General features: G+C 39.8%; 1 protein-coding gene and 1 pseudogene across 7 annotated transcripts; one reads left to right on the forward strand and one right to left on the reverse strand.

Annotated features, from left to right (window-relative positions):
• Positions 1–42,937: 42,937 nt before the first annotated feature.
• Positions 42,938–103,842, reverse strand: LOC101441609 (zinc finger protein 709-like). Of its 7 annotated transcripts, none has more exons than XR_011646453.1 (8): positions 103,731–103,842; positions 97,367–97,540; positions 90,224–90,309; positions 88,056–88,182; positions 75,141–75,233; positions 74,138–74,229; positions 69,248–73,570; positions 58,632–59,670 (listed from the first exon to the last, which is right to left on the reverse strand). XR_011646453.1 is itself a non-coding variant. In XM_058281125.1 (7 exons), exons 3-7 carry the CDS (start codon positions 90,254–90,256, stop codon positions 43,315–43,317), a joined length of 351 nt encoding a protein of 116 aa, XP_058137108.1. In that variant the 5' UTR covers positions 90,257–90,309; positions 97,367–97,540; positions 103,731–103,833; the 3' UTR covers positions 42,938–43,314. The 7 variants fall into 7 exon arrangements, 5 of the variants coding, with proteins under 5 accessions (XP_058137108.1, XP_071065801.1, XP_058137107.1 ...); XR_011646452.1 differs by having other exon boundaries at positions 69,248–73,689; XM_058281125.1 differs by lacking the exons at positions 58,632–59,670; positions 69,248–73,570 and adding an exon at positions 42,938–43,320 and having other exon boundaries at positions 103,731–103,833.
• A 23,874-nt stretch (positions 103,843–127,716) lies between these two features.
• Positions 127,717–128,437, forward strand: LOC101445188 (serine/threonine/tyrosine-interacting protein-like; annotated as a pseudogene).
• The last annotated feature ends 15,742 nt before the right edge of the window (positions 128,438–144,179 follow it).

Genomic DNA, 144,179 nt, shown 5'->3' on the forward strand with positions numbered 1-144,179 from the left:
CACATCATAGCCCACACTCTCCCACATTCCACCCAGTGGGCCATGGGAGGACATACCATGTCTGGTAACTGTCCCTACAGCACCACCCAGGACAACTCCAAGTCCCAAAAATGCCCCCACATCTCATCTCTTCCTCCCATTCCCTACCCTCAGCAGCAACCATTGGCCACTTTCTCCACACCAATGCCACATTTTCTTCAATTACTAATCACAATAGTTCATGAATAGAATATCAGTAAGTCCACTCTAACCTATACTCTATTGATCCATCCTGTGGACCTTGGAATGGTTGTGTCCACTCCACATCTATATCAAGAGAATCCACATGGGTGCTGGATGCAATCCTCCTGCTTTCAGTTGTAGGCACTCTTTGCTCCCTGGTGTGGTGGTTGACCTTCTTCAACTCCATGTTAGCTGAGAGGGGTAAGCCCAATAAATCAGAGTGTAGGAGCTGAAGTCTAGTGATTTTAAGGGAGTTATTGATAACCATTATGCTACTTCTAAGCTATTAACATTTTCATAAAGGACAACTTGGATTTTACAAAAAATAGTTAAATCTGTTCCAATAGAAAAGGCACTTACCATTTTCACAGATGGTAGTAACAATGGTAAAGTGGCTTATGTCACTCCCCTTGCAGAAAAAGTTTGGCAAACACCACATACTTCTGCACAACATACAGAATTATCAGCTGTTCTTATGGTCCTGCAAACTTTAAAGAGCCTCTTAATATTATTTCTGATTCTGAATACGTTTGTTTGACAATTATTCAAATTGAAACTGCTAATGTCTCTGTTACCGATGAACTTTCTCAAATGTTCCTGCAACTGCAGGCACTCATTCATCAATGAGTAAATTCTCTGTATATTACTCATATTTGATCACATTCTGCTTTACCCAGGCCCTCGTCCACATGTAATGTACAAGCTGATATTCTGGTAGGGTCTGTACAAGATGCCGCCAAATATCATGCTCTTATTCATCTCAACACTAAGGGTTTGTGACATAAATTTCTATCTTTAACAAAACTGCAAGTGAAAGATATTGTAAGGCATTGTTCTACCTGTGGCCCTCTCGTGTCAGCACCATTTGATAAAGGCACTAATCCCTGAGGGCTGGCTCTGAATCAGATCTGTCAGATGGCTGTTACGCATGTCCCATCTTTTGGTAAATTGCAATATCTTCATGTTTCTATTGACACTTATTCTCATTTTCTCTGGGCAACAGCACATAGAGGGGAAAGATTTTGTCATGTCTGTTCACATTTGTGGTCTACCTTTGCAGTCATGTGATGCCCTGTATAAATTAAAACCAATAATGGTCCAACTTATTCTGGTAAACAATTTGCAAAATTTTGTTCTCAATATTCCATTGTTCATATCACAGTAATTCCCTATAATCCTACAGGACAACCCATAGTTGTATGGTCACATCATACCCTTAAACAAATGCTGTTAAAACAAAAAGAGGGAGATGACGGTATCATAGTACCGAAGGATCAGCTGACAAAGGCTTTATTTACTGTAAATTTTCTTAATGTATATGATTCCATCACACCAGCTGAAACACATTATACTTTAAATAAAGAAAAAGTTTTATCTGGCAAACTGAATACCAGCCAGTATCCTGGAAAGATGTCTTGACTAACACTTGGCATGAAGGGAAAGTTAAAGTATGGGGGTGAGGATATGTTCTTGTAATTACAGGAGACAAAGAACAAATTTTGTTACCAGCACAGTGGATTAAACCATGGACAGAGAATGAGACAGAGTGATGCTTCACCTCTTCCTGACAACACCAATGATGCTGGGTAATGTAGCTGAAAACCATACTTATTGGGCGTATGTATCCAATCCGCCATTGTTGAGAGCTTTATCACAGGCAGATCCCCCATTTCCTGTATTTTTTAATAAAGCTTATATGTTCCCAGGGCCTACAGATCATTGATTGCCTTTGAAACCTGAGGAAGAAGGAAGAATTTTAGTAAGTTTAACCCTTCCTTTTGATGATCGTCCTTTATGTATAGGAAAAGAGCTTCCTTGTATAAGAATACAGAACCACACTATTATCATTACTAAAGCCAATGGTACCAAATTGCTTATTACTGTATTTCCATCCTATAATAGTTCTCTGGCCATGTTACAAAATTACAGTTGTCCACCACAAGAACAAGGTGATGAAGAAAGATGGCAAGATTGCCATAAGGGAAGAGAAGTTGTCTCTTTTAATGTTTCCTATGGAATGGTATGGGACAGTGCCCCTATGAGGTATCCCACTAATAATAGTGGCAGCTTTACATGGTACAGAATGAACAATAGTCAGCTTAGTGCTAATGGACAACATTCTTTTCCATGGTCCATGAATGAAAAAGCTATATTTACTAATAGATCAGTTATTTGGAAAAACAAAGGAAGGTGTTTACCTTTCCAATGTATTAATAGTACACCAATTGCTCAGAGAAATTTATGGGAAGTATTTCTTGGACTAGTCCCCACTTATGAGTGGCTCAGGAACAAGAACAACACTGGACAATTTCTTTATTTTAATCAAACATATCATTTCAAGACATGTATATGAGATCCCTACATTTCTGTGACAGGAAAATTAGAAAATAAAAATCAAAACCTGTTTTGTAAAAATTGCACACTATATACTTGTATGTCTGAGAATATTTTACAGGAAAATGAAACTATCATGGCCACTTGGAGAATAAAAGGAGTATGGATTCCAGGGCAGATGACCTGGATGTGGCAGTCATCACCTAAAAGTCAATTGTTGTTACATCTCACACAAGCATATATAAAATGAACAAAGCAAATAACAGGACTGATGATTGCTGAACTATTGGGACTGACTGGAATAATAACAGCTGCTGCCATGGCTGCCATTGCATTGAATGAAACAGTCCAGACCCAGGAATATGTGCATGATTAGCATAAAAACACCAGTGATTTATGGCATAGTAAAGAGCATATTGATTAGCAGCTTAATAATAGTGTTAATGATTTAGAATCTACTATATTGCATACTGGAGATCAAATGCATAATCTAAACTTGTTGAGAGGACTTAAGTGTGATTGGAATGAAAGCAACTTCTGTATTACTTGTATATAATTCTTCTGAGATAGAATGGGGAAAAATAATCATTTATTGGGCCACAAAACAAATATTTTATTAGAAATTGTTGAATTACAAAGGAAAATATTAGAATTATCTCAGAATCAGATACATGTAGATACCGATAGATTTTTTTTCTGATTTAATTTCTCATGTTATGCAGCTTAAACCTGTAAATTGGTGGAAATCACAGCCTTTTGTAACATCCTTAGGATAGGGATGGCTGTTTTAATAATACTGCTTATAACAATGGCCTGTCTTAACCCAATATGTTACAAAGTGATTGCAGAGCATGACTAGCTGGGATGAGCTAACAACCTTATTCTTGCATGAGCATTGCAAAAAGAACCCTCTAAGTATTGTGCCAGGAGAGTTTGGCTGGTAGTCAATGATGGGTAAGACCCTTAAATTGTGATAAGGGCAACCTAAGACAGGCACAGTCACCCTGGCACTAAAACAGAAAGGGGGACATGAAGGAAGTGATGACTTGTTGGATGAAGAAAATAAGACATGATGTAACCTAGGAAACAGAACAAGAAAAGAATGTTCTTTGTCGGGACTCCCTTGTCAACAGGACAGGAATGTCCCTGGTTAAGATCTATTAGGTTAGCAGGCCAGATTAGTAGAAGGAACAAAGTTTCCTTAAAAAGTTAAAATAAAAACTGGCCTGTCTCTGTTTCTAATGATAAGATAACAATAGTAAATCTGTCTCTGCTTTTTGTTTTTTTCCTACACAAGCTTTCTCTATGAATATGCAGCTGCATAGAAATAAACTTGTCTGTGGACATTGACTTGCAGATCCCCTGATCCCTTCTCTCTTCTTATTCATTCACAATACCCTTCTGGCTGGATGCAACAGTGCTGCAAGCCATTTTTAACTCTTCCAGCAATTTGAAGGGAATGGGGTCATGACAGTGCAAGACCTGACCAGGGTTATTGGGGTCTGGGTGCTCTATCACATGGAACAATTGGAACCCTGTGATGTCTTCCCTAGCAAGATGTGCCACGTGCAGCCCTTGCTGCAGTGGGGATACCAAAGGAGCCTCCGCTTCATGTGCGGACACCACAGGGGCAGAAGGAAGAGCTGCAGCTAACAAGTTCTGATCCTGCACAGACAATTGAGACATCTGGCGTTGTAGTCTCCCTAGTCCAGAGCCCAAGGGCATGGTCATCTCATCCCCCTCTTCCTTGGGGTTATCAGCAGCAGCCGGAGAGGACTCCTTTAAACCTTTATTAACTGTGGATGCTAAAGGCTCAACCATAGGTTGGCCTTCCAACTTCCTCAGAGGATCCAGGGAATCTCTTATTAAGCCCCACAAAGTAAAGGTGCACACTGGCATGCCCTGTGGCACTTCAGCAGTGTAATGGTCCTGAAGGCATTGACCAACCTTCTGCCATGTCTCTTCATTTATGGTGCCATCATCAGGAAACCAGGGGCAGGTCTGTTGCACAAAATCTAAAACATTTCCAGTTATGAGGTAGTCACTTTTGAAGCTCTGTCAGCTAACAAAGCTTTCAAAATTTGCACATACAAATGATGCTGCGATGAACAGTGATTATCCATTTTTTACACCCATTGCTTTCTCCCTGTGCTTACCACTCTTCACAGGGACTCCTCTTCTTCTCGTATGTTCCTCTTTACTCAGGTCCCTGTTTGGGTGCCACTTGCTGTGACCTGCGCTGATGAACTGAGAACCTGAGGGGAGGTGACAGGAGGTGAAGTAAGACACATAGAGACAAAGACAAGTTCAGAGGGGACTGGGTGGGCCAGGGCTAGCTGATGGCAGTCAAGGCCCCAAGTTGGCACCACATGCTTTATTTAAAGCAGTTCACTAGGTCACTGTTCTCAGAGTAATATAGCCTGTGCATAAATTCAAACTTATTTTTTATCCAAATATGCCTAGAAAGCCAACTGAGAAGTATAATCTCTATAGGCTTTGGATATTCAGGGAGGATGCAAGCCACCAAATGTGTCAAGCTTACCTGGAATGTGGGCGGTTCATGCTAAAAGCTTACCTGGAATATGGGGTATATGTGTTAACTCTAGCTTACCTGGAATGTGGGGGATATGTGTTAAATCAAGCTTATCTGGAGGAAATAACCTAATACTCAAATAAAACACTTGAAGAAACTAACAAAAAGTTCTTCTGCATACAATCACCATTTGACTCCCCATTCATATTTCCTCACTATAAAAGGAACCCAAAAATTCTATTTGGGGCTTGGTTTTTTATCAAGACAAGAGTCCACCAAGTCTGGCCAGTTTAAATAAATCATCTTCCTTCTCAGAATTCTCTCATCCTGACCTGCAATACCATGTACACCTGACTTCTCTGCTACAAGAGCAGGGGCCTACAGGCATGAAGATCTTTGAGGAGGGTTTTCTTACAGTTCCTTCTTATCAGGACATCAGATCCTTTTAGCTTCCTTGCAGGTACAGACATGGTTGACCACAACCTCACCTCTCTGTGCACATTGATCCTCCCTAACAACATGGCTATAGTTGAGCCCCGCACATTACTTTGGGGACCCCTACAGTTCATAGTTGACTTCTATAGGCCATCAAATTATTTACGAAAATTATTTTTTCATCATCAGTAAACAAATATTGATTCTGCACTTGAATTGCTGGACACTCTATAAACAGTTATGTGTAAAGTCTTCACTACAGTCCTTACAGGTGTATGAGCTGGCTTTCTCTACTTCAGTTTGGGAGTTTGGTTTTGAACTTGGAACAACTTCCTCAATTTCAGTTGATCCAAGATCAAGGTATCTGTCATTCCCTAAACTGAAGCAACTGGGACTCTTGTTCATGGAGTCTGAAATTTATCATCAGAAACTCTTGCAAGAGAATTTTTATCTTGGTATAAAAATGAAGGGAATTTAAGCATACAGAGTCTCTGCAAAACTTTTTTCTAACTAAGTTCTCATATAAATAGTCTATTGCACAAAATTTGAATGCTGGAAACCTATCTTCTTTCTTTGACAGGAGTACACATTTCTTTTTTTTTTTAAGATTTATTTATTTATTTCTCTCCTCTTCCCCTCCTCCCACCCTAGTTGTCTGTTTTGCTGCATGTTCTTCTTTGTCCACTTCCGTTGTTGTCAGCTGCACGGGAATCCGTGTTTCCTTTTGTTGTGTCATCTCTGTGTGTGTGTGGCACCATTTTTGGGCAGGCCGCACTTTCTTTCACACTGGTTGGCTCTCCTTATGGGGTGCATTCCTTGTGCGTGGGGCTCCTCTACATGGGGACACCCCTGTGTGGCAGGGCACTACTTGCATGCATCAACACTGCATGTGGGCTAGATCCACATGGGTCAAGGAGGCCCGGGGTTTGAACCTCAGACCTCCCATATGGTAGACAGATGCCCTAACCACTGGGCCAAGTCCACTTCCCAGGAGCATGCATTTCAACAGCTGCTGCTAAAGATTTTGTTTCTCCTGTGATACTTGACTGGTATTTATGGGGCCATCAGCCTCTGAGATAAAATTGCCTCCTATAGTTCACAGCTGAGGAAATTGACCATTTGTAAATTACTCTAAATAACATTAAAATTTTGCAAAACTTTTTCAAGGATAAACAGTAGCTCATCATAGTAATTAATATAATCTCAAATGATACAATAACTGCTTAAAGTGTTCCTATCTTCAGTATCAACCCTGCTGCCATGTGGGTCTGACCTTTAGTTTGGAGAAAGTGACCAAATATGATGACATAAAGAAGGTGGTGAAGCAGGCATCAGATGTTCCCTGAATGGCACCCTGGCTACACTGAAGACCAGGTTGTCTCCTGAGACTTTAACAGTGGCATGTACTCTAACAATTTTGATAGTGGGGGTTTGCATTGCCCTCAGCAAACACTTTGTACTCATTTCCTGTTACAACAATGAATTAGGCTCTAGCAACATGATAGTGGACTTTATGGTCCACCTCGCCTCAGAGGACTAAGAGCCCCCAGGGCCACCAGCCCCAGCAACAGCATGAGAGGAGGAGAGCAGCAGTCACTGCTGGGGAGTCTTTTCCCAACTTGATCCATCAAAACTGAGAATCACCCATCCTCCACAGCTTCATACCAGACCCCTAAAGAAGGGGAGGAACTCGGAGGGACCTACCTTGTCATGTACCATCAAAAAAGTACACCTTACCCAGCCAAAAATTAATGATTAGCAGAATTCATGGAGTCCAGAAAATTGAAATGAGGAGAAAAAATTATAGATACTTAAGTACCTCATGTAACACTGCCTATAACCCTCAGTGCTTAAAAAGAGAATGATGTCCACTCCACCTCTGGATCAAGAGGGGGCTTAGATTCCACATGGATGATGGATGCAATTCTTCTGCTTGCAGTTGTTGGCACTCTTGTTTTCCTGGTGTGGTGGCTGATCATCTTCACCTCCCTGTTAGATGTCCTGGGTAAGTCCAATGAACCAAAGAGTAGGAATCAGAACTCTGCTGAGGCTCAGGACCCAGCTGGCACATGGGCAGTCCAGAGATTCAAGTCCCCTGAGTATGCACCATTCCTAGCACCAACCACATGTTCAGTAAAAGTGACAGAAGAGGCATGTGTAGGAAGGTCACATCTGAGTCCAGTTCCATCACACTCAGGAGCACAAATTCCAAAGTAGAGCCCTCTGACATGGCACAGAACTCCAAATTCATCTGCCATGACCATATACCCTGGATCTCCATAACCTTCAGGAGAACCAGTACCTAGGGTTGTATCTACTTTGTCTCTCTCTGGGGTCCTGCTGACATGTGCTAAAGTGTGACCCCTCTGATGACTTCCAGACTATTTTTGGAAGATCCTTAGCCATATAAACTCATTTGTCTTTGCCATTTCCCCCCTTCATTCAAAGTAAAAAGCCATTTTTAACACTGGATCCACTGTGAAGGCTGAGATATTATGCTGGTCTGAGTTGACCCTTTTATTCCAGGTCTCTTTATAGTTGCATCACCAGTTAGTGAATGATAGTAATCAAACAAGGTTCCACAGAATGGAGAAATAAAATATGGATTAGAGTGGACTTACTGATGTTATGCTATAAAACTATCGTGATTAGTAATAGAAGAAATTGTAGCATTGAGGTGGAGAAAGTGGCCATGGTAGTTGCTGAGGGTAGAAAGAGGGAAGTAGAGATGTGATGTGGGGGCATTTTTGGGACTTTGAGTTCTCTTAAGTGATATTGCAGTGTCAGATGCTGGACTTTATATATCCCGCCATAACCCACTGAATGTACTAGGGGAGAGTGTGAACTACAGGGTAAACTATTATCTATGTGGTGCAGCAGTGCTCCAAAATGTGTTCACTGAGTGTGATGGGTGTGCCACAATGATGGAGGAGGTTGTTGGTGTGGAAGGAGTGGGGTGGGGGTGTGAGGGGTATATGGGAACCTTTTATATTTTATAATGTAACATTTTTTTTGTAATGCATATATCTTCAAAAAATACAATTAACAAAAATGATGAGGTGGGGTGGGGAGTTGGGTATATGGGAAACTCTTATGTTTTTTATGTTTTTTAATGTAACGTTCTTTGTGATCTATTAACTTTAATAAAATAGTTTGAAAAATAGGATCAAAATGAAAGGGAAATTATATTCACTTATTTGTTCTGTTTTATGTTTATGTTCTGTTACTGCTTTTATTGTTGTCATCATGTAATTTTTTAAAATTTAATAATTAAAATAAAATACCAAAACAATAGATAAAAGCTGGTAATTACTCTAGAATATATGTCCTAAAAAAACTGCTAGCCAGCAAAGTAAACAAAAAATATTTTTTTTGTGACTATTTTAAAATTTTGACTAATTTGTGATTAGTGTAAATTAACCATAGGTTTTATAATATCCGAAGAAAAGATTTAGAGTAAAACCTAGCTGGAGGAAGATATTTGATTATATGAAGAAGAAAGTTTAGACAGACATTTTTGGATATTTGAAAAAGGTTTAGTTTTTTAGGTATTAATGTGCATCATATACAAAAATTGAAAAAACTACAAATAAGAAAATTGAATGTTATATATATGTTAATAGATATTTATCTCATACAGAATTTTAAGGAGGAAAAATAAACTAATTTTGAAAGAGAACATGGGCAAAGAGATTGGATTGAAAATTTACAAATTAAATCTTACACATAGAATATAAAAGTGGAAAATTAAATTTAGTAACACATCACAAATTTTCCCATATGTCAGAAAAAATAATTTCAAAAATACTTATTTTAAAGCTGGTTAAAAAGCAATGAGACAGATACGCTCCTGATAATATTGGGAGTTGATGTTATATTTTAGGAATTCTACATTTTATTATAACAGTCAATTTTAGTATAACAGTAAATTTAATGAATCATATTTTTTACCTTTTGAGTATGATTTTTAACGTGATCATAAATATAAACAAAATTGTATGTAATAATAAATCAATGGAACACACTGAGATCACCAAAAAGAAGACAGAAGTAATGTGAGTTTTCTGTAGGTCATAGGATAATTTTAGTTGGAATATAAATAGAATAACAAGTAACAGTGAAATGAGCTTATAATTAAGTGGAAATGTGAAGAATCTATTAAAGTGTAGAAGATAAAAAAGACAGGAGATGAAAAGACTAATAAATGAGAGAAAGAGGAAAGGCAAACCATAACTTCCAGGATATAAAGAGGGAGAAAGGAAGGAATTACAGAATAAAAGGGAAAAATAGGAAAGAAGAAAGGAAAAGGAAGGCATAGAAATTTGTGGTAGTGCAGTGCATTCAGAAAAGGAGAGCTAGAGGCATAAATATGTGGAGAGGAGTCATGTTCAGAATTATTTCAGGATTGTGCTCGACTGTGATTACCTATAAAAAAACAAACCACTCCTTATGATCTTCTGTTCTGAATCTGGATGTCAAAAAGAATGATGTTGCAGCTCCTACTCTCTGAATTGTTGGACTTTCCCAGGTCAGCTAACAGGGAGGTGAAGAAGGTAGACCACCACACCAGGGAACCAAGAGTGCCTATAACTTCAAGCACCAGAATTGCATCCATCAACTATGTGGCTTCTGAGCCCCCTGTCAATATAGAGGTGGAGTGAACATCATCAACCCAGGGTCCACAGGATGGAGGAATAAAATATGGGTTAGAGTGGACTTACTGGTATTCTACTATAGAACTATTGTGACTAGTAATGGAAGAAACTGTAGCATTGATGTGGAGAAAGTGGCCAAGGAAGTTGCTGAGGGGAGGAGAGGGAAGTAGAGATGAGATGTGGGAGCATTTTTGGGACTTGGAGTTGTCCTAAATGACACTGCAGGGACAGATGCTGGACATTATATACCCTGCCATAACCCACTGATTGTACTGGGGGAGAGCATAAAATACAATGTAAACTATAATCCATGGGGTGCAGCAGTGCTCCAAAATGTATTCACCAAATGCAATGAATGTGCCATGATGGTGAAAGAGGTTGCTGATGTGGGAGGAATGGGGGTGTGGGGTGTGGGGTATGTGGGAACCTCTTATATTTTTTAATGTAACTTTTTTTGTGTGATTTATGTATCTTAAAAAAGACAACATAATAAAAAATAAAAAATAAAAAATGTAAATATGTGGTAATGGTTGGATTTAACATTATAATGAATGTAATGAGCAGTGTTGATTTATGGATGTAATTGTGACTGAAATGACTAGTCTAAAGAAGATTAATGTTAGTTGAAGGACAGCTGGAGGATAATATTGAGAATGTATGATATTGGGATTTTGGAAGTAGACGAGGATTGTGGTTAATAATAAAAATATAGGAATATTCTACTACAAGGTATTAAGTATGTGGTGATACATGGAAAAATATAACTAATGCATTTTATGGACTGAAGTTAACAACAACATTGTAATGCTTTTGTAGCAAAGCAAAGTTGGTACTATATTAACTCTAAAGTTAAAAAAAGAATATGGGATTTGGTTTGCAAGATATAAATACAATTATGCTTTTTCCTCTTGATTTTTTTTCAATAATAAGGAAACTTTGACTATGTCATTTAACTAATCTGTGTTTATCTGTGTATCTTTCTAAATACTAAGAGCTGTTACAGCAAAGCCAGGAGTTCTGAACCATAGAAACTCACAACTGGCACTCCAGAAAGGTGGATAAACAGTTTCATTATGTGCGGGCCCAGAGGAGAGTCAATCTCCAAATTCTGAGCTCTGGTTTTCAGTTTTCATAGGTTTATATAGGATTTCAGGTGGGATCAGCATAACTTTTATTCATTGGCTAATGCATTACTAGGTGAAATTTTGCAAGCAAGGTGGTTATGGAGGCAGAATGCAACTGCAAGGTTGCAGGCTGATTTACAGAAGCGGGGGTGAAGTCACTTGTTTGATATCTTTCTACTAGGCTATGTTTTCACAGGATGATTTACAGAAACAGGGGCAGGAGTTATTTCTTTGATATTCTCCTGCACAGCCATGCCTTTACAGGCTGATCCACAGAAGTGGGGGCAGGAGTGACTTGTTAGATATTTTGCAAGGTTATGTTTTTATTCCTCAACAGAGCAACAACTGCATTAGTAATTGGAATTAGATGAGATAAAAGTGCCTAAAAATGAACTTTTTAGAAGTAAGGTTTCCATAACTTGTTGAGCTGCCTTTTCTGTTCTTTTATTTTTGTGAATTTGAAATAAAGTTGTTAAGGAAATTCAGATTTAAAAAAAGAATGTTGTCATCTTCAACTTCATACATCCTCAATTCTTAAGTGATCAGAGAGCACCACAACTTGACAAATCCTATAATGGTGCTGCTCTGAAATCCACACATAAATATTTAATTAGTGTGGACCAACAGAATGCTAATAGACAAGTTATGAATATCTATGCATCCCCATTTTAATTACAGAGGCCCTAAAATTCAAATGTACTTCCAGAAACAAAAATTCAAAAAGCTATTTTTGTGACAAAACTAAAAATGTTGGGAGATTGCCATGTATTGAAACACTGACAATGATTTTGTAAAAGATCCAGAATTTTTTTCCCATTTAGAACATGATAATAGGAAAATGATACTGGAAAGAGAAATATTGAGTCAAGTATTTCCAAGCTACTCATTTACTACACATAAAATAAGTTAATATAATTTAGACCTGGGACACTCTTATCATACAACTTGTTAAATTCTGTTGATTAGAAAAAGGAGACTAGAGATGTCTCTTTATTTTGAAAATTTATTCATATTAATTAAAACTAAATATCAAAATCAATAAATCATTTTGCAAGCTTCATTGCTATTGTTTTTCCTAATGCTGTCTGCAGGACCTTGTTTCTCAGACTGTAGATGAGAGGATTCAGGGTGGGGGGTTATTCTGTGTAAAGCACAGATATCAACAATTTCAGGGAAGAAGACTTGAGACTTATTGCCAAACATGTAATACTCTCAGAAAACTGGAACAGCAAGATGGCATCAGAGTAAGTGCACCCACATCATCTCTCCTAGAAAAAAGTGGCTGAGTGGGGACAAAATCCTGCTTGAGTGAGCTGTTTGGGGAACCCACAAAGGAGGAAACTTCTGGACAGCAACCTGGAGAGAGTGTGACAAAAAGAGTGATTGCTCAAGTTAAACCTCAGATTACTGGAGCTTGTGGCTGCAGCTGTGGGACGGCTAAGCCCGTCCATTAGGGCAGGTAGCTGCAGCATTCCCTGAACCCTGGCAGTCACACAGCAGTATTCCCCAAGCCCCCCATTCCCCGAACCCATGATCCCTGAACCCGTGTTCTCCAAACCCCACATTCCCTGAACCCGTGTTCCCTGAACCCACATTCTCTGAACTCGTGTTCCCTGAACCCACATTCTCTGAACCCAGTGTTCCCTGAACCCTGGCATTACCAGAACCTTGTCCTCAATTTCCTCTTTTCTGTATTGATTTTGGCTACCAGCACTAGCTCTTTTCCTCCCTACATCTCTCTATCTTCTGTTGTTGCTCTTACATTCCACCTCTTTGTTTAGCCCCCCATTTTTCTGGCTTTTAATTCTAACACTTCTATTCAGTTTTCTTTCTTTTATTAACTCTACATGTTATTGTCCTTTTTTTCTGTTTCCCTCTCTCCCTGCTCATGCTGGCCTTTTAATACATACTATATTCTTCTTCATATTCAGTTTCCCATTTACATTGTAGGTACTCCACTTTTTTTATTTTTAAGATTTATTTATTTATTTATTTCTCTCCCCTTCTCCCCTCAACCTCCCCGTTGACTGCTCTCTGTGTCTGTTTGCTGTGAATTCCTCTTTGTCTGCTTCTGTTGTTGTCAGTGGCACAGGAATCTGTGTTTCTTTTTGTTACGTCATCTTGTGTGTCAGCTCTCTGTGTGTGCGGCACCATTCCTGGGCAGGCTGCACTTTCTTTTGCTCTGGGCAGCTCTCCTTATGGGGTGCACTCCTTGCATGTAGGGCTCCCCTACATGGGGAACACCCCTGCGTGGCACAGCACTCATTGCACTCATCAGCACTGCACATGGGCCAGCTCCACATGGGTCAAGGAGGCTCTGGGTTTGAACCATGGACCACCCATGTGGTAGATGGATGCCTTATACACTGGCTAAGTCTGCTTCCCTACTCCACTTTCTTATTGCTGTAACTATACACTGCTTACATGAGTTTAATATTCATTCTTCTAGGTCTTATATGATCCTTCTGCTAACATTTATTATCAATATTATTATTATACTTTTTCTTTTCATATCTCTTTTGCTTTCCCTTTTTCCATCAAGGGAACTTAGACAATAAAAGGAAATAGAATAAGAACGAAGTGTCAAAGAGAAAACCTAACAAACACACAAAAACAGCAACTAAATAAAAATCAAGGCAAGACAGAGAAGCTAATCAAGTGAACAAACTCATCAAGATTAAATGACGACCAGACAGCAGCAAAAAAAAAAAAAAAAAATTACAAACCATACCAATAATCAGGAAGATATGGTCCAGTCCAAAGAACAAACTAAAAATCAGGAAGAGGAGCAGAACATTGAACAAATACTCAAAGCTCTTCAAACAAATATCATGGACCAACTTAATTAAGTGAAGGAAGAGATTAAGGATATTAAGAAAACACATGGAGAGCATACCGAATAAATTGTAAACATATGCAAAAAGATAACAGATATGATGGTGATGAATGGCACAATCCAAGAAATAAAAAAATATACTCTCAGAAAATAACAGCAGATTTGAAGAGGCAAAGGAAAGAATTAGCAATGTGGAAGGCAATACATCTGAAATCAAACAGGTAGTAGAAGTGATAGATAAAAAAGAAAAAAATCCAACCACATGGTTGGGAGGGAGTTTTCCAGGGCATGTATATAGGGTAGTGTTTGGATATTCATTGGGTATTTTCATAGTAGTTACAGTTACCAATGACAACTGAGGGAGCCTTGAGCTCCTAGCCAGGGGGGCTCTACCACATTCCCTAATGGGACAGCAACAATCCCCCAAGTGCAAGGGTGAAGACCAGTAAAGTAGGATGGTCCAGTGATCAGCCCTTGATATTGATGACTATGCTTATGAGCCTTTGTGCCTGAAATTTGAACTAGGCCTAGAGATGCAGGGTGACTAGAGTTATGTCCCAAGAACATCCATGTTGCTCAAATGTGGCCAGTCTCTAATCCAAACTCAGCATGTAAGTGCATTACCTCCCCCCCAGTGTAGGACATGACTCCTGGGGATGAGCTTCCCTGGTGCCAATCCAATCACTATCTGGTGATGCAACTAGAAAATGACCTTGAACGAAAGGGGAAATGGTAAAGACAAATAAGTCTATATGGCTAAGAGTCTTCAAAAAGTGTTGGGAGGTCATCAGAGGGGTTGCACTTATGCATGCCTCAGCAAGATCCCAGAGACTGCAAAAGTAGATACAACCCCAGGTACTGGTGCTCCTGAGGGCTATGGAGACACACAATTTCTAGTCATGACAGATGGCTCTGGAGTTCAGGGCCTTGTTAGTGGGCCCTATATTGTAGTTTGTCTTCCTAAGTGTGATGAATTTGGGCTCAGATGTGACCTTTCTACACATGCCTCTTCTGTCACTTTTACTGAAACTGTGGTTGGTGCTGGGATTGGTGTATACTCAGGAGACTTGAATCTCTGGACTGGCCATGTGCCAGCTGGGCCCTGAGCCTCAGCAGAGTTGTGACTCCTACTCTCTGGTTCATTGTTCTTACCCAGGTCATCTAACAGGGAGGTGGAGATGGTCAACCATCACACCAGGGAACTAAGAGTACCTACAATTCCAAGCAGGAGAATTGCATTCATCAACCATGTGTGATCTAAGCCCAATCTTGATATAGAGGTGGAGTGGACATCACCATCCCAGGGTCCACAGGGTGGAGAAATAAAATATGGATTAGAGTGGACTTACTAGTGTTCTACTACAGAATTATTGTGGCTCTAGCAATGAAAGAAATTATAGCACTGATGTGGAATCAATAGTCCCGGGAGTAGCTGAAGGCAGGGGAAGGGAATAAAGGTGTGATATTTGGGCATTTTTGGGACTTGGAGTTGTCCTGAATGATATTGCAGAGACAGATGTAGGACATTGTATATTCTACCATATTGCAGTAAGTGGACTGGGAGACAGTGTAATCTACAATATATACTATAATCCATTCTATGTAGCAAAGCTCCAAAATGTACTCATCACATGCAGTGAATGTACCACACTAATGAAAGAAGTTGTCGATGTGGGAGGAGTGGGTGTTGTGGGGGTGGGGTATATGGGAACCACTTATATTTTTTAATGTAACATTTTGTGTGATCTCTGTATCTTTAAAAAAGATAATAAAAAATAAAGTAAATATCAAATAAAAAAAAAACAGGAACAGCATCACCATGGTGAGGTGGGGCAGAGAAGTTGAAACAGTTTTTTGTCTTCCCTTTTACAGATGGGATTCTTAAAACAGTGGTAAAAATGTGGACATAAGAAACAAATATTAAAATGAAACACACAAAACAAAACAAGAGTTAACAGTAACTAATTCATCTTCTAAAATATGCTCTCCATAGCAGGAAAGTGTAAGCACTGATGGAATACCACAGAACTGATGGGCTACATTGGGTCCACACAAACTGTCAGAGAATGTCCCTGCTACATGAATGGAGCCATAAACACATCCCCTGAGTCATGATACTGTCGCCATCTGCAAACAGGCACCTCTGTGCATAATGCCCTTGTAGTGCACAGGATGGCAAATAGCAGCATAGCGGTCATAGGACATCATTATAAGGAAGGAAAACTGAGTGCCACAGGAAAACAAAATAAGAAAAACTTGCATGGGGCATCCTAGGAAGGAGATGGAATGACTGTTGGGCAGAGAGTTCATGATGGATTAGGGACAGTGACAGAGGTATAGCAGATATCAAGCAAGGACATTTTCTTCAGGAAGAAAGACATGGGAAGTTGGAGATGCTGGTCAATGGTCGTGCCAATGATAATGAGAAGGTTTCCCATCACTGCTGCCAGGTAGATGAGAAAGAGAAGTGTGGCATACAGTCTCTGTAGCATCCAGTCATTGGAGACTCTCATGAGAAAGAATTCCATTATGATGGTCATGTTGATAAATTTCTCAGGCATGCTGATTTTTCACAATGAAAATAGAAAAACAAAACACAAAATTCTTATTCAGAGCTCTCCACCTGATCTCTTCTGCTAGTGCCTAAATGCTGTACTTTTATGAATGATTTGCTTAGAGTTATCAGTCTACTGTGGAGTAATTCTAGCATGAGAAGTTGATTTCCTTTCAAAATACATAGAATGCATAATAACAATGTGAACATTAATAAATCTGCCTGCGAGTTGGTCATGAACACAGAAGTGCTATGTCACTTGCTGTGCCTTTGGACTCTGGAAGGCAGAAGTAATGGTTTTGGAGCATATTCTGAATATCCAAGAGCTAAATTTCTTTACTAAAATGATCAAGAAAATGTGTTCTCCTTTTTGTACAAACTGTTATTTTCTTTCTTTCTTAAAAAATATCCTTAGGTATTTGTGTACTATTCTTGGCCCCCAGCAGAAAATATTTCAATAGGGAAATGCCCTATACTTTGCAGAGCTGTGTAAAATATAGCAGGGAAACTAGATGACAAAATAAAGAAAATATATATTGATTGGTGTATCCTTAGGTAAATCCATACTTAAGCCTTTATAAGTGTGTGTGGAGTTGTATAAATGTGTAGGCACATGTATTTGCAAAAATCTATACAATTATGTAATTTTAAATGAATCGTATTGTATATGTGTGCTTATATTTGAGAGTGCTATTGGAAAATTTTCCAAATATCATGTCTAATTCCTCTCTTTACTTCCCTAGAAAGGATAAGGGACTTGCTCTAGGAGCTACAGTGGTAGGAATTAGTATTTCAATTACCAAGTGAAAATAGCAGAATGGGAAGATCAGAACCTTATCCAAAATTTTTTATGACTTGTACAGGGAAGGTATGATCTATCTAATCTATGTAAAAATAAAGAGAAATCAGCATACATGAGCTTGTCAGATACTGACTTGGCAAAATATGCTGAACTGAGCTGATTTGAAAATAGTTCTAACTATTTGTGCATGGAGTCATTTTTGAGAATCTCATCATCCTTATTTTGAGGGGAAAGCAGATGGAATAAAGCAACCTACAGAGTATATTTTTAAAATGTCGCATGTCCTTCCCTAGTCTTCTGCTCTCATCTGGGCTAACAGCATGTGAGAGGCCAGGGTGTAAGGAAGCTACCACTCAGCATGTACTAGAATTGTCTCACCATGTAGAAATCAGCAGTCTCTCAATTCCCTCTCTCTGTCTCTTAAGGGTATTTCTTCATGCAGTGCAGATCTGGAGGCAGAGATTAGACTAATACTATTCATTTTCATACTCACAAAGTAGCCCTCTGGAGAAATTGCATCTGGATGAACAGGATTTTATATCACTTGTGTACTTTCTAAATGCCAATTCAAAAGCAAACTGCATTTTCTCTCAAGTGTTTACATGTAAAAGATCATAAGATGTATGTATTTCCTGGAGTTCCCAAATGATTAAATAAACTGGGATCTAACCTTCCAAAAATGGAGTCCAATGGCTTGTTTCCTGTGAGACCATGGACCGCTGGGGTTTTGAAACCTATGGAGCTCAGATTTTCAATCCAGTGCTGTGATGGATGAATCTGTGTGTCACCATTACTATGTGATGGTGTCCAGTTGTTTGGTCAAACAAGCGCTGACTTGATTGCTACTGTGCCGATGTTTTTTGAACTTAAATAATCAGTAAGTTGACTTCATTATTGGCTAATTACATCCACATTCACCATTAACTGAGGAGACTGCTCTCACAATGAGAGATGTATCATATAATCAATTGAAACCCTTAAAAGGAGAAGTGATGATTTCATCAATTCAGCCAGGCAGCTTTTCCTGGGAAGTTCATTGAAACCTTCATCGGACTTCTCAGCTGTGGCATTCCCTCCAGAATTTGGACTTGCACATTCCCACAGTCCTGTGAGCCAATTCCTGTTTTAAAATTTTTTATAATACATGCACACACACACACACACACACACTTATCCCATCCCATCAATTCTGTTTCCCTAGAAACAGAGAACCCTGGCTAATACAAGTGCCATGTATCATACAGAGGATTTATGTGAATCACATTAAATAAATAGAAACCATATTCAGTTACTTTTCTTATTTGGATAGTAAATTATTACTGCTGTTGTGTTGTGCATTCTTTCTTGATCTGAATTCAGATACTGGTATGATCTAAATTCAATAATTTATACATATCAGAATGCTTTAGTTTTCACAGTTTTTTCCTTTTTATACGTAAAATTATTTTAAAATATTCTTTATGAAAATGATTTAAAAGTTAAATCTAAAGCATAATAGGGGAACTGATATTGCTCAGTGGTTGATCACTGGCTTTCCACATATAAGGTGATGGGTTCAATCCCCAGCTCCAATACCTAAAAAGAAAAAAACCCACATATAATAAAAGTGTAATCTTTATGTCCACAAAAACTATAATTGTATTGCATTGACGTGGTCAAATATCACCAATTCAAAGGCAGAAATTGTCAGAATTGATGGTTTTTTAAATGACACATGATGAAAAAAAACTTATCAAATATAATGCTATAGGTAGGTTAAAAAATAAAAGTAAGAAAATGATACTATGTAAACCCTAATTTTAAAATGCTGGAGTAGTTCTATTGTTACCACAAATAATCTAACCAGAATAAATGAGGCATTACATGATAAAATGATGAATGAAGAAAAAGACATAATCTTAGATGAGAGCTGAAAACAGATATAGTAAAAACTTTTAGAATTAAAAGTAGAAATAAACAAATCCCCAATTAGAATAAGAGATTTCAAGACTCCTTTCTCAGTAATTGAGGGTAGAAAGAATATTGAGAATGATATAGAAAATATGAACAATGCCATCAATTAACTGTATTTAACTGGCATTGCTAGAACATTCAACCCAACAACAGCAGAAATCATATTCCTCCCCAGGATGGGAATTCAACACTTTTGGATTATTGTGTGGGTCTCCACTCAATAAGAAAACACCCTGTGGCAATTTGAGCACATTTATATTCAATAGAAACATGCCCCAAGTCTGCCCCTCCCCACACAAACCCCCACCACTGACACCCTGCACCAGTGATCCTCCCCTGAAAATGCTGCAACCATTCTGCAATCCAAAACCTCTCCAAAATCAAAGCTAAAAAATAAATAAATAAAATAGTTTTTTTGCCTCAGGTCTTTTTTTCTTAAAGATTTATTTATTTCTCTCCCCTCCCCCACCCCAGTTGTCTGTTCTGTGTCTATTTGCTACATCTTTGTTCGCTTCTGTTGTCAGCAGCACAGGAATCTGTGTTTCTTTTTGCTGTGTCATCTTGTGTCAGCTCTCTGTGTGGGCAGCACCATTCTTTGGTAGGCTGCACTTTCTTTCGCGCTGGGCGGCTTGCCTTATGGGGCGCACTCCTTGTGCATGGGGCTCCCGTGCATGGGGGACACCCCTGCGTGGCATTACACTCCTTGCACACATCAGCACTGTGCATGGGCCAGCTCCACACAGGTCAAGGAGGCCCGGGGTTTGAACTGTGGAAATCCCATGTGGTAGGTGGATGCCCTAACCACTGGGCCAAGTCTGCTTCCCATTTGGGTCTTTATCAACATAAAATCTGTTGTCTTTTATGTACAGTGACCATTTCTTCCATATGTTACCCCAGTGTCTTATTTTTTTCATTTCATTTTCAAATAAACTTTAGATTATAGGAAATTCTCATGGAAAATATAGTGATTCCCATATATGCAACCCCTCCCCATCACTTTTTCCCATATTAATATCTTACATGAGGTATATTTGTTACAATTGATGAACAAATATTGAAGCATTGTTACTAAATGTGGTGAAAGGTGTTTTTTTTTTGCACCATACCCTTTTATAGGTTTGAGAAAATGTATAATGGCCTGTATTTGTAATGGTAAGATCATGCAAAATAATTTCAATGCCTTAAAAGATGCCCTATGTGCCATCTCTTCTTCCGTTCTCAGAACCTATGGTAACCACTAAGTTTCACTTTGTGAAGAATAACATTCATAGATACATGCATTAATATTGAGGGCTTAACATATTGATCTGTTTTCTTTTATAAGGCACTGCCTCTGTTCTCCAGATATACTTGCCCCTCTTGAGAACATAGCAAGACGCCCAAGAATGGGGGATTTATTTTCCTACTTATTGTCTGGGTCTCCATCAACTTAGATAAATGCTATGACAAAACAAACACTTTCATATTCCACAGAAGCATGCCCCAGGTATGCCCTATCCTGTCACAGTCATGGACCCAAAGGGTATCGGGAATGAAAGATAAAGAGAGATTGGGATCAGGGGATCTGAGAGCATTGAAGCCTCAAGCTCATTAAACAAGTTTATTAATATCAGGGGCTTCTTTATATACTCCAAGCAATCATGAGAACCAGCAACTATTCTAGGTAACTATTCCCATTACCTCATTCTTGAAAACACAGTGCACAGTGGATAAGATAGTAACTAAAGCTCAAGATGTTCTATTATGTTATTGAAACAAATATACTCATAAATCTTGTTGCCCAGGTTACTCATACCATCAAGCCTGGGTTCTGCTGGAATGTTATGTTTCCCTGAGAGATTAGCCACCTGCATGTATATCTCTAGGGACAGTATGACCCAGTGGTCAGAAAGCAACTTGCTACTATGGAAACAACATGCCTTTGTTTCCCACATTTCCCCCTTTTTGTTTTAGTCAGGGTGGCTGTGCCTGTCTTAGGTTGCCCTCCTCTGAGTCTTACCCATCATTGACTACCAGCCAAGCACTCTGACCATGAGAAACTATATCAGATTTTTTGCAAGTACCAAATTATTAGCTTGTCCCATCGCATCAACATGGTGTAGTCTTCGGTATACCTCTTGTCCCAGGCAAGCAACAACAATGAGCAACAAGATTAACACACAAAGTTCTATCCCTAATGCTGATAAAAATTGTTGAGACTTCCACAAATTTACTGGATTAAACTTATTGAAATGAGAAATCAAATCATTAAAGATATCCTTATCATCAACTACATCAATCTGAATTATGAGACATTTCTAATATCTTTTTCTGTAATTCTTCTATTTCTAATGACATATTACCTTTATGACCTATCAAATGATTTTCAATCTTTTCCCAGTCAAACATAGAATTATTATAAGCAAGTGGAGTAATACAAAAGTTACTTTTATTCCAATCACATTTCAATCCCCTAAATAGATTTAAGTTATATACTTGATCTCTAAGATATAAAACCGCTGATTCTAAATCATAAACTCTACTTTTAATTCTCCATCAATATATTCTTGACTATGCCATAAGTCACTAGCATTCTTATGCCAATCATGCACATATTGTTGAGTCTGCACCATCTCATGCAAGGTCACTGTAGCTGTAGTAGCAGCTGCAATGACACCAGTCAGTCCTAATATGCCAGCTATTATCAGTCCCACAAATCTCTTCGAGCATTTCAGGATTTCTTGAGCCATATGGAACAGCAGTTGACTCTCAGGTGACAATTGCCAAATTTGGTTCAGTTGCACTGGGATCCATACTCCCCGCCGCCTTTAAGCCATTGTAATGAAATCTCCATTCTGTAAAATGTTCTCAGACAAACAAGTATGCAAAGCCCCACTTTTATAAAATAGAGCATTCTTGGTTATGGTTAATTTTCCAATGACAAACACATAAGGATTTCTTACACACGATTGAAAATGATGAATTTGATCTAAATGCAGATATTGACCATTCTATTATTCCTAATCCACTCTATAGTAGGAACTATTCCTAAAAAATCTTTCCACAAATTCTTCTGTTTATGTATAGATGTAATGTTACACTATGGAGATGGGATCCATTTCCCTTAATGTTTCCAAACACTATTATTTTTAGTAAAAATTATTTTTTCATCCAAATCAAGGGATTCATGAAAAGGATATTGCACATTACTAATTTGCTGTCTTTTACTATTTAGACCATACCAAATAAATCTGCCATTATATGGAGAGGGACTTCCCAGTGGGGCACTCTCCCACACTATTCCATAGGAATCATTGAAAATGACAGATTCTCTTCCTGTATGGCACTCTTGCAATCCTTTTTTATCCCTACTGTCTTTTTTTTTTTTTTTTAATTTTTTTATTTTTTATTGACTTTGTAATAATATTACATTAAAAATATATATGTGAGGTCCCATTCAACCCCACCCCCCCACCCCCGTCTCCCCCCCCCCCCACCAACACTCGTTCCCATCATCATGACACATCCATTGGATTTGGTAAGTACATCTTTGGGCACCTCTGCACCTCATATACATTGGTTCACATCATGGCCCATACTCTCCTCTATTCCATCATGTAGGCCCTGTGAGGATTTACAATGTCCGGTGATTACCTCTGAAGCACCATCCAGGGCAGCTCCATGTCCCGAAGACGCCTCCACCTCTCATCTCTTCCTGCCTTTCCCCATACCCTTTGTCCATTATGTCCACTTTTCCCAATCCAATGCCACCTCTTCTATGTGGACACTGGATTGGTTGTGTCCATTGCACCTTTATGTCAAGAGGAGGCTCAGATTCCACCTGGATGCTGGATGCAATCCTCCCATTTTCAGTTGTAATCACTCTAGGCTCCATGGTGTGGTGGTTGTCCTTCTTCACCTCCATCTTAGCTGAGTGTGGTAAGTCCAATAAATCAGATTGTAGGTGCTGGAGTCTGTTGAGGCTCAGGATCTGGCTATCACATTGTCAGTCCAGAGATTCAAATCCCCTAAATATATCTTAAACCCCAACATTAACTGCACCTCCAGCACATTAGCATGAAAGTCTTATGAAGGGAGATCCCATCTGAGTCCAGATTCATCACACATAAACACCATTTCCAAAGAGGGGCCATCTGCCCTGGTAGTTAACCCCATCGGCCATGACCATAACTCCCATGGGTCTCTTTAGCCCTCAAAGGAACCAATATCTGGGGGTTGTATCTGCTTTATCTGTCTCTCTGACTCTGCTCAGTTGTGCATGAGGGCAAACCTTCTGCCAGCCTCCAGACTCTTTTTTAGAAACTCGTAGCCATATAAACTCATTTCTCCTTTCCATTTCCCCCTTACTTTAGGTCAAACAGCATTTTAAAGTCATGGTATTTTATGTAGACATGGATATTCTGCTGATCCGCATTGAACCTTCCGTATAAGGTCATTTTCCAGTTGCATCATCAGTTGGTAGTTGATAGTGGTCCCTCGTTGCCAGGGAGGCTCATCCCCGGGTGTCATGTCGCACACTGGGGGGAAGGCATTGCATTTACATGCTGAGTTTGGCTTCGAGACTGGCCACATTTGAGTAACATGAAGGCTGACAGAAGGAAATTCCCAGGCACAAAGTTGCTCTAGGCCTTGTTATTATTTTGGGTTTATCAGCTCACAAGCATAGTCATTAGTATCAGGGGCTCACTGTTGAACCCTCACTCCCTCCCGGTCCCCACCACTGTACCTGGGAGACTGTCGCTGCTCCCCTAGGGACCACGACAGAGCACCACTGGCCAGGAACCCAGTACCCCCCCCCCCCGCTGTGGTTTTTAATTGTTGCCACTATGAGTATATCCAAACATTACCATGCACCCTGGACATATGTTCTGTACAGCTCCCTGTCAGTCATATATCATCTGTCATTGGTATCCCATACCAGTATCCCTCCATTGCCATTGTTGAAACACTCTGTGATCCAGAACTCCCCGAAATTTGAAGCCCAATATAATGTCATGGTCCCTTACTAGGGAATGGCATATAGCGATGAGTTTAAAGGATAGATAAAGAACTACTGTCTTTTTGCGGACAATCATAAGTAGAATTTTTGGTCATGATAAAATTGTAAGAGGGAAATAAAGTCACAATAGACTGAGTATTATTATTTTTTAATATAATCATGGTCTGATTTTTAACATACATACAGAAGGGATGGTTACCAATGCATAAGGGTTGATAATCAAATGGTAATATGAGATTATAGATTTTTTTGTCCTTCCTCATGGGGCTTAATTGGTAACTGATCATCAATTGGTCCAGGAAATATATGGGTCTTATTCAGATATATATGAAAGAATGGATCTTTCCAGGTTAACACTCTAAGTAATGGGGGGGGGGGGGTTAGGTATATAGGCCCAATAAATGTAATTACCTGCAGCTTCCTAATTACTTACGATCACCATTATCAGAAGTTGTAGGAGACCCCATCTCTTCATCTGATATGTAATCCTCTTCGCAGGTAGCCAAATTTGTTCTCCATTTTCTGAAATGACAAGAGCAAAGCCTCGCCCCCATACTTTGATCCTGCCTTTTTTCCATTAATTGCTTAAAATATCTTTCCAGAATATTGGTTGATCTTTATTCCTTACATCCACTGTAGATGTCTGACATTTTCTAAAGTGACATTCTGCAGGTGTCAATGAATTACAAACATTAAGAAAATTTAAAGTAAATAAAGCTTTTGCCAATTGATCTTTTGGTGTCATAATACCATTGTCGCCCCCTTTTTGTTTTAAAAGCATAATTTTTAGGGTATGATGGCTCCGTTCAATTATGCCTTGACCTGTAGGATTACAAGGAATACTAGTAACATGTTCTATAGCATACGTAGAACACAAAGAAGCAAAACACTTACTTATGTAAGAAGGACCATTATCAGTTTTAATTTTCAAGGGGCATCCCATTATAGCAAAAGCAGACCATAAATGGGAGGGAATATGATGAAAACGTTTACTATTTTGTGCAGTAGCCCACAAAAAATGAGAGTAAGTATCAATGCAAACATGGATATATCATAATTTACCAAACGACAGTATGTGAGTAACATCCGTCTGCCACTGTTCATTAGGAACCAGGTCTCTGGGATTAGCCCCAGCTTGAAAATGCACTGTAGTTAAGGGTCCACAGGTGGGACAGGTACGAATAATTTCTTGAGCTTGATGTTTTGTTAATTGAGGAAATTTATGTTTAAGTCCCTTAGTATTAATATGAGTTAATGCATGATATTTACTGGCATCTTGCAAACATCTTACTAATAAATCCACTCTCACATTTTGGGTAGCTAGAGGACCAGGAAGGAAGAATAAGCCTGGATATGAGTAATATATATGGGCTGATTTCTTTGCTGAATGAGGGCTTGAAGGTCAGCAAAAAGTTGAGACAATTCATCAGTAATAAAAATATGAGCTGTTTCAATAGGGCCTACAGTTAAACACACATATTCAGAGTCAGAGACAATATTCAAGGGCTCTTGAAATGGTTGTAAAACCTTAATGATGGCTGAAAGCTCTGTGCATTGAGCAGACGAATAAGGAGTCTGCCAAAACCGTTTTTTTTTTTTTTGAGAGGTAACGTATGCCGCTTTTCCATTACTACTACCATCAGTAAATATTGTACATGCATTTTTAATAGGAACAGTTTTCACAATTTTTGGTAAAATCCAAGAGGTTCTTTGTAAAAATGTTAACAGTTTGGAAAGTAGGATAATGATTCTCAATAATGCCTTGAAAATTACTAATAGCAACTTGCCATTGAGGATTAGTTATATATAAATGTTGAATTTCTTCATGAGAAAGATTGCAAATAATTCTATCTGGATCAGACCCCTTTAATTGTAACAACCTCACACGGCCTTTTGCTAGTTTGGAAATAATTTTTTGGAGATATGTTTGCAATCTCTTTTGTTTATTATTAGGTAGAAAAACCCGTTCCAATATACCTTTTAGCCAAAATAAAGCTGTAGGAGATTGAGGGGTTAAAAAAATAATTAAATCAGCTTACCTTCTGAAGAAAACAGAACAGCTGAAGCTGGAAAGATATGAGCCCTATGCCAGGCTCTGGCTGAGATTGGAAGAAGCTGAGCCCACAAGGCCTTAAGAAGAAAAAGGAAGGCTGAACCTTCACAGAGGTTGCCCACCATCTTGCTTCAACATGTGGCAAGAGAATTTGGTGAGGAAGTAACCCTGAGTTGGACTCTTTAGGGTCTTGTAACTGTAAGCTTCTACCCCAAATAAATACCCTTTATAAAAGCCAACCAATTTTTGATACTTTGCATTAGCACCATTTTGGCTGACTAATACAATTTCATACCCTTTCCCACATATTCATAATTGCCTTTTCCAACTGAGAGAAACCTGCTTCTCATTACACTTTATATATTTAGTCACTTTATCAAGCCTATAATATACAAATTTTTTTTCAGAATTTCTGACCTGTAACACTAAAATGCAGACCTCCTATATGGAGTTTATGTTTATTTTTTCTTTATCATGAAAAATAATCATACAAGGCATATTATTTAATTAATGCTGGATAACAAACCATCCCAAAATATAGCAATTTAAAACAATAGACTTATCAAAACTTCATCGTTTCTCTAGTGCAGGAAATCAGGGGGTTGGTTGGGCAGTTGTGGTTCCACATCTCATGAAGTCTCTGTCACGTTTGCTGAGTCTGCAGTAGTCTGCATGCTTGACTGGACTGGACGATGCACTTGAAGGTGACTTATCATGGCTGTTAATAGGAGGCCTCAGTTTCTCTACACATGAGCCTCTCCTCAGAACTACTTGAGTGTCTTATGGCATGGTGTCTGGTTTCCCTCAAAGCAAGTAATCCAAGAGCTCAAGGTGTAAGTTACAATGCCTTTAAAACCTAACCTTGGAAGTTTACATACAAATGTTTCCATTGTACTTGATTTGTCACAGAAGCTAACCTTTACGCAGTGAGGGATCTAGAACAAGGATCTTTGGAGGGGAACCTAGAGTGAAAAACACAAATCCAAAGTGTACATTCAAATGAGTGTTGGCCCATGGGCACATCTATGAAACTTCACTTACATAAAGATGCAAAATATCACCATCACTCCAGAATTACATATCTTCCCATTCCCAATCAATTCGATCTCCCCAAAACAATTGTTTTTATATGATGTTTTTAAACTGCTTAAGAATTTCATATGTATGGGAATATATAATATATACCCTCTGTGCAGTTCTTTTTGATCAACATATCATCTCTGAGAATCATGCATACTGTTGTATATATCAGTGATCCATTCCTTGATTAGAGTGGAACAATATTCCAATGTATGAATGTATTAAAATGTAGTTTTATGGACTCCTTTTGAGAGATATTTGACGTTTCTCCAGTTTTTAGCTATTATTAATAAATACACCAGAACCCTTCTAGTATAAGTTTTTGTATTCATATGCTTTAATTTCTTTAGAATAAATATGTACAAGTAGAAATATTGATAATAGTATACTTGTATGCTTCTCATAATAAGAAACTGTAAATATTTTTTCAAAAAGATAGTGTCATTTCATAATCTTAACAGCAAGATGTAGAAGTTCCATTTATTTCAGAAACTCAGCAACCTCGCTTATTTTATCTATAGTTTAGAAAGTCCGTGGTTGGAATGTAGGGGGTTGTATTGTCTATAAAGAACACCAGAAGATAATGGCTAATGGCATGGGGTATGGAGGCAGGTTGCCTGGGTTTATTTCAAATGTGCAATTTAGAATTCTGTGACTTAAGTGGTCTGAGGGGTTCTATTTACGATGATAGCAACTGCATGGAAATGTCTTTGAAAGCAAGGCTAAATGAGTTTTTTTTTTTTTCAGTAAAATTCTATTGAAGTATATCATTCATATATAAACATACATAAACAATAAGTGCATAGTAAAAGTTGTGAACTTACAAAACATGCATAACATCATACAGTGCTCCCATACATCACTCCACCACCAATACCTTGCATTGTGGTGAAACATTTGTTACAAACTATGAAAATCTGTGGGTTTTTTAATTCCTTTAAAAAGTTGCAGAAATGTTCAAAGAATTCTCAGTCACCCAAATTTACTTATTATTAATATTTTGCCTCGTTTGCTTTACCATTCTTTCTATATGTAGATACTCATTTTTTTTCCTGAACCATTTGAGAGTAAGTTGCAGACATCATGCCCTTTGCCACGAATTATTTCAGCATCTATTTCCCATGAACAAGGACAGTCTCTAACATAACCCAGTACAGAAATCAAAATCAGATATTTAACATTGATACTATACTATTATCTAACATAAAATCAAGCTTTGCTAATTGTCTCAAAATTGTCCCAAATGGCAATCTTCCCAGGATTCAACCCAGGATCACTCATGGTTTTAGTTGTCTTTTTACTCCTTTAATCTGTAACAGCCTCAGTTTTTCTGCTTTTCATGATAGATATTTTTGGAAGAGTACGGACTGTAATTCTGTAGCATGTTCCCTCACATTTAAATTACTTTTATACATCGTTGACAGGATGGTGATGCTTTGTCCCTCTCAGTGCATCACATCAAGAGGTGCGGGATGTCAAGTTCGTTCTATTATTGATAACGTTGTCTAATCGTTTAGGACGGTGACCTCAATGTTTCTCGACCATAGAATTACTATTTCCTCCCTTTAATTACCAAGTACTTTATGGCTATTTATGTAGAAAACTTCGAATGTCCTCTAAATTTTATGAGACAAAACGCCAATCTTGGATACCTATTTCTTGTTGAAGAGCTCTCGCAGCGTGCCTTTGGCAGTACCAACCTTTGTCAATAAAGTTTCGTGAAAGTGAACTTCCCGGATGGGCTGGGACGGCCGTGCCGCAAGGCATTACGGGAATTGTAGTCTTCCTGGGTGCTCCCAGCTAAGCTCCGCCGAGAAAGAGCCAGAAGCCGACAAGGGAGGGCGAAGAGGGAGACGGCGACGGCGCTCCGGGACGCGGAGGGTCATGGGTCTCGTAGTTCGCGCGCGCTCCTGCCATGTGCCTCCGCGCCTGCGCAGGAGGCCTGGACTACCGTACCCGACAGGCCGCGCGCGGCGATGGGGGAAGCTGGCCTGGGCCCCGGGCAAATCAAATCCAAGGAAAGGAACTGCCGGCTTTCAAATTCCTCCTCCTCCGCCATCCTGCGCCGCGGTGCGGGGAGCAGGTGGTGTCTGCGACGTGAGTGACGAGCAGCGCCGGCAGAGCGGACAGACGAGCAGGCCGGGCATCGAGACCGCTGGGCCCAGAGGCGGCGACCCTGACCTGACTTGACCCGGACCCTGACCTAAATGAGTCTTGATAGAATTCAGTCCTACTCAGTTTTATATTATTTAGTATGACCTTGTGTTTAAGCCACTGATATTTTGGTATAGTGGTGGTTATAACCATAACCAACATTTGGTCTCTAGTCTGGTAGAGCCCATGATTTATTGGTGAAGCAGAAACGTACAGTAAAAATATGGCGTACCAAATTTTACAAAGCATGTCAGGGTGATTTGCTGAGTAAAGAAATTCACTAGTTTCAGGAACTTTAACTCAAATCTAGGAAGGATGAGAGAACCTTGCATTTTTTTGCCGAAATATACTTTTTCTTATTTTAAAGATACTTAGATTGCATGAATGTTACATAAAAAATATACGTGATTCCCACATGCCCCGCGCCCACATCTCCCACACGTTCCCACATCAACAACATCCCTCATTAGTGTGGCACATTCATTGCAATTGATGAACACGTCTTGGAGCTTTGCCAGTGAGCCTGGATCACAGTTTCCATTGTAGTTTACAGTCCCTCCTACCCAATACTGTAGGCTATGACAAGATAGAGAATGGCATGTATTTGTCTTTACAATGCCGTTCAGGACAATTAATAAATCGCCCAAATATCTTAAGGCCAAAAAGCACACAAGGAAGTGTATTAAGGGGAGATGGGATTGTGGGGATGAGCTGTATGATAATCCCATGAGAGGGATATGCGTAGTTTCCCACAAGACCAAGAGGAGACAATTTCCTGGGTAGCTAATCCTCACACCTCATAGCTTTCAGGGTCCTGGATGGGGAATAGCTGTTATCTTGGACCTCGGGAATGGCCTTCATGGGAATGCTTCTGAACTGTGCTCTAGGGAGAGTTGGTGGGATTTATTTCTGGCACCTTGGTGATGGTGAGGCCATTAGTATTTTCCTCACTGAAATGTCCAGGGTAGAAATAGGGCCTCATGGGCTTGGTGAAGTTGCTTTTGAAGATGTAGAGAATGATACAGTCAGTCATATTGTAGAAAAAGATCAACCCTTCTTCATACTTCAAAAAAATTCCCACAGTCAAGAGGGGTTCTGGGACATTAAGTGTATAGTGGGGGGTAGAAAGAGACTGGTGTACACCCTTCTTCAGAAAAATGGTCCAGAAACCATTCTCTGGGCAAGCAGAGAAATAGTGCACTTTCCGGTGAACAGAGTCCCTACACAGTCCTACTGTCCACCTGCTGTTCCCTGCTACTTGGACCTCCCAATAATGACTACCACCACAGAAGTGGCTCTGACCTAGCACAGCCAAGAGAGTATCAAGTCGCTCAGGAATGTCAGGCATGTCTTGCTTTTCCGGAACAGTAATGACATATTTTTCATCAGCTGACACAGAAAGGTAAGGATGAGCAGTGGCTTTATCCAGTTTTATGTCTTCTGAAGGAGAAGGAAGTAGAAGAAAAAAGAAGGAATTAGTTTTAGCTTTTCAGATAAAACCTTTCAACATCTCGGTGAAGGATTAGCACAAGGATGATAAAAAATAACACAGCATATGAAGATCCTTTTCTACAGAGAAAAATAAAAAATAAGTATCATCTATACACCATTGTCCATGATGCCAATTAGACTGTAAATTTGAAGTTTTTACTTCGGGGAAAATATCTGCAAATCCTTTCATATCTGAAAGTGACTGATGAGATAATTATTCTGGTGGGGATGATATCATAATCTTCAAATGTATCTCAAGGGATGCAGCTGTTATTCAGGAAATATGCCACTCGTACAGCCTTCTGAAATGACTGCAACAGTATTCTAAATCACAGAATACTGTCTCAATATTTTATTTAGGAATATTCTGCCTAGAATTTTAGCATGGAAAAAGGGAAGAGCACAACAGAGAAACAATGCCCTATGCAAACATGGAGGTTGAAGCACATCCAGAGTGTCCAGAAAGCAGCAAGTGCCCAGTTCTGTGGGAGTAGAATAAGGCTGGTGGAGAGGAAGTAGAGGTGGTCAGAAGGACAAGGGTGGGGAGGGTGCAGCAGTGTTTAGAACCATGAGTTTTCAGGATTTGGGCTCCTTTCTGAATGAAAATGAGAGAAATAGTGAGCTCAGATTGGCGAGAATGAGTATCCACAAATATTTGGTAAGGTTTTTCTATAAGAATATAGAAATGCCTTAGCAGTAGCATAGAGATAAAAGATTAAGAGAGGCTTTTCTTCTTTCTGATTTTGATAGGAGAAATAACAGCAAATTAGCATGATGTTTGGAGGATCTGAGAGATAAGAAAAATAAAACTGAGGAGCAAGAATATGGGGTAAGAAACAGAAACCATATTCTATGCCTTTTTTATGTTTTTGGCTTTGGAGAATCTTTTTTTTCTTTTTCTTTTTTAGTTAAAGTTAATAGATCACAAGGAATGTTACATTAAAAAACATAAAAAAGAAACAAAAACATAAGATGTTCCCATATAACCCACTCTCCACCCCCCACCACATCATTTTCGTAAATTGTATTTTTTTGAAGATATATACATCACACGAAAAAGTTACACTAAAAAATATAAGCGGTTCCTGTATATCCCCCCCCCCCCCCAAACCACTCCTCCCACACCAACAACCTCCCTCGTCATTGCGGGACACTCATCGCACTTGGTGAACACATTTTGGGGCACTGCTGCCCTACACAGATAATAGTTTACCCTGCAGTTTGCACTCTCCCTCAGCCCATTCATTGGGCTATGGAAGGATATATAAAGTCCTGGGGAATCGTTGTGGCTGTGTTTTTGCTGGATTTAACATACAGTGAAGATGTTTCTAAATGATCTACCACCTGCATTTCCCAATAAGTTGATGCCATTATATCTGTGTTTTACATAGCTAGTATATTTTTAAAAGTAGAGATTTCTAAAACAAAATCCCTCCAATTTAGTGACTTGGATCTTATTTCTCATTAAATCCATTTACCAGAATCAAATTATTTTTTGCATTTGAAATAGTCTTATAAATCACTTGGAGTGCCCAATATCCTGATTGTTTTACAATAAAATTACAGAGAGGTTAAATGTCAAATAAAAATCATTCTTAATCATATATTATTCATTTTGTATTTACCTGCAAATCTTCGAACTTTATTCAGACCTATAAGTAGAAGAAAACCTTCAAGATTAGCTGTATTACTGGGCAATGACTGTTGTAGGTGTATTTGCTATCAATTGTGAGAATTTGATTTCACTTACCCTCTTCTCCCAGGAATGGTCTTTGGTCTAAAACCAATCACAAAGGACATAAGTGTTCTGAGAGAACACAGGCTATATTTCCAATTCAATGTAGCATAGGAAAGAAATACAGAACTTACCAAGTGCTTTATTGATTTTGTCTAAAAATACAAATAAAAAGGGATAAATATTAATTTCTCAAATTTCAGGGGATTTGGTTCTAGGCTTTGCACCTATCTTACTGTAAGATATCAGTGACCATCTGGGGCATATTACTGGAATTTGAGATCCAAAACTGAAATTTCAACTCATTCTAGACATCTACATGGGACATCACCTAGCTTGTTACAGCTAAAGTTCTACTGAGTCTTGTATATTGAGGACTTATATATATATGAGTGCATGTGTGTGTAATATGGGGGCATTTCTGGGACATTGTAGTTGTCCTGCATGACACTGCATTGACAGATACAGGCCATTGCATATTTTGTCATACCCCACAAAATTGTGTGGAAGAGGGTGTAAACTATAATGTAAACTATAGTCGACAGCAGCAATGCTTAAATATGTGTTCCTCAACTGTAACAAATTACCACACTAATGAAGGATGTTGTTAATGTGGGAATGTGTGGGGCATATGGGAATCCTTATTTTTTAAAAAACTTTAAATTACATAAATGTATAATAAAGTATTAGTTCAATTCTTGGAAAGTGAGTCAGACAGAATTAATAAAAATGTAAATAAATCCATGTGCAGTGTTTTCCAGATTAGATTAATCTGGAGTCTCTGCTTAATTCAATTTGAGTGGGTTTTGTTGTATGGGCCCATTTGGAGCATTATTAGATTTGATTAATAGATTGTCTTGTGAGAGAAGGTTTTGTTAAGTAGGAAAGCTGAATCTGAGCATGCATGATGGACAGGACATTTTGCAAATAGCATTGTGTCTCTCTTGTGGGACAAGATCCTTAAAATTTTTGCCTGATATCTAAGGTGAGAAAGACTATATATGGGAATCACCAAAGTAGTTTTTCTTGATCTTATTTGTTTGTGTTTTGTTTATAAATTTGTTTTAAAATGAAGGTCTCCCTGAGAATTTGGAGCAAATTACAGCTTAGGGAAATTTAAGAGAATGACACAGGCCTGGTGGAGCAGCTTCCTCAGTCTTTGGAGACAGTAGCAACATCAGAAACAACCTGTGTTGTAACAACATATTGATGGATAATTATCAGGGTCTCCAAAGGACCCAGTAGTAGGCTGTGAGGCCAATCTCTGGTGCAGTCTGAAACACCTTTCCTACTTGGGCATCATGTCTTAAGGATAGCAGTTTGTGGAGTGGGGCAATTCTCCAGTGTCATTTCAGAGGCAGTAAAGGGAGGCTTCTCACCATTTATTGGGAGAAATAAATGGTAGGTGCTCTTTTGTTTCTGTCTGCATACCTTGGTGTAGTTTATTTGTTAGAGTATTGACTTTGGTCAAAATATTATTGTTACAGTGAATCTAGTGAGTGGAGCCTGAATGAGGTAACTATTATTTATTACAAAAACTTGATGTCTATAGTATTAAGACTGGTGTACATGGGGCCCATAACTATTTTCTACAGAAAGGCTGCATTACCTTATCTGCTTATTTGTGGATATATATTCCTAAAAGGGAATTATCCAGATAAATATAATATGCCAAATTAAAATTTCCACATTTCTTTGAGAGTTGAGCTGATAAAAGCTAAGAAACCAGAATTAGCAGTTAATACTAAAAATAGGATGCAACTAATGTCAAAAAATCATTTCATCTCCAAAAAAGAGCCGAGAGGTTATCAGAGGGGTCACCCTTATGCACACCTCAGCAGAGTCCCAGAGACAGATAAAGTAGATACAGCCCCGGGTATTTGTTCTTCTGAGGACTACAGAGACCCACAGCTTCTATGGTCATGGCAGATGGAGTTCAGTGTCATGTCAGTTGGCCCTTCTTTGGAGTTTGTGTTTCTGTGTGATGGAGCTGGACTCAGATGTGATCTTTGTTCAAAAGCCTCTCATGTTCCTTTTTCCCAAACTGTACTTGGTGCTGGGGTTTAATATATACCCAGGGGACCTAAATCTCTGGACTGACCATATGATAGCCAGGCCCTGAGCCTCAACAGACTTCAGCTCCTACACTCTGTTTTATTGGACTTATCCTACACAGCTAACATGGACTTGAAGAAGGTCAACCTCCACACCAGGGAGCCAAGAGTGCCTACAACTGAAAGCAGAAGGATTGCATCCACCATCCATGTGGAATCTAAGGCCCCTCTTGATATAGATGTGGAGTGGATACAACCAATCCAAGGTCCACAGAATGAAGGAATAGAATATGGATTAGATGGACTTACTGATATTCTATTCATGGACTATTGTGATTAGTAATCGAAGAAAATGTGGCATTGGTGTGGAGAAAGTGGCCATGGTGGCTCCTGGGGTTAGGGAGTGAGAAGAAGAGATGTGATGTGGGGACATTTTGGGGGGTTGGAGTTGTCCTGGTTGATGCTGCAGGGACAGTTACCAGACATTGTATGTCCTCCCAGATTGTGGGCTATGGTGTGGACCATTGATAATGAGGTGCAGCGGTGCTCAGAGATGTATTCACCAAGTGCAATGAATGTCTCATGATGATGGAGGAGGTTGTTATGTGGGGAGGAGTGGGGTGAGTGTGGGGTATATGGGGACCTCATATTTTTTTAATGTAACATTAAAAAATAAATAAAGACAAAAAAGACTCAGTATCAAATAGTATACTGCTGCAAAAAAATTTGGTTCTTTCTCTGTTAAAGTGGCAAAGTGTCTTAAATAATTAGTCTGTTTAGTAAAAGGTTATAAGGGGTTTTTCTCCTCAGTTATCCACATATAAAGCGGAAAATCTATTTTATCAAAATAGCTTCTTGTACTTTAACCTTATGTCATTTGTTGTTTAGAGAAACAAATCTTCTAATTTCAAAATAACATAATGGTCAAACATAACTTTTAAAATTTTGCTTTCTGAAATTAAAACCCTGAAAAGTATCTTTTAATTTCACATTACTGAAAAAATATTGTACTAAAAAGTTAAGTTCATTTGATGTGTTATACATTAAAAGAGATGTATTTCAGTGTTGCCAAACTCTCTAGTGCATTTAAACAAGGCCCCCAGTGCTGTGCATGGTGCCTCTCTATTTGATAAATTGTCTATATTGGTCACTATGACTCTGAAAACAATAAAAGTACCTGCTACATCACTTACTCCTACTCCTGAAGTAGCTGAAACTACATTGTTGCTTCAGACACCTGCAGCTCTGTCAGCCAGAGATGGCTTGCTCTCTAGGACCAATAGTGGTGCAGTATGCTGGCTGTGTGAAGAACATACTAAGTGGAGGAATAGTTACCATAGTAATGTGAGTAAAACCTAAACAGGCACAATTTGCTTGATGGCCTGCTTCCATGGGCAGACATCATGTACGGGATTGTAAACCTGGAGCATAGATAGATTAACTGCCTCAAAGAGAAACTTATGTGTTGCTTATTGTTAAGTACTGAACCTGATGAATATAGTATCTCCTCTATCCTGGATCATAGTATTGAACATGTTAAAAGTTTTGGCAAACTTGATTCATTTTTTAAGTAGTAATGACCTTGTTTATGAGATAAAAGAATGGCTTTCTTAAATGGTGGCTTTATTTTGCTTGTCATATGCATTTCTTTTTGTTGCCTATATTCTCTTTGTGAGTTTATGTGCAGAGCATCCTCCAAAATGATATGAAATTTTCTTCACCCCTAAACAGCAGAAAATAACAACAGAAGATAAGACCATCACCCATTTTCCTTATATGAGGAATATTTACAAAATACATCTTAAGAATAAGAAAAGTGTAAACAAAGGGGGATTTGATAGCTGGGAAAATGTGCTCATGAAAAATGTCTTCACTTATGAAACTCTCAAAATTCTAATACGCTAATTAAGCAAGTTTTCTATTAATCTAATTTTAGAAGCTTAACCTTTGTACTTAGTTTCTGAAGGATATTAGCAATATTTTCTCATTTTTGTTTACAGATATAAGATAATGTCTCAAAGTAAAACCAGACAGAATGGTGTCAGGAGCACCCAGGAAATCTATAACTTTTCTCAGGGACAAAAGGCTTGATATCCTTTAGCAATTGGCATAACAATATCTAAACTGTGTTTATTGGCCACTGAAATCAAGGATAATTGAACATGCATGAGACAATGCAGTACTGACAAATTGCATGTACCCTCCTCACAACACCACTGGCATCACAGCATCACTTTTTTTTCCTTGTTTTTCTTCTCACCTACAACTTTTCTCTTTTTTTGCCTATAAAAATGTTAGCTACCATTTTCATTTTAACTGCTTTTGGGAAGATTCCCCCAATACTTTCTTGTGGACTTGCAATAAATCAACTTCTCATTGCAATGCATGTTTCTCCCTTGTAGCACCAGATCAGGCAGATCCTTCTTTTGGAAATGAACTGTGCTTATAGGAATACTCCTGCACAGCCTTTGCAGACAGATACCCTTTAAATGTAGTTAATTGTCTAGGACGTACCATCTTTGCTTTTCTGGGTGGATCACTGAGCCTGTTCACCTCCAGAGGCCTTGGCCTTCCAAGTTGGCTCTCTGTCCTGATAAACATTAATTCAAAGTGGACTAATGTCCAGGCAGTTCTTGCAGAGATCGTGTCCATTTCCAAAGTGACAGAAACAGCATCTGGAACTTTAGCCTGGGCTCTGGCAGATTAGCAGTTCTCCATTACCATGGGGTCTCACTAGGGACAATCCTTGTCAAAAAGTGTAAGAGTGAGGCAGCAGAGAAAGTGAGAAAACAATGATGTCAGTAGATGTATGTACCACAAGATCCAAAGTGTGTGTTGGGGGCTCCTTGCAGGGGAAGTAAGCTCATGAGGCGCCTCTCCTGGTGGTCTGGACCAACCAGGCTGGCAAGGCAGGTGGGCAGTGTCTTACAGAGGACAGGAATGAGTATTAGCACACTATGTCCCAAAGTTCCAAAGAGTGTGAATATTTTTAATTCCATCCTGGTACTCCATATCTAGCTTCCTAAAAGTGTATGCGCCAAGAAGGAGGAAGGGGGTGCTTTGCTGAGCAGAAGGTTAGCTTAGCATATAATCATCATGTTTCTGTATGTACCATGTGTGGGCTCAAATTGCCCTCTCAGTCTGGATCCCATAGATGTCAGGGAATGGTAACACAAGTACACCATGTGTAATAGAGGGGTTCTTAGTCCATTGTTCCTGTGAAGGAAAGAAAAAGAACATTTCTTGCAAAAACTATAATGGCTTCAAGTTTTTTAGCTTACATGTAATCTTCATAAGTTTATAGGATACTAATAAAGTAAATTAAAGGACTCATCATTGGAGCATCCTTCTTCACTGGTCTTTGCCCTTGCACTTATGGATTGTTGCTGTTCCATTGGGGAATGTGACAGAGCTCCTCTGGCTAGGAACTCAGCACTCCCTCAGTTGGCATTTGTAACTGTAACTATTATGAAAATACCCAACATATATCTGAACATTTTTAGGTACCCAATATACTTGCCCTGGAGAACTCCCTCCCAACCCATCAATAACACCCCACACCGGTGTTCCTCCCCTGCCATAGTTGAACCCCTTTGTGGTCCAACATTTCTTCCAAAATGAAGCCTAATATATTGCCAAGTTCAATTAATAGGAAAATGAGGTAGTAATTTATATGGCAAAGTGTCTTCAAAAAAGAGTGAGGAGGTCACCAAAGAGGTCGTGCTTAAGCACGCCTCAGCAGGATCCCAGAGACAGCCAAACTAGATACAACCCAAGGTACTGGTGCTCCTGAGGGCTACAGAGACACACAGGTTTTACAGTCATGACCATTGGCTCCAGAGTTCAATGCCTTGCCAGTGGGCCCCACTTTGGAATTTGTATTCCTGAGTGTGATGGTGTTGGACTCAGATATGACCATTCTACATATGCCTCTTCTGTCACTTTTACTGAACCCGTGGTTGGTGCTGGGGTTGGTGTATACCCAGGAGACTTCAATCTCTGAACTGGCCATGTGCCAGCTGGGTCCCAAGGCTCAGAAGAGTTAACCCTAATCCATATTTTATTCCTCCATCGTGTGGACCCTGGGTAGGTGATGTCCACTCCACCTCTATATCAAGAGGGGGCTTAGATCCCTATGGTTGATGGATGCAATTCTCCTGCTTGCAGCCCTAGGCATTCCTGGTTCCCTGGTGTGGTGGTTGACGATCTTCACCTCCCTATTAGCTGACATGGGTAAGTCCAACGAACTGGAGAGTAGGAGTTGCAACTCTGCTGAGGCTCAGCGTCCACTTGGCACATGGACAGTCCAGAGCTTCAAGTCTCCTGGACATTCACCAACCCCAGCAGGTGCCTATATTGTCTTTATGAGCTTATGTCTAAGGCAGTGCCTCTCTTCACAGCTCTCCTAGCAGAGGTGGTTTATCCAAGGCATAACTACCACCATAGGAACTAGGGTTGTGAATTTATACCAAACCCAGCAGGTCCACCACAATCTCTCTCTAGAGTTAAAAAAAAAAAACTGCATAAAAGCACTCAAAGGCAAATGCTGTTTCCCATCCACCTCTGGAGGATGCAGCCTCTGAAGGCATCTGACATTTCTCACACTTCCAGTCTGGTATGTGATGGCTGATCCCTTTTTGGACCCACTTACCACCATCTTCTTTATCCTTTTAGTGGGACAGTGAACTTAAAATCTAACTAAGTTTATTTCTTTCAGGATCAACACCCTCCAGGAAAAAAATATTAGTTATGTGGGGATTTTATTCAGTTCCCACCTTGGTGCCAGACCTGTCTTCCCTCAACCTTAATAGAATAGCCAGAGGATTTTATACCCAGTCAGGCAGGGGCTACTCCCCCTAACAAGCAGGAGACAGCTACAGAAGAAAGACCATTGCCCTTCTGCTCCTCCTTAACAACAAGGGTGTAAGTTCTCTGAGGAGGAGCTTGAGGCATGTTAGTATAGAGAAAGAGGGAAGGCAGCTGGGACCTGGCAGAGAACATGTCCATAGACCCTGCCAAGAAACCCTCTTCTACTGAAAAAAAGCTGGAAGTATCCCACCTAGACCCTTGCCACAAGGTTTAGGGTCAAGGGGAATCCCCAGGGAACTCCAAATAACAGGCTTCTCCATTGGTCCCTTGAGAGCTAATGGGTGTGACATCCAATCAGAACAGGAAACAACTGGGACAACTCCCCAACATTAGGAAAAGGAAGGAGGAAAGTCTTTAAAAAGGCCCAACTTCACATCTCACCATGTAGCATGCCCACACCCATGTCTCAGGTTGTGTACTTATCTCACTTCTAGTTTTATTTCCCAATTAACTTTTTTTAAAGATTTATTTTTTGATTTATTTCTCTTCCCTCCCCTCCCCCACACAGTTGTCTGCTCTCCATGCCCATTTGCTGTGTGTTCTTCTGTGACCACTTCTCTCCTTAGCAGCAGCACCGGGAATCTGTGTTTCTTTTTGTTGCGTCATCTTGCTGTGTCAGCTCTGTGTGTGGCGCCATTCCTGGGCAGGCTGAAATTTCTTTTGCTCTGGGTGGCTCTCCTTACAGGGCTCACTCCTTGCACATGGGGCTCTCCTACACAGGGGACACACCTGCGTGCAGAGCACTCCTTGTGTGCATCAGCACGGCTCATGTGCCAGCTCCACACGGGTCAAGGAGGCCCAGGGTTTAAACTGCAGCCCTCCCATGTGGTAGGCAGACACCCCATCCCTTGGGCCAAGTCTGTTTCCCTTCTCAATAAACTCTTTACTCTCTTGCCTACCCTATGTCATGTCCTTAAGTTCTTTTAGGTAACATAGACAAGAACCTAGACACCCAGAGCCAGAGCATTCTATGAACATGGGGAGTGTGTGGGATGTGGTTCAGGGTCAAAGGGAAGTTGTGTGCCCTTGGCTTATCCCTATTGTTCCAGAGAAGGCAGAAAAGGCCAAGGAGGGCACCTGGTGTGCAACATTTACTTGCAGGTGCCAAGAAATAAGGGGCCTGTTGGCTGAAAAGGAATTTAGCAGGTGAGGAGTCTTGGGCTCAGAAGTCTGGGTCTCCACTCTCCTTGCCAGACCTGGGCTTGTGCAGGACCAGGAGATCTATGGAAGGGCTAGGATGCAACCACCTGTCTGTGCTGCAGGATTAAGGTGGAGATGACCATGCCGGTGGGGGAAGGAACATGAAGTGCTGGCTAGAGGAGTCAATTCTCTGGGTGGTGATGACCTAAAGAAGAGGGATAGAGTGATATGCAGCTAACAGAAACACCTGATATTCCCAGATGGCCTCCCATCTGAGTACTAACAAGGCCCAACCCACCTTTGCATCAGAGATTACAGACATCAGTCATGTTCAGGGTGGTAGTGCAGAAAACTGTGGTTGCCATGGCCTGGACCTTCAAGAGTCTGCACTGGACAGTGCTGTGAAGACTCACCCAGCATCAGGGACTGTGATCACCCAGTGCCTGTCCCCTGCTTGTTGCCAACAGACACAGGGGCATCCTGGAGCAGCATTATACCTCCTACTCAGCCTGCACCCACACCCTCAGGTGACATGTTCGGCAAAGGGGAAAGCCAGGGGGTGAGACCATACTGGCAGTGTCTGGCTGCCCATCCAGAGTCCAAAGACAATCCAGGGTGATGGGCACCTCACCAGACAGGTTACAAAGAGGAGGTCCTCTGCTCTGCTTCTGAAATCCCACCAAGTCATACATCCTCAGGGGGTGTGCCCTTGCCCTGCCCTGCCAGCCAGCTTGGCTTAGTCCCTGGAAGGGCTTCCCAACCCTACCCAACATCCATACACACACTCTTTCCCAGGCCATGCATGCCCCATGCCCACCCTATATTCCTCAACCATTCAACCAGAACTGCCAGCACTCCTGCTGACTCCCACAGCTGGCAGCCACCCAACATTGGTGGCCTTTCCTGCCAGGTCTAGCCAAGGGACTTGACTGAGCATACCAGGCCAGGGTGAACTGGAAGCCAAATGTATTGTTTTCAGCCCAGCTCTCAGGAACATTTCTTCTCTAGCCAGGCCAATCTGGGCTGACCCTTGCCTAACCTCTCACTGGGTGCACCCTTCCCACCTGGGATACTGTGGGTGGGTCCAAAACATTCCTGCTATTGGCTGGCTTTGGGTGAGCACAGCACGTGTCCCATACCTGGCTCAGTCTTTGGCCCTCAGATCTAAACTGGGAACTGCCTAACATAGAAAGTCAATGTTCCCTCAGCATATTGGGGATGTGAGAGTTGCAAGCACCAAGGTCCTGCATGACCCATCCATGCAACTTCAGGAAACAAGCTATTGTGCATTGGGACAGTCCCTCAACCCAGCAGTTGGAGACAAATCAGGTATCCAGTCAGTTCCGCTATAACTGGAAACCACAGCCACGGGTCCAGATGGAGACTGACATGTCCTGGGCTTGGAGGCAGGCTGTCTGGATGCATCATCACTTGTGAAGGAATGCCGTTGGACCTGGGAACTGGGATCAGCTTTTTGGACAAGCAGATTGAACTGGATATGGGTAGAGGTGAGATTCCATAAGCTGGTGTTCAGGCAGAAGCACTTGGTACAATAGGCAGAGCCTCCACTCACACCTCCCAGGTCTTTGTTGTATGTGTTGTGTGTGTGTTGTATGTCCTCCAAAAGGCCCTTGCAGCACTGAGCTAAGGTAACAGGGTTGGCAGTGGGGTTAGGGGCAGATGCTGACCCACCACACCGCCCCCTGACAGGGTTCTCTTCTGGCTTCCTTTTGTAAGAGTTCTGCAGGCCTGTACTTGTTCCATTTTTCTTACAATTCTGTCTCAACATTCCCGAGGTATTTACACAAAAACAATAGGTAGTTTTGGCAATGTTGTTACCACAAGCACAGCTATTTCCAGTAGAAGAAGATATTTCCAATGCCAGATATGGTGGACAGAGGAGAAAGACATCTCTCAGAGAGAAGGTGATTTATTGCAAGTGCACAAGCAAGGACCCACGGGACTCTTCTCCAAACCAGTTCAGTGAGAATGGAAGCTAGAGTTTTAATAGGCAAAATAAAAAGAAAATGGGGTAGGTGAGAAAAAGGGGCTTTATGAGTATATGTATAGACTCTCACTACTGCATTGTCTCAAGCATATTAAACATGCCCTTCACCAGCTGAAAAACCACAGTTTAGATATTGTTGTGCAGGTGACTAGTCCGAGGTTTCTATGACTCCTTTCTCAGCCAACCATTCAAGAATATCAAGTAGTTTTGGCCTCTGAGGATAGTTACAGATTTACTGGGTTCTTCTGACACCATTCTCTCTGGTTTTGCTTTGAGATTTATCTTATTCCTGTAAACAAAATTGAGAATTTCCGGTTAATATCCTTTGGGGAACTAACTGCAAAGAGTAAATTTCTAAAATTAGATTAATAGAAAACCAGATGAATTAGTGTATTAGAATTTTCTGAGCTGCTTAAGGAAAGAAATTTTTAGCAAGCACATTATCCAGCTATCAATGTCAAAAACGAGTCCTTGTTCAGCTAATATATAATCAAGTTTGGCAATGCTATTTTCTAAAAGAAGTTTAGACAATGAATCTAAAGACTGTTGTGATACAGTTCTGGCCCTGGCAGTAGATTCAGTAAGTTCTCCTAATATGATTGCTAGATTTCTAATTATGTTTTCCCTATCTTAACACAAGCCAAGGTAGCAACAATCTGCCAAAAAAGGCAAACTCAGGTCATGAATTCCCTGGGTAAAACTTTTTTTGCCTCTTAATATAGATTGCGGCAACTTGTCCAGTGAGAAATTTCAAAATCATTATAAACAACTAAATGTGCAGTGAGGATAGCAAGTGCACATTACCCAGACATTCACCGCCTATTAAGAACCCAGGCAAAAAAAAAAAAAAAAAGCCCAGGCAAGTGCATTGTCAAGGCCCCTACAATTTTTACCAAAAGGTAAAATGGCTTTAAGATACACGAAATGATGTTAATGAAACCTTTCAGCAGGAAAGGCACTTCTAACATCATGTCATCAGTAAGCATCAATGGAGAGAACTCTAGTTTTCCAAATAGTTATCTAGGGATGGAATGAATTAGGAATTCAGTACAATCAACTAACTGTAATTTATTTAGGGATTAGAGTGAACTTACTGGTATTCTACTATAGAACTATTGTGACTAGTAATGGAAGAAACTTTAGCATTGATCTGGAGAAAGTGGCCATGGTATTGCTGGGGGGAGGAAGAGGGAAGAGGAGATGAAATGTGGGGCATTTTTGGGACTTGGAGTTGTCCTAAATGATATTGCAGGGACAGATGCTGGACATTATATATCCTGCCTTAACCCACTGAATGGACTGGGGGAGAGTGTAATCTACAATGTAACTATAATCTATGTGGTGCAGCAGTGCTTCAAAATATAGTCATTAAATGCAATGACTGTGCCACAATGATGAAAGAGGTTGTTAATGTGGGAGGAGTGGGGGTGTGGGGGGTGGGGTATGTGGAAACCTCATATATTTTAATGTAACATTTTTTGTGATCTGTGTATCTTTTAAGAAAGACAATTTAATAAAAAATAAAATATTTAGGGATTAATGCTAATCCATCAAAAATCTCTAATAGTTTGAAATTAGGGAAAAATTAAACCAAATGCAAAACTCTAAAGATTTCTTATAAAAAGACAATTGCATAAACATCATTCACATACACAAACTTTAAAACACTTTGAATCTCAAACTTGATTAGATGGCTCTGCAATTGAGATGCTATAATAAAGCAAATCTCCATGTATGCAGAATAGTGTATATGAAACTAATATGGGCAAGGTTTTTGTTGGATAGTATCACTAGAGAATAGTCAAGGATTCATATGTAGGGACATGAAAATTTTCGTGTATGTGGATGAATATTTTATAGTCTTTCATTTAATTCCCCAAAGTGGAGATCTAGCACCCATAATAATTCCTTTAAATGTCATTTGCATGATGATTCCACTTACAGATCAAGTGACTCAACATGCATTAATTAACATGAGAAACAAACCATATTTCAGCAAACCACTTGGAAAATACTCAGTGACATAAGCAGAATCATATTAGAAGTAAATTGTATCAATGCCATTTAAGTGCTGTAGCCTTTATTGAAATCTCTTTGGAGAATTTTGGAGAAATCTCACTTTGGAGAGAAACCATATGGTTGCCTTCTATGTGGGAAAGTTTTCATTAGATTTTTTCACCTGAGGCAACCAACTAGAAAACATGAAATAAGAGAAAAATCTTTACTAGGAGGATGGAACTCCTTGGGGGTGATCCAGAAAATTCTTAATGGAGAATGTTTTCAGAGGAAAATCATTTATTCAGTGATTGGGGAGCTTATGTCTTGTTTCTATGAGGGCTATTGTTGGAGGAATTTGGGTAAGTGATCAAGTATCTCAGGACCGAGTTATGAAGGTCAGTGGTGGAAATGCTATAAGTTTGGAAATAGAAGAATATGTGAAATTTTTGATTTGGGGGTCTTCTGAAGTAAATGGATAAAGTGCTGTGGCTACCTTGAATAGGTCAGTGATAGATATTTGAATCAGTGATTAAATATCTGAAAAATAAGAACAGACATAGTTGCTTTGTCTCTGATCTTAGAGGAACAAGTACTTCATTTCAGTGACTAGGTTCTGTATCAGTGTGTAAGAGGGCCCTGCAGATAGCAATTCACTGAGCCAAGCAGAAGTCCAGAATATTCCCCTTGCCCATTGCTAATGGCCCAATAGGGAGTATCAGTCTGAGCCCACTGCAGAAGCTCATCTTGTTCATAATAAAATAAGAAATAGATTCCCACAACTACAAGGCCCATAGGCAATGCCATTATGAGGGTCCAGATGTGGAAATCAATTCCCTGATCTTAATTTTGAAAAAGTATAATCTGGAGTTTCTCTCTAGGTACTTCACAGCTAGATACATAATTTTAAAAGACTGCTGAATGCTTTCCTATTGAAATTGGGACTACTAGAGGTATTTCTGTTTTCACCCCTGCACCTCATATTTTATTAAATATTGAAAGACAAGAATACTTTACCCTAAATAGAGACCAAGAAAAGGATGTCTTGTCTCATCACTTCAGTTATATATCAATATAATGGTGGACTTAGTGTAATAGATCAAAGAGTGGAAAGAAAAATCAGAAAACTTGGAAAACTTTTTTATTGCAGATGATATGATTGGGTATACAGAAACCACTAGCAAAAATATTTAGAGGTTACTAGTAACTTTACTAAGGTCACAGTGTCCAGAGTTAAAATAAACTTCAATTTCTATATACTAGAAATTTAATGAGAGAGGTAATCCATGTTCCTGGGGTTGTAATATCATGTTGTCAGCATTTTCATGTCTAGTTCATTGATGGACCCACCCAGCAACAGGAAGAGTCATGAGAAATTCAGTTATTTCATGGATGTCACTGAGGGAAAGTTCATTATTCTGATCCTACAGGGAGGAATTATCCTCAGACTCTCTCCCACCAGAATCTCCAGCCTCATTAGACGCGCAATGCATCTTGATGATCCTGCATTGGCTATGACATTCCATAGATGTCTATCATTATATATTCCATGTCCTTGACATCAACATGAGTAACATAGATTGTGCCTTTCCACAATGCCAGTTGTTTCCATAAGCCCCTTTGCCACACATGAGAACTTTTGATTCTCCAATCATGTTCTGTCCATGCTACTTACATGATATTGTTTGATTACCACCATGAGGCAGTAAACAGATACATCGTGGGCTTGGGTTCTTGGGTCCAAGTGTTCCAGGATTATGCATCACTCATAGTTCAGACGATGGGGTACTTTCTCCTGTGTTATAAGTGGCTTATTGTCCTTCTGAGGCTACGTACACAGCAGCTGCTGCCAACGGGATGCCAAATGCTTCAGCTTGGCTTATTCATCAGTGAAACAGCACCTGGTGGGCTTCCTTGAATTGGGGCCCTCTCTATTCCAGTGCAGGCAGTGGAGGGCCTTCATCTCATATTACAACTGGATCATTGTTGAGGGATGCTTATACCACCATTTCATGAAAGCATGTCATTTTTTGGAGGCCCAGGCAAGAACAGTCTTTAATTTACTACTTCCACTTGATGATTCTCTGTCATTGGGCACACCCTGGATAGTGTAATGATTACCCAGGACGCAGTATCTGATGAGGATTTCTAGACTCAGGAGGATCCGAGAGCTCTCTGTAATCCTTACCTTTTCCATTTCCATCAAGGCCTAATAGCATATCAGAAGTTTCCTTTTGAAGGACAAATTCTGGGTTTTGTCTGGGAACTTGATGGCATAAAAGCACTGTAGCTCTGCTTTCCCTATAACCCAATATAGAGGTGCCAAGAGGATGTGAAGATATGGAATATGCCAGCACCTATATACAAATAGCCTAATGAAACACTGGGCTTCCTTTCTGGAAGTGGGTGACTTTAGGAACACTAATTTCTCTTTAACTGCCTCAGGAATCCAGTGCTGCCTTGGGCTGATATACCACCAAAGAAATTCACCTGTTGAGCTGGAACTTGCATCTTGTTAGAATTTATGGCCAAACTAAACTGTCAATTCCCACTTAGCAACGCATACTGTCCCTGGGTAGTTTGTTCCTCACACTGGCCCACCAACATGAGATCATCAATATAACGGTGCACTTGGGGTTCTTCGGGCAGGTGTAGCTTACTCAAATCCTGTCCCATTCATTGATGGCAGATAGTGCTTGAGTTTAAATACCCATGTGGCTGTTCAATGAAGATCCACTGTAGGCCTTGCCATTGGAAAGAAAATTCATCTTATCTTCCTTCAGAGTGGGAAGGCAAAATGGGTATTCACCAGATCAAAATTGCATATCAAACATCAGGGGAAGCCATGATGGTTTCCAAGAGTGTCACAATGTCTGGTACTGCAGGTGCCAAAGGCAATATTTCTGCACTCAAATGCCAAAAGTCTTCAATTAGTTACCATGCTCCACTTGCTTCTTCCAATGGCCACAACAGGCTACTATAGGTGGAGATAGTGGAACAGAGGACAGCTGCAGAAGCAAGGTCTTTTATGAGTTCCCTTTCTCCACTAGGAAGGAGTATTGCCACTGTTGGACAATGCAAAGATGTGAGAGCAATGGGATATGTTGAGTCCAGCTCTCCCCCAACCATGATAACCAGAATTTGCTGGGATTGGGAAGCTTATACTTGTTGTCATGCCTGGGGTGTGCAGTGGAGCAGGATATCAATAGCTACAATGTATTCTGTGGCAGGAAGCATGACCACAGAGATGGCCAGAAACCAAATGGACCAGTGAACAGGGTGGCACTAACCTCCCATCCACATACACTTGTGGAATGCCCAAGGTCTCCTCTCTTCATCTACTGGAATGATAGTGACTTGGATGTCTGTATCCAACAATGCTATAAAGCTTTGTTCACTGCCCCCAAATTGTATGAGCACTGGGGCATAAGATCTACGGTCCTGGAGTATTATTGGGTTTCTTGGACATAATTCTCAGCTATTTTCAATTCAGTCATGTCTTGGTTAAGAGAAACCTTCCAGGGGCCAGACTCTTGCTCACATTTGAAGGTGGAGGCAAGATCTTTCCAACTTGCTCCTCCCCCACTACTCCCCATATTTGGCAAGTGAGGGGAGGGGAACTGGAAGAGGAAGATTGTCCCTACTGAGCCTGTGGATCTTATTCTAGCTTATATTTTCCCCAAAGTTCTCCACTGGAGTTCTCATCTGTGTGTTCCAGGTAGTTGAAATCCCAATCTCATTGACCTCAGTGTGTCACTATCCAGTTAACTCCCTAGAATTCCTGGATACATTTCTCAAATTCCCATTTATTGCCACCCTTCCTCCACTGGATGGAAACAACATGTCTAGGTCCTCCACCTGTGGGCCATTATCTACCCATTCTGGTAGGGCAGGGGTGAAACTTCAGTTTAGCCCACAAGGACATCAGTTCTGTTTTGTCCAAAATGCTGTTGTTCAAAAGGAATGCAAGAGCAATGAAAAGAATGGCCCAAACAAACAAACAAACAAAAAACACCCACTCCATTCTGTACTACCCCATGCACTCTGCTTGCAAGACTAAAACCTGTGGAGTAATTTGCTCTATGGTGCATAATGGGAAACAGGCTCTGGCACAACTTTTAATAAATGAACACTTTATTCCTTTCACAGAACAAAGTGTCCAAATTGTCCAAAACAGTAGGGCAAAAGATTCCATCATGAACAGTCTTCCAGGAAGGCCAACTTCTTATGCCAGTATTAGAAGTTGGCAATTCTGCATGCTTCTCCTTAGAGATGAGAGATTTATGCTGTTTGAATGTTCAGTATTTATACACCACAGCACATGAGGATCTGGCAATGAAAGTTCTCTCCCTGATAAGCATCTGGTGCTAAGTATTTCCAGTTTCTGCATTTAAGGATGATCAGACATTATCATTAGACCTAACATATGCACCAGGCTGTGGAATGGAAACATACTGAGGCATGCATACACAATAGAATTGGGAGTAGACAAGCCTGGGAGGTGGTCTCTAGGTGTGCCTGTGACTTCCCCAGCATATTAGATTCTCCAGTGTGCCCCCTGTAAGTACCAGTTATTATATATTAGGCTATTCTGTCATGTCCTGAAATATTGTTTTTGCCCATTGTAACATTATGTTCAGGTGAGCTCAAAGGAAACAATCCTCAGAATCAAATCCCACCGTTTTGTAACAGTAGTCATGTGGAACTTCTTCTGGGGATGGCCTGGTGACATTTAGGCTTTCAATACAAAGGAAACATTTCTTCCCCAAGGTTGAGGCACTCTGTTTGGGAAGTCTTTGGGCTTCAAAAATGTCTCCCATGGCCAGTGGACTCTATCCCTCTTATCTATAATGTGGTTTCCTTGAGACACTAGGCAAAATATCCAGTAAGCCAGTGTGGTCCACCATATTGACACTTCCACTGGAATGATGTGGAGTGATGGTTAAATGCTGACAGAGCTGACAAATTTTTCTTAGCTTGGTGATACCAGTAAAATTCGTTCCATTTGTACAAAGAACAAATTGCCCAGAAAACATTCAGGCAGGTGGGTAGGCAGGTTGGCAAGCAAAGAGGGAGACAGACATATCCAATGGCCCCAACCTACACAAGACAGCAGGATTCCAACATGAAGATGCCAAGAGAGACTGCCAGCAGCAAAGGCAAATCCCCCAACCTCTGCTAATTCCTGGCCCAGAGACCACACCCCTGGGCCTCCTTCCCTCAGGCCAGAGGGCTCAAGCTGGCTGCAGGTTGACCTTGTGCTGGGATTTGTTCTCCAGGATGAGGTAAGAGAGGGCTGAGTGGCCTGACCTAATGGAGCGTAGAGTCAAGTGGGTGGAGACCACTGAGAAACAGAGCATGGATTCATTCTGGCCATCTGGAAGGTTTGCAGAGGGAGGGCTCCCTTGCTGGGGAGAATTCTGAAGTGTCCCCCAAGAGAAAGCCCATTAGGAAAAGGAACCCCAAAGAGGCAGGAAGTACTTGATGCAATCCCGAGGTCTTGGAAACAGCATCAAATGTATTCCAGTCATCCTCAGAAGGATGGTCAAGAGCTCTGCGACCACCCAGGGCAGAATCCACTGTGGCAAGGAAGCATAGTGTGGTGGTGCTCACGGGGGTGTGGATGTTGTGGGTGAAGGCTTTTGGGTGGGGTGGAGTGTTAGGGCAGCACCATGCCTAACTCAACTGCACCACCAGGATCACAGCCATAAGCCTCAAGGGTCTTTCTAACAGTGCCTTTGGAGACTTCAGAGCCCCACCTCTCCTTGCAGACCCCTTGAGATATGCCTGTCCATGACCATCCAGTTCCCAGCTCCAGGGGCATCTCCTCTCAGTCACTCATAGCTTCAGATGACCTGCCTCCAAGCCCAAGTCCATCAGTCTCTACCACAGTCGTAGTTGGGGTTTCCCACTATAGTGGACTGCAACAGAGCCACAATTTGGCTCCAGCTGCTGAGTTGAACAGATGCCCCACTGCATAGTGAGTGCATGTGTTGCTTGAATTTGCACAGGAGGACCAGGTGGGATCTTGGTGCCAGTGGCTCCCCCAGCCCCAGCTCTCTGAATAGATGTCAGCTTTCCACCTTGAGCAATTCCAATTGGGTTCTGAAGACTAAGGACAGAGCCTGGACCATAACAGGTGTAGTCATTTTATGGAGAACACTAGCAAGAGTGCTGTGGCCACAAGGGTGGGAGGAGGACACCTTGTGGGATGGGTGCACCCTATGGAAAGATAGGCATGGGGACAGCTTAGCCTGGCCTCTCTAGAGGAGTGATGTCCCTGAGTGTTGGGTGGAAAATGAGGCCTTGGGAATCCTTCTGACACTAGCCTGGTGCACTCAGTCAAGTCTGCTGGGTTGGTGGAGCCTTGACCATGTGGGCTGCCCAAGGACATTCTAGGAAGGGTCTGCAGTGCTGGGCAGCTGCCCACTGGTCAAGTTGTCAGGGTACATTAGTGGTTCTAGTTGGACCCAGCAGGGATGTGTGTGGGGCACTTGAGGGCTGGGAATGGGGGCATGTGGCTGTTGGGTGGGTATGGGGGCTTTCCAGGAACTAAGCCAGGCTGGGCACACTGGGGCAGAAGAGTGTCCAAGGTCACACACCCTGAGGATCTCTGACTTGGTGAGATGTCAGAATCCAAGTGGAGACAAGCCTCTTTGGAAACTGCCTAGCATAGGACCTGGTATCCCAGGGAGCCTTTGGCTTCTGGTTTGCTATATGGGTAGATGGGCACTGTCAGAGCCATTTCAATGCCTGGCCTGCCTTCTGGCTGCCACCCTGGTCCTCAGGGTGTGAGTAAAACCCAAGAGTGAGGTGTACCACGGTGGCCAGGGCACCCAGTTGCCTAGTGGCAGTTAACAGATGCAGTGGCCCAGATCTGGGCTTCAGGGGTCCAAAGACCCTATAGCTGGACAAGTTTCAGCAGGACTGCACAGCACAGGTTCTTGAGGCTCCAGGCTGTGACAACCAGCGTCTATGGCTATATCACCGTGAACATGTCTGCTATAGACTGATGTCTGATTTCTAAAGCTAAGTCTGGGTGGGGTCTGGTTAGTACTTGGAGAGTGCTTGGGAATACTAGGTGTTGGAGGCTTTTGATAGCAGCATTTTCCCCATGCATGCATGCTCTTTCTCTTTCTCTCCCCCTCTTCTTTTGGTGGCACCTGCCCAGAGCATACCTCCCTTAAGTAATGCTTCCTGTCCCTCTGCAATAGACCTGAACTAGTACCATCATCTCTACCACACTCCATGTCCATTGGGGCACAGGTAGGTAACTGTCTCAACAACTCATTGGATCTCCCCAGTCAGCACAAGCCCAGGCATGGTAGGGGCAGCAGAGATCCCAATTGTGGAAGCAAAGAACCCTCACATGCTAGACCTCATCTTGGTCACTGGAGCCCTAAATCCCCTTGGCATTTACATGTAAATAGTGCCCAAAAGGAGCCCCCCTTGTCCTTTGTTGCCTTCACTGGTACAACAGTGATGAGATGAGGGAACTATCCCTTCCCTTTGCAACTGGGCCCCATTCTATACACTCCCATTGTTCTTCAGTCTCCAGAGTACAAGACCGATCACCCATGCCTCAGGCCACCTTAGATATGTTCATGGCCACTGATCTCTAGCAAACACGTATGGCATTCAGCAACCCCAGAAGACCTCTGTGTAGATGGAGAAACAACACTCTTGGAAACAGGAATGCAAGCACACAGATAGACCAGTGGCCCACTGGTTCTCCTGCACAGACCAGCAGGATTCAGAAGGGAAGAAGCCATGAGAGATTACTGGTGGCAGCAGTGGCACATCCGGGGAATCAGCCTCACTGATTCCCAGCCCCAGGCCAGTGCCTTCCTCTATTGGTCCAGCCCAAGCATGAGCTCCTTGCTCACAGTCCCTCCCCATCCTGAGTTCTCCTCCTTGTCCACCACGCACTGGATCAGAGCTGAGGTCCAGGGCCTGCAGATCTGAGCTTCATTTCCTCCAGATCAGAGGGCCCAGGCTGGCTGCAGATCTGCCCTGTGCTGAGATCCATTCTCAAGAATGAGAGGAGAGCTGGCTGAGTGACTTACTTTCATGGAACTTAGAGTTGAGTGGGTGAAGACCAATGGGAGACAGAGCAGGGAGTCACTCTAGGGTAGGGTATGTTTACAGAAATTGAGCTCTTTTGCAGGGGAGAATGAAGAAGTGGTTCTATGCCCAAGTAATAGCCCACTGAAAGAAAGATCACCTACATGCCTGGAAACACCTCAATCTTAGCTTTCCCAAAGTCTTCGAAATAGACACATTTCCTCTTCTCCCTTGGGCAGAACTTCAGGATCTCTGTCCCCACCTTAATCAGAATCTACTGTTGCACTAAGTCCTATCTGGAATGGTGCTGGGTGGGGGTAGTGATGGGATTGGCATGAGCTTGCTGGGTGTGGGGTGTTGGGGCAGCATCAGCACAAACCCTACTGCAAACCCCAGGGCCATAGATCTGAGCTGCAAAGCATTGTTTGTTTTTGGTTTTTATAAAGGGTATTTATTTGGGGTAGGAGGTTACAGATACCAGGCCATAAAGCATAAGTTAATTCCCTCACCAAAGTCTTTTCATGTGTTAGAGCAAGATGGCTGCCAATGTCTGTGAGGGTTCAAGCTTCCTGGGTTCCTCTGGGCTCAGCTCCTGTTTTCTCCACAAGGTCAGCTGTACACTATGAGGTTTTCTAGGCTTCTACAAAGCATTTTGAAAGCCAACCCACAGATAGCAAATGTACAAGAGATGTGAGTAAAAGCCAGAGTCCAGGAAAGAGTGCTTAGGGGATGCATGGAGGCTCAAGATGGCTGCTGAGCACATGACTGTGGATTTAAAAAAGGATGAATACGGTTAAGCAGAAATGATCACTTTCCCAGTTTGGCAGGTCAAGGTGTCTCAGCTTTCTTCTTTTTTAAAAGATATATTTTATCTTTATCCCCTCATTGTTTGCACTGGCTGTGTCTCTCTTCACTGTTTCTTTAGGAAGGACTGGGAAACAAACACTGGAACTCTGATGTGGGAGTGCCTAATCACATGAGCTACCTCCATTCCCTGCTTTGTTGTGTCTGTTTTCCTTGTTGTGTCTCTTGTTGCATTATCTTCTTGTGTCAGCTTGCCACACCTACCTGCCATGCCAGATCACCGTCTTCTTTAGGAGGCACCAGGAGCCAAACCAGCAACCTCCTATGTGGTAGGTGAGAACTCAACTGCTTGAGTTACATAATTTCCCCCCACTTTCTCCTTTATCTAACCTAGAGTTTGTAATTTTTTTACATCATTCCTTCAGTTTTTGTGATAGCTTTCTAAAGCTACCATTGTATTTTAACATTTTATTACTCCTTTTTAACATATTTGTATTGTTTGTAGTAGTTTTCCAGTTTTTTCAAACATTTACTTATTGACTAAGTCTAAGTACCTTAAATCCTTAGTATACTTATCATACAAAGAGAAATGTCAGAATAAGACACAGGATTTTATTCCATCTTGTGTGTACACTGGTAATTAGGTAAATAGTATGGGTTGCTAGTTCTACAACCCAAAAGATATTTGTTATCTGTCAGAGCAATAATCCTGCATTTTCAAAGAAGAGTGGGTATCTATCAAATAGAGGTGAAGAACTAAGGTTTGTTTCTTCCCACCAACTGTGTTACAAATATGAGAATTATTCAAAAACAGCCCACCTATCTCACAAACTATCAGTAAGTACAGTAATCTCTACTTTTGGCAAGATTATGTGGGGATATCGGTTTAAGTACCAGGCTTATGCACAAGGGCACAGGTGACTCTCACATAAGGTTATATACCATAAATTATACAAACTGTGCCCTCAAAAAGGATATCAATATTGCCCTGAGACATAGATTTTGAAATAGAAAATTAATTTTCCTACACTTGATCTCATCTATTTGGTTGCAACTTATCCTTATGATAAAGCCATTCTTTGCTCTTCTTTATGAATCCCAGCCATTTAAGTGAAAAGTCCTAGACATTGTCTTACCCTCAGCTTTTCCTCCTTATCATTTCTGGTTCTCCTGAATTCAGTAAGGGCTTCAATGATATTCAATCTTGTCCAAACCATGCCTACCAATAATTTGGGAATCTACTTTAAACTCATGGCACAATTAACCAAAAGTGGTTGATAAACCAGGGCGGGCTGTGAGTAACATTTCTCCAAATCCTCAACTTCTGACCTTGTGCTAATATTTAGTCTTTCACCCCTTATTTCTCGTGCCAACTCAACTAACCTTCCCCAAAGGACCTACTCATTTTTAACTAAAAAGCTTACCTCCAGGACTTCTCTCTCCAAAACATGACCTTGAGCTGTAAAATTTAACCAATCATTTCAGCTCTCTAAGAAGACATCAGGGAAACGGACTTGGCCCAGTGGTTAGGGCATTCGTCTACCACATGGGAGGTCTGCGGTTCAAACCCCGGGCCTCCTTGACCCGTGTGGAGCTGGCCCATGTGCAGTGCTGATGTGCACAAGGAATGCCGTGCCACGCAGGGGTGTCCCCCGCGTGGGGGAGCCCCCCACACAAGGAGTGTGCCCTGTAAGGAGAGCCGCCCAGCGCGAAAGAATGTGCAGCCTGCCCAGGAATGGCGCCACCCACACTTCCCGTACTGCTGACGACAACAGAAGCGGACAAAGAAACAAGACGCAGCAAACAGACACAGAGAACAGACAACTGGGGGAGGGGGGAAATTAAATAAAATAAAGAAATCTTTAAAAAAAAAAAAAAGACATCAAAGGCATACAATAATCTTAGTACCGTTTTTGCTCCTAAGAAGTCTGGAAGTCTGTGGCATATGATCTGAGTTTGCTCCCATTCACTCTCCCACTCCAGTTTGGTCACTATTCCCTCCCACATTTGAGGTCCCAGTTTTAATCCCTGGTAACTCCTAAATAAGGGAGAAGTCTCATTAAATATGGAGTAGTAAGTACACCCATTCCTAGCAGCATAATCAGTTGACATGACAATCTCAGAAAGAGGAAATTGGGGAGGGTCTAGGGATGTGTTGTAGGGAGGCACAGGTTCAGATAGGGCTTCATGAAGGAGAAGTAGCGGGCAGATAGGGCCCTGTAGCAGTTTGATCTAGTTATTAATTCCAAAATTAGATATTGGGCTTTATTTGTAAACTGGTCTGTACTTGATTAAATTATGATTAGGGCTTTGATTAGGCTACATAAGTAGGGTGTTGGGTCCCCATTTCTTGGTGGGTGGGGACTCACAGGTAAAAGACATGATGCTCTAGAATATATTCAACAAATGCAGTGAATGTCCCATGATGATAATAGAGGTTGTTGATGTGGGAGGAGTGGGGTGAGGGGGTGGGAGGTATATGGGGACCTCATATTTTTAATGTAACATTTTTTTAAAACTAGAGGGAAAAACCAAACACTGAAAACAATTTCTAATTTTTTTTAAAGATACATAGATCACAAAAAATGTTACATTAAAAAATATAAGAGATTCCTATATACCCCCCACACCACTCACTACTCCCACATCATCAACCTCTTTCATCATTGTGGCACATTCATTGCATTTGGTGAATACATTGCAGCACTGTTCCACTGCATGGATTATACTTTACATTGTAGTTTACACACTCCCCAGTATATTCAGTGGATTATGGCAGGATATATAATGTCTGGCATCTGTCCGGGCAGTATCATGTAGGACAATGCCAAGTCCCAAAAAAGCCCCCACATCACATCTCTTCTTCCCTCTCCATGCCCTCAGCAACTACTGTGGCCACTGTCTCCACATCAATGATACAATTTCTTCCATTGCTAGAGGCACAATAGATCTATAGCAGAATACCAATAAGTCCATTCTAATCCATATTTTACTCATCCTGGGCATGCTGTGATGGTGATGTCCACTCTACTTCTAAATCAAGATGGGACTTAGATCCCATATGGCTGATGGATGTGATTCTCCTGCTTGCAAGTGTAGGCACTCTGGGTTTCCTGGTGTGGTGGTTGGTCATCTCCACCTGTTAGCTGATCTGGGCAAGTCCAACGAACCCAAGAGTAGGTGTTAGAATACTGCTGAGGCTCAGGGCCCAGTTGGCACATGGCCAGTACAGAGATTCAAGTCTTCTGATACACCAATCCCAGGGCCAACCACAGGTTCAGTAAAAGTGACAGAAGAGGCATGTATAAAAAGTTCATATCTGAGTCCAATACCATCACATGTAGAAGCATAAATTCCAAAGTAGGCCCACTGGCAAGACACCAAACTCCAGAGCCATCTACCATGACCAAAGAACTTGTGTGTCCCTGTAGCCCTTAGAAGCACCAGTACCTGGGGTTGTATCTACTTTGGCTGTATCTGGAATCCTGCTGAGATGTGTGCAAGCATGACCCCTCTGATGACCTCCCAACTCATTTTGAAGTCTCTTAGACATATAAATTCATTTGTCTTCACCGTTTCTACCTTTTATTCAAGGTCTTTTTCTAGTTGCATCACCAGCTGGTGATTGGCAGTAATCCCTCAGTGCCAGGGAGGCTCATCCCCAGGAGTAATGTCCCATGCTGGAGGGAAGGTAATGCATTTACATGCTGAGTTTGGCTTAGAGACTGGCCACATTTGAGCAACATGGAGGCTCTCAGGAAGTAACTCTTAGGTACCCTGCAGCTCTAGGCCTAGTTGAAATTTTAGGCACATGGGCTCATAAGCATAGGTTTCCACAAGATCATGAAATGATGACTATAGGACATGTTAAATTTCACCAAAAATTTAGAGAAGTATATAGTCTAAAATGTAAACCATAATGTAAACCATAATGTGACTAAAAATTTAGAAAGGTGTAGTCTAAAATATAAACCATAATGTAAACCAAAATGGAACCATGTTTGGTAGCTATTTTCTTTTATATATATATATATATATTTTTTCATTTTGTTTTATTTTATTTTTTGGTAGCTATTTTCAATATTGGTACATCAGCTGTAGCAAATATAACATGACCATGTAAAAAGATCATTGCTACGGAGGTAGGAAAAGGGTTTGATGTTGGATATATGGGAGTCCCCTATAGTGCATATGTGATGTTACTGTGATCTAAAACTTTTTTGAAGACAAAATTTAAAAATTTAAAGAGTTAGGGGTTTTGATGTTGGAGTTTTGATGTTGGAGTTTGATGCTGAAGTCTTAAGCTGAAGCTCCAGCAAGTAAGCACACAGTGGTAAGAGAAGCATCCCCCAGGAAGAGAAGAACTCTGAGTCCAGAGAGAAGTAGGCCCTGGGAAGAGAGGAACCCTGATCCTGGACAGAAGCAAGACCTGGGAAGAGAGGAACCCAGGAAGCCTGACCCCTGCAGATGTCAGCAGCCATCTTGCTCAAACACATGAAAACAGACTGGTGAGGGAAGTAAATTATGCTCTATGGCCTAGTGCCTGTAAATTCCTACTCCAAATAAATACACTTTTAAAAACCAACAGACTTCTGATATTTTGCATCAGCTCCCCTTCAGATGACTAATACAGGCCCTATCATCCATATAATCCTTGCTGATCCTGAGGCTATACACAAGCACTTAGGAGAACTGAAAGTGTGTAGCAAAGGAAACATCACAGCAGATACAAAAATGTCAGGGAACTTTCCTTTTATTTTTTTTTTAACTAGGACATCTTTAAATAAGATTTAATCCACATTCAAACATTTCTTGCAAAGTAGTGTTAATGGGTGAACAAAATATTTTCAAATGTAAATATATTGCTTTAACATTACATTTTAATTTGAGATAACATTTGTCAGGACATAAAATGGGAATAGAAGTTCAAGAAGAAATGGGAACACACATTTCTGTTTGATTATGAAAAGTCTATTTGTGTATTTTTAAACAAAGAGTGATATGAACTCAGTATATATTTCGATGATAGTGGATTCACTTAAAAGAATGATATAGAAGTCTTATTTTAAAAACTGCAGTAAATGCAGTGTGTTAGATATATCATTTGGAGCTATGTAAATTTATGAGAAAAATGTTAAGAAGCCAAGTTAAAAATGTGCCAGGGTTATATAACTTTTAAAATGTCTTTTTTAAGTACAGAAGCAAAATTTTTGGAAATCATTTATATAGCTTATGAAGGATAATTGCCTCCAATTGTCTCCAAGATATAGTTTCTGGAACTATTCTAAACTTTTTATCCTGTTTCATAAAATTTCATGTCCTTGTACTTGCCTGAGTCAATGGGGGATGTAGAGTGACAGATATCATTCTAGACTCATCAGTACTATATTAAGTTTTCCAGGGATGCCTTAAGACCACCATATCCTGGCTGGCTTAAGCAACAGGAATTTGCTATCTTAGTTTTGGAGGCTAGAGTACTAAATCAGGCCATCTTTCTTCCAAAGTCTGCAGTGTTCTGGTGGTGGCTTGTTGGTATATAAACCTTTGCCTCAATTACATTGTGTAATTACTTATGTCTCCTCCTATTCTTTTTTTTTTTAAGATTTATTTATTATTTATTTCTCTCCCCTTCCCCCCTCCCAGTTCTCTGTTCTCTGTGTCTATTTGCTGCATGTTCTTCTTTGTCTGCTTCTGTTGTCAGTGGCACGGGAATCTGTGTTTCTCTCTGTTGCGTCATCTTGTGTCAGCTCTCCATGCAGCATCATTGCTGGGCAGGCTGCACTTTCTTTTGTGCTGGGTGGCTCACCTTAGGGCACACTCCTTACGTGCATCATCACTGTACATGGGCAAGCTCCACATGGGTCAAGGAGGCCCAGGGTTTGAACCGCAGAACTCCCATGTGGTAGACAGATGCCCTAACCACTGGGCAAAGTCAGCTTCCCTCTCCTATTCTTTCTAGTACTACTGTGTGGTAGTATTTAAGATCAAGAAGATAACGACGATCACTTTCAGTATCTGTTATAACTAACTCTAATAACAAAGAACTCTCTTTCCTGTATAACCTTTTCGTTCTTGGATATTTCAGACTTCTTTTTTTTTTCTTGGTTTTATTTTATTTACACTTTTTTATTAAAGTTAATAGATCACAAAGAATTTACATTAAACAACACTAAAAAAACATAAAAAAATGAGCTTCCCATATACCCCACTCCCCACCCTCCACCCCATCATTTATGTAAATTGTAATTTTTGAAGATATACACATCACAAAAAAGTTACATTAAAAAATGAGGTTCCTGCATACAGCCCCCCCACCCCATTCCTCCCACACCAACAAACTCCTCCATCATTGTGGCACACTCCGCAATCAGTGAACACAGTTTTGAGCACTGCTGCACAGCATAGATAATAGTATACCCTGTGGTTCACACTCTACCCCAGTACATTCAGTGGGTTATGGCAGAATATATAAAGTCCAGCCTCTGACCCTGCAATATCACTTAGGACAACTCAGGGTCCCCAAAATGCCCCCACATCACATCTTTTCTTCCCTCTTCCTGCCATCAGCAACTACTGTGGCCACTTTCTCCACCTCAATGCTACAATTTCTTCTATTACTAGTCACAATAGTTTTATAGTAGAATATCAGTGTGTCCACTCTAATCCATATTTTATTCCTCCATTCTGTGGATCCTGGGATGGTGATGTCCACTCCTTTAGATCAAGAGGGGGTTTAGATTCCACATGGATGATGGATGCAATTCCTCTGCTTGCAGTAGTTGGCACTCTTGATTCCCTGGTGCTGCGATTGACCGTCTTCACCTCCCTGTTAGCAGACCTGGGTAAATCCAATGAACCAGAGAGTAGGAGCCACAACTCTGCTCAGGTTCAGGGCCCAGCTGGCACATGGGCAGTCCAGAGATTCAAGTTCCCTGAGTATGCACCATCCTTAGTGCCAACAACAGATTCAGGAGAAGTGACAGAAGAGACATGTGTAGGAAGGTCACATCTGAGTCCAGCTCCATCACACTCAGGAGCACAAATTCCAAAGGAGGGCACTCTGACATGCCTCAAAACTCCAAATCCATCTGCCATGACCATATACCCTGTGGCTCTCCAGAGCCTTCAGGAGAACCAGCACCTAGGGTTCTACCTACTTTGGCTCTCTCTGGGATCCTGTTGAGGTGTGCATAAGTGTGACCCTTCTGATGACTTCCTGACTCTTTCTGGAAGACTCTTAGCCATATAAACTAATTTGTCTTTGCTATTTCCCCCTTTTATTCAAAGTCAAGGAGCAGTTTTTAATACTTGATTCAAGATGTAGGCTGAGATATTCTGCTGGTCTGAGTTGACCCTTTTATTCAAGGTCTCTTTCTAGTTGCATCACCAGTTAGAGATTGGTAGTAATTGCAGGGAACTTTCAATAATCTTCTTCCCACATAGACTGATGAGCAAAGGATTGAACCCTTAGTGGTCCACAGTGGTTAAAAACAACCTCTGCACATTTATTAGCTGACAGTTAATTCACATAGAAAGAGGTGCAACCCACAGGAAGACAGCAAGAATTATGTAATATATGCTATATAAAATATATTACATATTTGTGTGTTTATGCATATATATGCACACACATATATCAAGAACAGACATATATTGCTGTATAGTACAGGGGAGAGAGAAACTACAGATTTAGTCCAAGCAAGACCAAAGTAAAAATATCAATAAAAAAATTAGCAACATCAGCCGTAAGCACCATAACAATTAAAATTAAGAATCCAAACATGGTAAAATATTTTAAGTCATCCAGAATGATCAGTTTTCAGAAAATGAAAGTGTTTCATACACAGGGGGAAATGCAGTGAAGAGGATTGTTCCATAACTATCTCCAGAAGTCTTTCAAATGAAGATATCAAACAGTTATTATATGTGTTCCAAGAACTAAAAAAGATCATATTTAATGAATGAAAAGACAATATGGCTACAATGAAGCAAGAAAAGGAATTTCTAAGAGGAGATAAAAATTATTTTAAAAAGAAGTTTTAGTGTTGGTGAAAGAGTAACTCATGAGAAATTCTGTAGAGCAATGCAACAGGTAATTCAAGATGGCAAAAGAATGAATCTTGAACTAAAAAATCCATTCTTCAGAACCCAACTAAAATTACTGAGGGAAAATTAAGAGAATGTCAGTCATCTGTGAGAAACATCAAATACACCAACTTCCATGTAACTGGACTCCTAGAAGGAGAGAAGGGGAAGAAAAATATTTGAAGAAATAAAGACCAACAATGACCTAGATTTAATGATAAACAATATTCATACTAGGAAGTTAAAAACAAACCCTGCTAGGATATATACGAAGAGATCCACACATCACAGAGAAACTATGAAAAATACAAGGACCCATACAAGGAACAAATGTCTAGAAGAAAAGTGTGAACTCTAAGTTTCAGTGTCCTCAGCTCAGCCTATATCAAACCAACAATGGCTCATTTGAAAAGCAGGAATTAAAAATACTCTGTAAGGCATTTCACTTGTGGCTGCAGCCAGATAATCACAGCAAGGAAGAAATTATTTCTCAATTGCTCCTGGAACAGTTAATGATGAATGGATACTGCAAAAACTGGTCCACTTTGAGAGGGAACTGCAATTCAAGCAGAAGAATCCTGGAGAAACTCATGGAAGATCTGACCAATGATTACATGAGGTCACCTGATTTTGTCCATGTTCACATGCAGGGACAGGAAGCCCACTTCTCAGAGAATATGACCTTAAGTACTCATCTCATGGGAAAAAATGTCAGCAGGAATCCCAAGAGTATGAGAACGCCCTTCCATGGCCCCCAAAATATTCCCCTTCAAACAGAACACGCAGGGGAATATCAACAGTTCTGTGATATTCCAATCAAGTCAATGACAGTATTACTAATTGAGTCAATCAATTACCTACCCTGGTTATTATTCAGGAAGATAATAGCCCTAAGCCTGAAGAGGGGTGTGGAACTTGGGAGAAACTGCATAATTCCAGAAGAGCAGAGCTTGGCTCCTCTGTATCCCAGAAAGGATCCCTAAGAGGACCTTCTCAAGATGTCCTGATGGAGGTAGAACCACAGTTTCTTCCCAGGATAGATCTAGCCAGCTCTAAGCCTGTCCCTACCAACCAAAGCAATTATAGAACATCCATACATGGAATAAACCAGGAAAGTGTCCATAGTTCCCCCAAATCATACAAGTGTGAGAACTGTCCCAGGATCTTTAGGTACCAGTTCAGCTAGACACCTACCAGAGAAGACACAGGAATGGGAGACCATTTGTTTGTGCTGTGTGTCAGAAAGGTTTCTTCCAGACATTAGACCTCAATGTGCACCAGAAGATTCACAAAGTGGAGAAGCCCTTCAAGTGTGCACACGTGAAAAGCCCTTCAGCCAAAAAACTTGTGAGCCCATGAGAGTATCAGAGAAGCTACTGCCAGTCTTCTACATATCACTGCCACGTGAGGGCCCACAAGAAAATTAATTTCAAAACAGATTCTGCCACATCAAAAGCCTCTCCTGTTACTATCTCCACACAAGATATATTTTTACATTACACAGTATGCCTAATCATCCCTGCAAAATGTTATTTAGTAGGTAGATCATTTAAATATTGGTTACTTGAGTAGAATTGTTCTATTATGTGACACACATACTTATAGTTTAATTCAGAAGAAAAAGAAAACTAAAATCAAGTATAATGAGAAAATCGTGAAAGCAACAAGAGAAAAATGAATGCATTACATAAAGTGGAGTATCAATAAAATTAAAGGACAGTAGCTACAAAGCAGTGGAATGACATTGTCAAAGCACTGCAAGAAAAACACTGTCAAGTATGAATTCTATATCTAGTAAAATGAAAGTCAAATAAAGATAATCCAAGATAGAGAAGAGCACAAGAAATGATAAATATGTGGGTTAATATAAAAGCTTCTATAGGTAAACATTTCATTTTTTATTTTAATTTATAAGAAGGAAAATAGTATAAATCAGTAATTCTTACATGGAGCATTTGTAACATATAAAAAATATATAACAACCTAAAGAAAAGGGAAAAGAAATAGAGGTGCATTAGGGAAAAGTGTATTTCTGGATTGATCTGAAGTAGAATGTATAAAATAAGCTGTATTCCAATCTTTCAATAAGACTCTAAAAGGAATACCTAAGGAAATGTTAAAAGTAAATAAATCAATTTAAAGGGTACACTAATAAGTTATGCAAAACAGAAAACAAACAAGAGAAGATATAGAAAATAAATAACTACTAATATAGATTTATAATTCCAGAAATGCCAACAACCCATTGAATGTGAATTGCCTAAACAGCCCAATATCACAGATCATCAAACTGGATGAATTTACAAGATCTAACTATGTACTGTCTACAAGAGACCCATCTTAGATTAAAGACACAAATAGAGTGAAAATAAAATGATGGGAAAAGACATATCATTCAGAGAAACCAATAGAGAACTGAAGTAATTATATTAGTATCAAACAAAATAGACTTTACAAGAAAATTACTAGAGACAATGATGGATATTTCATAACAAATGAATACATGAAGAAAATATAACTTTAAATATATGCATACTTAATATCTATGCCTCAAAATACCTAAAATAAAACCCTGACATCTACTTCAGAGATAGTAGAAGGATGGGGCAAGGTTACTGTCTCATGATCTTCCCCAATTCAGTTCCTCATATTTTTTACTGCTAAGTTCATAACATTCAGCCTGATTTTTTAAAGCACGTTTTCTAATTTGGCTCATGTAGAATATACAGTTGATGTACAATGAATGTTTTTGCACTAAAAAAGTAAATGAATGAATGGATGTTATCCCACACAGAGATGGAGAAGCAAGGGAGCACAGCATATTCTAGGACCTGTTTTAAGTTATTCCAAATGCCTTCAGGAGCATTTTCTAAACTAAACTCCTAAGGATATTAATGGGTTTTCAATGAAAAACGAGTTCAGACTCAAAATTTACATTCTGTTCTTTTCATGGTTATTCTTAATGCCCATTACTGTGTTTAAACCAATTTCCCCACTTTCACAAATTAAAATGACTTGTTCAGAATTTTATTAATAACTTATGAATTTCTCCTCAGAACCTTTTTAGAATATCCTGACCTCTAGGGTAACATAACTCTGATGAGATGGTAAGGGTGAGCCTGGAGAGATGAACTGTGGCCAGACCATGAGATTTTTGGTATGAAATGTTGAGGAATTTGGACTTTACTGTGGAGACTACATAAACCAGTGAAAGATTTTTAATAGGGTTGTTATATTTTTAATAGCATCAATATAGAGGATGAATTGGAGAACGTTCCATCAAGAGGCAGAGGAACTAGCAGAAATCTTGTGATAGAGAGCCAGGATACAAGTAATGAACACTTGGGATAAGTCTATAGCAGGAAAAACAGGGAAGAGGAGGGAAATTAAGAAACTGTATTTAGGGAGTAGACTTGGCACATCATCATTAAGTGGATTAATGAATGAGAGAGCAGGACATGTCAAGGAAATCTTCTATCTTTTGGCTTAGAGCACACTGGTGGTGACTGCACCCTGACAGGGAAGGGGGGGAGAACATTGTATGAAGAGCTTTAGTTTGAGGTGTCTATGAGAGTTCAACTGGAAATTCAGATGTGGGACTGAGGAGACAGTTCTCACTAGATGTGAAGAGTTGGGTTCACTTGTATTTTGATTCAGTTGAATCCATAACTTGGAAGTGTTCACTCCAAATTGTATTAGAGTGAGGGGTATATGGGCAGGAGTTTGAAATTTTGGGCACCAACAGGAAAGGGATAAATGGTGGAAGACTACACTGAAAAGGAAGAAACCCAAGGGTAGGAAGGAAGTTGAAAAGGATGATATGGGTAAGCCAAGGTGGGAGTAGGGAAAAATATAATCAAACCTATAAATAATGAGAGAAATCAGGAAGAAATTATCAAGAAGATAAAGAGGAATGTGTCCATTACAATTAAGAACTTGAATGTAAATGGTCCTTAGAAGAGCATTTTCAGAGGAGTAGTTGGCTGAAGTGTGACAAGATCGCAGCTAGTTGAATTGGAAATGAGTTAGTGTCAAGTAATAACTGACTCATCTAAGAACCTTAGCTCTGAGAGGAGATTGAGGGAGCAGTATTTACAGTGGTGAAGGGCTTCAGCAAAGCAGATATTTCAGTTTTGGATGAGACATAAAGAGAGGGGGGAGCATGCTTATGTGCCAAGAGAAAGCCAGAGAGAGGGAGGGGAGACATCTGAAGGGATTGAGCAAGGTTGTTGGGGCAAGATGAGAAGCAACATAGTCAAGGCCAACTGAAATAGGCCTATTAATATTTGCTTATCCAAGTATATTGTTCATCAATTGGCATGTTTTGGATAGATTCACTAAGTTAAGCAGAAACATCTTCTGACCCATTCCACTATTCCTTACCTTAATAGTTTAGAACAATTAAGGGTTAACTTGCCCAGAAATATGCCACGTTCCTGCTGTTGCTTCTACCCTGCTCCTACCACTCTCCATACAGATTCCAAAGTCCCATGTGATCTGCTTTCTTCTCAGGTCTCCAATTGCATTCCCAACCAATTTTCCCCACTCTCTCTTTTGTTCCTTGAACTGGGGAATTTCTTTCCCCATTTAAAACATTTGCCCTTCCTGTGACTGCTGCCATGAAAGCTCTTGCCTTAGCACTTTGAATGGCTGCCTCCTTCAAATTCTTCATAACTAAGCCTGACGCTCACTTCATCTCCTCACATGAAAGGATATCTCTGTAACGACCTATACTTTACTAGTGATCGTAGTAGTCATTTTTCTTTAGTGTGATTAGGTTTTAACTTTATATTTAGAGATGTATAGATTCATATTTACAGAAAAATTATAATAACAATTTAGGGAATTCCCATACAACATCCTGGCACCCACACATGGTTATCACTACTACTGACATTGCAGATTAGTGTGGTCCATTTGTTCAAACTGATCAACCAATACTGAAGCATTGCTATTAATGAAAGTCTATAGACGATAATTCTGTTTTTAATTGCTTCAAATCACTGCATGAAACAATGGCATTTAATTAGGCCTGCTGTGAATAAAGCACCATCAAGATGACAGTGATTTACCATAATGCCAGTTTTTCAGTGTATATAAGTTCACAACATTCCAATTTAAGAAATGAGTAAGATCAAATGTGTTAAGATTTATTGTCATCTTCCCTTTGAGTGTATAAATACTCAACATTGCAACAGCACAGAGTTACTCTCTCCTAGTGGAGCATGTAAAGCAGGCATCTACCAACTCTTGCCTGTCTGGGAGATGGGCCATGATTGTATCTTTTGGCCATTTGTGCTAGCTAATAAACTGTTCACTTACTAAAAGATTTTTTGTGCCTGAGCCTATGTTCCCAAGATGCACTACAAAGCAACTTCCACTGATTTGGGGGCTGCAAGCAGAGTACCTTGCAAATTATGTAATGGAATTGGTTGACTTTTTGGCCATTATTTAAACTTTCTTTCACACCTTTTGTATGTATGGTGGTGTCTTGAGTAATATAGGACCAAAGCATTTGTGTAGTAAACAGTCTATAGCTGATCACTGATCACAGTTTTTGATTACTGAGTTGAGATCACTGAGTAATGGCTCTGGGGGAAGTTATTACTTCAACCTGCTCTGCACAAAGTTGGTGGCAGCCAATGTTTCAACCTTGTCTACTATCCTGGGTAGAGGTAATGCTCCACATTTCAGGTACCTATGGCATGATGTCTACATCCTCTTGAGGAAGGGGATCAATAAATGGGACTTTAAGAATCCCCCATGAATACCAGGGAGCTGTCAAACTGGTTTAATCCTGAGACCAATGAGGTAGGGGCTACCAGTGCCTGGCTCATGGTTTCTTATATCTCTTTTCATTCTGGAACCAGGATTACAATCAGGCCTCCAAGAATAATATTGTTGTGAGTGTGAGGTCATTCATTGTTTAGGAGATTATGAGAATTGAAGATGGAGACCTGCAGGTGAAATCAAAATTATGAGACATTAGAAAGATAACAGAGTAGGGAGTTCCCGTACTCAATCCCTCCACAACTCTAAGGCAGGGAACATCTGAAACACCTATTTTAAATGTCAAAGTGCAGTATTACACTGTACAACATCCATGGAAGATGTAGGAGGAAAAGGCCAATAAACTATAAAAAACTGTAATTACAATCTCTGAGTGGCAGCTGGTTCCCATCATACAATCTCACAAAAGGCCACCCCCATGGGGTACAGACCCTAGCTAGCTGCCACTGGCAGAAAGGGATTTAAAAATCCTATTCCCCAAGAACAGGACAGGCACATCTGATCATTGACCACAGCTTTTTATTATTGAGTTAAGATCACTGGGTAATGGTAATGGAGGAAGTTATTGTTTCAAACTGCACAAACATGGTGGCATCTACCAAACTTTACTGGACAGAGGCAGAGGCAGTGGTGATTTAAAGAAGCAACAGTTCCCCAGGGTTGTGGGGGAGAGTAAACTGAAGTGCTGCATTTGTTGCCAGGCTAGAAAAGCTCAGCTTTAGGAAGGCACTCAAGTTTTGCTGTCCTCACTCTCCATCTCCACAGGACACATTGGAGCAAGCCTGCAACCCTTCATTAGTCCCTGGCTCTTTATGCCTAGGAAAGAACAACTTGGGAAATTCATCTCTGGGGTGACCTTCCTTCCAGAATTTACACTACACAAAAGCAGCATGAGGCAATGAAATAAGTATAAAAAACTATAGAAGTGGAACAGTTTGAGACAAAGGCCTACAGCTTCAAATACTCAGGAGAGGGCTGTCTGTATACTAGGAAAAGAGCAGAAAACTAAATTCCTGTAAATAGTGAAACTCCAAAACAACTAACAAACAAAGACACAGGACAAGATGGAGGCCCAGAAAGACAAGGAAAACCCTGTACAGTATATTTGCCTTGACAAGCCTTCCTGATAAGAGAGCTGAAGCCCAAGAAAATGTTTGTCATCTCACTAGCTGTTTACAAAATGAAAAAATCCATCCCAGGCATAAATATAAGAATTGATATTTAAAATATTAACACATATGGGAAACGGACTTGGCCCAGTGGTTAGGGCGTCCATCTACCACATGGGAGGTCCATGGTTCAAACCCTGGGCCACCTTGACCCATGTGGAGCTGGCCCATGTGCAGTGCTGATGTGCGCAAGGAGTGCCCTGTCACATAGGGGTGTCCCCCGTGTAGGGGAGCCCCATGTGCAAGGAGTGCGCCCGTAAGGAGAGCCGCCCAGTGCGAAAGAAAGTGCAGCCTGCCCAGGAATGGCACCGTCCACACTTCCCGCTGACGACAACAGAAGCAGACAAAGAAACAAGATGCAGCAAATAGACACAGAGAACAGACAACCGGGGGAGGGGGGAATTAAATAAATTAATCTTAAAAAAAATATTAACACATAGAATGTGCAAGAAAAACAACGAAATACAAAATGATAAACATGAAATGCTCATCCATCCAAAGGGAAGCATAAAAATACAGAAAATTCCAATGAAGATGAGAATGTGGACATTTAAAGAGAGGTCTTAAAAACTCTAAAGAAGGTGAATGAAAGTCCAGGTCAAGAACTAAAGTATATCAGAAAAAAAATAAATGAGCAATATGAAAGTTTAAGTAAAGAGAAAAATATAAACAATTTAAGTAAAAGTAACAAAATAATAGTACTGGAGTTGAAGCCCATAATATCTATTATGAGAAATTTTCAGGAGGGTTTCAACAGTAGATTAGAGCTGGCAGTGATCTTGAATAAAAACAATTGAAGTGAGTTAGCCTGAGGAAGACAAAGAGAAAAGAAATATTGAAAGTGAAAATAGCCTAAAACACCCACTCCATACCAATATATCTGGCTGCGCCTGATGGAGAAGATAAAAAGGGCCAGAAGGATATTTTTTTTAAAAAAGAGACATTCACAAACTTTTAAGAAGGTGTGATTATGCAAATCCAAGAAGCTTGGTGATCACCAAATGGGATAACCATGAAAAAATATAGTCCACCATATATTGCTTACACTACCAAATGCAAAGGACAATGAAGAGTTCTGAAAGCTGCAAGAGAAAAGGAACACTTTACATATAATTAGATTGAGAAGTGATTGATTTCTCACCAGAACTCAATGAAGGCAAGAGGGCAGAACGTTGAAATACTAAACGTTCTGAAGGAAAACAAATGCCAGACAAGAATTTATATAGTTAGCTGCTCTTTCAAAAATGATCCAGGTTTGATCCTTGGGACTCCTGGTATAGGCATGCCCACATGGTGAGCCAGCCCCATGCAGCAAGCCAGTGACCATGCAGTGACCCAAATGGTGTGTCAGTGCCTGCGTCAACATATGCATTGAGCCAGTGCACAGTAAACCAGGGCCTGCATGGTGAGCCAGTGCCCATGTGCTGAACAAGTGCCCACACAGTGAGCCATGCAGCAAGATAATGATGCAACAAAAAAAGAGAGATGAAGGGGAGTCAAGGCAAGACAACAACAGAACAAGGAACTGAGGTGGCACAAGTACAGGGAAACTTTCTCCACATCAGAGTCTCCAGGATGAAATCCCAGTGCATCCTAGGGGAGAAAATGAGAAGCAAAAACACCACCAAAAAAAAAAAAAAAGACACAGAAGATCACATCAGCAAATGGACACAGGCAGCAAAAAGAGCAGGGTGGAGGGGAGATGGGGGAGAAAAATATGAGGGAGAAATTAAGACATTCTCTCTTAAACAAAAGCTGAGGGAATTCATCACTACTAGCCCTGCCTCACAAGCAATAGTAATGGGAGTTTTTCAGACTGAAATGAAAAGACACTAAGTACTGAAATGAAAAGTACTACCTAGTGAGTACTTCAAAACACCCTAAAGAAACAATGATCTGCAGTACAGGTAACCATTTGGATAATTGTAAATGCCAGCATTATTGTATTGTACTGTTTGGTATGTAACTCCACATCTTGCTTCCTACAAGTGCCTAAATGCAAATGTAAAAAAGGTAGTGATAAATAAAGCCTTCGGTACAGTCAATGCACAAATATATGAGTGATAATGAGTAAAAAATGGTGGGGGTTCAGAGGCTCACAGTATACATGCAAGCTATTGAAGTAGTATGGATAAGTACAGGAACTACTGAAGAGATTAAAAACACCGTTTATTCACTATGTGAGTTCTTTGGTATGTTTAAAGGTTCAATCTATGGCTGAAGTCTCTTTCTTACCCAAAACTATTATACTGTGAGTTTTTACATTTAAAGTAAGAATACTGACTGATTGCTTTCTCAAATTTTCAGCATTCATAGGGATTCTCTCCAGTTTGGGTAATCTCCTGTTGTCCAAGGTTAGAATAATTAATGTTTCCTCATACATATATTATGATTTCTGTCAAGCATGAATTCTCTCGTTTCATGAGGGCAGAACTCAAAGTGAAAATTTTCCCACACAGACAACATTCATAGGGTTTCTCTCCAGTGTGAATTCTCATATGTTGTTGAAGACTAGCATACTGACTGAAGGCTTTCCCACAAAGATGACATTCATAGGGTTTCTCTCCAGTGTGAGTTCTCACATGTTGCTTTAGGCTAGTAAGGTGAATGAAGGTTTTCCCACATAGATGACATTCATGGGGTTTCTCTCCAGTGTGTTCTCTGATGTTGTTTAAGAAAAGTAAGTTGACTGAATGACATAGATGACATTCATGGGGTTTCCCTCCAGTATGAGTTCTTTCATGTTGTTTTAGGTGACATAGTTGAAGGCTTTCCCACAAAGATGGCATTCATGGGGATTCTCTCCAGTGTGTTCTCTCATGTTGTTTAAGAGAAGTACGTTGACTGAAACCTTTCCCACATAGATGACATTCATGGGGTTTCTCTCCAGTGTGAGTTCTTTCATGTTGTTGAAGATAGGAACGTTGACTGAAAGCTTTCTTGCATAGATGACATTCATGGGGTTTCTCTCCAGTGTGAGTTCTTTCATGTTTTTTGAGGGAAGATGAGTGAACATAGGCTTTCCCACAAAGATGACATTCATGGGGTTTCTCTCCAGTGTGAGTTCTTTCATGTTGTTTTAGGTGACATAGTTGAATGAAGGCTTTCCCACAAAGATGACATTCATGGGGTTTCTCTCCAGTGTGACTTCTCTCATGATATTTAAGGGAAGTATATTGACTATAAGTTTTCCCACACAGATGACATTCATGTGGTTTTTCTCCATTGTGACATCTCTCATGTTGTTTAAGGACAGATAATTTAGTGAAAGCTTTCCCACAGAGATGGCATTCATGGGGTTTCTCTCCACTGTGAGTTCTCTCATGTTGTTGAAGATGGGAATGTTGACTGAAAGCTTTCTTGCATAGATGACATTCATGGGGTTTCTCTCCACTGTGAGTTCTTTCATGATATTTAAGGGAAGCATAATGACTATAGGTTTTCCCACACACATGACATTCATGTGGTTTTTCTCCAGTGTGACATCTCTCATGTTGTTTAAGGAAAGATAATGTAGTGAAAGCTTTCCCACAGAGATGGCATTCATGGGGTTTCTCTCCAGTGTGAGTTCTCTCATGTTGTTGAAGATAGGAACGTTGACTGAAAGCTTTCTTGCATAGATGACATTCATGGGGTTTCTCTCCAGTGTGAGTTCTTTCATGTTTTTTGAGGGAAGATAACTGAACGTAGGCTTTCCCACAAAGATGACATTCATGGGGTTTCTCTCCAGTGTGAGTTCTTTCATGTTGTTTTAGCTGACATAGTTGAATGAAGGCTTTCCCACAAAGATGACATTCATGGGGTTTCTCTCCAGTGTGAGTTCTCTCATGATATTTAAGGGAAGTATATTGACTATAAGTTTTCCCACACAGATGGCATTCATGTGGTTTTTCTCCAGTGTGACATCTCTCATGTCGTTTAAGGACAGATAATTTAGTGAAAGCTTTCCCACAGTGATGGCATTCATGCGGTTTCTCTCCAGCGTGAGTTCTTTCATGATATTTAAGGGAAGCATAATGACTATAGGTTTTCCCACACAGAGGACATTCATGTGGTTTTCCTCCAGGGTGACATCTCCCATGTTGTTTAAGGGAAGATAATCTACTGAAGGCTTTCCCACAGAGATGGCATTCATGGGGTTTCTCTCCAGTGTGAGTTCTCTCATGTTGTTGAAGATGGGAATGTTGACTGAAAGTTTTCTTGCATAGATGACATTCATGGGGTTTCTCTCCAGTGTGAGTTCTTACATGTTTTTTGAGGGCAGATGACTGAATGAAGGTTTTCCCACAAAGATGACATTCATGGGGTTTCTCTCCAGTGTGAGTTCTTTCATGATATTTAAGGAAAGTATAATGACTATAGGTTTTCCCACACTGATGACATTCATGTGGTTTTCCTCCAATGTGACATCCTTCATGCTGTTTAAGGGAAGAGGATGTAGTGAAGGCTTTCCCACCTAGATGACAGGCATGGGTTTTCTCTCCAATGGGAGTTACATTGTATTGCCTGAGGTCAGAGCATTGGATATAATTTTTATCACTTTGGTAGCATTCATATGATTTACTTGTATGGTGAAGATGCTTATGTTGTTTAACATATGAATAGTCACTGAGGACTGCTGGAGGTGGTTTCCTGAAATAGGATTTCTTTGTTAGGGGAATCAATGCATATTGGTTCACTATGGATGTGTGAGAGGAATCTTCTTGCAAAGAATTACATTTAAAGGAATTCTTTTGGGTGTGAGATCTGTGCTGTGGGGAATTAGATGAGAGACTGTAAAACTTTTGTCCATTTAAGTGAATTTCTACATTTCCCTATATATGAAACCTAAACTAATACACTAGTGGTAGTATCCAATTAAAATATCTCCCATGTTGGTTTCATATAAAAGTATTCTAATCCATACACAGAGATTTTCTCTATTACAACACTCTAATTGCAGAGGTATCTGATCAATTTTTAGCTTCATGATGTTTCAAAGATTACATTCATAAAACCTGCTTATACAATTTGATTTTTATGTGAACTCAGGTTAGAGTTTGTGTTTAGGTTCTAACTGAAAATTCAAACTATCACAAATTTTTGCTGGATTAGCACTTAATTCTAACATTAATTTTAATTTCATAATTTACTGAATTCCAAATTTATTCCATCATTGGGTATCTATTGGAACACTAGGGTATATAAAATTGAACTTACCAATGACATCATTTTAGAAGTGTCTTTCCTACAGGTAGGTTGACTGAATATCATTTCTATCATTTCCCATGTTTTAAAGGCATAGTGCCTCCCTGTAGTAATTGAAAAAAGGCAGAATAAATTGTTAGAATAGTTTTAGGGGAAGAAAAATTTAGAAAGTTCCAAATATCCCTTTCAGTATGTTTCCCACATTCACAATTAGCTGGGAAAGAATATCAAAGTCATAAATAAGATAATTCTAGGACATAACAGTCTGAAAGGATTTTGAGACATGCAATGTGAGAAAAAAGTTGGGACGTCAGAGAGGTAAAAATGTGGAAAACAATCTTCCAAGAATAGGAATAGGACAAGGATTATTATATGACAGTGTAATTACAATAACAAACGAATATCCCTTTCCCAATGCCAAAGACACTCAATAAAGATTAAGAAATGTATGGAACAAACACGTGACTAAAATTTCCCCTATATCTTCAGCTACAGTTTAGAAATCATTATAAGCAGTGAACTTGGCCCAATGGATAGGGCATACGTCTGCCACATGGGAGGTCCGTGGTTCAAACCCCGGGCCTCCTTGACCCATGTGCAGTGCTGATGTGTGCAAGGATTGTCATGCCACTCAGGGGAGTCCCCCATGTAGGGGAGCCCCATGTGCAAGGACTACACCCCATAAAGAGATCTGCCCAGCACGAAAGAAAGTGCAGCCTGCCCAGGAATGGCACGGCAAACACAGAGAGCTGGCCCAAGATGATGCAAGAAAAAGAAACAAACACAGATTCCTGGGCCACTGACAACAACAGAAGCGAACAAAGACGAAGCAGCAAATAGACACAGAGAACAGAAAACTGGGGTGGGGGGAGGGAGGGAAGGAAATAAATCTTTATAAAAATACCAATTAAAAAAAAGAAACCATTACACTCTTAAGGAATCCTGAAGTTAAAATATTCAAGCACATACTTTATCATGAGACCCCTCTTCTAATGCAGAGGTCTTTACAGTTCACCTGGATTCTGGTATTGAGGAAAACCTATTCCTTCTTGTGACACTTCTTCCTGTTCCAACTGGGAAAGCACATCTCTTTTGCAGACTTGATATCCTGTTTGTATGAAAAAAAATTACCTGGATTTTGAGTTATGATAGTAACAAGTCATGATCATGATGTATATCACAATGTACCAAAGAATAGGGTAAGTATTTAAAGTCAGCAACGCAACAATAACTTCAACTTAGATCACTGACAATATTTCAACAGAATCTGTAACTCTTGACCTTTTGCCCATTTCAATGAGGACCACTGTTTGTTGTTACCCATGTACTAGTAAAAAGAGAGACTGCAGAATTGTCTATATTCTAAATGGTTTGAAATCTCTGTTTTCAAAGTGATTGAATATTATATTCAAAAATAATCCAATTAACATAAATTCTCAAAAAATGATGTAAATTCTATATGGAAAAGGATATAATTAATGTTTCTACTACTGTGTTCTGAAGTCACAGCATAGCACTTGGAAGAGAATACTTATTTCAGCACAGTCCTGAGTGTTGGAAATTGAAATTCAAGAAAGACATTAAATTGTGGTCAAGGAGGTGGGGCAAGATGGTGTCTGAGTGAGTACACCTCATAATCTCTGCTGCAAAGAAGCAGCTGATTAGGGTTAGAGTCCTGCTGGACTGGGCTGTTTTGGATGCTTGCAGGACAGGAGGTGTCTGAACGTCGATTTAGTGGGACGGTGACAGAGGAGATTCTTGCAAGAGTGAACTTAGCCAGCAACAAGAAAATAGAGTAAGAAGAACAAAGTGACAAAGAGAAGATATAACACTTACACACAATAAACAACTAATTAATCCCCAAGATTAGACAAAGACCCTCAGGAACTGATAAAACCTGTCAAAATAGAATGATGAGACAGCAACAAAAAACTACAAACCAAACCAAAATCAGGAAAACATGGCCCATTCCAATGAAGAAACTAAAAAGCAGGAAGGGGAGCAGAACATCAGACAAGTAATGAAAGATCTCAATACATATATTAAAGACCATCTTAATGAAGTAAAGGAAGAGATTAACATTATGAAGAAAACACTTGGAAATTGCAGACATATGCAAAGAGAAAACAGATATGACGGTGATGAACACCACAATTCAAGAAATCAAAAATACACACGCAGCAAATAGCAGCAGATTAGAAGAGGCGGAGGAGAGAATTAGCGATGTGGAAGACAGTACATCGGAAATCAAACAGATAGAAGAATTGATCGATAAAAAGATAGAAAAAATCCAGCTAGGATTTAGGGACCTGAATGACAATGCAAAACGAACAAACATACGTATTATAGGCATCCCAGAAGGAGAAGAGAAGTAAAGGGGTCAGAAGGGGTGTTACAGGAAATAATGGCTGAAAACTTCCCAAATCTACTGAGAGAGGCAGATGTACATATCCAAGAAGCACAACGCACCCCAAACATCATAAATCCCAACAGGCCCAACCCAAGACATATACTTGTCAAATTATCCAATGCTCAAGACAAAGAGAAAATTCTAAAAGCAGCAAAAGAAAAGAAAACCATCACACACAAGGGAGGACCCATAAGATTAAGTGCCAATTACTCATCTGAAACTATGGAGGCAAGAAGAAAGTGGTTTGATATAGTCAAGGTACTAAAAGAAAAAAATTTCCAAACAATAATTACTCTACCCAGCTAAACTAGCATTTAAAAATGATGGAGTGTCCAAAATATTCACAGATAAAGATAAATAAAAAGAGTATGCCAACAAGAATCCTGCCATTCAAGAAATACTAAAGACATTTTGGCAGGAAGAAAGAAAAAAACAGGAAAGGCAGAGTTGGAGGAGAGAGTAAGAGCAACAAAAAGGACAAAAAGAGAAGAAAAAAAACAAACAAAATGAGGCACAGCATCAGGCAACAGTCTGGCTTGCCTCTCTGGCCAACTCTGGCGCGAAGTAGGTACCGCTTCCGCTAGGGTAAAGGTGGCTGGTACGGGCGCTCCGCCCTCGGCCTGGTACGGGCGTCACTGCCCTCGGCCCGCCCTTCAGCCCTCCCACTGCACGTCATCTCATGCCCCCCCTGCTTGCCGAGCCGACCGCCTGACCTTATAAGGGCATTCAGCCCGCCCGGACCAATAGGGAGCCGGGGCCAGCAACAGCCCTCCCCGCGCCGGCCTGCAGCGCCTCAGCTCCCACACCACAGATAGGCAAAAACCCCGTGCTCACCAATCAGCTCTCACCCCGCACTAGCCCCACCCCCATTCCCTCGGGCTTATATTGTCAAACACTTCCTCAATAAATCGGATCTGCGCCATCAGCCAGTCTCCGTGGTTTGTCTCCTCTAGCCGGGCCGCGTCGTCCTTGCCTCCTGCGACCCCACGAAGCCCCACAGAGGCTTCAACTGGTGCCCAAACGTGGGGCACGAGCACCTGCTGCCCGTGAGCAGGTAAGGACCAATTCCTCCTCCGCTATGGGAGCCTCTTTCTCCAGCCGGCAGGCCCCGCAGGTTCGGGCACTTGCTGGCCTACTGGCCTGCCACCAATGTAAGGTTTCGGCCAAGCAGCTCCAGACTTATTGGGATTTACTGATCCCCTTCAATCCCTGGCTTTCCACCACCAAATAACGCCCCCACCTCGCTTGTTCTCCTTCTCATCCTTCTTCTCTCCCTTGCCGCAACAGGAGAAGCCACTAAGCCGTGCAGCCAGTATGAGCTTTGGGCAGCTTTACAAGCCCCCCCCGGATTCCTCTTTCTGACCCGCTCTAGCCCCCTCTTCCCCGCCATTTACCACACCTCCTGCGACCTAGGCCTCCCATGCAACCCTATGTTCCAACCTTCCTCCTCCCACCTCAACGTTTCCGTTTCACCCCCCCAGGACGCCATTTTCCTCTCCCTCAGTAACCAGTCTGACTCGTCCTTCCCTGACACCCTCTACTTCCTCCCTCGCAATATCTGCGAAGTTTGGTACAATCGCACCTCCGCCTCCGCACGCGCTTCCGGCATAGCCTACCGACTAGATGGCCTCTGGCCACCCACCTCCAACGCCACCCGATCCAAACAATTTGCAGCTTATGTGCAACGCCCCCCCGTCCCCAATTGCAGTCCCAAAGGCTCCCCCCATGCTGCGCCCTTGCAGTCTTTTCGCTGGCGCGACTGCACACACCCCAACCCTACCGCCACAGGCCTCTTCACCCCCATGGCCTTGCTTCCTAATGAAACAAGTACCACTATCTTCGCCGACCCGCTCCGGGTCACACCCGCATACTCCTTCTCTACCTTGTCCCTCTGTGGGCCCTCTTCCTGCCTCAACCTGCGACCCTTCGTCTGTCTCTCCAACTGCTCCCTCTCCAATGGCACTCTAACGGTCAACGGCTCAACGTCAACCTTCGCCAGTCGTTCCACTCAAACCATTCACACCTTTGCCTACGTTAAGCCCCCATTCGCCTTTCTCCTCTGCAGAACTCTAAGCTTCCCCTCCGCGGCCTGCTTTCTCTCCAACCTCTGGAATAACTCCTTCCCATATGCTTTCCTGGTTCTCCAGCCACCCCTCATATGGGTCCCCATCAACGCTTCTGATTGGGTCCCTCCCCAACTCTCCCCCCGTCCCCTGTCCCCATCAGATCTTGCACCCCGCAGGGTTCAGTGCGACTTCGGACTCTCCGCCACCATCGCCATCGCCTTCATCGCTTCCTTAGCAGCCACCACTACCGCCGCCGTTGCCCTAACGCAAACCTCCCTCACTGCCGGAGTCGTCAACAACATCTTAGCGACAACCCAAGCAGCCCTTGGCACTCAAATGGACATCAACCTTCTCCACCACCATGCCATCTTAAACCTCCAGCAACAAATAGACTTGCTTGCCCTGGACGTTGATACCCTTTATTCCCTTGCCAACACCCTGTGTGATGGGCGCTACCCATTCTCCCAGCTCTGCATCACCCCTGTCCCTGTCAACCGCTCTGCCCACCGGTCCACCCTCAGAAACCTAGTACTATCTTCTTATAATGCCTCCTTCCACAACCACACCCTGGCGCTTCAGGCCTACAGAGAGAGTTATTCAGACCTAGCTATTCCCCAGCTCGCCTCATCTGTCCTCGGGGAGCTGGGGCAAAAATTCGCCAGCCTGTTCATCCCTGCCAACCTGGCATTCTATGGCATTATCGGTGCCGGGCTCTTGCTCGTCCTCCTCCTCCTTTGTTGTGTCCTTGGCGCCCTGCAGCATGCGCAGCAAGAGCGACAGCTTATTGCCGCTGCCTCTCTAGTTCTTAGTAAAAACGAAGGGGGAGATGAGGCACAGCGTCAGGCAACAGTTTGGCTTGCCTCTCTGGCCAGCTCTGGTGTGAAGTAGGTACCGCTTCAACTAGGGTAAGGGTGGCTGGTACGGGTGCTCCGCCCTCGGCCTGGTACAGGCGTCACCGCCCTCGGCCTGCCCTTCGGCCCTCCCACTGCACGTCATCTCATGCCCCACCCTGCTTGCCGAGCCGACCGCCTGACCTTATAAGGGCATTCAGCCCACCCGGACCAATAGGGAGCCGGGGCCAGCAACAGCCCTCCCCGCGCCGGCCTGCAGCGCCTCAGCTCCCACACCACAGACAGGCAAAAACCCCGTGCTCACCAATCAGCTCTCACCCCGCACTAGCCCCACCCCCGTTCCCTCGGGCTTATATTGTCAAACACTTCCTCAATAAATCGGATCTGCGCCATCAGCCAGTCTCCGTGGTTTGTCTCCTCTAGCTGGGCCGCGTCGTCCTCGCCTCCTGCGACCCCACGAAGCCCCGCAGAGGCTTCACAAAATATGGCAAACACAAGTCCAAACAAAATATGGCTAGCATCAATAATTCCTTGAAAGTAATAACACTAAAGGTCAATGAATTAAACTCACCTATCAAAAGATTCAGACTGGAAGAATGGACAAGGAAATATGACCCATCTATAATGCTATCTACAAGAAACACATCTTAGATCCAGGAATTCATGGAAGTTGAAAGTGAATGTCTGGAAAACAATCATACAAGCAAACAATAACCAAAAAAAGGCAGGTGTAGTAATACTAATATCAGACAAAATAGACTTTATATGTGAAACAATTGTGAGACAAAGAAGGATACCACATATTAGTGAAAGGGATAATCTTTCAGGAAGAACGAACAATCATAAATATTTATGCTCCTAACAAGGGCGCCTCCAATATGTGAGGCAAACACAGGAAAAACTAAGTGAAAGAATAGATGCCTCTACAATTATAGTGGGAGACTTTAATACACCACTATCAACTTTGGACAGAACACCTCAAAAGAGAATCAGTAATGAAGAAAAACTTTGAACAGTATATTAAAGAAGCTGGACCTAATAGACATTTACAGATCATTACACCCAAATACATCAAGATACACATGTTTTGCAAGTGCACATGCATCATTCTCCAAGATAGGCCATATGCTAGGCCACAAAGAAAGGCTCAGTGTATTCAGAAAGATCAAAATCATACAAAATAATATCTCTGACCACAGGGGAGTGAAGTTGGAAATCTGCAAGGGCCAGAGGCCCAGATTTCACACAAAGATATGGAAAATTAAACAGCTCACTCTTAGAAAAACAGTGGGTCAAAGAGGAAATCTCAAAAGAAATTAATAACTACCTTGAAACTAATGAAAATGATAACACAACATACCAAAACTTATGGGATGCAGCAAAAGCAGTACTGAGAGGGAAATTTATAGCAATAAATTCATACATCAAAAAAGAAGAGTAAAAATTGAAGAACTAACTGCACATTTGGAGCAATTAGTAAAAAAAAAAAATGTAACCACAAAGGAAGAAGAAAGAAAGAAATAACAAAGATAAGAGCAGAACTAAATGAAATAGAAAATAAGAAAGCACTTGAAAAGATAAACAATACCAAGAGCTGGTTCTTTGACAGGATCAATAAAATTGACAAACCCTTAGCTAGACTAACAAAGAAAAAAAGAGACAAAATGGAAATACACAAAATAACAAATGAGAAAGGAGGCATCACCACTGACCCCACAGAAATAAAGACTATCATAAGAGGATACTTGAAACACTATATTCCAACAAAAATGACAATTCAGAGGAAATGGACAAATTCCTAGAAACACATAAGCAGCCTGTATTGATGGAAGAAGAAATTGATGATTTCAAGAAACCAATCAGAAGTAAAGAGATAGAATCAGTCATTAAAAACCTCCCAACTAAGAAGAACCCTGGGCCAGACGGTTTCACAGGTGAATTCAACAAAACATTCCAGAAAAAACTAACACCAATCCTGCTGAAACTCTTCCAAAAAATCGAAACAGAAGGAACATTACCTAACTCATTCTATGATGCCAACATTACCCTAGTACCAAAGCCAAACAAAGACACGACAAGAAAGGAAAACTACAGACCAATTTCTCTAATAAACCTAGATGCAAAAATCCTCAACAAAATACCTGCTAACTGTATTCAACAACACATTAAACGAATTATACACCATGACCAAGTGGGATTCATTTCGGGTATGCAAGGATGGTTCAACATAAGAAAATCAATCAATGTAAAACACCATATAAACAGATTGAGGAAAAAAATCACATGATTCTATCTATAGATGCAGAAAATGCATTTGACAAAATACAGCACCCTTTCTTGATAAAAACACTCCAAAAGATTGGAATACAAGAAAACTTTTTGAACACGATAAAGAGTATATATAAAAAACGATAGCCAACATCATTTACAATGGTGAAATACTAAAATCCTTTCCTCTAAGATCAGGAACAAAACAAGGATGCCCCTCTCACGTCTTCTATATAACACTGTCTTAGAAGTACTTGCTCGAGCACTGGGGCAAGAACTAGATACAAAAGGCATTCAAATTGGAAAGGAAGAAGTCAAAATTTCATTATTTGCAGATGACATGATCCTATACATAGAAAACCATGAGAGGTCTACAGCAAAGACCTAGAACTCATAAATGAGTTTAGTGAAGTTGCAGGTTATAATGTGGAGAAGTAGGAGCGTGTAACCACCACCACCCAAGAGGATAATTCCACAGCCCCCTAAACGCATATATCTTCGCTTCTGTAACAAGCTGGCTCAACTGTAAAACCTTATCTCAAGGCCACCTCCTGTAGAAAGGCCACCCCTGGCAAAAGACCAACCTGACTCAGACCCTTGTAAATAACAAAAACTCCCCAACTGCTTGTCTTCCCTGATAGAATTCCCAGCACTTGATTAACTGCAAACACCTGCTTCTGTACATGCTTGCTTGCTGAGCTATTGCCCCCTTCCCTGAACCTAAAAGCCTATATAAGCAAACTTCCCCCACAACTCAAGGCTGCTCTCCCCTCTGCATAGGACGAGGCAGTCGCCACACAGCTAATAAAGCTCTCAATTCGAACTTTATTCAGAGTCTGAGTCTGGTCGATATCACTAGTCTGTAACAATAAGATCAATGTGCAAAAAACAGTAGTGTTTCTGTACACCAATAATGAGCAAGCTCAGGAGGAAATCAAGAAACAAATATCATTTACAACAGTCAATAAAAAAATCAAATACATAGGAATAAATTTAACTAAAGATGTAAAAAACTTAGAGAACTACACAAGTCTGTTCAAGGAAATCAAAGAAGACCTAAATAAATCGAAGAATATTCCCTGTTCATGGATAGGAAGACTAAATATTATTAAGATGTCTATCCTACCAAAACTGATCTACACATTCAATGCAATCTCAATAAAAATCAACACAGCATTCTTTAAGGAACCAGAAAAACTACCTATGAAATTTATTTGGAAAGGAAAGAGGACCCGAATAGCCAAAGACATATTGAAAAAGAAAATTTAAATTGGAGGAATCACACTACCTGACTTCAAAACATACTACAAAGCTACAGTAGTGAAAACAGCATGATATAGGCACAAGGAGAGACACACAGACCAATGGAACCGAATTGCGAGTTCTGATATAGATCCTCATATATATAGCCATATAATATTCGATAAAGCCACCAAACACTCTCAACTGGGAGAGAATAGCCTATTCAACAGAAGGTGCCTGGAGAACTGGATATCCATATGTAAAAGAATGAAAGAGGATTACCATCTCACACCTTATACAAAAATCAACTCAAGATCATCAAAGACCTAAATATAAGAGCCAAGACCATAAAGATTTTGGAAAGCAGTGTAGGGAAGGATCTACAAGACCTTGTAATAGGAAATGGATTCATGAACTTCACACCAAAAGCACGAGCAGCAAAAGAACAAATAGATAAATGAGACCTCCTCAAAATCAAAGCCTTCTACACCTCAAAGGAGGCTGTCAAGAAAGTGAAAAGAGAGCCTACACAATGGGAGAAAATATTTGGTAACCATATATCTGATAGGAGACTTATAACTTGCATATATAAAGAACTCCTATGTCTTGAAAATAAAAGGATAAACAACCCATTTAAAAAATGGGAAAAAGATTTAAACAGACACTTTCCCAAAGAAGAAATACAAATGGCTAAAAAGCACATGAAAAAATGCTCCAACTCTCTAGCTATCAGGGAAATGCAAATCAAAACTACAATGAGATACCATCTTACTCGATAACTTCAGCAGCTATGAAAAAAAAGAAGACTACAAATGCTGGAGAGGATGTGGAGGAATAAGAAAACTCATCCACCGCTGGTGGGAATGCAGAAGGATCCAACCATTCTGGAAGACAGGTTGGTGGTTTCTCAAAAAACTAACCATAGATTTGCCATATGACCCAGCTATTCCCCTGCTGGGTATATACTCAGCAGAAATGAAAACAAGGACACAAACCGATATATGCACACCAATGTTTATAGCAGCAGTGTTCACTATTGCCAAAAGTTGGAATCAACCCAAATGCCCATCAACCAATGAATGGATAAATAAAATGTGGTATATACATACAATGGAATACAATTCAGCTTTAAGAATACACTACAAATACACGGCATAACATGGATGAATCTTGAGAACCTTATGTTGAGTGAAGCAACCCAGGCACTGAAAGACAAATACTACATGACCTCAATGATACGAAATAAGTAAACCAACCTGCTCAGAGAGCTAGAGACTGGAAGATAGACTTAGAGGAAATCGAAGGGTAGAGGAAGGATGTAAGCTGACACTTACATGGGTGAAATCTATGATAAGCTGGAGTAAGTATTTGTACAAGGAAGGGATAAAATGAGGGCATAGGGTTACCTTTGGTGGAGCTTTGCAGGCTTGAGCGGGGCTAGGGTTGGGAGGGTGGGTAATACTGCCCAAGAAATTGGGGGGAGGTGGGACAACATACAAATATAGGAGATTGTCAGGTATTTGGTCGAAAGTATAATGCTGAGAAAACCTTTTCAAAAATATAATAAGGAAAGTTACCTGTTTAAGATGCTTAAAACAGATAATCTGATGCAGGACAAGCTCCAAGGGAATATGTGAATGCTCGTTTTGCCAGAGTGGGTTATATCATTGGATAGAGACCCATATAATGAGACTGAAGGTATACCCACATCCTGGGGAGGACTAATGCCATCAAATAGAGGGAACTGTTTCTCTCAAGAGAAATGGTGGCTCCCAGGGCATTAGGGCAGTTGAGCATGCCAAGCCCTCAACACTGTTGCAAGTATCTCTGAACACAGCCCTTCGAGCAATGAAGATTGACTGTCACTGTGGGCCCTAAAGGGAGGGGGAAAAAGGTATTGAATAGATGGAACCAATGGAACTGTGTGGGCAATATAAGTGTTCCATAAGAGTATGCAAGGATGGATATAAGACATGTAAAATTACACCAGAAATATATAGGCGCTGATAGGCTAAAATGTAAATCATAATGTAAAAGATAACTAAAAATTTAGAAAATTGTATAGTCTAAAATATAATCCACATTGTAAGCACAAATGTTACCTTGTTTGATATCTATTGTCTCAATATCTGTACATCAGTTTCAGTAAATATAGTATGAATATGTAAAAAGATTATTGCTATGGAAGGGAAAAGGTTTTATGTTGGATATGTGGGAGTACTGTAAATTCTATATATGAATTACTGTGATCTAAAACTCTTGTGAAGATAAGGTTAATAATTAGAAAAAAGAAAAGAAAAAGTTAGGATGTAGAATTTTTCCAAATTAATATGTATTCTGTATCTAACATTTAAACTCATTGCTATATTCCATTTTACTATTAAGGGAACCTGGCAATATATTGGGCTTCACTTTTCAGGAAGTTCTGGATCACAGAGAGATTCAACAATGGCAGCGGAGGAATACTGGTGTGGGATGTTATTGACAGGGGACACACAGTTGGCATGGAGGTCTACAGGGAATATGTTGAGGGTACATAAAAATGTTTGGGGGAAACGGACTTTGGCCCAGTGGTTAGGGCGTCCGTCTACCATATGGGAGGTCCACGGTTCAAACCCCGGGCCTCCTTGACCCGTGTGGAGCTGGCCATGCGCAGTGCTGATGCGCGCAAGGAGTGCCGTGCCACGCAGGGATGTCCCCCGCGTGGGGGAGCCCCACGCGCAAGGAGTGCACCTGTGGAGAAAGCCGCCCAGCGTGAAAAGAGGGAGCAGCCTGCCCAGGAATGGCACCGCCCACACTTCCTGTGCCGCTGGCGACAACAGAGGCGGACGAAGAAACAAGACGCAGCAAATGGACACCAAGAACAGACAGCCAAGGGAGGGGGGGGAATTAAATAAATAAATAAATCTTTTAAAAAAAAAAAATGTTTGGATATTTTCATAGTGGATACAATTAAAAACAACAACTGAGGGAGTATTGAGTTCCTAGCCAGGGAAGCACTATCACAGTCCCAAAAGGAACAGCCACAATCCCCCAAGTGCAACAGCAACGACCAAAAAGGAATGAAGGCTGAACAATGAGCACCTGATACTAATGACTATGCTTGTGAGCCTGTACACCTGAAATAAGAACAAGGCCTAGAGCAGCAGTGTGCCTAAGAGTTACCTCCTGAGAGCTGCCGTGTTGCTCAAATGTGGCCAGATTCGAAGCCAAACTCAGCATGTAAATGTGTTGCCTTCCCCCAAGCATGGGACATGACTCCTGGGGATGAGCCTCCCTGGCGCCCAGGGATTACTACCAATCAGCTGATGATGTAACTAGAAAATGACCTTGAACAAAAGGTTCGACTGGGACCAGCAGAATATCTCAGTCTGTATATAACAGGCGTTAAAAATGCTTTTTGACCTGAATCAAGGGGGAAATAGAAAGGACAAATGTGTTTATATAGCTATGAGGCTCCAATAAAGAGCCAGGAGGGAAATGGACTTGGCCCAGTGGTTAGGGCATCCATCTACCACATGGGAGGTCCCCGGTTCAAACCCCGGGCCTCCCTGACCTGTGTGGAACTGGCCCATGCGCAGTGCTGATGTGGGCAAGGAGTGCCGTACCACGCAGGGGTGTCCCCCACGTAGGGGAGCCCCACGTGCAAGGAGTGCGCCCCGTAAGGAGAGCCGCCCAGCACGAAAAAAGTGCAGCCTGCCCAGGAATGTCGTCGCCCACACTTCCGTGCCGCTGACGACAACAGAAGTGGACAAAGAAACAAGATGCAGGAAATAGACACAGAGAACAGACAACCAGGGGAGGGGGGTGGAATTAAATAAATAAATAAATCTTAAAAAAAAAAAAAAGAGCTGGGAGGTTAATAGAGGGGTTGACATTATGCACACCTCAGCAGAGTCCCAGAGACAGATAAAGAATACACAACCCCGGGTACTGGTTCTTCTGAGGGCTACAGAGACCCACAGGATCTATGGTCATAGCAGATGGAGTTCAGTGCCATGTCAGTTGGCCCTTCTTTAGAGTTGGTGTTTCTGTGTGATGAAGCTGGACTCAGATGTGATCTCTTTTCACAAGCCTTTCCTTTTACTTTACCAGAATTGTAGTTGGTGCTGGGGTTTAATATACACCCAGGGGATCTGAATCTCTGAACTGACCATGTGATAGCCAGGCCCTGAGCCTCAACAGACTTCAGCTCCTACACTCTGGTTTATTGGACTTACCCCACTCAGCTAACATGGAGTTGAAGAGGGTCAACCACCACACCATGGAGCCAAGAGTGCCTGCAACTAAAGGCAGGAGGATTGCATCCAGCATCCATGTGGAATCTAAGCCCCCTCTAGATAGAGATGTGGCATGGACACAACCATTCCAACATCCACTGGATGGGGGAATAGAGTATGGATTAGAGTGGACTTACTGATATTCTATTCATGAACTATTGTGATTAGGAATTGAAGAAAATGTGGCATTGGTGGGGAGAAAGTGGCCATGGTGGCTGCTGGGGATAGGGAGTGGGAGGAAGAGATGAGATGTGGGGGTGTTTTCGGGACCTGGAGTTGTCCTGGGTGGTGCTGCAGGGACAGTTACCAGACACTGTATGTCTCCCATGGCCCACTGGGTGGAAAGTGGGAGAGTGTGGGCTATGATGTGGACAACTGACCATGAAGTGCAGCGATGCTCAGAGATATATTCACCAAATACAATGAATGTCTCATGATGATAGAGGAGATTGTTGTTATGGGGGGAGGAGTGGGATGAGGGGGATGGGGTATATGGGGACCTCATATTTTTTTAATGTAATATTAGAAAAATAAAGAAAGACCAAAAAAATTGTGGTCAAGAAGATTAAATTCTATTGGGGTGAACTCGATGTAAATAAAAAATGAAGAGGGATTGTTTGCACAATATAAATGTATTACAATTATAAAATATAAAAATATAATGTAAGAAAGATTATACAATTTGGAGAAGCTGATTTAGATACCCGAATTAAAAAATGGAAGATGATTTATGATCAATATATAGGTAGATCAGATAGATGTTACACAGAAAAAAGATAGATATAGGTGGTAAATAAAGTTTGAGAGTCTCACCTACTGAGACCAGGTTACTGATATTCTCCACCATCACTTCTCTGAACAGCTTTCTTTGGGTTGTGTCTAACAGGTTCCACTCTTCCTGGGTGAAGTCTACAGCCACATCCTTGAAGGTCACTAACGCCTAAAAAAATCACAGAAATTTGTGTTCACACAGGGCTATCCTTACCAAAGTCTCAAGTGAGATGTACAAAATAATAGCACTAAAAAAGCAGAAACTGTGTATATAAAACTCGAAAGGTGTTGGGGTTCCAGTAACATCATTATCAATGCTGAACTTCCATCTGCCTTTCAGATGTACTCACAGGCACATACACAGTCTGAACCCATAATACCCCATTGTAAAAGAAAATCACATGATATTGGGTATGACATACATCTGGAAATATCCCACTAAATTTGTAATTATGCCTCTTTCTGCTAATTATTGTTTTCCTTTGAGCATTAATAATAAATCAATATTTGTTTTAGGAAATTTTAAGTAAATGTACAGATATAAGGCAAGCAATATCCATTATATACATATCATTTTGAAAAATGGGTATGGTTAGGTTACTCCCCTATATAGATGAGCTCACTTTCCTCTCATTTATAAAATAATTTAAGAATATGTTGTGCATTTTGGCAAATGTAAGTCCATGTATCAAGTGCTTTCTATCTAAATTCAATTCAGAGGTCTATTATTCATTGAAATGGCAGGGACCCTTGAAAACATAACCAGAATTCTGCAAAACTGAATAGGATTCAAATCAGTAGGTCCTGCTTTCCTCAGTACTATATAGCTCAGGTATTCATTGTAATGCATAAATAGAGATGGTTCAGTGTCACAAGCCAGGGACTCCTGAGAGAGTTGTACTGATACATGGCCTTAGACTGACCATTCCTGTGGTAGGAGACCTCCCAATCTCAACTTTTTCTGGAGTGTACAAAGATCAGTTTCATTGTCTCACTTTTGTCTTCATCTCATTTGTCTGTGAAACATTAAAACAATCCTGTTCGTTGCCTCTGGCCTTTACTAATCTTTAATAATTTTCACTGAGACATAAATTTTATTCTACCTATTATACAGCTTCTGAAACCACAGACAAAATGAAGGAAAAAATAATTCCTATACATAGCATCCACTTATAAAATTTGAATAAATTTGATTTAGAAAATTGAAGTGGGGAAATTTGAGCAAGAGTGGTAAGGAGAATTGCACTTGTTTAGAAATTATTTCAAGGAAAGTGTATGCGGCTCAAATAGTTGGGTTCCTGCCTACCACATGGGAGGTCCTGTGTTTGGTTCCTGGTGTACCCCTAAAGAAAATGAGCAAGACAGTAAGCTGTCATTAAGGGCTGGCATCATGTGTTGACACAACAAGATGATGCAATGAAGAGACACAAATAGGAAACACAGTGAGAGATTCAACCAGCAGAAGGGGTGGCTCAAGTCATTGGTTGTCTCCCTCCAACATGGGAGGTCCTGGGTTCAGTTCCTGGTTTCTTTTAAATAGAAGATGAGCACACAATGAAAAGACACAGAGAGTAGACAGTGAGTGCAAACAATGAGGAGGAGTTAATGAATATATTTCTAAAATCTTTTTAAAAAGCATTTCAAAATGTAAAATATATTCCATCAAAATTTTAAGAAAATCAAAATTGGAGGAAACAAATACATTATTCCTAATTTCATTTAATGTACAAAACTTCTCATGCACTTCTGACAAATATATCTACCCCTACACCCCAGTACCTGTAATGTTGGGCTGACTGCACGCACAGCTGAAAACTCAGCATCCCTTCTGACTGTAAACATCTCTTCTTACTCACTTCTGTCACCACTATTCATCATATGGCCAGGCCAATCTCAGGCACTAACATGATCCGTGATTTTATTATTCAATGAGGCCATGGGATGGGTGAGAAAAAGAAACCTTCTAAAATCTTCTCAGAGAATACACACCTTTAATGGTAGCTTTAGCCAACTCTTGTAATTACCTTGGAAAATTACTCATTGATCTGAACCTAACTTACCATAATAAACAAAGAGTCCTACTTAACTTAAGAGTCCTAAACTTAAGCTAAGATCCTTGAATAACTCCTGAATACACTTGGAATAGTCACACCAATAGGAGAAATCTTCCCATCTGCTGGCAACAGAGGTGCAAAGAATTACCTACTCACATGGGATTGCATTGCCAAAACCTTAGCTGGCATCTATCTTCCTCTGGATTTTCACTCACAACCAGATAAGCAGAAGGACAGCAAAGCTGAGAATGGAGAAAGAAATATTAAGATTCAAATCTTTTTTTAAAAAATTATTTATTTTTAAAAATTACATTCAAAAAATATGAGGTCCCATTCAACCCCACCGCCCCCACCCCCCACTCCCCCCACAGCAACACTCTCTCCCATCATTGTGACACATCCATTGCACCTGCTAAGTACATCTCTGAGCATCACTGCACCCCATAGTCAATGGTCCACATCATAGCCCACACTCTCCCACGTTCCATCCAGTGGGCCCTGGGGGGATCTACAATGTCCCGTAATTGTCCGTGAAGCACCACCCAGGACAACTCCACGTCCCAAAAACGCCTCCACATCTCATCTCTTCCTCCCATTCCCCAAACCCAGCAGCCACCATGGCTACCCTTCCCACACCCATTCCACATTTTCTCTGTGGACATTGGATTGGTTGTGTCCTTTGCACATCTATGTCAAGTGGGGGCTTAGAATATTCAAATCTTGACCACAATTTTTAACAGAACATAAGGTATGCTCAAAAGAAATAAGACTCTCCTTTCCCAGGGTCAAGATGTTGGAGATCTTATCTTCTCTGGCTATTATAGATAAGAAGATGAAAATCCATGAATTGCATTTATTAATTAGCCCATGATGTTCAGAGACTTTTTAAAAAATATGCCAGTTTTACTCCTTTTTTGTTTGTAATAGTTTTTAAAGATACTTAGATCACATAAAATGTTAGAGTAAAAAATATAAGAGGTTCCCAAATACTCCCACTCCCCACCACCCCCACTCCTCTGACATCAACAAAATCTTTCATCAGTGTGACACATCCATTGCATTTGATGAATATATTTTGGAACACTGCTACACAGCGTGGGTTATAGTTTAATTGTGGTTTACACTCTCTCCCAGTCCATTCAGTGAGTTATGGCAGGATATATAATGTCCTGCATCTGTCCTTGCAATATCATTCAGGACAACTCCAAATCTGGAAAATACCCCCTTAGCACACCTCTTCTTCCCTCTCCCTGCCCATGGCAACTCCCACAGTCACTGTCTCCCCATCAATGATACAATTTCTTCCATTGCTAGAGTCACAATTGTATAGTAGAATACTAGTAAGTGCACTTTAATCCATATTTTATTCATTCATTCTAAGGACCCTGGGATGGAGATGTCTACTCCACCTCTAAATCAAGAGGGTGCTTAGTTCCTACATGGCTGTTGTATGGGATTCCTACTTGCAGTTGTAGACACTCTCAGTTCCCTGGTGTGCTGGTTGATAATTCTCACCTCCCTGTTAGCTGACCTGGGTCCAATGAATCTGACAGCAGGTGTTACAACTCTGCTGAGGTCAAATTCAGCATGTAAATGCATTTCCTTCCCCCCAGCAAAGGGATTACTACCAAGTACCAGCTGGTGATGCAATTGGAAAAAGACCTGGATTAAAACAGGGAAATGGTAAAGACAAATGAGTTTATATGGTTAAGGGACTTTGGAATGAGTCAGAAGGTCATCAGAGGGATCACATTTATGCACATCTCAGCAGGATCTCAGAGAAAGCCAAAGTAGATACAACCCAATAGTGGTGCTCCTGAGACCTACAGAGACACCTAGGTCCTACGGTCATGACAGATGGCATTCATTGTCTTGTCAGTGGGCTTTGCTTTGGAACTTGTGCTCCTGAATGTGACAGAGTTGGGCTCAGATGTGACCTCTCTACACATGCCTCTTCTGTCATTAATGAACCTGTGGTTGGTGCTGGGGTTGGTGTATGCTCAGGAAGACTTGAATCTCTGGACTGTCCATGTGCCAGCTGGGCCCTGAGCCTCAGCCGAGTTGTAACACCTGCTCTCTGGTTCACTGGAGACTTTTAATTCATTGCTGATTCCAAAACATAGGTATCCCTAACCAAAATCACACCTGTAATTGGGTCCTCACCCTAAGAGGAAGCATACTGGAATCTCTGTTATAAATATTACTGGTTTTTCGCAATAGCACTGGCTCTCTGTTGGAGATTTGGACCCAGAGGTTATCGGGAATGAAAGAAAGAGAAAAAGAGAGTGAAAGAAAAAGAAAGAAAGAAAAAGGAAGAATGAGAGAGCTGGGATCAGGGGGTCTGCAAGTAGAGACTCATCAGACAAATTTATTGTTTACAAGAGGCTCTCTATATACCCCAGTCTACGTGACAAGCAGGAACACGTAGCCTGCGTAACAACAAGCAGCAACATGCATTAACTATCAGCATTACCCATAGTCTAAGGAATTTTAAAAAATTCTTATCTCAAGGAACAAAGTCTAAGTGTTCTATTCACTACAAAAAGTATGTACTCATCTTTTCTTTCAGCCTTTAACAGCTTCATCCCATTTGCTGGGAACTCTTAATTACCACATTCCTTAGGTTGCAAGCATACCCATGGAGATAGCACGTCTCTCCTTGTGAGGCCACTATGCCTCAGTTTCCAATCTCTCTCTCACATGCATTTCTGATTTCTGGATTCCCCCTTCCTGATCTACCATGAACCTGACCTTCTGGATACATCTGTCCTAAAACATCTTTATTCTTCCATATGTACAATGCAGCCCACTCAACACTGAGTTCTACATCCCACACAAATATATTTGGAAATCAACTAAGAAGCTTAAGAATATATATTATTAAAAGAAAAAAGAAAAAAAAGAATATATATATTATGAGGTTGATCAGACCAAAGATTAGCTTAATCATTTGTACCTCAATTCCAGGAAGAAAATGATTATATTCAACATGTTTGCAGAATTATATATTTTTTTAAAATTTAATCTTCTCAGTAACCCAACTGATAATGTCTAATTTACTCATATAACAAATGTCCTACATTAAGGCTCAGAGAGGTGAAGTAAAATGACAAATTTATATGGGCACTGAAAAACACAGATTGAGTTTGAATTGCTTCTTCCTGTATCCCAATTTCAAATATCTTAAGGGTTACATATCACACCTAGTTATTACATGGAAAGTCACCTCTCATTTCAATATTCAGATCCTCACCCTGTTGTCAAAAATTCCTCCTCATAGTTTGCCACTTATACCCATAAACAGCAAACCTGTTCAAGGAAATCTCCTTTTCATTGAACCTGTTGTCAGATTTTCTCTATGCACTTGGCTAAACTGTAAGAAATTAATTTCAAGAGCAAGCTGGTTTAGTTAGGCCAGTAACTTATTAGGGAATGATCAGAAGAGAAATGGGAGAAAATAACAGATCATGGGACCCAAGTAAAGAGGAAGGGGCTGAAGAGTGGTAAAAAGGGTTGACAGACTACAATTCCAGATTACAGATCATAAATCCCAAGGTTTACTTGTGTATTGATCGAGCTGAGGGGTGAAAAAGGCCAGAAAGGGGGCAGAAGGCAAGAACAGGGGTCAAAAGGCAAGAGAGGGTCAGCTGGCCTTTGCATTTGCTTTTAGAACCATTAATTATAACACTCTTTGCTAATGACAGGAGGTAGTCCCAGCTGTTTGCTGTTTGGACTCCCCCACCAATCAATCCCCCAGGAGGGACCTATGATAAGGCCCCTGGAGAACATTCAGGGCTTCTCCTAGCTTCCAGAGGAAATCTCATTCAGAATGGGATTCATGCCAAGTTTCTCCAGCAGCCATCTTGGGAGTACCAATTTCCACATGTGCAAGGGTGGTGGTTTTTCTGCCAGGTCCCAGATCCATCTATTGATTCCCTACCTTGCCTGCTTCAAATCTACTTCCCAAACATTACCTCTCAACTTATGTAGTATTTACTGCCAGATGTATTCCAAGCATGTATATTTCAGCATATGTTTCATGAGAATATTTTTTTTTACTTTTTAATTTTTTAATTTTTAATTTTTAAAAAGAAACTTAGATCATATAAATGTTACATAAAAAATGGAGAGAAGCAGATTTGGCTCAATTGATAGAGCGTCCACCTACCACATGGGAGGTCCAGGGTTCAAACCCAGGGTCTTGTGACCCATGTGGTGAGCTGGCCCACGCACAGTGCTGCTATGCTCAAGGAGTGGCATGCCATGCAGGGGCGTCCCCTGTGAAGGGGAGCCCCACGCACAAGGAGTGCACCCTGTAAGGAGAGCCATGCCACGTGAAAAAAAGTGCAGCCTGCCCAGGAGTGGCACCGCACACACGGAGAGCTGACACAGCAAGATGATGCAACAAACAGAGACACAGATTCCAAGTGCTGCTGACAATACAAGCAAACACAGAAGAACACACAGTGAATGGACACAGAAAGCAGACAATTGGGGGTGAGGGAATGGGAAAGAAATAAAATAAAAAATAAATCTTTTAAAAAAATACAGAAGATTCCCATATGCTCCACTCCCTCCCTTCCCACACTTTCCCACATTAACAGCATCCTTCATTAGCGTGGGACATTTGTTGCAATTGATGAACACATATTGGAGCATTGCCATTAAGTGTGGATTACAGTTTACATTACAGTTTAACCTCTTTCCCACACATTTTTGTAAGTTATCACAAGATATGTAATGGCCTGTAACATCACTTAGCACAATTCCAAAGTCCCCCAAATTTTAAAAAAAGATTTAGATTACATAAATGTTACATAAAAAATATAGGTGATTCCCATATGCCCTAATCCCCACACATCCCACATTTTTCCACATTAACAAAATCCTTCATTAATGTGGTACATTCATTGCAACTGAGGAACACATTTTGTAGCATTGCCAATAAGCATGGATTAAAGTTGACATTGTAGTTTATTTACACTCTCTCCCACACAATTCTGTAGGTTATGGCAAGATAAGTAATAGCTTGTTCTGTCATTACAATGTCATTCAGGACAATTCCCAATTCCCAAAAATGCCCCTATATGACACCTGTTTTCCCTCTCCCATCCCTCAGAACCTCCAGTGGCCACTGTCTCCACACCAATGATATAATTTCTTCCACTGCTAGGATCACAATAGGTCTATAGTAGAATACCAGTAAGTCTATTTTAGTCCGTAGTTCATTCCCCAATCCTGAGGATTCTGGGATGGTGATGTCCATTCCACTTTAAATTAAGAGAGGGCTGTGATCCATTAGGATTGATGAGTGGAAATTTCTTGCTTGCAGTTGTAGCCTTTCTTGGTTCTTTGGTATGGAAATTGTCCATTCTCACCTTGTTAGTTGTCCTGGGTGTGACCAATGAAATGGAGAGTAAATGTTGCAACTCCATTGAGATTCAGGGCCCAGATGGAACAGGACAGACCAAAGATTTAAGTCTCTTGGGTGTACACCTACCAACTCTAATACTAATTATATGTTCAAATAGAAGGACAGAAGAGCCATGTGTAGGGAAAACACAACTGAGTCCAACTCTATCACCTTGGGGAGTATAAGTTCCAAAATAGGGCACATTGGCAAGGCATCAAACTCCTGACCTATCTGACCTGACCGTACTGTGTCTGGATGTCTTCATCGACCTCAGGAGCCCTGCTATTTGGAAAAGTATCTACTTTGGCAGTTAATGAGATCCTGCTGAGACATGCATAATCATAACCTCTGGAATGACCCCCAACCCACTTTGAAGTCTCTTGGCCATATAAACTCATTTGTCTTTTACATTTTCCCCCTTTTGGTCAAGGTCTTTTTCCAAGAACATTTCTGATGTCACTGTATTTGCCTGATGTGTCAATAGATAACTTACTATTTTCCATATCTGCCCACATAGGAGGTGACTTTAATTTTCATGTTTATTACTGCATGTTACACAGCACATTACTAACATGTCCAACTGAATTGCAGGATTTCCTGTTTCTTTTTGAAGTCATTACTGGCAACTGCTCTCTCTTATCACACTCAATCACCTCATCATTTAACCTTATTGTTTCTCTTCTTTTATGAACCCAAATGCCCCTTGTGCCTATTTCATCTCTTGTGCCTGATCTCCTTTTCCTTCTTTCATAATCAATCTACATGAGCACTTTTATGCTTTACTCACAAACCTTAAAGGATGAGTTAGTAACATGACAGGCTTCCTCTTAAGTAAATCATGCTACCATCTCCAATAAGCTCCCCATGAATAAATTCAAGTGTGTGCTTCAGTCTATAACTTGGAAGTGAAGAACTGGACCTTTTGGGAACTTTCTTTTTCCTAGACTTCTCTGACATCTCAGTCCCCTGAGTGTATTCCTTCTTCTTGTGTTCTGCATGGCCATACTCAAACAGTATTATTAGAACATCTCAAGGTTGAACTGTAAAGTAGCCCCCTTTCTCTCCCACTTCTGTACACTATTACGACAATCACGTATCTATTCAATTACTTCAATTTACTCAAATTTGGCTCAAAACTGAGAGTGTACATCTCTATTTACATAGGTAAAGGCAAGTAGTACAACATAACTCAAGACAATACTAGCACCATGAGCCCAGAAATTTAAAATAAATTTTTTTTCTAGAGTTAACTCTCTGATTAACCTAAATGTCACTCAAGATGAATATAATCAAGATATGCCACTTTAACAAAATAGTTCCTTCAAATTAAGTAATTTTGAGTTAGGACTTCTCCAGGCATCCAAGGATTGAATAAGAATTCATTTCTCAGAAACACTCAAACACATTCATATTAGCTATTATTTCAGCACTGAACACTGTAATCACCCTTCATTTCTGTGGAAATCCCCTCAAAAAATTTCCCACATCATCCTCATGTTCTTTTAGTCTTTGTCATTTCCTCAGAGATCTCTTCACTGAACCCCAACCAAAAGTATCCTTTGCCCTTCCTATAGCCTGTATTAAAATTCTACTGTTCCTTCAGATCACTCATATCATTTTTCGTTGTACAATTATTCATTTGCTTGTTCCTATGTTGACCTTTCCCCTGGTCTAAATGCACAAAGCCCTTCCTTGAGTGGTAATATATTAAACAAGTTTCCCTTTGGCAATGAGCAAATAATTATAAACCCAGAAATATTATACATCCACAAAAATTTTACCTGACCTCAGACAGCCTTCGTTCAACTAACTGCCTGCAGTCAAATTAAATAACACATTCTGATTAAAAAGTAAATCATTTACAAAATAAATGAGGACTCTCCCACCTGGTTAATATTCTCTCCCTTATTCATGAGAATCCAAATGGACTCAGAATGCAGGGAGCCCAAGTATGAATGAGGCTCCTTTCATTCCAAGTGGAGTTCAGAGCTTCTTTGTCTCTAGAAAAACACCATTTTGATGGTCAACTCTCTTTCAATGTAGTTGTAACAGCATCAGTCCTATAATTCAAAAGACACAATTAGATTAACACAGATGTTAGTTGAGATAAATCTACTCGACACACCTTGTGTCATTCACTTCCTTCTAAAACTCTCAAAAACAACTTTTTTCATACCAGTATCCCTTCCCTGCCATTGTTGAAACTCTCTGTGACCCAAAACTTCTTCAAAAGTGAAGCCCAATATATTGACAGGGGACACATGCTTAGCAGGGAGTTCTATGGGGTATATATCCAGGGTACATAAAATTGTTTGGATATTTTCATAGTGGTTGCAGTTAATAAGAACAACTGAGGGAGTGCTGAGTTCCTAGACAGGGGAGTTCTATCACAGTCCCTAAAGGAATAGCAATAATCCCCCAAGTGCAACAGCAAAGACAAAAAAGAATGAAGGTCCAATAATAAGCCCTTGATACTAATGACTATGCTTGTGAGTCTGTGCACCTGAAATAACAACAAGGCCTAGAGCTGCAGGGTGCCTAAGAGTTACCTCCTAAGAGTCTCCGTGTTGCACAAAAGTGGCCAGTCTCAAAGCCAAACTCAGCATGTAAATGTGTTGCTTCCCCCCAGTGTGGGACATGATTCCCCGGGATGAGCCTCCCTGGCGCCAAGGGATTACTATCAAGTACCAGCTGATGATATAATTAGAAAATGACCTTGAATAAAAGGGTCAACTGGGACCAGCAGAATATCTCAGTCTACATATAATACCAGGAGTTCATAAAGCTTTTTGACCTGAATAAAAGGGGGAAATGGAAAGGATAAATGAGTTTATATGGCTATGAGTCTGCAAAATAGCCAGGAGGTTATCAGAGGGGTTGCCCTTATGCATGCCTTAGCAGAGTCCCAGAGACAGATAAAGTAGATACAACCCCAGATATTGGTTCTTCTAAGGGGCTACAGTGACCCACAGGTTCTGTGATCATGGCAGATGGAGCTCAGTGCCATGTCAGTTAGCCTTACTTTGGAGTTTGTGTTTCTGTGTGATGAAGCTGGACTCAGATGTGATCTTGTCCACAAGTGTCTCCTGTTACTTTTACCAGAACTGAGGTTGGTGCTGCAGTTTAATGTATATCCAGGGGACCTAAATCTCTGGACTGACCACGTCATAACCAAGCCCTGAGCGTCAACAGACTTGCAACTCCTACACTCTGGTTTATTGGACTTACCCCACTCAGCTGATACGGAGTTGAAGAAGGTCAACCACCACATAAGGAAGCCAAGAGTGCTTACAACTGAAAGCAGGAGAATTGCATCCAGCATCCACGTGGAATCTAAGCCCCCTCTTGATATGGATGTGGAGTGGACACAACCATTCTAAGGTCCATAGGATGGAGGAATAGAGTATAGCTTAGATTGGACTTACTGATATTCTATTCGTGAACTATTGTGATTAGTAATTAAAGAAAATGTGGCATTGGTGTGGAGAAAATCGCCATGGTGGCTGCTGGGGGTAGGGAGTGGGAGGAAGAGATGTGATGTGGGGGCATTTTGGGGAACTGGAGTAGTCCTGGGTGGTGCTGCAGGGACAGTTACTGGACATAGTACGTCCTCACATGGCCCACTGGGTGGACTGTGGGAGAGTGTGGGCTATAATGTGGACCACTGACCATGAGGTGCAGCAGTGCTCAGAGATGTATTCACCAAATGCAATGAATGTCTCATGCTGATGGAGGAGGATGTTGTTATAGGAGAAGGAGTGGGGTGGGGGGTATATGGGGACCTCATACTTTTTGAATGTAACATTAAAAAGATAAAAAAAAAAAAAACCTTTCTGCTTTTTCAAAGATATGTCACACTTTTATGGATTTTGCTTGTCCTGGGCAACTACTCTAAAGCACCTATAGCAAAAAGTTTCTTACTAATCTGTACATCTAAGAGGAACTGAAATCTACCAATATTTTGAGTCACCCATGTGACTATATAAGTAGAAATACTGGTGCTAAAGAAACAAGGAAAATTTTTATTGTTCTAGAGTATGCATACTTTACTATCAACCACATACTGACTCAATAAGACAGCCATCCACAATTTTCTTCCACCAAAAAGGATGAACTCTGTGCTCTTACCCAACCCTGCCTTCCATCAGAAGGAAATTCAGTTACCAGTTATAACAGGGGTTCTTAACCATTTTTGTTCCAAGGAGTCCTTTGCCAGTCAGGTGAACACCATGGACCCCTACTCAGAATGCATCAGCAGATAATTTTATGACACTCAACATCACCATGTCTTTAAATTAAAACTTTCAATTCAAACTCAAAGACCCCCTGAAAACCTGCCCCTGAAATCTCCACAGACCCTGGTTTAGAGCCCCTGATCTACAGTGATTTTCAGCCTGCTCTGGAAGCAAAGAGGGTTCTTCATATCTGGCATGCTAGTTGAAAATTGTGGACAAGTGAATTATCTCCTTTCTGCCATTTTATTCCCATCTACTGCTGCTATCATTAAGATAAAGGCTTACACAAAAAGGACTGAGCATGAATATTTTAAAAATGTACTTGCATATTTTCATGCAAAAACAGACACTAATAAAACAGGTATAATTATAAACTTAAATTAATGCTGTCTAAATTAACTGAAGAACCTAGCCTTTATAGGCCCAAAATTTTACCTTAGGCCCTCTGTTTATTCATGGCATTTATTTTAGGAAATTCAAATTCTCCCCATATGAAATTTTTCCTGGCAGACCTATCTCTGGGAATAAATTGGGAACGTTGTCACACAATGACATGACCCAATTTGCAAATCCTTAAAGCACTATGCCAAAGATTTCCTTCAACAAGTAAAGGACTCTTCCTGTCTCACATGACTGACACCCCATTAATCATAATATGACACCAGGATAATGGATCTACTGGAAGTAACACATACAAATACAGATCCTGACTAAAAGGCACCCTGCCAAGTATCCTAACTTCTGGTAATGCAAATTAATTACATGGTATTGAGCCATGGGTCCACATTACTAAACAAAAAAGAGGTTCTATCAGATTCCTGGACTAATTATACAGAGTTAAAAATCCAACTAGCCAGGAAGGGAAGTAGGCAATGTCACAAAGCAGACTACTATTCCCAAGGTGACAGATAAAATCCTAGCATAAAGGCTAATATTCATAATGCATAAAATCTTTATATTTCATTATGCTTTGCCCTTGTACTGGCTTAGAAAGACAATATCATTGTCTGTTTCTACAAGGACTTTTCAAAGGAATGTAACCTTATAGACTGTTTCAATTGTCACCATGAACCCTGATATATGCACATTGCAAGGGACCCTACAGTTCTACCCATAACAAATTTCTTTTTGATCCCAAATGGTTCACTCTCATTAGATCAAACAGCACCATCTGTTTCATATCAGATATGAATACTAGACCCAAGCCTTCTTTATTCTGCTTTAAAATTTCTAGGACCTGGAACCTTGTAACCAAGAATTAAGAATTAGCTTAAGTTTATGATTGCTGAATCATTATACAGATTTTTTTTCTCTCTTATTTTTTGACTATATTATAGAATAGTCTAAAGCTAATACCTGAAATTACTGAAACTGGCTAGGTCAACCTCACCTTTCTTTATGGTTATTTCAAATGAGGCACACCCTTGTATACACATAATATTGTGATGGTTATTACAGTCTGATCTTACTTTTCTTAACGGTTATTTGAAAACTGGGCTTGTGTATATTTACTATTGTGATTATAACCACTCCACCCTCCCCTGTTTGAAACCATAAAAACCCCAAACTCCTTAAAATCAAGGGGGCAGATTTTTGGGCCCTTGCTAGACCAATGATCTCTTTGCTTGCCTAGCAAATAAACTTTCTCACTTGGAAACCCAGAGTCTCAGGAATTGGTCTTTAAAGTGTATTGGAAGGAAAGAACCTGTTTTCACTCACTGTAAACCACACAATAGACAAAACTGATTGAGAGAATTATAAAGATATCATAGAAGAGTTTGGAAAACTTGCCATAATAGTTCACATACCTCCACAAACTACAAGTTACATTAACAATGCATGTCTACTTTCAGGTTTAGGTTACTGGATCTGCAAAATATTCACAATAGAAATAATTTTCGGTAAGCTTTTCATTTATAGTCTCAATAAGGCAGACCCTTGGATACTAAGGACAAATGATAGTATTCCTACTAATAAATCTATAAACAACATCACATCGACTGTATTTACATTGTTCTGCCAGGCAATAATTTTTAAAAATTTTTTCTAAGATTTATTTTATCTATTTCTTTCTCCCACACCCCATTGCCTTGCACTTACTGTCTGCTCTCTGTATGTTCTTCTATGTCTGCTTGTCTTCTCTTTAGGTGGTACTGGGAATTGATCCTGGGACCTTCCAGAGTAGGAGAGATGTGCTCAAACTCTTGTGCAACCTCAGCTCCCTGGTCTGCTCCATCTCTTATTGTCTCTCCTCTGTGCCTCTTTCTGTAGCATCATCTTACTATGCCAGCTCTCTGCATGGGCCAGTTCTCAGCACTCCACTCAGGCAAGCTCACCATTATGGCCAGCTTGCCTTTCAACAGGCAGCCCTGGGAATCAAACCCTGGACCTCCTATATGGTAGGTGGGAGCACAATCACTTGAGCCATATCCATTTCCCCAGGCAATATTTTTCTTTTGGAAATGATACAATTACAGTTGATAAAATGCCTGGGCAATGTGCATTGGTCCCCTCACAGTCCTTTAGGAATTTATAATAAATCTGAAACTTCTCTTTGGATTACTCCCCTCAAGCTACAATCTCAGGGGAAAGAGAATTTACCCAGGGAGGTAATAATTCTGGGTTTGGGTCTTTGGGCAGATTGCTGCTACCTTGGCTTGGAGCAAACACAAATGAAAACAGGATTAGAATCACAATAGGAGACATTACTGAATCTACTGCTAAAACTATAGCTGCACAACAACTCATTAGATTTATTAGCTTAACTTGTTACTTATTAGCTGAACAAGGAGGCATTTTTATCATTGCCAACACCACCTGTTGTATTTGGGTACACACTTCTGTGGAAGTTAAGGTAAAATTAAATGATATAATTAAATGCACTTCATGACTTAAACAGGTAAGGCCTTTCTTCTGATCACTTTGATTTCATTTGGGTCAAAACATGGGAACTGGGTTTAGACATATACTATGAGGTGGGCATTTGGACCTTTTATCACTCATAGTATTCATTATAATCTCCCTGGTGGACTGTCTGTCCCAAAGATTTGAATGTGTGTCACCAACCACTTGTGACCCAGCAAATTATTTCTTTATGTCTGGGATGACCTAAAAATTATGACCATGTTAAAACTGACATCATGATCATCTATGAACCCAACATGAAAACAACTAGCAAATATTACCCCGAGGCCTTAGGAAGTAAATGAAAATGGGTTCAACACCTTCAGTTTTTATCACAACTCTCAATGGCTGACAGATCAACCTGGGGTACGTTAAATAAATTAAGTAGACCCTAGATGGAGACCTTTAAGCTGAGCCCTACATCGGCAAACTGAAGCTTAATTCCTATCTCTTATAAGCGCTCCTTTCTCCAGTACAAGAAACGTTAACAGCCTGCCATGACTTGCCAGTTTTTCCCCTCTTCCTTCTTCAGGAATCTTGATCTGTTCTCTTTGTTTCTGTATAGAATTTTGTCCCCTGCTCCTAAGATTTGTTGACTCTTCCTCACTCAGTGCCCCACTTTCCTTACACTTTTCATTTCTGGAACTCTCCAGTCCAGCAGGAGTCCAGTTTAATCCTCCCTCTCCGTTTTCCTCTGTGAGGCTTTTCTGCCTAAAGTTTCTTCCCTGCTAGGTTAACCTGCCTCGGAGAGTCATTGCAGAAAGGCGGGACCCTCGGAAAGGTCCAGTCCGCATTTAGGGAATTCAACCGGCAGAAACTGGATGTGGTGACTGCACCGCTCAGCCACAGCCAGTCTGCTGAGATTTTATTCCCTACCCCCGCCCAAATGGGGGCCCTTTTGCTTCCAGCACCCCGCAGCAAATGGTTTTCAGCACTGGGTCTCTGTGCCTGGATACGCACGGGGCCCCAACTCACTGCTGTTAGTTCCTTGAAAACCTCTTTCCCGGGTGAGAGGGGTCCAGGCCGCTTGCTGCAGAGCCCAGAAGCTTCGCAGGGCCCCGCTGAGAGGGAAGCGAAGAGCACCAGTTGGTGCCGGGTAGAAGTTTCCTACCTGATACTTTTCTCTTTCTTCAATTCGGTATTCCTGGAGCCCCTCTCCAGCCTCTACCAACCTCCAGAGTCTCTGCGGAGGTGTTTCCCGGGTATCGCTTCCGTCGCTGGTTGATGACGTCACCCCGCCACCACTGTTTTTTTTTTTTCAGGAGGTACCAGAGATTGAATTCAGGACCTCTTACGTGGGAAGCAAGAATGTCCCATGATGATGGAGGAGGTTGTTGTTATGGGCGGAGTAGGGTAAGGAGGTGGGGGGTATATGGGGACCTCATTTTATTTAATGTAACATTAAAAAAAATAAAGCCAAAAAAAAAAAAAGAACTCACCCATTGAGCTATGTCCACTCTCCAATGAGAGTTGGTTTATTTCACTTTATTTTGTTTTTAGAAGGTCCAGGGATTGAATCCAGGGCCTCCTACATGGGAAGCAGGAAATTAACCACTTGAGCTACATCTACTCCCTCACTGATTTTTTTCTAACTTTATCTCTACTTCAAAAAATAAAATAATACACAAAAGGTGGCTTGACAAATTATGAAAGCATTAATCTAAAAATTTCTGTCCGGTCACGTTTATCATATTTAATCCTAAAAGCAAACTCAATTATTTCTCCAGTGTTCAGAAAGATACATAAATGAGCAGAGATTGGTTAAATGACATGACCTACATCTCCTTTTTAATGAAGGAAATGAAGAAAAAAAATGTTTAATCATATTCACCTCTCATAAAACTAAACTCATTTTTTTTACCTTTAGCATTGATATAATACCTCCTTTGCCTTTCCTACAAAAATATTATAGTTGGTAATTATAGTCTATATTAGTTGTATTTTTTTCTTATTTATCAACAAATTCTTAATATCTTGTAGTTGAGGAACATTCTTGCATTTATATTATTAAACAGAATCCTCATCTGCCACCAAAATCACTATGTAGACTATCCTTTAGCTGTCTTTCAATTAACATTAACCTCCCTAGAATACATCTTTCAACTATAATCACAAGTTATAAATAAGCAGTATATGCAATAGCCATTACAATGTGCTACTTTCAACTCTCTCCACTGCAACATATTTACAACTGACTTTATTAAACATTTTACATACATTCCATATACTTCCCCCTTTTTAGCCAGCATTTTATCTTCTAATAACCTGTACTCTATAGTGTAATTACATAAGCTTACTAATAGTATTTAGTCCATATCAGTGAGAACATACAATATTCATCCTTTTGTTTCTGCCTTCTTTCACTCAACATAGTATCCTCAAGGTTAATCCTTGTTGTCACATGCATCCTGATTTCATTTCTTCTTACATGTGAAGAGTATTATCTTGCAAGTTCATGCCACATTTTGTTTATCCATTCATTGTTTGATGGGCATTTAAGCTGTTTCAGCAATTGTGAGTAATGTCACTATGAACATGGATGTGCAAATATCTGTTAGCATTCTTTCTTTCAGTCCTTCTGTATATATTCCTAGTTGTAGGATTGCTGGATCATAGAATAGTTCTATATTTAGCTTCCTGAGGAACCACAAAATCATCCTCCACAGAGGCAACACCCTTTACATTCCCATCAACAGTGAAAGATTGTTCCTATTTCTCCACATCCTCTCAAACACTTGTAATTCTCTATGGCTTGAAACATTATCACATTGCAGTTTTCATCATTTCCCTAATAGCTAGTGATGCTGAACACCTTTTCATGTGCTCTTTTGGCCATCTGTATTTTCTCTTTGGAAAAAATGTCTATTCAATTCTTTTGCCCATATTTAAATTTGGTTGTTTTTTGGTCATTAACTTCTGTGATCTATTTATAAAACATGGAAATAAAAACCTTGTTGGTTTTTCTCTCATTTACTATGCTGCCTTTTAACCTTCTTGAAAATTGTTTAAAACACAAAAATGTTTAATTTTGAGGAAGTCATAAGTCCTTTTAATCTATTTTTTATTTCATTGCTTGTGTTTTGGGCCAAGAAATCACCACTTAACACAAGATCTAAAAGTTGTTTCCCTACATTTTCTTCTAGGAGTTTTGTGGTTCTAGTTTTACATTTAGGTCCTTGACCTATTTTGAGTTAATTTTTGTATTAGGTGTGAGATAGGGATCCTTTCCTTTCTTTGAGATATGAGTATCCAGTTTTCCCAGCTCCATTTGTTGAATAGGCTGTTCTGATTCAGCTGGGTTTGTTTCACAGCCTTGTCAAAAATCACTTGACCATAGATATGAGGGAACTCTAGATGATTTGATCCCATCAATCTATCCTTATACCAGTACATGCTGTTTTTTACCACTTTAGGTAAATAATATGCTTTAGAGTCAGAAAGTGAGAGTCCTTCAACTTCATTCTTCTAGTTTAAGATAGTTTTGGCTATTCAGGGTCCCATATCCTTCCAGATAAATTTGATAATCGGCTTTTCCAATTTTACAAAAAAGGCTTTTGAACTTGTATCAGCATTACATTAAATCTATAGTTCAGTTGATGTAAAATTGACCTCTTAGTGATATTTAGTCTTCCAACACATGAACATGGAATGTTTTTCAATTTATTAAAGACTTCCTTGGTTTCTTTTGAAAATGTTTTGTAGTTCTTTGAATACAGGCCCTTTATATCTTTGGTTGGTTATTCCTTGAACATTTGATTCTTTTAGTCACTCTCATAAATGGAATTTTTTCCTACCTTCCTCCTCAGTTTGCTCTTTAGCAGTGTGTAGAGACTGTATTGACTTTTGGCATATTAATATTTATTCTGCAACTTTGCTGAAAATATCTATTAGTCCTAGTAATTTTGTGACTGATTTTTCAGGATATTCTAATATAGGACCATATCATTGGAGAATAGTGAACATTTTACTTCTTCCTTTCCTGTTTGGGTGCCTTTTGAATGTTTTCTTGCATGATTGCTCTAGTTAGAACATCTAGCACAATACTGAGTAACAGGAGAAATAGTGGACATCCTTGCTTTTTTCCCAATGAGATTGGGAAAAAATTGATCTTTCACCATTCACTACCATGTTTGTCTTGGGTTTTCTCACATATGGCCTTTATCCTATTGATAAAGATTCCTTCTACTGCTGTGTTTCAGAGAGTATTTATCAAGAAGTGATATGTTTTGTGAAAAGTCTTTTCAACTCAATTGCAATAATCAAGTGCTTTTTATCTTCAATTTATTAATGAGGTGTAATACACTGATTTTCTTACACTGAACCATCCTTGCATACCTGCTATAAAACCCATATGATCAGGGAGTGGATGTTGGTCAAATGGTTGAGCCTCTGCTTCCCACATGTTTAGTTCCCAGTACCTCCTAAATTTAATACAAACAAGCAAAGAAATGAAAAAAACTAACCAATGAAACTCAGTGGTTAAGTGCTGGTTTTCCACATACAGGGTCCTACATTCAATCACTGGCTCCAGTACCTCACACACACACACAAAAAAAACAACATATGATCATGATGCATGATTTTAATGTGCTTTTTAACTTGGTCAGGAAGGTTTTTTTTGAAGATTTTTGCATCTATATTCATCAGAGATATTTGCCTTTAATTTTTTTTCATAATATCTCTATCTGGCTTTAGTATTGAGGTGATGGCTTCAGTGACAGAGTTTGGTAGTGTTCTTTCGTGTTCAACTTTTGGAAGAGATTGAGAAAGATCAGTAGTAGATCATCTTTGAATGATTAGCAGAATTCACTGTGAAGCCAACTTGTCTTGGGCCTTTCATTTTTGGAGGGTTTCTGATGACTGTTACATTTGTTTTACTTGTGATTGGCTTGTTGAGGTCTTTGATTTCTTCTAGGGTCAGTGTGGGTTGTTCATGGATTTCTAGGAATTCATCCATTTCATGAACATTTGTCAGGTTTCTTTGCATACAGTTAATATTATCTTTTTTTGATATTTTAATTTCTGCTCAAGAAGCATTAATGCCACCATCTCATCTCTAATTTTATTTATTTACATCATCTCTCTTTTTTCCTTTGTTTAAACTAGCTAATCTTCTCCAAGAACCATCTTTTGGTTCTGTTGATTCTCTCTTTTGTCTATTTTTATTAGCCATTTTATTTAGTCATGCTCTCATCTTATTGTTTCTTTTCTTCTATTGTTTTTGGGTTGGTTTGCAGCTCTTTTTCTTGTTCCTCCAAATGTACAGTTATGTCTTTAATTTTAGCTCTTTCTTCTTTTTTAAAGTAAACATTGAAGGATATAAATTTCATTGTGAGCGCTGCCATAATTGTTTTAGGAGGTACAGGGGATTGAACACAGGGCCTCATACATGGGAAGCAGATACTCAAACAATTGGGCTGCATCTGCTCACCTATTATAAGGTTTTTTAAGATTTACTTTATTTCTGTATTTCTTCCCACCCCCTTGTTGATTTTCACTTACTGTGCCTGCTCATCATCCTTGATTCTATAGGAGGCACTGGGAGGCAAATCCCTGACCTCTGCTGTGGGAGGGAGGTGCTTAATTGCTAAAGCCACCTCTGCCCCCTGCTTTGTTGTGTCTCTTAGTCTGCTTTTCCTCCCCACATTTGGTGTTGCATCAGCTCACCATGCCTTCCCATCACATCAGCTCACTGTCTTCTTTAGGAGGCACCAGGAACCTCTGCTCATGCTTTTTTGTGTCTCTCAAAATGTTTTTTCTTCTTGTGTCTCTTGTTATGTCAGCTGGCCATGCCCCTCTATCATGCCAGGTCGCTGTCTTCTTCAGGAGGCATGGGGATCTGAAACAATGACCTCCCACGTGGTACGCAGGAACCCAGTTGTATGAGCCACATCTGCTTCTCTGTCATAAGTTTTTATATGCTATGTCTCTGTTTTAACTCATCTTGAGATATTTACTGACTTTGCTTGCAATTTCTTCTTTGAATCACTGATTATTTAAGAGTATACTGTTTAATCTAAATGCATTAGATTAAATCTAAATGCATTAATTTCCAACTTAATTCCATTATGATCAGAGACAGTCCATTCTTTAATTTCAATCTTTTTAAATTTAATCAGATCTGATTCATGTCCCAACAAAAAAATCTGTCCTGGAGAAAGGTTAATGAGAACTTGAGAAGAATGTATATCATGTTGCTTTGGGCTGAGTGTAATGTTCTACAAATGTATGTTAGAGCTATTTCACTTATCATATTGTTCAAGCTCTCTTTTTCCTTATTTATCCTCTGTCCAGGTGTTCTATTCAATTCTGAAAGTAGAAACACCAATTTCTCCTGCCAGTTTGGCCAGTGATTGCCTCACGTACTTTGGGGAACTAAGTTGGTGCATAAATATTTATTATTGTTATTTCTTCTTGTTTACTTTTCCCATTTATTACTATATAGTTACCTTCTTCATCCATTATAACAGTTTTGCAGTTAAAATCTATTTTGTCTGATATTAATGTCATCACTCCAGACCTTTTTTTATTACTACTCACATGGAATAGCTTTTTCCATCCTTTCACTTCCAGGCTGATTGTGTCCTTGCATCTAAAGTGAGTCTTTGGGGGAGTGAGTGTAGCTCAGTTGGTGAGTGCCTGTTTCCCATGTATGAGGTTCTGGGTTCAATCCCCTGTACCTCATTAAAAAAACTAAAAAGAATAAAGTGAGCCTCTTGTAGTCAATGAACAGATGGCTCATATTTTTAATCCATTCTGTCATTCTATGCCTTTTGATTGAGGAGTTCAGTACATTAGCATTCAATATCACTATAAAGCTTTTCTTATCTTGTCCATTTTATCCCTTGGATTTCTGTTGTCATATCTTACTATTTTCTGTCATTTAACCCTTCCAGTAATGCTTATTTATTATCTTCATTACTAAACTCTTTTCCAAGTCTCTCACCATTGTTATTTCCTTTCAGCCTGTAAGATACATTGTATTATGTTTTGTAGAACCAGCCTCTTGGTGACATACTCTCAGATTTTCTTTGTCTGTGAAGGCTTTAAATATTTCTTAAGGATAGTATTGCTGGCGACAGAATTCTTGGCTGGAAGTTTTTTCTATCAGTACCTTAAAAATATGGTGTCACTGTTTCCTTACCTCCATTGTTTCTGAGGCGACCTCAGCACTTAGACTTAATGAGACTTCCATGTAAGTGATAAATTGCTTTTCTCTTGCTGCTCTAAGAAACATCTTTATTTCTTGCATTTTAAATTCTAAAACAAATATGTCCCAGATTAAATATATTCAGGTTTATTCTGTTTAAGATATGTTGTAATTCTGGATTATTGATATTCATGTCATGCATAAGGTTTGGAAAATTGTCAGCCTTTATTTCCTTAAAAATTCTTTCTGCCCTTTTTCTGTTCTCCTTGGAATCCTATAACGCATTTGTTTGTGTGTTTTATGCTATAATACAATTCCGATTTGTTCTTCTGTCTTTTTAAGTTCAGATGCTCTGTCATTTACTTCACTAATGCTGTCCTCAACCAAATCAAATCAGCTATTATATGATATTAATGTATTTTTAATCTATTCTACAGTGTCCTTCATTTCTATAAGTTATAAACATTTCTTTACAGGCTTTCAAATTGTTCTTTATGCTAACACAGTGTCATCTCTTTTTTTGGTTCAAAATTCCTTTCTTTTTTCTTGTCTTTTTGTAAAGATACATATATCACACAAAATGTTATATTAAAAAATATGTTTTCCATATACCTGACTCCCCACCCCCACTCCTCCCACATCAAAAACGTATTTCATCAGTGAGGCACATTCTTTGCATTTAATGAATACATTTTGGAGTACTGCTACACTACATGGATTATAGTTTACAAGGTAATTTACACTTTCCCCAGTCCATTCAGTGGGTTATGGCAGGATATATACGGTCCTGCAATATCATTCACGACAGCTCCAAGTCCCAAATATACCCTCGTATCACACCTCTTCTTCCCTCTCCCTGCCCCCAGCAACTCCCATGGCCACTGTCTCCACATCAATGATGCAATTTCTTCCATTGCTAGAGTAACAATAGTTCTATAGTAGAATACCAGGAAGTCCACTCTAATCCTTGTTTTCTTCCTCCATCCTGAGGACCCTGGGATGGTGATGTCCACTCCATCTCTAAATCAAGAGAAGGCTTAGGGCACTTGTGACTGATGGATGTAACTCTCCTGCTTGCAGTTTTAGACTCTCTTGGTTCCCTGGTATGGTGTTTGACCATCCTCATCTCCCTGTCAGCAGACCTGGGTAAGTCCATTGAGAAAGAGAGGTGTTGCAACTCTGCTGAACCTCAGCGCCCAGCTGGCACATGCACAGTCCAGAGATTTAAGTCTCCTGAGCATAAACCAACTGCAGTGACAACCACAAGTTCAGTAAATGTGACAGAAGAGAAATTTGTGGAGAAGTCTCATCTTAATCCAAATCCTTCACACTCAGGAGCACAAATTCCAAAGTAGGGCCCACTGGCAAGGCACTTTTCTCCAGAACCTTCTGCCATGACTGTAGAACCTGTGTGTCTCTGTAGCCCTCAGGACCAGCACTACCTCAGATTACATCTACTTTGGCCATCTCTAGGATCCTGCCGAGACATGAATGTGGCCCCTCTGATGACCTCCTGACTCATTTTGAAGTCTCTTAGCCAAATCAACTCATTTTTCTTTACCATTCACCCCTCTTACTCAAGGTCTTTTTCTCATTGCATTACCAGCTGGTGATTAGTAGTAATCCCTCAGTGCCAGGGAGGCTCATCCCCAGGAGTCATATCACATGCAGACGGGAAGGTAATGTATTTACATGCTGAGTTTGACTTAGAAAGTGGCCACATTTGAGCTACATAGAGGCTCTAAGGAGGTAACTCAAAGGCACACAGCAGCTCTAGGTCATGTAGAAATTTTAAGTACACAGGCTCATACGAATAGGCTCATCAGTATCAAGGGACCATCATTGGGCCATCCTTCTTCACGTCACTTTGCCCTTGTACTTGGGGGCTTGTTTCTCTTCTTTTGGGGAATGCAGCAGAGCTCCCCCAGATGGGAACTCATAACTCCTTCAGTTTTCTGTGTGTACTGATTTTGGCTACCAGGTCTATATCCTTTCCTTTACATCTTTCTATCTTCCATCTTCTGCTGTTGCTCTTACATTTCACCTCTTTATTTAGCCACTAAATTTTCTGGCTTTTTATTTCTAACTCCTCTACTCAGTTTTCTATCTTTTATTCACTCTTTACGTTATTGTCCATTCTTTTCTCTTTCCCTATCTCCTGATCACACTGGTCTTTTAATTCACACTGTATTCTTCTCCATATTCAGTTTCCATTCTCATTGTAGGAACTCAGCTTTTTATTCCTGTAACTCTACAGAGCTTACATGAGTTTAATATTGATTCACCTAGGTCTTATATGGTTCTTCTGCTAGCATTTATTATCAATATTACTATTATACTTTTTCTTTTCTTTTCCTGGCCCTAATCTCATTCCTCCAGTCTAAAGAACTTAGACAACAATAAGGAAATCAAAAATAAAAAACAAAGTATCAAAAGGAAGACTTAACACATGCACAAAAAACAGAACCTAAATAAAACCTGAGACTAGACAGAGAAGATAATCAACTGAACGAACCATCAACATAAAATGATGACCAGACAGCAACAAAAAAATACAAACCAGATCAATAATCAGGAAGACATGACCCAATCCAATGAACAAGCTAAAAACCAGAAAGAGGAACAAAACATTGAACAACTGATCAAAGCTCTCCAAACAAATATCATTGTCCAACTTAATGAAATGAAGGAACAGATTAGGATATCAAAAAACAAAAACAAAAACAAAAACAAAAAACACTTGGAGAGCCCACTAAAGAAATTATAAACTTACACAAAAAGATAACGGATATGATGGTGATGAATGGCACAATCAAAGAAATAAAAAATACACTCCCAGAAAATAACATTAGATTTGAAGAGGCAGAAGAAAGAATTAGTGATGTGGAAAACAGTACATCTGAAATCAAAGAGATAGTAGAACTGATAGATAAAAAGAGAGAAAAAATATACAGGGGCTTAGAGATTTGAATGACAAGACAAAATGCACAAACATACATATTATAGGCATCCCAGAAGGAGAAGAGAAGGGAAAGGGGACAAAAGGGGTATTGGAGGAAATAATGGCTGAAAACTTCCCTAACCTATTGAGGGAGATAGATGTACACATCTAGGAAGCACAACACATCCCAAACAGCATAAATCCAAACAGCACTATACCAAGACATGTGCTTGTCAAATTATCCAGTGCTCAAGGCAAAGAGAAAATACTGAAGGCAGCCAAAGAAAAGAGAACCATCATGTACAAGGGAAGCTCAATAAGATTAAGTGCTGATTTCTCATCTGAGGAAAGACTGCTGTCGTATGACATAGTAAAGGTACTAAAAGAAAAAATTTTCAGCCAAGAATACTCTATCCAGCAAAGCTCTCATTCAAAAATGTTAGAGAGTTCAAAATATTCACAGATAAATAGAAACTAATAGAGTAAACCAATTAGAAACCTGCCCTTCAAGAATTACTGGGTTTCACTTTTGCCCAAAATGCAATTTCTCTTAATTCTAAACCTCTGGGAAGACTCACACCACTTAATAATTTTTACAAACATTTCCATGGCTCTTTCATATACTTAAAAGGGGCATGTCTGTTTTTCATGTTTGTGAGGATCCTGTACCCATGAGACCATTCCATATCTTTCCTCATGAAAATGGATTTTCTATTTTACCTCTAACCCATCAGGACTGGAGGACACATTGAGACACATACTCTCCTGGGCCCATTACTGACAGATTACTTTACATTCCAAGATCTATTATGGGTCTATTTGTTATAGGACACGTTTAAACCTAAATTCACACCACCTGGGAATGCTCTACTTTTTCAGCATATGTGAGATGGATGATAACTCTTTCCCTATGAATATACTTCAGTAAATTTAAATTAGTGCTCCAGGAATATTTACACAAAGTATGTGCCACCAAGAAGGGAGATTAGCAACTCCACTTGATAAAAGATAATCAGAAAATAATGTGGAGCAAAAACCCTCTTCCAGCTGATGAAACCAGACAATATTATCAATATTTTTATTCATGCCAAGAAGAGAAGTAGGATAAACCAAGAAAAAGTCTATTGAATGGAGACCTACATGATTTTGTTCGCTTTTTTTTTATTTTTATTGTTCTTGGTGCTTTCCTTGATTTGTAATCCAGAGGCTCAAATCCTCCAAATAAGCCATTCTTTCACACAAAAATGTCAAATGCTGAGAGCCATATGCCATCAAATTTGGTTAATACAAGCCCTGTGGTATGAGTACCTTGCTGGCTTGACTCTCTCCAGTTGAACAAACATTGAGGAAAATAGCCCATAGGAATTGGACAAATTAGAGGAGCTGACTACAGGCGACTTCTGGAGCTCCAATATCAGGCACAAATATTTTAATTATTAAACAAACTGACATGTTATTAACTCCATGCTCCCAAATTTGGCCATATAATTTAAAACCGTTTGCAACAGAGTCCTCTTCATCACATATCTGAACCAAACCTTGGGCTGTTGGGAGATTTTACATTCAATTGCCATTAGTTGAGGCTTTAATTCTACTAATTGGATTCTAACTCTTTTGTCAAATTAGAGCAGCATCAAGTTTGCTAGCTCTGCACTACAAAGCCCTTGATTTAATAGATATTTGCATGTCAGAAACTTGGTCCAATGTTGCCTTCAAATTCTACATGCAGTTAGAGGTCCTAAGATGCAGGTCACAGGCCATGTGTGTGCAGTCTCTTGTGGTGGAGTGGTCGGCCCCTTCTGGTAGTGGGCCCCTGCACAATCATAGGCCTTCCCTGTACCCTGCTTCTTACTTGAGCAGTTGCTTCTGCACAACTGGCCTGTCAGTCTTCCCAGCCAGGCCCCAGGCAGGCCTAGGACGTCAGCATGTGGAGCCCAATGCCCAGAGGTGTCTGGAGGTATTGGGTGGCCCCAGTGCTGACACTGGGAATGCTGGATCCTAGGAGAATAGGTGGGGGCAGCACGTTCTCCTTCAAGCCTAGTGGGGTTGGAGTCTTGCTGGAGCAGGCTCTCTTGGGAGCTTGCAGGGCAGAGGGTGTGTGGACATCAATTTGGAGAGAGAGTGGCAGAGGTGGTGCTTGCTAAAGGTAGAATTGCGGCTTACAAGCACAGAGGTCAGAAGTTGTGGACTGGCGGGGCCCTTCCCGCCCTGGTGTTTCCTGAGATCTGTCGGTTGTGTGGTGGCGTTCCTGGGCCCATGGTCCCCCGATGCGTGGTCCCCAGGTCAGTGTCCCCTGAGCCCCCATAGCCTGTGTTCCATGGACCTACGTGCCCTGGGTCTGCAGAGTTCCAGACTTCACTTTCCCGAATTCAGTGATCCCGGAGGTCTGGGATTGCCCTAGCCCTCTGGTTTTGGACTGACTCCATGGGTGAGAGGGATTCAGTGGGGGGTGCAGTAGGGGGGCCTGGCCAGTGTGGGTTTGATTTTCTGGATCCCCCTCCCCTCCATTTTTTCTTTTCTTTTTTTTCTTTTCTTGTGCTTGGAGGAGCATAGTGGCTGGCTTGGGGAGAGTTTGGGAAGAGAGAAGTGGCGAATCTGCTGAGAAAGTCCAACTCACCTAAATACCCTGGGATAGGAAACTTGGCCTGGTAGAAGGTGGAGTCAGAAAATCAACTAGACCTCTCATAGCATGCCTAAAGGAGAGGGACTGTAGGAGTTGCTTTCCAAGTTCCAATAGCATGCTTGGGGTTCCTGGTGAGGTGTGGGTGCTCTGTATCTGGAAATTAAGAGTCATTGTTTTCTGTGTGAAGCTGATTCAACAAGGACCCACTTGAATCTCCTACCAGACCTCTCAAGCAGCTTTCTTGCTGCCTGGGAGAGAGGGAAGTGAGGAAGGGAAAAAAGGGGGAACATCAGATCCCTAAGCATTTTATTTAACTACAAACAGGATTCCTTGCTTGGAACTTTCCCTAGTATTTGGTTGGTTTTTCCTTGTTTTTCCCTCCTCTTTATCCTCCCAGACCCTTTTTCTTTCTTTCTCTTTTTCTTTTTCCTGCTTACTTCCCCACTCCCTTTTGTCCCTTTCCTCTCTCTTTCTTTCCTTCTTTCCTTCTTTCTTTCTTTCTTTCTTTCTTTCTTTCTTTCTTTCTTTCTTTCTTTCTTTCTTTCTTTCTTTCTTTCTTTCTTTTTTCTTTCTTATCTACTTTCTTATTCTTCTTACATTAGGTGCTGAAGGGAGAGCTTCACATTGGCTGTATTTCCTCATCCTCCATTTACTCTTTTCTGTGTGTATTGATTTTGACCACCAACACTATTCCCTTTCCTCTACATCTTTCTATCCTCCATCATTGATTGCTTCTCTTACATCACACCTCTTTTTGTTTGCCCCCCTATTTTTTGGCTTTTTATTACTAATACCTTTGTTCTGTTTTCTGCCTTATATTCACTCTTTATATTATTGTCCTCTCTTTTCTCTTTCCGTCTCTCCTGAACACACAGGCCTTTTAATTCACACAGTATTCCTCCCCATATTCAGATTTTTATGTACTCTTCCTACTGTTATACCTCTACATGCCTTACTTGAGTCTAATATCCATTCTCCTAGATCTCAAATGATTCCTCTGTTAATATTTACTATCAATACTACTATTATTCATTTTCTTTTTTTACTCCTTTTGCTTTCTCTGGCCCTAATATTTTCCTTCAAGTGAACTTAGCCAACAACAAGGAAATAGAATAAGAAGAACAAAGTGACAAAGAGAAGACTTAACTTGCATGCAAAAAACAACTAATTAAACCCCAAGACTAGACAAAGAAGCTAAGCAATGATTAAACCCATCAAGATAAAATGATGACCAGACAGCAACAAAAAACTACAAACCAAACCAACAATCAGGAAAACATGTCCCAATCCAATGAACAAACTGAAAACCAGGAAGAGGAGCAGAATATTGAACTAAGTAATTAAAGATCTCAAAACATATATCAGGGACCAATTTGAGGAGGTGAAGGAAGAGATTAAGAATATGAAGAAGGGAAGTGGACGTGGCCCAGTGGATAGGGCATCCGTCTACCATGTGGAATGTCTGTGGTTCAAACCCTTGGCCTGCTTGACCCATGTGGAGTTGGCCCACATGCAGTGCTGATGTGTGCAAAGAGTGCTGTGCCATACAGGGGTGTCCCCCACATAGGGGAGCCCCATGTGCAAGGAGTGCGCCCCATAAGGAGAACCACCCAGTGTGAAAGAAAGTGCAGCCTCCCCAGGAATGGTGCCAAACACACGGAGAGCTGATGCACCAAGATGATGTAACAAAAAGAAACACAGATTCCCATGCTGCTGACAACAACAGAATCAAACAAAGAAGAACACATAGCAAATAGAAACAGAGAACAGACAAATGGGGTGGTGGGGGAGGGGATAGAAATAAATAAATCATAAAAAAAAGAATATGAAGAAAACAATTGGAGAGAATACAGAAGAAATTGCAATCATACACAAAATATAAAGGATATGATGGTGATGGACAGCACAATTCAAGAAATCAAAAATACACTCTCCATGGAGTCTTGAGTGCCTACAACTGAAAGCCGGAGGATTGCATCCAGTATCCATGTGGAATCTAAGCCTCCTCTTGACATAGAGGTGCAATGGACACAACCAATCCAATGTCCACAGAGAAAAGGTGGCATTGGAGTGGGAAAAGTGGACATGTTGGCTAATGGGTATGGGGAATGGGAGGAAGAGACGAGATGTGGAGACGTCTTTGGGACTTGGAGCTGCCCTGGATGGTGCTTCAGGGGCAATCACCGGACATTGTAAATTCTCACAGGGCCGACTGGATGGAATGGGGGAGAGTATGGACCATGATGTGGACCATTGACCATGAGGTGCAGAGGTGCCCAGAGATGTACTTACCAAATGCAATGGATGTGTCATGATGATGGGAATGAGTGTTGCTGGGGGGGGGGGGGGGGGAGTAGTGGGGTGGGGGTGGTGGGGTTGAATGGGTCCTCATATATTTTTTTGATGTAATATTTTTACAGAATCAATTAAAACAAACAGATAGTAGAACTGATCAATAAAAAGATAGAAAAAAGCCAGTAGGGGCTCAGGGACCTGAATAACAATGCAAAATACACAAACATATGTATTATAGGCATCACAGAAGGAGAAGAGAAGGGAAAGGAGACAGGAGGGGTATTGGAGGAAATAATGGCTGAAAACTTCACAAACCTATTGAGGGAGATGGATGTACATGTCCAGGAAGCACAATGCACCCCAAACAGCATAAATCCCAACAGACCTACCCCAAGATATATACTTGGCAAATTATCTAACACTCAGAACAAAGAGAAAATACTAAAAGCAGCAAGAGAAAAGAGAACTATCACATACAAAGGAGGCTTCATAAGATTAAGTGCTGATTCCTCATCTGAAACCATGGAGGCAAGAAGACAGTGGTATGACATAGTCAAGGTACTAAAAGAAAAAAATTTCGAACTGAGAATACTCTATCCAGCAAAGTTAGAATTCAAAAATGATGGAGAATTCAAAATATTCACAGATAAACAGGAACTAAGAGAGTATGCCAACAAGAATCCCGCCCTTCAAGAAATACTGAAGGGAGTTCTGCAGGAAGAAAAAAAATAAACAAGAGAGACAGAGTTGGAGGAGAGTGTAAGAGCAACTAAAAACCAAAAACAGAAAAAGAAAATCAAATAGAATATGACAAACACAAATCCTAAGAAAATATGGCTAATATAAGTAATTCCTTGAAAGAAATAACATTTAATGTCAATGGATTAAATTCTCCTGTCAAGAGACTCAGACTGTAAGATTGGATAAGGAAATATGACCCATCTATATGATGTCTGCAAGAAACACATCTTAGACACAGGGATTCAAGGAGGCTGAAAGTGAATGGCTGGAAACAATCTTATAAGTGAACAATAAGCAAAAAAAAAAAAAAGGGCAGGAGTAGCTATATTAATGTCAGAAAAAATAGCCTGTAAATGCAAAACAATTGTGAGAGACTGAGATGGACACTATATATTAGTGAAAGGGATACTCTTTCAAGAAGAAAGAACAATCATAAACATTTATGCTCCTAACAAGGGTGCCTCAAAATATATGAGGCAAACAATGGAAAAACTAAGTGAAAGAATAGATGCTTCTACAATTATAGTGGGGGACTTTAATACACCACTAACAACTTTGGACAGAACATCTCAAAAGAGAATCAATAGAGAAACAAAGACTTTGAACAATATATTAGAGTAGTTGGACCTAATCAACATAAAGATTATTACACCTGAATACAGCAGGATATACATTCTTCTCAAGTGCACATGAATCATTCTCCAAGATAGACCATATGCTAGGCCACAGTAAAAGTCTCAATGAATTCAGAAAGATTGAAATCATACAAAATAATGTCTCTGACCACAGTGGAATGAAGCTGGAAATCTGCAAGGGACAGGGACCCAGATTTGGCACCAAGATTTGGAAGTTAAACAACACACTCTTAGAAAAACAGTGGTCAAGGAGGAAATCTCAAAAGAAATGAATAACTACCTTAAAACTAATGAAATGGTAACACAACATATCCAAACTTACGGGATGCAGCAAAAGCAGTACTGAGAGGGAAATTTATAGCCATAAATTCATACATCAAAAAAGAAGAAAGAGCTAAAGTTGAAGAACTAAATGCACACTTGGAGGAATTAGTAAAACAACAAAGTAACTGCACAGGAAGAAGAAAGAAAGAAAGAACAAAGATAAGAGCAGAACTAAATGAAAGAGAAAATAAGAAATCACTTAAAAAATATACAAAACCTAGAGCTGGTCCTTTGAGAAGATCAATAAAATTGACAAACCCTTAGCTAGATTAAGAAAAAAGAGAGAAGATGTAAACACAGAAAATAAGTAATGAGAAAGGAGATATCACCACTGACCCCACAGAAATAAAGACTATCATAAGAGGATACTTTGAAATACTATATTCCAACAAAAACAACAATGTAGAGGAAATGGAGAAATTCCTAGAAACACATAAGCAGCCTGCATTGACAAAAGAAGAAGTTGACAATCTCAACAAACCAATCACAAGTAAAGAGAAAGAAAGAGTCATTAAAAACCTCCCAACTTAAAAGAGCCCTGGGCCAGATGGTTTCACAGGTGAATTCTAAAAACATTACAGAAAGCACTAACACCAATCTTGCTTAAACTCTTCCAAAAAATTGAAACAGAAGGAACATTCCCTAACTCATTCTATGATGCCAACATTACTCTAGTACCAAAGCCAAAGACACCACAAGAAAGGGAAATTACAGACCAATCTCTTTAATGAATCTTGATGCAAAAATCCTCAACAAAATAATTGCTAATCATATTCCATGATACATTAAATGAATTATACACCATAACCAAGTGGGGTTCATTCCTGGTATGCAAGGATGGTTCAACATAAGAAAATCAATTAATGTACTACACCATATAAACAGATTGAAGGAAAAAAAGCCACATGATCATATTTATAGATGCAGAAAAAGCATTTGACAAAATACAGCACCCTTTCTTGATAAAAAACACTCCAAAAGATTGTAATACAAGAAAACTTTTTGAACATGATAAAGAGTATATATGAAAAACCCACAGCTAACATCATTTACAATGGTGAAATCCTAAAATCTTTCCCTCTAAGACCAGGAACAAGACAAGGATGCCCACTATCACCCTCCTATTTAACATAGACTTAGAAGTACTTGCTCGAGCATGGAGGCAGGAATCAGACATAAAAAACATCCAAACTGGAAAGGAAGAAGTCAAAATTTCACTATATGCAGATGATATGATCCCATACATAGAACATCCTGAGAAGTCTACAACAATGCTTCTAGAACTTATAAACGAGTTCAGTAAAGTTGAAGATTACAAGATAAATGCACAAAAATCAGTAGCACTTCTGTACACCAATAATGAGCAATCTGAGGAGGAAATCAGGAATCAAATACCATTCACAATAGTAAATAAAAAAATCAAATGCCTAGGAATACATTTAACTAAAGATGTAAAAGACTTATACACAGAAAACGACTCAACACTGTTTAGGGAAATCAAAGAAGACCTAAATAAATGGAAGAATTACTGGTACATGGATAGGAAGACTAAATATTATTAAGATGTCTATCCTACCAAAACTGATCTACAGATTCAATGCAATCCCAAGAAAAATCAACACATCATTCTTTAGTGAACTAGAGAAACTATGAAATTTATTCAGAAAGGAAAGAGACCCTGAATAGCCAAAGACATATTGAAAAAGAAAAATGAAATTGGAGGAATCACATACTTGACTTCAAAACATACTACAAAGCTACAGTAGTGAAAACAGCATTGTATTGGCACAAGGATAGACACATTGACCAATGGAACTGAACTGAGAGTTCTGATATAGATCCTCATATATGCAGCCATATTTGACAAGGCCACCAAATCCTCTCAACTGGGATAGAACAGCCTTTTCAACAAATGGATCCTGGAGAACTGGATATCCATATGTAACAGAATGAAAGAGGATTACCAACTTACACCTTATACAAAAATCAACTCAAGGTGGATCAAAGATCTAAATATAAGACCCAAGACCATAAACACCTTGGAAAGCAAAGTAGGGAAGCATCTACAGGACCTTGTAATTGGAAATGGCTTTATGATTTTCACACCAAAAGCATGAGTAGCAAAAGAAGAGAGAAATGAGATTTCCTCAAAATCAATGCTTCTGCACCTCAAAGGAGTTTGTCAGGAAAGTGAAAAGAGAGCCTACACAATGGGAGAAAATATTTTGTAACCATATATCTGATAGAAGACATATCTTGCATATATAAAGAACTCCTATATCTTGAAAATAAAAAGACAAATATCCCATTTAAAAAACGGGAAAAATATTTGAACAGACACTTCTCCAAAGATGATATACAAATGGATAAAAAACACATGAAAAAATGCTCAAAATCTTAGCTATTAGGGAAGTGCAAATCAAAACAATAATGAGATACCACCTTACTCGCATATGACTGGAAGCTGTCAAAAAATGAGAAGACTACAATTGTTGGTGAGGATGTGGAGGAATGGGAACACTCATTCACTGCTGGTAGGAATGCAGAAGGATCCAGCCATTCTGGAGGACAGTTTGGCAGTTTCTCAAAAAACTAGCTATAGATTTGCGATATGACCCAGCAATTCCACTGCTGGGTATATACCCAGAAGATCTGAAAACAAGGACAAAAACTGATATATGCATACCAATGTTCATAGCAGCACTATTCACTATTGCCAACAGTTGGAATCAGCCTAAATGCTTAGCAACAGATGAATGGATAAATAAAATGTGGTATATACATACAATGGAATACTACTCAGCTATAAGAACAAATACAATACAAACACATGTGATAACATGGATGAATCTTGAGAATCTTATGTTGAGTGAAGCAACCCTGGCATTGAAGGACAAATACTACATGACCTGTCTGATGTGAAATACGTAAACCAAGCTGTCTCAGAGAGCTGCAGATTGGATGATAAACTTTAAGGTAGTTGGAGGGCAGAGGAAAGTTGTGAGCTGACAGCTACTTGGGGGAAATTTATGATAAGCTGCAGGTAAGTATTTGTACAGGGAAGGGATAAAATGGGGACATAGGGATAATTTAGGGTGGGACTGCGTGGGCTTTAGGGGTGCTAGAAATGGGAGGATGGGTCAGTTTGGCCAAGAAATTGGGGAGAGGATGAGGGGAACATTTGACCACGGGAGATTGTCAGGTATGTGGTTGAAATTGTGGTGCAGAAAAAACTCTTTAGAGAATGTAATATGGATGGATGCCTGTTTGTGATGCTTAAGGCGGGGGGGCATCTGATACAGGGCAAACTTCTGGGGAGCGTGTGGGTGCTCATTTTGTCATAGTGGATTATATCATTGGGTAGAGACCCATACAATGAGAGTGAAGGTATACCCACATCCTGGGTAAGACTGATGTCCTCAAACAGAGGGAATTATATCTCTTGAGAGAATTGGTGGCTCCCAATGGGTTAAGGCAGTCAAGTAAGTGAAGCCCTCAACATTTTTACAAGTATCTCTGGATATGGTCCTTCAAGTAATGAAGATTGATTGTCATGGTGGGCTCTGTGGGGAGGGGGAAAGATGTGTTGAATACATGGAATCAGGGTAACTGTGGGGCAATGGAAGTATTCCACAAGATCATGCCATGATGGATTAGGCCATGTTAAATTACATTGAAAATGTATAAAAGTCTATAGGCTAAAATGTAAACCATAACGTAAACCCAAATGAAACCATGATTGAAAGCTATTGTTTCAATATCCATACATTAGCTGCAGCAAATATAATATGAACATGTAAAAAGATCCCTGTTGGGTAAGGGACAATGTGGTGTGGGAGGGGTGGCATGGGGAGGGTGGGGAGGTAAATGGGGACCTCGTATTTTTTTAATGTAACATTTAACAGAAAATAGAGAAGAAAAAAATAAAAAGAATTTAAATTTGGAGTTCCTGTTGTGTGTGACATACAGAATTAAGCACTTTATAAATGTCTCAGTCATTCTAACAGAAACCATAAGAAGATGGTAATATTTTATTTACTGGATTAAAAAAAATTCAAAAAGGGTTAACTGGACCAAGACAGCATACCTTATAAGTGGCAGGTTTATCAGACTCCAATACCAATGTTCCTTCTACTGTTGTTTGTAATGATTAGGTTCTCCATGGTTTTTAAAATAGTCTATACATCTTAAGCAAAACAGTATGATTTTTCTTAATAAAGACATACAGACTAATGAACCAATCAATTTTAACTGATTTTTGGCTGCTATTGCGTTAGTATAATGTGATCACACTAGTTACAACATGCTAATCAGAAGCTCTTGCTGCCAGTTTAATATCCTTGATAAATAATAAGGAAATTATACAATATATATTTTAAACAACAGATCAATATGAGTAATAATAAAAGGGATACTTGGTGGAAAAATGGTTGGGAACTTTTCTCTTGGGTAGAAGTAGTACTTCAAATGGTATATGGAATATGACTATATTAAGGTTTGCTAGAGTGATGATATTTTTTCTCAGTCTTTCAACATATTTGAAAACATCAACATACCTCTTGACTTTCCTATTATAAACAAAAAAAAAACCACAGAAAACATTAAAATGCTTGTTATGCTTTACAAAAAATTCCTAAGACAAATAAACCATACCAAAATCATACAACCTACTTTTTTAGTTTTCCAAAGTTTTGAAGAGAAAAAACATTTAATGTCCTAATTTAGATGTCCATGTGCACACTTTAGTGTAGTAACCAGTTAAAAACTATAGAATTCACACAATACTATAACAGTCTAATAACCAAAATTATCTTTTATATTAATTCATTCCTAAATATTCAGAAAGTGACTCTCTTATTTCTGTACCCTTATAACTTAATAGCTTTACTCTTTTCTAGCACAAATGTTATAAAATATTCTAACTGATATTCTGCTGTTTATGAGCCTATTCTATAACTTTTCTACTAAATTAAGCTTAAAGTCATGTACAATTCATCTTTTACTATCCATTGTGTCTTAACAGTATTGTCAAACAAATGAATTGGTTCAGCTTATGCCAAACTGTAGTGCAATAAGGAACGCCATGTAATGATTAAAAAAGTAGCATCAAATGGCTTTTTTTGGGGGGAAGGGTACATGCATATTATTAAAATATTTGAACATGTGACTAAAATAATGACATAAAACTCATACATACTTCATTTTTCCTTGATTGTATTGAATCATTTTCTCTACAAGGTGGAAAGTCACTTAATAACCTAAAAGGAAGGAGGGGTGAATTCCATTGCATCATTTTAATCAATTTTTCAGTCTTATTCAACCAAGTTTATTCTCAGAAATAAATTTCAAATTGCAAAAATTTATTTTCTTTCACTTCGACATCCCTCCCTCTTCATCCAATAGTGCATTTCTGTAACTACTCTGTTCTATTCTTCACCTCAATCTTCTAGAGACAGCTCTCTTCCTTTTCAAGGATAACATCTCTTGATTTCCAGGCCTTAAATACATAAACTGTCACTTCTATTTTACTATCCATTTCTATCAATTGAATTCTTCCTCACCACCTATAAATGTGCTTAGGTTTTCCTTGGTCTTTATCTCTTCATTTGGTCTGTATTACTGATAGTTTCCTAAACAACACCTACTGGTTTGTCTGGGACTTTTCCCAGGTTTAGTACTGAAAGTCCCACTTCCCTGAAATCCCTAGGCCTTGGGCAAACCATGATGGTTGGTCACTCTTATCATTATATACATGGATATACCAACAGTTGATCAAATTTATGCCTCTAAAATGTCTTTAATGCTTTAACTATTAAAACAGCTTTAGATGGTTCCTCACTGCCCATCAAATAAGGCCAAAGTCCCCTAGCAGAGTACACAGCAATCATCTGTTGAATTATTCTTGCCCTAAACTCCAATTCCAATGTATTTTTCTAATCTTATACTCAATACTCAATTCATTCAACCAATATTTGTTGAATGACTTGTGCCATGTCCTGTGCTAGAGGCAGAGCTTACAGGCAAGAACATCAAATTCACCAAGTCCTCCCAATGGTATAAAACTGTAACACACATCTTGTGCTTCAGGCCCACTCGACTTCCACCATTTACTGCCCTATGACTTGCGCCCTGTCTCCCCAGTCTTGACTAGTCAAAACCTTTTTCTTATCTTTTGATTCAGCTAATGCCATCTCTTTCCTGACATCTTACCTGACTTTTCCCTCCCCTCTCCCCTCAAAAGAGATTTTATTTTCTTCAGAGCCATCTCTGGTTTGTCTGGGAACCATTCTTTTGGCCAATATTACATTCTGCCCTTATTCCTGACTATATAATTCTTTTATATGCCTTATTAGATGACAAGCTCCTTCAAGGGCACATATGTGGTCTTAATCTACATCTCCCAAAAAATACAGAATATGACTTATATTCATTTGATAATTGAATAACATATTACATCCAGAAATAATGAAATGAAATTTAAAAATAATTCTTCAAATACTCCTTTTGAAAAAATTCAAAGTTTGAAACCAATTAACACTTTATCTCCTATAATGCGAAACTGGAAATAAAACATATCTTTACAGCCAGACTCTGAAAACAATGAAAATTTAACAAATTAATTATGTACAAATTTTCTCTATAGTAGGTAAATCCTATAAGAGGCAGCTGATTTCCCACAAAAGCTTTAGGAATTGGAAAGGTTTCTACACCTCCTTTATCATCTTCAATGTCATCAAAATTGCTGCTATGTCACTGTTGAGTTCAGGTACTACAGGAGCTGCAGCTATTAAAGTGAAAGAAATGAATTATTTCATTCATAATCAAAATACAAGATATAAACCAGGTGGTGGAATTGGCCCAGTGGTTAGGGCATCTGTCTACCACATGGGAGGTCCATGGTTCAAACCCCAGGCTTCCTTGACCCATGTGGAGCTGGCCCATGTGCAGTGCTGATGCATGCAGGGAGTGCCATACAATGCAGGGGTGTTCCCTGTGTAGGGGAGCCCCACACGCAAGGAGTGCATCCCATAAGGAGAGCCACCCAGTGCAAAAGAGAGTGCAGCCTGCCCAGGAATGGCACTGCCCACACGGACAACTGACAGAACAAGATGATGCAGCAAAAACAAATACAATAGTTCATGAATAGAATATCATTAAGTCCACTCTAATCCATATTCTATTCCTCCATCCTGTGGACCTTGGAATGGTTGTGTCCACTCCACATCTCTATCTAGAGGGAGCTTAGATTCCACATGGATGCTGGATGCAATCCTCCTGCTTTCAGTTGTAGGAACTCTTGGCTCCCTGGTGTGGTGATTGACCTTCTTCAACTCCATGTTAGCTGAGTGCGGTAAGTCCAATAAACCAGAGTGTAGGAGCTGAAGTCTCTTGAGGCTCAGGGCCTGGGTATCATATGGTCAGTACAGAGATTCAGATCCCCTGGGTATATATTAAACCCCAGCACCAACTACAGTTCTGGTAAAAGTAACAGGAGAGGCTTGTGAAAAAAGATCACATCTAAGTCCAGCTCCATCACACAGAAACACAAACTCCAAAGAAGGGCCAACTGACATGGCACTGAACTCCATCACCCATGACCATAGAACCTGTGGGTCTCTGTAGCCTTCAGAAGAACCAATACCTGGTGTTGTATCTACTTTATCTGTCTCTGGGACTCTGCTGAGGTGTGCATAACCTCCAGCTTTTTTTGGAGACTCATAGCCATATAAACTTATTTATCCTTTCCATTTCCCCCTTGATTCAGGTCATAAAGCATTTTTAACTCCTGTTATTATATGTAGACTGAGATATTCTGCTGGTCCGAGTTGACCCTTTTATTCAAGATCATTTTCTAGTTACATCATCAGCTGGTACTTGGTAGTAATCCCTTGGTGCCAAGGAGGTTCATCCCCGGGAGTCATATCCCATGCAGGGGGGAAGACAATGCATTTACCTGCTGAGTTTGGCTTTGAGACTGGTCACATTTGAGCAACACAGAGGCTCTCAGGAGGTAACTCTTAGGCACCCTGCAGCTCTAGGCCTTGTTCTTATTTCAGATCTACAGGCTTACAAGCATAGTCATTAGTATCAAGGGCTCATTGTTGGACCTTCATTATATTTTGGTCATTGCTGTTGCACTTGGGGGCTGAGGATGCAGGCATTGTGGCAGGAAGATGGCAGCAGCACAGCATGGCAACTGGTGCCAGGTGCCCATCCCTCCTCTTCCACACCATCACCTGTCACCAGGATCCTGTAATTTGGATGTATTAAGTTTAATTCACATCCATCTGCCTGCCAGTCCTTGCACACTCAGGTTCTCCCTTGCCCAAGGCCAGCGGCTGGGTAACTCAATCTTCACCCCACCCATCGGCTCCCTGGGACAGGACCATGGAGCATGTGTAGTTGGAAGTCCTCACCTTCCCACAGTGCAAAGAAGATGCTGAGGGGTGGCCCTATCCTATGAGATGAGAGATGGAGGAAACTTTATCTGGATTGTTTTTAGGTCCATATTCATCTGCTATGAAAAGCAAGGTATGAACTTTAGGTCAGATTCACCAAGAGATTTCATTAGCCAACTTTTCTGGGCCACCTGTACTATGGAAACAGGGAATAACCCATATAAAATGCATAAGACAAAATATTGAAGCACACTTCATTGAACCAAACTTTCAGCAGTTATTTAGATAGTCTTGGATAATGCAGCTCATCCAGTTAAAAATATAATACATTTTTTCTCCCATGACTAAAGAATTTATTGATGGGAGCTTCCAAGTTGGAGGAAGAGTTCTTGTCATGGGAATGCAGTATCTCCAGGAGTGCTGTTTCTGTTATTGCACACATCATGGAAACATTTGGAATGAAGTACAGAGATGCATTTGCTTATGTTCAAGAAAGAAGATTTTGTATTAATCCTAATACGGGATTTGTCCATCAACTTCAGGAATAGGAAGCCATCTACCTAGAAAATTTAACAATACAAATGTCATCACCACTACAGAGAGAAAGATCATTCTCTGTCCCTTCTGGTACCACAGGCAGTTTGAAAGGAAGACATGAAGAAGACTGTGATTTTGGAAACATGGAAGTGGTGACTGCAGAGAATGGCTGACTGAAAGGCAGCATTATAGAAGATGTGAATTTCTATTTGGGAAGGAAAAACTACTAGAGACAATAATAATGTGAAATGGTAAAATAACAAGTAATTTCCTTTCAATAATATGTGGCTTCTAGACCTTTCTCTCTGCAATTTGTTGAGCAACGTTTTGAGAAGATGTTGGACATCTGTGATAGATAGCACTGGTGGTTTTACTCCTTTTTGGTGTTTTTTTGACTTTACAGTTTTATTATAAACCAAGAACTTTGGACTTGAAAAGAGGTATTATTGCAATAATGTACTTTTCTTTTTTTTTTTTATTTATTTATTTATTTTTATTTATTTAATTCCCCTCCCCTCCCCCGGTTGTCTGTTTTCTGTGTCTTTTTGCTGCGTCTTGTTTCTTTGTCCGCTTCTGTTGTCGTCAGCGGCAAGGGAAGTGTGGGCGGCGCCATTCCTGGGCAGACTGCTCCCTCCTTCGTGCTGGGCGGCTCTCCTTACGGGGTGCACTCCTTGCGCGTGGGGCTCCCCTACGCGGGGGACACCCCTGTGTGGCAGGCACTCCTTGCGCGCATCAGCACTGTGCATAGGCCAGCTCCACATGGGTCAAGGAGGCCCGGGGCTTGAACCGCGGGCCTCCCATGTGGTAGACGGACGCCCTAACCACTGGGCCAAAGTCCGTTTCCCAACAATAATGTACTTTTCATACCTGAAATTTATTTGTATGATATAAAGGTATTATTTTAAACAAAATGCAAGGGATTTGTTTATAAAATTTGGGTAATTTATAACAAAAGAATTTACTGAAACTTGCTAACACTTCATTTTTTTGTTATACATATTGCATTTTAAAAATAATTTTAAAGTTCAGTTTTATGATGGAGTCTCTCACAGACACATTTTTTAAAAATGCAGGAATCTGGCACATTTGCCTTTTTTATAATAGTATAACTCAATATCTTCAACGTCTTTATTTTTCTAAGCCCTTCTTGATCCTTTACTAATAGTCTTTAAATCATGTCATTAGCCAACTTTCCTCACTTAAACATAATCCAGCTAATGCTTCCTTTCTTCTTTCTTGTTACCTTCCTAATTTGTTTATTCTATTTTTTAAAGTATAATAAACAGAGGAAGATATTTTACTTTATATTACCTGATTCTCTCCCAAAGAAAATAAAAGTTTCAAGTAACTTTCCTTTTTGCATTACCTTTTATTTTTACCTGTTCTTTTGAGAACCTGCTTTGCTTCTGTTTTCATTTTGTCCAAAATGGTTCTGAATAGAATATACCAAATATAACACTATTGGGTTTTTTTTTCCTAAGTGAAACCCAAAAAGAAAAGTGCTGTGTACCACTTACAGAATAAAAAGATAAATCCTTGAGACCTCCAAATTAGTATACAGAATAATAAAAAATAAGACTAATGTTTTTCTATAATTTTGCTGTTTTTTACACTATAAATTAGTTTAAATGAATCATACTAAGGTTTGAAGAGACCTCAGTAAATTATGTGGAACATGGAATGTTTATTCCTGTTCATTTTATGTTGTCCTAATGATTCTGTGAGATTTTTCTGGCTCAGACAGAAGCTTTCCTTTGAAGATGAATTTACTGGATAAAGTGATTTGCAGGAGTCCTTACTGAAGTTCTTTAAATTGAGTTCACCCAAATTTCCCCCATAATTTTCATTAGCAAAGTCACTTTATGATTCCTTGGTTCTCCATATTTGTATTTGTCCATATGAAAATTGTTCTAAGGAAAACAATTGTCATTTGAAGTATGTGATGTGTAAGGCAGGAGAGGAGTATTCTTAACTTTTTATAATTGATACTTTTAGGGTAGCACAAACAAAACTCCTTTGTATTTCACTTTTTTTTTAGTCCTCTTGAGGTGCTTTAGTGATGGGAATGTTTTCTCTACATTCCCCTATTACCAAGAGGTACTATGCAAAGTAACCTCTTACACTAAGTTACTTGCTTTTTTCCCTATGGTGTGTGATGTAATAATAGAGTAAAAACTTTTTTATCCCACATAGTAAGAGTTAATTCCTATTGATCCAGGTCATATTCCTCTTCCAATTTCCTTTCCCTTCCCACAGTTTATCATCCTGAAAACAGCATAATGTTAATCCCACTGTGGTGAAGCATTCTGATGTGTGATTAGGATTTTTGTTGTAGTGGTCTAGTGGAGTCAAGATATGCATTAGTGCTTACTGGGGGTAGGGAATGGGAGAAAGAGAAGTGATGTGGGGGCATTTTTGGGATTTGGAGTTGTCCTGGGTGGTGCTGCAGGGACAGTTACCAGACATTGTATGTCCTCCCATGGCCCACGGGGTGGACTGTGGGAGAGTGTGGGCTATGGTGTGGACCACTGACCATGAGGTGCAGCAGTACTCAGAGATGTATTCACCAAGTACAATAAATGTCTCATGATGATGGAGGAGGTTGTTGTTATGGGGGGAGGAGTGGGGTGAGGTGGGTGGGGGGTATGTGGGGACCTCATATTTTTTTAATGTAACAAAAAAAAAAGAAACACAGATTCCTCTGCCGCTGACAACAACAGAAGCAGACAAATAAGATGCAGCAAATAGACAGAGAACAGATACCTGGGGTGAGGGGGGAGGGGAGAGAAATAAATAAATAAATCTTTTAGAAAAAGATATAAACCACCCCTCTACATCCCTTTACAGCAATGCTATAAATATGAGGGCTGGTATACTTTCAATTCTTGTTTTATTATGCTATAAAATTTCAATAACATCTCTCATTTTATCATTTCAAAGAATAAAACTTTATTAGTTTTTATTACTATTAATACTTTAGATCAGTACTGAATATAGATAAATCAGTTAAACATGGAAAGCATCATGATATTCTAGGTGTTAAAATTACAAGCAGCAATAACTTATGCATATATTTGTTTTTTAAAGATTTATTTATTTAATTTATTTTCCCCCTTCCCCTCCCCCTGCCCTGCTGTTTTTGCTGTCTGTGTTGTCTTCTCTTCTAATTTTCTCTCCTGTAGGAGTCACTGGGATTCAATTCTGGAGACCTTTGATGTGGAGAGGTACTCTGTCAATTGTGCCACCTCAGTTCCTGGTTTCTGCTGTGCTTCACCTTGACTCTCCCCTTGTCTCTCTTTTGATGTGTCATCATCTTGCTACATGACTCACTTGTGCAGGCACTAGTTCACCACACAGGCACTTGCATGGGCATGCTTTCTCTTCTTTTTCACCAGGAGGCTCCAGGGATCAAACCCAGGTCCTCCCATATGGTAGGCAGAAGCTCTATCACTTAACCCACATCCACTTCCCTGCACATAGATTTTAAAAGACTTCCATATTCCATATTCTTTAAGTAGAAAATCAAGGTTGGCACAAAAGGAATTGTGGTTTAGGACCATGAATTGTAAATCATTATAACTAGGCTCAAAAGCATCTTTATTAATCAAAACAGGAACCATTAAATCAACACATTTTTGCCATGGAGAAATAAGTCTGCCTATTCCTGTAGCATAAAAATCTGTGCTTTGGGATTCAACAAATTCTTGGAAAGCATTTTCTGCATCCTGCTGGCTGTGGAAGCATTTCCCCTGCAAAAAGTTGTCAAGATGCTTGAAGAAGTGATAGTTGGTTGGCAAGAAGTCAGGTGAATATGGGGGATGAGGCAAAACTCCATAGCCCAATTCGTTCAATTTTTGATGTGTTGGTTGTGTGATGTGTGGTTGGGTATTGTTGTGGATAAGAATTGGGCCCTTTCTGTTGGCCAATGCCAGCTGCAGGCACTGCAGTGTTCAGTGCATCTCCTCGATTTGCTGAGCGTACTTCTCAAATGTAATGGTTTTGCTGGGATTCAGAAAGCGGTAGTGGATCAGACCAACAGCAGACCACCAAACAGTGACCATGCCCTTTTTTGGTGCAAATTTGACTTCAGGAAGTGCTTTGGAGCTTCCTCTTGGTCAAACCATTGGTCTGGTTGTTGCTGGTTGTTACATGAAATCCACTTTTTGTCTCACATCTCAATTGGATCAAGAAATGGATCGTTGTTGTGAAGAATAAGAGAACATGACACTTCTAAACAACGAATTTTCATTTTCAGTCAGCTTATGAGACACCCAATGATTGAGGTCATTCTTAAAGAAAGGTTGTTGTTTCATTTCTTCTACACCATTTCTCCCAAGACATGCCTCCCTAAACAATGCAGTAAAAGATTGCATTATGAAAACTAAGATGATTAAAAAATAAAATATTAATTATCACAACAGCTAAATCAATATAAGAATCACAAATGAGTCTGAGATATTTTCATTAAAACTTCAACATAAATATTTCTCAAAAATAAGCATTTCAAAATAAGTGATTTCTCTGGATGTATTTAAAAGACTATGAAGTATTAAATGCCATGGATTGTGAAATATATTTCCCTCTGCAGTTTGTGTACATATAAAACTTAAATAAAAAATTCACCTCCATGTGCCAAAACCGCTTGGCCAACTAGGTCATAAACAGACAGAGGTCTAACTTTAGGCACAGAAGAATTATTCAAAATTGCTCTAAAAGTAAGAAATATTTTTAAAAATCTCTCCCTTTCTTAAAAAGAACTCATATCATATTTGAAGTTATATATATTTACTCTGATAGATTATATCTATACATATATATTAAAATTCTCTTTCTTTACACAAGAGAAAGATTAGTAAGTATTTCATTCTTTGACCTTCTGTGTCTTCAGTGAAGATGGTATTGAAATAGCATTTGTTTTCTATTTACCTCTGGAGCTATACTTAACATAAACAGGAAAATCAGTAGGTATTGGAGGGAGTACTTCTAGATGGATTTATGGGATTAAATTATTTTCAAAATATCTGTTCTCTACTTACAATCATTCCTTAAGACTGCTTCCTTCCCCCACACCAAAAGAATTACTAAAGCAAATCTGTAATTAATAGTACTCCTTTTATTAAAGGATGCAATACACCCTTGCATTATAACTTACAATTTAGCACATTTATGGTCTTACAAATCAAATATTAGACAGGTTTTAGTTTTGAATTTATTGGCATGGCTTGTTCATTAATCACATAAATAATAAATGTTAAAGTTTTATTTTACAAATGACTAGTATATATATAATTCACTTCTCTATTGAGGAAAGAACTTTTCTTGCCTTTGATGGAAAAAGAAAAATATATAGTTTTTGGTTTGAAAACTATTATTATTAATAGAAATATATAGTGGTGTATTAAACCAGTTTAAAATGCATATCCTAGAATTTCACCTTTAATATTTTATCCTACAAAAAGTATGCAAAGATGAATGTATGAGATATTGATGGAAATACTGATTGTAACAGGAACTGTCTGACAAATAAGGTATGCTAAGGAATTATAGCATTTTAGAGCTAGAAATGGTCTTAGCACCTAATCTAAGCCCATCGTTTTATCAACGAGTAAAATTAGTTCTTCCTTGAAGACTTGTTGGCTGAAGAAAATAAAACATGGTGTAACCTAGGAAACAGAACAAGAAAAGAATGTTCTTTGTTGAGACTCCCTTGGTCAACAGGCCAGTTTAGTAGAAAGAAAAAAGTCACTTTGAATAGTTAAAAGATAAACGGCCTATCCCTGTTTCTAATGATAAGATAACAACAATAAATCTGTATGGACTTTTAGCATGCAGACTTGCTCTGTAAATAGTTAGCAGAATAGAAATAAACTCATCTGTAGGCATTGACTTGCAGATCCCCTGATCCCTTCTCTCTTCCCTTTCATTCCCAATACCCTTCAGGTTGGTGGCAACACTTCCCAAATGAAATAATTTCCCCAAGATTACAAAGTTGGTGAGTAAAAGCCTGGACTGGGTGTTAGCACCCTCTGTATTTGCTTGTCCTTTGATAGGATAACTCCTACCACAAGCACAAAATGCGAAGCCAGAAAAGAATTGAATATAGAGGCTGTGGACCCCAGAAATTCCTGTTCCTAAAGCTAATCCTGTGTGTGCAAAAACATTGCAGGAGGAAACTTTGAATACATTACTTCAGTTAAGGGCATTTGATTAGATTGTGTGGCCCAGGGTAAGTTTAATCCTCTTCCTGGCATCCTTCATAAAGAAAGGACTAAAACATCATGGATAAGATAAAAAGCTGTACAGACAGAGAGAAACGCAGAAGCTGAGAGAGAAGGCCCCAGGGGTCAGACGCTAAAATCACCTGAGCACAGAAGCTGAGAGGAGGCCACTTGAGCCAGAAGCTGAAAGGAACAAGGCCTGGAGGAGAGGAGAGGGAGGAACAGACATTGCCATGTGCCTGATCACCCACAGCTGCAGCTTGAGAAGAAAGCATCTTCTGATGATAACTTGATTTGGACACTTTAGTACTCTCAAAACAGCAGGTTTTTAAATTAATAAATACCCATTGTAAAAGCCAATCCATTTCTGATCCACCGTGCACAGCAGGTTTCTGTTTTTTAAAACAGAGGCCAAGGAAGAAAACCTGAATAGCTTTCTACCTTCTCTTTTGAGGTAAGTTTTCACAATTTTGTTCATCTACTTTGTTTTATATATATATATATTTATACATACATATATATGTATGTATATATGTATGTAATTTTCAGGATGGACTTGCTCATAATCAAATGCAAATAAAAGAGTTGGACAAACAGAAATAGTTTTTTAAGATTCTATCTTTTTGAGTATTTATCTGTAAAAAATGTTCTCTCCACAAAAGTCAAACAATAATAATAATATGGACTAATCACCTTAAAAGGTAAATATGAATAATTCAAATGTTTTATTTCTCTCAGATGGATTATTTTATTAAGTTCTTTTTTTTCTTTTTTGAACATCAAGGTAGGTTCAAGTTAGATTATAACTGGACTGCACAAACAATAATGAGGGTAACCCAAGACCAGGTCGAGCAGTTTGAAAATAAAAACCTAGCCCAGAATTAAATGCAACTTGGATAATGAGAGGAAGATATTGATTTCATATGTAATTAGCACTGAGTATGCTTTCATTTCTACAAATTCAAAAGAAGAGGAGCTTTCTACAAAGAACTTCAACATACAATTTTATATTACCTATCAGTTAAGAAGGCACAGACAAGATTCTTTGCATGTTTAGAAATTTCTGCATCCTCAGGGAAACACAGTGAGTTTTTATGATCCATAATTTTGCTATACATTCCTACAAGTGAATCTGCATAAAATGGAGTATCCCCTAAAATTGCAAGAAAGAAAACATGTGTATAACAGACACTGTAAATTAAACAGTTTTCATCTAATATTTAAATCTGTCATGTGATGAAAGAACAAATGATTCATGGCCCAGGAGCTCCAGTCAAAATGTACACAAAAATATATTTTAATTTTAACTGCACAAATGATCCATCAACCCTTAAGAATCACAACAATCCAGTATCCATGTGGAATCTGAGCCTCCTCTTGACATAGAGGTGCAATGGACACAACCAATCCAATGTCCACATAGAAGAGGTGGCATTGGATTGGGAAAAGTGGACATGGTGGCTGATGGGTATGGGGAAATACAGGAAGAGATGAGAGGTGGAGGCGTCTTTGGGACATGGAGCTGCCCTGGATGGTGCTTCAGGGGAAATCACCGGACATTGTAAATCCTCCCAGGGCCCACTGGATGGAATGGGGGAGAGTATGGGCCATGATGTGGACCATTGACCATGAGGTGCAGAGGTGCCCAAAGATGTACTTACCAAATGCAATGGATGTGTCATGATGATGGGAACGAGTGTTGCTGGGGGGGGGAGGTGGGGTGGGGGGGTGGGGTTGAATGTGACCTCATATATATATTTTTAATGTAATATTATTACAAAATTAATAAATAAATGAAATTTAAAAAAAGAATCACAACAATAAAATCAGTGCTAATTCTAGAATTTTTTTTTAACATAAGAAAGTAAACAATTCCCTGAATAGTTTATGAGCAAGATTACTAAGTGGGGTCAGTTCAATGTAATGACTGAGTTGGATCAGCCTTTGAGACTCTCTAGGACTGTATTGTACAATGTAATAGTCATTAGCCACATGTGTCAATTCAAAGTCTTAAAATGAAAAATAAAATGAACACTTGAGTTCTCTGGCCACACAATTCACATTTCAAGTGCTTAATGTGGCCAATGGCTACCATTTTGGACAGACAAAACCTTCTGGGCAGTGCCGCACTAAGAGTTAACTCAAGCGTGTTGTTTTAGATTTTAGGAAGCCAGGGTCAGGGAGAAGACATACAGCTACAGTTGAAAAGGCAGAAACTGGTCTCTTAATGCAGTATTCCTGGTCACTAAAGATTATGATAAAGAGGCACTGGAGCAACTGATCAAAATAAGTGGAAGTCACACTACCAGAATGGCCACTATTAAAAAGACAGAGAACGACAAGTGTTGGAGAGGATATGGAGAGATAGGAACACATCTTCACTGTTTGTGGGAATGCAGAATGGTACAGCCACTGTGAAGGACTGTTTGGCAGTTCCAAAATAAGTTGGATATAGACTTGCTGTGTGACACTGAAATACCACTACTGGGTATATACCCAGAAGAACTGAGAGCAGTGACACAAACAGACATGTGCACACCAATGTTCATAGTGGTGCTATTCACGATTGTCAAAAGTTAGAAACAACCCAGGTGTCCATCAACAGATGAATGTATAAACAAACTGTGCTCTATTTGCATGATGGAATATTATGCAACTGTAAGAAGAAATGCAGTCATAAAACATATGACAACAGGATGAACCTGGAGGACATTATGTTGAGTGAAGCAAGCCAGACACAAAAGGACAAATACTGTATGACTGCATTACTATGAACCAAATTCCTTGTGTAACATATTGTATGATTCAAAAAAAAAATTTATATGTATCCAGTACATTTAAATGAGAAATGTATGTTTTTATTCAATTATGTTGTCTTTTTAGCTTTTGTTTATATTTTCAGTTATTAAATGTACAAAATAAAGCTACTAAAAAAATAAAATTAAAAAAAGAATTATGGTTGCTGGCACAGATGCAAGAGTGTCCTGTGAGCTAGAACAGATGTACATCGCTATTGCAGAATGGTGGGAAAAATACAACTGGTGTGGCCTATGGACTGCAGTTTACAGCAGTACTGTAATATTCTTGCATCAATGCCAAAGATATACTACATTGATAATGGGGTGGGGGTGGGATATGGTAAAAGTGTGCCAAATGTGTGCTATGGACCATGGTTCATGATAACTGTCTGATAATATTATCTCATAATCTGTAACAAATATTTCACCACAGTGTGGTGTGTTGGTGAAGGGGTATTTTATGGGAATTCTACACATGTGCATTTTTTTTTTAACTTCATAACCTCTGTAATAAAAATATATTTGTAAAAATTAGAGTGGATTGGGGAAAATACACAAATAGGGATTATAGTTAGTAGTAATATTTTGATGATGTTCTTGCACAGTTTGTAACAAACGTTTCATAACAGCACAAGGTGTTCATGGAGGGGTGGTGTATGGACCCCTGTATAATGTTATGCATGTTTGTTTTGTTAAGTTCACAACCTTTACTATACACTTATTTTTATGAATGTTCATAAGTGAATGATATACTTCAAAAAATATTTTTTAAAAAGTAAAAAAAAAGTAGAAGGCATTAGTATGCCACTACTCATCTAAATCCAAAGAGTCAAAGGCCCAGCCAGCATGCCTCGGCTACAAGTATCTTGAGTGCAAACCAGACTTTCCTACAGAGTCAATGATTCCAAACTCCAAAAGTATCAGGTAGTTAGGTTCAGTTTGTTTCTGAGAGGGAAAGAAGGGAGACTTTGAATCCAAGATTTTTCTAGTGCCATTTTTAACTGTCATAGAAACCTTCAATGAAGTCCAGCACCAATCAACCTGAGCAAGTACCTGAGCAGGCTCGGAATACTGCAAATTATTGCCATTCCAATTCAATAAATTCATTTCTCAGAGTTGAAAACAATTAGCAGGAATTTAGTGCATACAAAGGTCCACTACAAAGACAAAGACCCAAAACAAGGTAAGTAATATGTATATATGAGACCAAGAATAAAAATAGCTATGTACCATAGGACAGTCATTCACAGAATTATGCCACAAAAATTCCATGACTAATTATTATTTAAAATTGGGATTTACCAAAAAATTCTGAGGATTTTTTGGTAATATACAGATTCTATTCTCATAGATTTTACCAATATTCCACTACCAATTTGTTTTAGGGTCATCTTCTATAAAATAAAAAAATTTTCCAAATTCTAAAAATATATTTTTAACTATGAAGTCAATCATTACATTATGGGCCTCACCACACTTGCCTTGAAAGGAGATTTAGCTACATCTTTTCCCCTCATCCCCAAGTCATGTATCACAGTCACTGGCTTCCTAAGCCAAAAGATATTTTTGTGACCCTAGTACTTAGAAATGGGAAATCTTAGATATGAAATCTATGACATAAAGGAATCTTAAAATACTTGAGCCTTTCAAATTTTCTTTGGTCAAAGTGGAAGTAACCATTATTAAATGTGCCTGAGTTTTCAGAAAGATATATTCTAAAACATTTTTATTTTGATAGTCAAATGTCCAATTACTTTATTTATGATTCATTTCACTAGGATTATCCACCAAATATATAAATAGTAAACAAGAAATCCTGTTAATCAAATAAATTATATAACATAATTTCATAAAAGAACAGAAGAGTACTTTTAGTTATTACTAGCAAAACAAATATCAACAGCTTTACATGTATATTTACATTAAATGTACATTTCATGTCATGTATGTATATTTATAACTAATACCATTAATTGATCAAGATCTTAGAATGGAGATTGCTGCTATAACTTATTATTCTAATATGTTCTTAATATAAAAAGGTCTACTGGAAGAATATTTCCTAGCAGTATACTTTCAATTCCTTTCACATTCTACTTATTCTACTCAATTACTGTCCCAGCATGAGGCTTGTATTAGCTTTCTAGGTAGCAATCTGTCATATCAGAAATTCAGTTTCTAGAAATTTCACTTCTGCCTCTAGGACATGGGCAATTAATTTCTTCATATTCTCAAATTCTTGACTGAGAACTAACATGTTATGAGAAGAGTTTTGAAAAAAAGAACAAGTTAAAATATTTACTTACCCACCAGCATCTCAAAAGGAAAACACCTACAGACCACCAATCACATTCTCGCCCATAGTAATCATTGCCCCCCTGTGACTTCAGAACTTCAGGAGATACATAGTCAGGTGCTCCAACTGCTGTATCACAGTGCACCATGCCTGTCTGGGTAAATAGCAGACACAAAGAAAAACAGATCAGTGTAAAATCACACACACACACCGAACTCATTCATTATTAGTCCAAAAGTGACCATATATTCCTACCAACAGAACTTCATTGCTGCTATGAGTTTAAAGGACAGAGATTAATTGCATTATGAAATGCATAAAAATGTACAGATTTTGGGAAGAATAAATTTCCCACTCTAAAATATAGGAGGCTTCATCAATGAAAGAAGGAAAAGGTGTTAAACACCACGGGAATACCATGCAAATCAAAATCTTTGGTTGGATTTTCTTACACTGTGAAGTAGTTACAAGTGAAGTATAAAATATGGTCTTAAGGCACCTAATCTGAGGAAAAGAAAAGATTAAAACAAAGGTAATTTTCAAATTTCCAAAAGAAAATGAAGAGATTAAGATTACAAAGGACCCCAAGTTGGAGGCTGGGTAAAGAATTTGGAAACAGTTCTTATTGTATAAGTAAAAAAATATGGAGTTAACAGATCAAATGTTTAATGAAAATATCTTAATCATTTGAAAGCTGCAACTCAAAGATCTATATATACAAATTTGGAGTTGTGGTATCACTGTACTTCATAAGACCATAAAAAAAATCTTACTTGTTTTTAGTTTCAGTGATGTCTATTTGACTCTTTTTGACAAGGGCAAGAAACATTATATTAATGATAATTGTGTATATGCTGTAAAATTAAATTCCTATTGAATAGTGCTAAATAATAATCTTTCACTTCCAGCTCAGTCCAAAAACTTGCAAAGATTTTTATAGACTAATTTAAATGCTCTTCATTTGGGAGTGGTTGTAGCTCAAGTGGTTGAGAGCCTGTTTCCCACACAGGAGATCCCAGGTTTGTTCCTGGTGCCTCCTAAAAACAACAACAACAACAATAAAACAAGCAAACAATTAAAAAAAGGAAAAAACTCAGCTCAGGGGAGCCAATGTGGCTCAGTGGTTGAGATATGGCTTCCCATACATGAGGTCCCTGGTTCAATTTCCAGTCCCATCCATCCCCCACCAAAAAAAGGGCAGCTCTTCATTTCCTTTATCTGCTGAGTGTCCTCCACATTTCTCATAACCTATAAAACATAGCAAAATAATGCCTATATATTATGGATATCTTGGGAAAGAGGTTCAATATATTTTCCAAACATAATTTATATAACTGTTTTTACTTAATTCCTATAAAGTGTGTTAAACAAGGGAAAGTGATTTCAAAAACAATCCTTACATTCCTCAAATTAGCAGAAATAACTAAATGATTTTATTTTCCAGTGTAAACAATAGAGAATAGAAATCATTTTTATTTCATATACATTAGTAAATTATGTGGAAATAAATGGTCAAATTCTGGGGTAATGCTTTGATGTACAGCTCTAAGGATGACCATTATTTAGTCCTCTGTGGTCGGTACATCCTGTCCGGTGGACGACGGGGCAGGAGAGGCCTAGACTCCTGCGGGGGCTCGCAGGCGTGGAGGGCGCGCGGCGGAGAAACCACCATGGAGACGAGGTGAGCACGCAGGTCTAATTTATTAAGGGAAGTACATGTGTTTATATAGGGTTATGGGGGAGTGAGCAGGGGACTGATTGGCTGTGGCCAAAGGGGGATTGGATTGGCGGTGGCGAGCAGTTGGTGGGGGGAAGAGGCAGATTCTAGGTTGGTGAAGGGGCGGCACCGGCGGGAAAGGGGAACGGGGCTGGGAGTGATTGGTAGGGACTAGTTCCTTGCCTTTTATGGTGCGGCTTGTGCTGTGGCTTGACAGTGCGGGAGGGGGGATGTGAGCGTAGGCAGCTCCTGCTGGCTATCAGCAAGCCGGTGTCAGTTGCCTGGGCGGGGCTGAGGGCAGTGCGCCCGTTCCATGGCTGAGGGCAGTTCACCCGTTCCAGCCGCCCTACACCCGAGTGGTGGGCTGCGCATATCCCCCACTGGGCGCGGCTATGCTTGCCAGCCAGACTTCAGCCTGCCTCACCTCAGCCCTCCTCAAGCAAAAGTGGCAGAAGAGTCTTAAAGAGATGGTACTATTTTATTTTCCTCTCTTCTCTTTCCAGTCCCCATGTGGGAACAAAAATAGTTTGGAAAAGTTTTTCATAGATGGTTCCAGACATCATCAACAACAAAATACTAGCAATCCCTGAGAAGCGAGAAAACTATTTCCAGAGTTATAACATGATATTCAGAATGTTCAGTAATCAAAACAGAGAAAGAAACAGGAAAGGATGGCTCACTCACAAGAAAAGAATGTGTGGGAGGCCGCTTTTGGTGCCAGTATCAGCCGCAGCCATCTTGTGAACTAACGCCTAACCCAGTTAAGTTTCTATTTCCCCACCCTCGCTGAAGTAATTAAGTTTCTATCTTCACGCCACTCCCCCAGGCTCTGATTGGGCACTCCCTAAAGAGCGCGAAAGTCTTTCTCACCTTGCGCATCCACAGACAGTTGTTTTGAAACATCCGTGAAAAGACTTCCTGATGTGGACCAATCAGATCTGTGGCACGAAACCTCATTCATCCCTGGCTATAAATACCCCTGATTGACCCTCAATAAACTAGACTTGATCAGAATCCTGTCTTGTCTCCATTCTTTGTGTCTCTTGTCCCTTTCATTCCCACTCCCTCCCTCAGGTCTTGGTTCGACTGATCTGTGGGTCAGGTCAAGAATGTGCAAGGAACCATCCCTGAGGAAGAGCTATTAGTCAAATACCTTAAATCAACTTTATTCAATATGTTTAATGGTCTAAAGGAATCCAAATACAAAGAACTAAGAGAAATTAGGAAAATATTTTCCAAAGAAAATAAAGAGATGAAAATTATAAAAAGGGCCAAACAGAAATTTCAGCTGTAAAGTACAGAAACGGAAATGAAAAATACATTAGACAGATTCAACCTCAGCGTTGAACAGGGAGAAGGAAGGATCAATGAACTTTAAAAAAAGACAACTGAAATTATCCAGTGTGAAGGAGGAGAAAGAAAAAATAAAGAAAATTGAACAAAACTTGAGGAACCTTTGGGATACCAACAAACATATCAATATATGTATCATTGGACTCTCAGAAGGACAAGAAGGAAAAAGGCCAGAAAAAGTATGTGAAGAAATAATGGCCAAATATCTCCCTAATCAGATGAAAGACATGAAATACTCATCCAGGAAACTCAAAAACCTTCAAGCAGGACAGACACTAAGAGATCCACATCAAGACATGTTAGAGCAAAAATGTCAAAATCATAGACAAAGAGAGGATTTTGAAAGTGGCAAGAGAGGAGCAACTTGTAATATGAGGGATCCCCAAAAAGTTAAAGCCAGAAGACAGTGGGATGGCATATATAAAGTCCTTAAAGAAAGAAACTGCCAACCAAGAATTCTGTATCTGGCAAAATTATCTTTCAAGAATGAAGGAGAAATTAAGACATTTATAGACTAAGAAACACTACAAAAGTTCATTACCAGAAGACCTGGCCTATAAAAAATGCTAAAGAAAGTCTTTCAAGCTGAAATAAAAGGACACTAGACAGTAACTTGAAGCCATAAGAAGAAATAAAGGACATTGGTAAAGGTAACTACATAGGTAAATATAAAATCCTACTATTGTACTTTTGGTTTGTAGCTGTTTGCTCCTGCACATGACTTCACAGAAAAATGTGTAAAATAACATTTTAAATTTATGTTAGTGAGCATAAGTGTACAAAGACATAACTTTAGCCAATAACGATATAAAGGGGGAGGAACAGAGTTCTATAGGGGTGGAGATTTTGTATACTATTCAAACTAGTCAAACTAAATTTTCAGTTTAAATATATCAGATAAAGGTTTAATATCCAGAATATATAAAAAACTCCTCCAACTCAACAACAAAAATATAAACAACCCAATTAAAACTTGGACAGTTTGAATAGACATTTTTCCAAAGATATTCAAATGACATATATGTATATGAAAATATGTCCAACACCATTAGCCATAGAGAAATCCAAATAAAAACTACAATGAAATACCACTTCCCACCCACTAGAATGTCTATCATTGAAAAAACTGAAAACAGCAAGTGTTGTCAAGGATATAGAGAAGCAGGAACCCTCATATATTGTTATTAGGAATATAAAATGTTAACAGTCACTGTGGAAAAGTTTGGTATTTCCTCAGAAACTTAAACAGAGTTACCATATCAGCCAACAATCTCATATATAGATATATAACCAAAAGAAATGACAGCAGAGACTGAAGACATATTTGTACACCAATGTTCATCACAGGATTATTCATAATAGCCAAAATGTGGAAGAAATCCAAGTGCCCATCAACAGATAAATGGATAAACAAAATATGGTATATCCATACAGTGGAATATATTCAGCTATAAAAAGAAGTGAAGTGTTGGTACATGTGACACACAGATAAACCTTGAAGGCATGAGGTTGAGTTGAAATAAGCCAGGCAGA

This window comes from Dasypus novemcinctus, chromosome 19, assembly GCF_030445035.2.
Source record: "Dasypus novemcinctus isolate mDasNov1 chromosome 19, mDasNov1.1.hap2, whole genome shotgun sequence".
Lineage (NCBI taxonomy): Eukaryota > Metazoa > Chordata > Mammalia > Cingulata > Dasypodidae > Dasypus > Dasypus novemcinctus.

Bases quoted from the DNA above. Each gene is read 5' to 3' on its own strand.
- LOC101441609 (XM_058281124.2), bottom strand. From the start codon at position 90,256: ATGCCAGCTAAGGTTTTGGCAATGCAATCCCAT. The intron at 88,183-90,223 runs GTGAGTAGGTAA...TGATTTTTTTAG, and splicing joins TTTTGGCAATGCAATCCCAT to GCGTTAGTGACCTTCAAGGA. The intron at 75,234-88,055 runs GTGAGACTCTCA...TCATACAAACAG, and splicing joins CAGTAACCTGGTCTCAGTAG to GATATCAAGTCTGCAAAAGA.